Source organism: Clarias gariepinus, chromosome 18, assembly GCF_024256425.1.
Source record: "Clarias gariepinus isolate MV-2021 ecotype Netherlands chromosome 18, CGAR_prim_01v2, whole genome shotgun sequence".
Lineage (NCBI taxonomy): Eukaryota > Metazoa > Chordata > Actinopteri > Siluriformes > Clariidae > Clarias > Clarias gariepinus.
Window position 1 is genome coordinate 7,984,439 of NC_071117.1, and position 141,237 is coordinate 8,125,675.

General features: G+C 39.8%; 12 protein-coding genes and 1 pseudogene across 18 annotated transcripts; 10 read left to right on the forward strand and 3 right to left on the reverse strand.

Moving 5' to 3' along the window:
- The first annotated feature begins 1,579 nt into the window (after positions 1–1,579).
- Positions 1,580–2,991, forward strand: LOC128507019 (GTPase IMAP family member 7-like). The gene is made up of 3 exons (XM_053477640.1): positions 1,580–1,749; positions 1,886–1,967; positions 2,093–2,991. Exons 1-3 carry the CDS (start codon positions 1,627–1,629, stop codon positions 2,989–2,991), a joined length of 1,104 nt encoding a protein of 367 aa, XP_053333615.1. The 5' UTR covers positions 1,580–1,626.
- Positions 2,992–9,057: 6,066 nt separating this feature from the next.
- Positions 9,058–17,752, forward strand: LOC128507020 (GTPase IMAP family member 7-like; annotated as a pseudogene).
- A 62-nt stretch (positions 17,753–17,814) lies between these two features.
- Positions 17,815–25,765, forward strand: LOC128506178 (GTPase IMAP family member 7-like). Of its 5 annotated transcripts, none has more exons than XM_053476499.1 (6): positions 17,815–18,046; positions 21,183–21,275; positions 21,432–21,533; positions 23,445–23,778; positions 24,024–24,105; positions 24,221–25,765. In XM_053476499.1, exons 2-6 carry the CDS (start codon positions 21,187–21,189, stop codon positions 25,078–25,080), a joined length of 1,467 nt encoding a protein of 488 aa, XP_053332474.1. In that variant the 5' UTR covers positions 17,815–18,046; positions 21,183–21,186; the 3' UTR covers positions 25,081–25,765. The 5 variants fall into 5 exon arrangements, with proteins under 5 accessions (XP_053332474.1, XP_053332473.1, XP_053332471.1 ...); XM_053476498.1 differs by having other exon boundaries at positions 17,816–18,046; positions 21,180–21,275; XM_053476496.1 differs by lacking the exon at positions 17,815–18,046 and adding an exon at positions 20,571–20,919 and having other exon boundaries at positions 21,180–21,275.
- Positions 25,766–27,048: 1,283 nt separating this feature from the next.
- On the forward strand, positions 27,049–30,702 carry si:ch211-286b5.5 (uncharacterized protein LOC100003596 homolog). Its single transcript, XM_053477626.1, has 3 exons — positions 27,049–27,248; positions 28,504–28,630; positions 29,035–30,702. Exons 1-2 carry the CDS (start codon positions 27,156–27,158, stop codon positions 28,627–28,629), a joined length of 219 nt encoding a protein of 72 aa, XP_053333601.1. The 5' UTR covers positions 27,049–27,155; the 3' UTR covers position 28,630; positions 29,035–30,702.
- Positions 30,703–31,276: 574 nt separating this feature from the next.
- On the reverse strand, positions 31,277–42,830 carry LOC128507021 (myosin-13-like). Its single transcript, XM_053477641.1, has 15 exons — positions 42,690–42,830; positions 41,136–41,182; positions 40,283–40,411; positions 38,704–38,865; positions 38,157–38,246; positions 37,935–38,081; positions 37,591–37,671; positions 35,817–35,978; positions 34,452–34,622; positions 34,191–34,262; positions 32,911–33,081; positions 32,425–32,517; positions 32,094–32,234; positions 31,548–31,660; positions 31,277–31,411 (listed from the first exon to the last, which is right to left on the reverse strand). Exons 1-15 carry the CDS (start codon positions 42,700–42,702, stop codon positions 31,336–31,338), a joined length of 1,668 nt encoding a protein of 555 aa, XP_053333616.1. The 5' UTR covers positions 42,703–42,830; the 3' UTR covers positions 31,277–31,335.
- A 2,080-nt stretch (positions 42,831–44,910) lies between these two features.
- Positions 44,911–52,089, forward strand: si:ch211-286b5.4 (afadin- and alpha-actinin-binding protein B). 3 transcript variants are annotated; one of them, XM_053477492.1, is made up of 13 exons: positions 44,922–44,978; positions 45,606–45,687; positions 45,883–45,986; positions 46,095–46,163; positions 47,531–47,654; positions 47,764–47,842; positions 48,476–48,593; positions 49,364–49,514; positions 49,620–49,723; positions 51,176–51,337; positions 51,463–51,580; positions 51,670–51,826; positions 51,935–52,089. In XM_053477492.1, the coding sequence occupies exons 2-13, from the start codon at positions 45,627–45,629 to the stop codon at positions 52,029–52,031; spliced, it is 1,344 nt and encodes a 447-aa protein (XP_053333467.1). In that variant the 5' UTR covers positions 44,922–44,978; positions 45,606–45,626; the 3' UTR covers positions 52,032–52,089. The 3 variants fall into 3 exon arrangements, with proteins under 3 accessions (XP_053333469.1, XP_053333467.1, XP_053333468.1); XM_053477493.1 differs by having other exon boundaries at positions 44,926–44,978; positions 51,676–51,826; XM_053477494.1 differs by lacking the exon at positions 51,935–52,089 and having other exon boundaries at positions 44,911–44,978; positions 51,672–51,816.
- Positions 52,090–54,161: 2,072 nt separating this feature from the next.
- nanos3 (nanos homolog 3) lies at positions 54,162–54,817 on the forward strand. The gene has a single exon (XM_053477478.1). It carries the CDS (start codon positions 54,162–54,164, stop codon positions 54,687–54,689), a length of 528 nt encoding a protein of 175 aa, XP_053333453.1. The 3' UTR covers positions 54,690–54,817.
- A 1,573-nt stretch (positions 54,818–56,390) lies between these two features.
- Positions 56,391–62,373, reverse strand: LOC128506832 (uncharacterized). Its single transcript, XM_053477430.1, has 5 exons — positions 62,309–62,373; positions 59,350–61,122; positions 59,078–59,253; positions 58,233–58,331; positions 56,391–56,628 (listed from the first exon to the last, which is right to left on the reverse strand). Exons 2-5 carry the CDS (start codon positions 61,120–61,122, stop codon positions 56,523–56,525), a joined length of 2,154 nt encoding a protein of 717 aa, XP_053333405.1. The 5' UTR covers positions 62,309–62,373; the 3' UTR covers positions 56,391–56,522.
- Positions 62,374–63,328: 955 nt separating this feature from the next.
- Positions 63,329–78,499, forward strand: cc2d1a (coiled-coil and C2 domain containing 1A). Its single transcript, XM_053477274.1, has 29 exons — positions 63,329–63,485; positions 64,822–64,904; positions 64,995–65,139; positions 65,242–65,348; positions 65,454–65,684; positions 65,785–66,076; positions 66,164–66,273; positions 66,372–66,444; positions 66,534–66,632; positions 66,740–66,867; positions 67,034–67,106; positions 67,998–68,128; positions 68,441–68,564; positions 69,325–69,497; positions 69,741–69,863; positions 70,602–70,660; positions 71,993–72,109; positions 72,230–72,300; positions 72,399–72,457; positions 72,582–72,633; positions 73,107–73,206; positions 73,484–73,574; positions 74,541–74,696; positions 75,438–75,496; positions 75,623–75,695; positions 75,854–75,980; positions 76,937–77,013; positions 77,103–77,150; positions 77,635–78,499. Exons 2-29 carry the CDS (start codon positions 64,848–64,850, stop codon positions 77,665–77,667), a joined length of 2,988 nt encoding a protein of 995 aa, XP_053333249.1. The 5' UTR covers positions 63,329–63,485; positions 64,822–64,847; the 3' UTR covers positions 77,668–78,499.
- A 2,558-nt stretch (positions 78,500–81,057) lies between these two features.
- mri1 (methylthioribose-1-phosphate isomerase 1) lies at positions 81,058–93,937 on the forward strand. The gene is made up of 6 exons (XM_053477322.1): positions 81,058–81,815; positions 85,145–85,368; positions 85,496–85,665; positions 89,213–89,389; positions 89,533–89,757; positions 90,231–93,937. Exons 1-6 carry the CDS (start codon positions 81,684–81,686, stop codon positions 90,362–90,364), a joined length of 1,062 nt encoding a protein of 353 aa, XP_053333297.1. The 5' UTR covers positions 81,058–81,683; the 3' UTR covers positions 90,365–93,937.
- Positions 93,938–98,760: 4,823 nt separating this feature from the next.
- zgc:158803 (LUC7 domain-containing protein) lies at positions 98,761–110,964 on the forward strand. The gene is made up of 10 exons (XM_053477191.1): positions 98,761–99,457; positions 101,822–101,916; positions 102,139–102,237; positions 103,360–103,470; positions 105,178–105,321; positions 105,407–105,583; positions 105,761–105,945; positions 106,094–106,123; positions 107,317–107,454; positions 107,767–110,964. Exons 1-10 carry the CDS (start codon positions 99,397–99,399, stop codon positions 108,002–108,004), a joined length of 1,278 nt encoding a protein of 425 aa, XP_053333166.1. The 5' UTR covers positions 98,761–99,396; the 3' UTR covers positions 108,005–110,964.
- Positions 110,965–111,678: 714 nt separating this feature from the next.
- On the forward strand, positions 111,679–120,051 carry pane1 (proliferation associated nuclear element). The gene is made up of 6 exons (XM_053477172.1): positions 111,679–111,832; positions 111,949–112,028; positions 113,189–113,287; positions 113,392–113,471; positions 115,421–115,512; positions 119,060–120,051. Exons 1-6 carry the CDS (start codon positions 111,776–111,778, stop codon positions 119,201–119,203), a joined length of 552 nt encoding a protein of 183 aa, XP_053333147.1. The 5' UTR covers positions 111,679–111,775; the 3' UTR covers positions 119,204–120,051.
- A 17,978-nt stretch (positions 120,052–138,029) lies between these two features.
- On the reverse strand, positions 138,030–140,882 carry LOC128506164 (myoglobin-like). Its single transcript, XM_053476475.1, has 4 exons — positions 140,813–140,882; positions 140,304–140,389; positions 139,240–139,456; positions 138,030–139,121 (listed from the first exon to the last, which is right to left on the reverse strand). The coding sequence occupies exons 2-4, from the start codon at positions 140,384–140,386 to the stop codon at positions 138,981–138,983; spliced, it is 441 nt and encodes a 146-aa protein (XP_053332450.1). The 5' UTR covers positions 140,387–140,389; positions 140,813–140,882; the 3' UTR covers positions 138,030–138,980.
- Between the last annotated feature and the right edge of the window lie 355 nt (positions 140,883–141,237).

Genomic DNA, 141,237 nt, shown 5'->3' on the forward strand with positions numbered 1-141,237 from the left:
GCTAGGGGACACTCAAAGGCTAGGCTTACTGGGAAACTAGGGAGGCAGGAAACACAGAAAGGCTAGAGACACAAAGGGGCTATGGCTAGAAGCATGATGGTTAGCTCAACTTAGATTTTAGCTAAACACACTCCTAGCCAAACACACACCTATCTACTTACCTGCTCTAGCTAAACACACAAGAAAACAGGGGGACAAAAACTTCAATACTCACATCACATGACATGACTGAATCAGCTCCACAAGCACAGACAGAACATCTACAGAAAATATTGCCAAACTGGGAAACTGAGTCAGCCAACAAAAACTACACCGGACAAACAGCGACCTCTAGTGGTGGTCCCTTACAGTCATGATCTATTCCTGGATTTGTTGTTTACCAACTTTTTCTCATCTAACTTACAGTTCATTTTGGTCAGTATCCACTTCTGTTTTTATTATTTACTCACCCTTTTCCCCTGAAAGTGGTGTGTTTCATTTGCTACCACTCTCAATCAGCTCCATCTTTCTCCAATTAACCACCTTTCACACAGTTCACTCTCTGTACTCCGTAATGTGTCTGCTGGATATCTGATGTTTAGACTGTAACAGCGAGGGTCGTGCGAGGGGTAGAGCTGTTCGGAACAGAGAGAGGCGCGGGCATTTATACACGTGGTTGCGTGTCGTGATCATTTAGGTAGCACCGGTAAAGGTATCAGGGACAAAGACACAGCAAGAAAGAAAGAACAGACAGACAGACAAAGTGTGCTGTAGAAAGATGGAGGCAAAGCCCCAGCCTCTGTCTGTCAAAAACGCCGGCGAGAGAGGAAGCAAGAGAGAGAGCGGCACGCATCAGTCCTGCAGGCGCGCTCAGTTTAAGTGGATTTTGATGATGTTTCTTTCTGTCTATAACACTATATGCTGCTAGTATTCACTTATTCACGTATACTTAGAAAGTCTAAGCTACTCACTCCTTACCTGCTTAAATATTCCAAATAAATGTCTTTATTAGAAGGTCTTTATCATTTATGTTTTGGCTACATCAGTGTTTCTTAATCCTGGTCCTGTAGGATGGAAAATGGCATAACGGGCCATCAAGGACCTCCTGTTGAAGTGTGTGACATTATACCTTTTAAGATCCTTAAAAGATCAACTCAGTGAATTTTGGAACAATAACCATAATACCATTCGCATTAACACAAAACAATATGCCAAATTAAAATTAATAAATTGACTTAACGTGATATTACAATATATTATTTCCAACAGAACTCAGAGTGAAAACTGGAAATGAAGCAAATAACATCAAGTCAAGTCAAGTCAACATTAGCAGAGAAGAATGTAAAAAAGACAGAAGGAGAAAAAGAGAAAGCACAACCTGAGGATGTATTAGAGGCAAATATGAAGAAGAATGAAGCACAAGAGAAGAAAGAACAAATTGAGGCTGTATTAGAAAAAGCAAATATAAAGAATGATGAAGCACAAGAGGAGAAAGCACAAATTGAGGGTGTATCAGAAGAGGTGAATGGTAAGAAGAATGAAGCAGAAGAGGAGAAAGCACAACCTGATAGCGCGTTACAGGAAGCAAACAAAATGAAAATGAATGCAGTAAAGGAGAAAGCACAATCTGAGAGTGGGTTGGAGGAGATGAATATGAAGAAGACTGAAACAGAAAAGAAGAATGCACAACTTAAGAGTGAGTTACTGGAGGTGAAGAAAAAGAGGGATGAAACAGAAGAAGAGAATGCACGACTAAAGAGATTGTTAAAGGTTATCTCACTGTCTTATTATCTAAAATTAAACATTCATTTTGTGATGCATTTTGTTTTGCTCACAGATCAGAATGTGCTCAATAATTTTGTCAACATATGATTGCCTTAAACATGGTTTTTCCTTTATTTTATAGAAAAGCATTAATTATTTCACTTGGCTGACCTCTGTGCTGGTTGTGGTTTTACTGTCTATTGTATTGCACTGGGCCTTCAAAGGTAAATACTGATTAAATTATAGCTACCAAATATCACACTCAATTTGTTACATCAATAATATTTTAATATGCACCTTCCTGTTTAAAGTATTGTTAGGAGCCTATAAATGGTATTTTTCTTATTAGGACATGAGATAAATCATCACGAGCTCAGACTGATGTTGGTGGGGAAAACTGGAGCAGGAAAGAGCGCATCAGGAAACACCATCATGGGTGAAGAGGCCTTCAGAGTCGAGGCGTCTCCTGCATCTGTGACTGCAAGCTGTAGAAAGAAGAACAAAGTCTTAGACAGAAGAAACATCACCATAATTGACACTCCTGGTGTCATGGACACATGGTTAATATCAAACCAAACGGCTCACCATGCACATGAATGTATCTCCATGTCTACTCCTGATCCTCATGTTTTCCTGCTGGTGATCAGACTGGGAAGGTTCACGGTGGAGGAGAGCAATGCTGTGAAGTGGATTCAGGAGACCTTTGGAGAAGAAGCTCTGAAGTTCACCATGATTCTGTTCACTGGTGGAGATCTGCTGGAAGGGAAACCTGTGGAGAAATTTATAAGTAATAGTTTTGATCTTCAGAATCTTGTAGATACCTGTGAAGGTAGATATCATGTTTTTAACAACTATGAACAAAGTAACCGCACTCAAGTCACAGAGCTGTTTGAAAAGATTAATGCAATGCTACACCAGAGCATGGGTTACTTTTACATAAAAGAGGTTCATCAGAAGATAATGGAAAGAGAAGAGAAAGAGACCCAAACAGTGGAAGAGAAGAATAGAGCTATGATGGAAAAACTGATCAGAGATGAGGAATTAAAGAGGAACCAGCTGAAGGAAGAGATGAAAGTTGCGGAGAGGAGGAAGATGAATGAGATGGCAATTAAACTGAGAGATGAGCAATATGAGAACAAACATCTTAGGGAAGAATTAGAACGTGCATTTATTACATTGTTCTGGTCTGAGGTCATGATGGGCATACTCGTTTTAATATTGGTCAAAGTGGTTTGCTTTCCAACATGAATATAGTTATATCATTGGAAGATTTTAACTAATCATTTTGCCATCTCTCACCAAAAAAAAGCATACATAAGATTTATTTTAATAAGTAAACTTAAATAAAGTTTGAATAAATTTGCCAAGTATACCTAATTTAAGTATACTAATATCCGTGCACGAGTATAATACATGTAAATGTACTATTTCTCTAATTCTTGGGACTAAACTGGCTCACTCTTTATAGTTTATAGAAGTATACTTTGACATACACTTTAGGAGTAAAGCACGTAAACTTCACATGTAGGTTTTCTTTTGTATTGAAACTGTAAAGTGCATGCAGTGCTTTTAAAAAACATAATATCATGTAAAATTATATAAGATATGAATTGAATTGAAACACATGTTTATGCTGTTGATTATTGGCTCTTAAGGTTTTTCCTTTTTTTAGTTTGTTTCATTTTCTTTTTTAAATTCCTCTCTAATTAAATTAATATTAAATTACAGTGTGATGATTCAAATCAGCCTTATCTTATTGATTGAACTCTGTCTAAGCCAGATGCTTGCCAAATGATCTAATAATTGCACACAGTATCATACAGATATATTTTTTAAATTATTATTATTACTATAAGGAAAGATTGTAAACAAAAGGCTGGAAATGGGCTCGGTGAGTCAATAATGTTTATTTCCTGTACTCTGTTCGAGGGCATGTTCTCTCTCTCTCTTTCTTTGTTTTTTTTTTTTTTTTGTCAACACAACAAAATACCATTAAATAAACTTTTTAAAGATTTGTTGATTGTATGGTCTAACTGTTAAGGCCATTAGGAACGACAGCCTTACGTCAGTCAGTAGCCTTTTCCCTTTCAAGAGCTTAAGTGAGATGGCTGGGTCTCGGTGAGACTGGAAGTGCCTCGGCTGGTTCTCCAGCGCTGTTCTCTTGAAGCAGTTAAACAGTGAGATTATTCCACACACCATGGGCTCCTGAGGCACATGGCACTGTCTCAGTCTCTTTGCTTGGGGTGCACGCCCTTGACTGACACTGATACACATGTTAACATGTGAACAGGGGAGATACCAGTTTGGGTTTTTGTTTGAACCCACGCATAGATTAAAAGGAAAAAAAATTAGAAATATGTTGGATTAGGAGATTTGAAGCCAGTTAAATGCTTAACTTTTCCCAAATGCTGGAGTTGTGCTTCCCAAATTTGAAGCACAACTTCAAATTCAAATTTTATTTGTCACATACACAGTCATACACAGTACGATATGCACACCCTAAAAAATGCTGGGTTAAAAACAACCCAATCTGGGTTGTTTTTAACCCAGCTGCTGGGTAACTATTGGACTAACTAAATGCTGGGTTAATTTAACCCAGCAAAATGGGTTATTTTTTTAACCCAGCAAAATGGGTTAAATATTCAACCCAAACGCTGGGTCATATTTAACTCTAATTCTGGGTTAATTCTACCACATAAGTTGGTTAAATATTCTACCCAGATGTTGGTTCATTTTAACTGGAATGTTGAGTTAATTCTACCTAACAAATAGGTTATTATTATTTTCATGTTTTACAGTGAATCTGTAAAAAAAAAAAAAAAAAAAACTACCCACGTCTATTAAACAGTTAAATTACTTTGATATACTGGTTTATTAAAACAACAAAAAAAACTTAAAAGTTTTGCAAACCATACATATATGCAATAAACAACATCCTATTAAATGTTCATAGAAAAAACGTTTATTTTTCAAAAGCACAAGAACAGATAATCAACAGCGACATCATTACTATACTATTACTCACAAGGGCAGAATGGAGTAATAACACAAATAGGCTGAGGCAGCTTCTACAGAGCAGGATCTCTCTGTGACATTAGATATCTTTTCTGCAGAACAAAACTATTCAGCCCTGGTTCCGTTTTAACATACAAACACTGTCTAAGACTTTTAAAGTAGGCCTTGCTATTTCATAGCAACATTACAAAAAGTCCTATACAGGTGCACACTACTTTAAATAGTTAATGTCAAAAATATAAAATGCCTTGAAGCACACATCAACCGCCCCAAGTAGTGCGCATTGCTCCAGAGCCTGTCCCACCAGAATGATGAATGCCTGAGAGCAGCGCTGGTCATCATCTCCCAACATCAGGATGTACAGTAGGGGTACGGCCTTAACCCTTCAGCCTGTGGAGGTATTCCACCATGTTGGTGCCAACCTTAGAAAGAAATGAAAGAAAGTTAAAAATTTGTTGAATAACAAAGATTAAACTGAATAAGACTATCAATTTAATGTGTAATAGGATTGATACTAAATAAAAAAATGACAAAGCTAGGGTATAGGTAACCTGAAACAAAAACATGGAGACAGCTACTACCAAAAATAAAATAAGCAAAATAAGCATGGCTTTTGGTATGAAGCTCATATATATATATATATATATATATATATATATATATATATATATATATATATATATATATATATATATATATATATATATATATATATATATGAGCTTTATCAGACAAGTTGGTCTTGTGGTCTGTGTTGATTTTAAGCTAATTACCAAGGAGATGCATTGTCATAGCTGGGGTCATACTGGCACATTACAATCACCCAAATATTAATACTTCCATCTGGTAGTTATCTGTACAGCTGACTGATAGTTAATTTAGCCTGAGTCACAAGCAACTTTGGTTAAAGAGGGCTACCTGGTTAGCTTACATGCAGCAGTCATATTTACATACTACTTGCCAAAGGGGTAAAGGTGTAAAATATTGTTATAACTCGGGAGAAACGCGGGCGACTTTTGACGCGGAGTAAATTACTAGCTAGTGAAAAACGGGATGGTTAGCAGGTGTGTATATTTGTGAGAGGGTCAGTGTTTTGTAACACCCCAGCATTTTATTGTCTCAAACAGTGAGATTAATAAAGTTCTAATGTTAACTAAATGCTAGCGTCATGCTAATACTACTGTAAGAGCCATTTAAGTTATCTGTTTATTTATGTAGAAGAGAAATAAGTTATTGTTTGGGTTAAGTAATTGTTAAATAATTGTGTTTAAACAATTTAATAAGTTTTATGTAAATATTGAAAATGACGTGATGTCATTTCCGGCAAGGGCCGTTAGAATTCTGCATGTCCAGATTGGAGCGCTACAGTTTTTTGACCGTGTAACATTTCCAGTTATTTTGTTATTAAACTTAAAGGAAAAGAAAATTACTGGACTTTGGATGTTATTCGAGTTCAATACACGCTCACACTTGAAGAAGAAGAAGCATAACGAAAGGAAATAAACAGATCGCTAGCCCTCACATTTAGTCAAAAAACTTGCTCTGTGGAATTGAAAAGTGAAACGAAGAAAAAATGTGTGAATTCCGCGCATATGACAAGGACATCGACGAAAGGGGATGGTCTTTGAATGAGCACGGAAACCTTTAATAATCACGGATTATAAATCACGGACATTGCGTTATTCTCCGGATGAACGTCGCCGCTCACTAAAGTTCGGATCTGCTTACGAGGTAACGGACCTTGAATTGGCTATAAGTTAACTCAGTGCATTTATTGTGAAGCTGAAATGCATGCGTTTGAGGAAGAAAGGTATCGCGGGTACTTTTGAACGTTTGCAAGCAGTTTGTGCACTGAAAGAAGTATGATGGCTGAGGGAGGAGAGGATGACGTTGCGATTGTTAAACACAAGAGAGTGTGTAAACCCACGGAAAGGGCCTTAGAAGAGCAGCTTCACAGGCGCATTAGTTTAAGAAGGGCAAAGTTATCCGCTCTTACCAATAAGATCAAAGGCATTGAAGAGTTAATGACCGATGATGGAAATTTGCTGAATGTACAAGATCTGATGCAAAATGAATTTGCACAGTTGTTAACGGAGTTTGCCGATTTAAACGTGCAAGTACAAGATCTTCTGCCTGAAGATGAAAAGATTGCAGATCAAAAAAATTGGGTTGGTCCTAAAATGGATTCCTTAAGACTTTTTGAAAGGAAAATGGAAGATTGGTTGGCTGCTGTTAGCAATAAAAAAGGCCAAAGTGATGAAATGGAGGATGATGTTGCTCCTCATGATAGTGCCTCACAGGTATCCATGTATAGGACTAAATCAAAACAGAAGCATGGTTCAGATATTGAAAGTGGATCAATTTCTTCCTCAATACTGTCTGCACGTGCACGAGAGGAATCAAAACGGGCAGCTTTGCTAGCAAGAGCAGCAGCTTTAAAGAAAAAACAACAACTCGAAATCGAAAAGATGCAGCTGGAAGAACTTGAAATTGAAACCGCGCTTGCTGAAAGCAATGCTAAAATAATGGTACTAAATGAGTATGAACATTCAGAGGATGACAGAAGCAGTGTACGATCCAAGCAAAGGAAAGGAATTCATCTGAAGCAATTAGAATCGAAAACAGAGCAAAGAGGCTATTCACCTTGTCGTTCAGCTGTGGGGAAAAGTAAAATAAATGCCATGTCACTTGCAGCACCACAAGTAGGCACATCAAAAGACACTGGCCACGGGGCTAATTGTCAAGCAAACGACAGCATTATACAGGTTATGCAGAAACAACATGACTTGACAGAACTGCTTGTGAAACAACAGCAGAAAGTTAACCTTCCTAGTAAAGACATTCGAGTGTTTACCGGAGATCCGTTAACCTAAAAATCCTTCATCAGGTCATTTGAGCACACAATTGAACATAAAACAGACAGTGAAAAGGATAAACTATATTATCTAAAACAATACACTGCAGGAGAGCCCCAAGAGTTAATCAGAAGCTGTGAATATATGCCGTCAAGCAGAGCTTTCAAAGAAGCAAAAAGACTTCTTCAAAGGCATTATGGAGATGAACTGATCATAGCAAGGGCCTATATTGATAAAGCTTTAAAGTGGCCTCAGATCAAGTCTGATGATGGTAAAGCATTGAGTGCATATGCTCTGTTCCTGATAGGTTGTCGTAACACATTGGAGGATGGAGAGTCTATGGAAGAACTGGACAATCCTACCAATATGAGAGTTGTAATTTCAAAGTTGCCGTACAAGATGAAAGAAAGGTGGCGATCGGAAGCTTTTGACATCAAAGTGCAAGAGGGAGTAAGAGCCAGATTTACTCATTTAGTTGACTTTATTGACCATCAAGCAAAAGTGGTTATGGACCCTCTCTTTGGAGACATACTGGATAACCATAATGTTGTAGCAGTGAAGGCGAATCCGAAAGAGAAGTATCCTAAGAAAGGCATAAGCAAGAGCAGCTTTGCAACCAATATATGCATGGAAAAAAGAAAGCCTTCAGATGCATCCAGAAAACAGGTCAGTACACCCAAGACGAATGCCTTTGAGAAACCATGTATGTACTGCTATAAAGCCCATGCTCTTGAGTCATGCAGTGAAATTAGAGAACAACCACATACGGTAAGGGTGGAATTCTTGAAGTCTAAGGGCTTGTGCTTTGGATGCTTAACTCAAGGTCATATTAGCAAGATGTGTAAGAAAAAAATGGAATGTAGGGAATGCTTCCAAAAACACCCAGATATTTTACACATTAAGGACGGCCACAAAGATACAATGGATGTTAAATCATCAGACAAAACGATTTCATGTGCCCAGGTCTCCCTTAACTACCAATCAAGTAGCTTCTCGGAGTCAGCAGGAGATAACTGTGTGCTGTCAATAGTACCAGTAAAGATCAAATCGAGAAAAAGTGACAGATATGTAGAAACATATGCCTTTTTGGATGCAGGGAGTACGGCTACCTTTTGCACTGAAGATTTGCGAAAGAAATTGAACCTGAAAGGTAAGCCAACTCAAATTCTACTGAGTACTATGTGTCAGGATAAGCCGGGTCAGCAAAAGCTAGTTAACAGTTTTATCCTCACAGACCTGGAAGTGTGTGCGCTGGAGGACACCAAGTATTTTGAGCTTCCTAAAGTCTTTACACACAGTAACATTCCTGTTCAAACCGAGAACATTCTAAAACAAAAGGATATCAGCCAATGGCCGTACTTGAGTGAAGTAAGCATACCTAGCATCAATGCAAAGGTGGATCTTTTAATTGGAGCCAACAATTTAAAGGCAATGGAGCCTTGGCGCATCATAAATAGCCAACAAGATGGGCCTTATGCTCTGAAAACTGCGCTGGGCTGGGTGGTGAATGGAAACATTAAAAGGGACAGCAACACTGTGGAGAAGTCTAAAATGCCTCAGCATACAGTTAATCGTCTCTCAGTGATGGAAATAGAGCGATTGTTGATTCAACAGTATAACTCAGACTTTCCTGAACGCCACTATGAAGAGAAGGAAGAAATGTCACTGGAGGACAAACAATTCTTGCAGTCAGTGCAAGAAAACACAAAATTTGAGAACGGGCATTATTGTGTGAAATTGCCATTGAGAAATAAATCTGTCAAAATGCCAAACAATCGATGTGTTGCTAAACTGCGTGCTGCTAACCTAAAAAGAAAGCTACAAAGAAACTCAAGCTTGCTTGAAGATTACAGTAATTTCATGAAGAACATAATAGAAAAAGGGTATGCAGTCAAAGTCCCCACTGAACAGCTGGACCGCAACGACAACAGAGTATGGTACATACCACATCATGGGGTGTACCATCCGAAGAAAAAGAAAATTAGAGTGGTCTTTGACTGTACCGCCTCCTTTCAAGACATGTCTCTGAACAGTCAATTGCTGCAAGGTCCAAACCTCACAAATACACTAATTGGTGTGCTCATAAGGTTTAGAGAAGAACCGATAGCCATGATGGCAGACGTGGAGTCGATGTTCTATCAAGTGAGGGTGCCAGAAGAGGATGCAGACCTGCTTCAGTTTCTTTGGTGGCCAGATGGCAATTTGAACACACAAGTGGAGGAGTATAGAATGATGGTGCATTTATTCGGAGCCACTTCGTCACCAAGCTGTGCCTCTTATGCACTGAGAAAGACAGCAGAGGACAGGAAAGATGTAGCACCTGAAAAGGCTGTTGAAACAGTTCTGAACAATTTTTACGTCGATGACTGTTTGAGATCAGTGTGCACGGAAAAGGAAGCAATTGACCTAGTAAAGGACATTAGAGACTTATGTTCTGAAGGAGGTTTTTGCTTAACGAAGTGGGTAAGCAACAGTAGGAAGGTATTATCCTCTATCCCAGAAGATTTAAGGGCCAGCGGAATAAAGGATCTTGACATGGAACAGAATTCTTTGCCTATTGAGAGAGCACTTGGCATGCAGTGGTGCACTGAAAATGATACCTTCACCTACAACATCTAGGTACAGAAAAGGCCTTTGAACAGAAGAGGTATACTTTCATTGGTCAACTCAATTTATGATCCCCTTGGCTTTCTGGTGCCACTCATCCTACCAGCCAAACTCCTTTTAAGGGATATGTGTAAACAAGGATACGGATGGGATGAAGAGATTGATGGCAGGCATGCCAATCAGTGGGTCAGATGGCTAGAGGAGTTAAGTCAACTTTCAGACTTCAAAATCCAGAGGTGCATAAAGCCAGAGAACTTTAGAAACATAACGGAAGCACAGCTGCATCACTTTTCTGATGCCAGCGAGTGCGCCTATGGCACGGCATCCTATCTGGTACTTAAAAATGAACATAATCAAAAATATGGTTCTTTGTTAATGGGGAAATCGAGAGTTAGCCCACTAAAACAAATCACAATTCCCAGACTCGAACTGACAGCGGCATCAGTAGCTGTTAAAATAGACAAAATACTAAGAAAAGAATTTGAAATCCCCCTACAGCAGTCTGTTTTCTGGACAGACAGCACTACAGTGCTTAACTATATCAGGAGTGAGAGTGCTCGCTTCAAAACCTTTGTGGCAAACAGGATTTCACTAATAAGGGATGCTATGACTCCTCTACAGTGGAGGTATGTTAAATCATCACAGAATCCTGCAGACCAAGCTACTAGAGGTCTTAAAGCAAAGGACTTTGTGCAAGCAGAAACTTGGTTAAAAGGTCCCAACTTCTTGTTAAAACCAGAAAAAGAATGGCCACAAAGACCAGATAAGATGAGTCAAGTTCCAGAACAAGTCAAATCAAAGCCAATGTTCTCAACATCTTTGAAAGTAATGACCCTTTGAGCAAGTTAACAAATTACTACTGAGGCTGGTTTCAATTGAAAAGAGCAATAGCATGGATGTTAAGACTCAAAGAAACACTGTTGCAGTTATGTAAAGCAAGAAAACAATTCCAAGCAACCATCGCAGAATCCGAAAAAGACCCAGTAAAACAGGCAATTCTACTACAGGGCCAAATGCAAAATTACAAATCAAGAATGAGAAGTAAATCACTGAGCCTGGAAGACTTAAATCAAGCCGAAATACAGCTCATTCAGTTCAGTCAGAAACAACACTTCTCAGAAGAAATTGATGCTTTAAAAATGAACATTCCTGTAAAGAAAAGAAGTCAACTGTACAAACTTGACCCTGTGCTTCAGAAGGAAATATTAAGAGTGGGTGGTAGGCTTAACAAAGCGAATATGTCAGAAGAATCTAAACATCCTGCGATTCTCTCTAAGCACTCAAGAGTTTCCGCTCTAATTTTAAGTGACATTCATCAAAGATATGGACACTGTGGTCGAAATTACCTGCTATCTATGCTCAGACAGAAATTCTGGATCCCTCAAGTTAACTCAGCTATTAGGAAACTGATATACAAGTGCTCAGTTTGTCGCAGACTCAGTGGAAGAGTTGGAGAGCAAAAAATGGGCAATCTGCCAGAAGACCGCTTGATCCCTGATAAACCCCCATTCACAAATGTGGGTGTCGATTACTTTGGACCCTTTGACATTAAACGGGGCCGGAGTACTGTGAAAAGGTATGGAGTGTTGTTCACCTGCCTAACAATTAGAGCAGTGCATATTGAGGTAGCTGATAGCTTAGACACTGATTCATGCATAAATGCTTTAAGGCGCTTCATAAGCAGACGAGGACAGGTGTCAGTCATGCGCTCGGACAATGGCACGAATTTCATTGGCGCCGAAAGAGAGTTGCGAGAATCACTAAGCAACCTGAACCACAGCAAAATTGAAAAGACCATGCTGCAGAAAGGCATTAAATGGATTTTCAATAGTCCAGCTGCTTCCCATCAGGGCGGAGTCTGGGAGCGCCAAATCCGTACCGTAAGAAGAATACTTAACGCGCTCTTAAAAGAACAGTCTATCAACGATGACTGTCTTCACACTATCATGTGCGAGGTAGAAAGCATCATTAACAACAGACCAATAACAAGTGCATCAGACAGTCCAAATGACCTTGAGCCTCTGACACCTAACCATTTGCTGTTGTTGAAAGCTGAACCCAACCTACCACCGGGTCTCTTTAAAAAGGAAGAACAATACGCGAGAAAACGCTGGAAACAGGTCCAGTATCTTGCCGATTTGTTTTGGAGTAGATGGACTCATGAATACCTACCCATTTTACAAGAGCGCAGTAAATGGGTAAGATCTAAAAGGAACTTTGAGCCAGACGATGTTGTCTTAGTGGTGGACAGTTCTTCACCACGCAATTCATGGATAATGGGAAGAGTAGTAGAAACATTGCCAGACTCCAGTGGAGCTGTACGCCGAGTAAAGCTACAAACGAAGACAAATGTTTTAGAAAGACCAGTAAACAAATTGTGTTTAATCCAAGAAGCAAATTAAATAAGCAGAAAAACAAAGAATCATAAAGAAGAAAGACCAAGAAATGTGAAATAACTAAGTTGCTTATTTAAAATGTTAAAGCTTAATGACTCTTAAGGGTTTGAATGTGTCTATTATAATTGGTTTGTCCTTTGCCCAACCAATTAGGGGCCGGATATGTAAGAGCCATTTAAGTTATCTGTTTATTTATGTAGAAGAGAAATAAGTTATTGTTTGGGTTAAGTAATTGTTAAATAATTGTGTTTAAACAATTTAATAAGTTTTATGTAAATATTGAAAATGACGTGATGTCATTTCCGGCAAGGGCCGTTAGAATTCTGCATGTCCAGATTGGAGCGCTACGGTTTTTTGACCGTGTAACATTTCCAGTTATTTTGTTATTAAACTTAAAGGAAAAGAAAATTACTGGACTTTGGATGTTATTCGAGTTCAATACACGCTCACACTTGAAGAAGAAGAAGCATAACGAAAGGAAATAAACAGATCGCTAGCCCTCACAACTACAGTTACAGTTTCGTCACCCTGCAAACATTCTACAGAGAAAGATAAAAAGCTCAGACATCTTATCTGTTTCCTTCACACACAGGTGGGGTTCTTTGGCTAACTATAGCAGCTATTGTCAGCTAAATTATCTTACCTCAGACCAGCCTGAAAGTTTGAGTGTAACATTAACACGGTAACAGTAATAAATCTCACATATAGTAATATTTTTTCAGTCATATGTGACTTAGGTGAGTGAACATGTGTATACAGACCTTGTATTTAACGTCATTTTCCCTTAAATGAACCGTCATCAGCGGTGTGGGAGCTCAAGAGAGACACGAAGCTCTGACTGACAGCCGCTGAATCCACCGGTGAACTTTGGGGGAGGAGCCAAGCAAACTTCAACCCAGCAGCTGGGTTACACAAAAACTACCCAACTCTCTGTAAATAACCCAGAAAAATGACCCAACAGAGGAAACCCAGCGCTTGGGTAGAAAAAAACAACCCAGCGTTTTTTAGTGTGCAGTGAAATGCTTGTACGTCCGCCGGTGACCTATAAAAATATCACAAAATATAGAAATATAGGAATATGGGGGGAATATATATATATATATATATATATATATATATATATATATATATATATATATATATATATATATAATTTAAATGTTTTAAAGTGGCATTAAAATGTTTTAAAGTGTCAAAGTGTCATGTGCAATGGCAGATAAACATGTATTGTATAAAGTGACTTATGAAAAGTGACATTGACTCAAACTTAAGAGTGAGTTACAGGAGGCGAATAAAAAGAGGAATAAAACAGAAGAAGAGAATGCACAACAAAAGAGATTGTTAAAGGTTATCTCACTTTCTTATTATCTAAAATTAAACATTCATTTTCAAGTTCAAGTAGGATTTATTGTCACTTTAACCATATACAGTTAGTACACAGTGAAACGAAACAACGTTCCTCCAGAACCAAGGTGCTACATGCAACATAAACTTACAACATAAATTAACAGAGAAGCTAAACTAGCTAACTAAGAGGCCTAGTTAGCTGGCTAGCAGAGGCAAGACAGATAGTCCTAACATAAATTACAACATAAATTAACAAAACCTAACTAACTAAGGAAGACTATCTACAGGTTTTACAGACATAGATTTGTGATACATTTTGCTCACAGATCAGAATGTGCTCAATAATTTTGTCAACATATGATTGCCTTAAACATGGTTTTTTTCTTTTATTTTATAGAAAACCATTAATTATTTCACTTGGCTGACCTCTGTGCTGGTTGTGGTTTTACTGTCTATTGTATTGCACTGGGCCTTCAAAGGTAAATACTGATTAAATTATAGCTACCAAATATCACACTCAATTTGTTACATCAATAATAATTAATAGACACCTTCCTGTTTAAAGTATTGTAAGGAGCCTATAAATAGTATTTTCCTTATTAGGACATGAGATAAATCATCACGAGCTCAGACTGATGTTGGTGGGGAAAACTGGAGCAGGAAAGAGCGCATCAGGAAACACCATCATGGGTGAAGAGGCCTTTAGAGTCGAGGCGTCTCCTGCATCTGTGACTGCAAGCTGTAGGAAGAAGAACAAAGTCCTAGATGGAAGATATATCACCATAATTGACACTCCTGGTGTCATGGACACATGGTTAATATCAAACCAAACGGCTCACCATGCACATGAATGTATCTCCATGTCTTCTCCTGATCCTCATGTTTTCTTGCTGGTGATCAGACTGGGAAGGTTCACAGTGGAGGAGAGCAATGCTGTAAAGTGGATTCAGGAGACCTTTGGAGAAGAAGCTCTGAAGTTCACCATGATTCTGTTTACTGGTGGAGATCTGCTGGAAGGGAAACCTAATAGTTTTAATCTTCAGAACCTTGTAGATACCTGTGAAGGTAGATATCAAGTTTTTAACAACTATGAAAAAAGTACCCGCAAGTCACAGAGCTGTTTGAAAAGATTAATGCAATGCTACACCAGAACATGGGTTACTTTTACATAAAAGAGGTTCATCGGAAAATAATGGAAAGAGAAGAGAAAGAGACCCAAACAGTGGAAGAAAAGAATAGAGCTATGATGGCCAAACTGATCAGAGATGAGGAATTAAAAAGAAACCAGCTGAAGGAAGAGATGAAAGTTGCAGAGAGGAGGAAGATGAATGAGATAGCAATTAAACTAAAAGATGTGCAGTATGAGAACAAACATCTTATGGCAGAATTAGAACATACATCTATTACATTATTCTGGTTTGAGGTCATAACTGGCATCCTTGTTTTAATATTGGTCAAAGTGGTTTGCTTTCCAACATGAATATAGTTATATCATTGGGAGATTTTAACAAATAACCATGCCATCTTTCAACAAAAAAAAAGCATACGTTAAATGTATTTTAATAAATAAACCTAAATAATGTTAATTTGCCAAGTATACCTAATTTAAGTGTACTTATATCCGTGCACAAGTATTCTACATGTTATATTATACATGTACTATTTCTCTAATTCTTGGGACTAAACTGGCTCACTCTTTATAGTTTATAGAAGTATACATAAACTTTGGAAGTAAAGCTCATAAACTTCACATGTAAGTTTTCTTTTGTATTGAAACTGTTCTTTCTGAGGCTGGTGACTCTAAATAAACTTCTCTTCTGCAGCACACGTAAGTTTTGGTCTTGCTTTCCTGGGAAGGTCTCCACAAAAGCCAGATTCATCATGGTGCTGGATGGGTTTTGCAAATGCACTCGACACAATAGTGTTCTTGCATGTCTCAAAAATAACAACTGACTGTATGCCATATGTAATATTTCATAGTTCAATATTCTGTATCATTCTGAAATGTAGAAAATAAATTAAAACTAGTGTTCAAAATTTTGATTGGTAATGTAGTACACTGTAAAACTCCTTTCATTCTTTTGGCTGCCCGGATGTCCTTTCTCATTTATCCATGCCCAAGCTCTTTCACTCCTCTTTAGAGTTCAATCATTTAACTTCATTTCCTCATCCTCTTCAGCTGCCTGTGTTGCCATCCTCATCAAGTCACAGACACCAAGTTTATGCCTCACTGAAGTTCTTTCCTTATCTTTTCTTTTTCTTTGTTGTTTAAAGGCAGTTGGAATCCAGTAGGTCACATGACCGTTTCCCTTTCAGTACCACTTAGCATCTAGTAAAGTTCTGTAGGCTACATCACTGCCACCTAAAGATCTTTTACACTATTAACTTTATTGTGTGAGCTTTTTACATACTGTAATTGTTACAGAATTAACAGTACTAGTGACACTAACTTGTTGAAACGATCATGCACGAGTAACCTCCAACCATAAACATCCAAAAATGTTGACCGAGCATACCCACCGCTCCCATTGGCTGGTGTGGTGACATCATGACACCATATCGGTTGTTGCTAGATGTTGAGTGAAAGGCTGCATGCTATCAAGTATTATGTGTCATGTTTGCTATACACCAGCTCAGGTTGTGTGTTTTTATATATATTTCATTAATAATGATTTGGTATGCAATTTCATAGACATAAAATACCTCCTGAGAACCTTTAAAAACTCATTCAATTTGTGAAAAACACTCACAAACCTTTCACTTTTTACATTTAATAAAGCATTTACTGTATATGGTGATTATATATGATTTATCAAATTTACAAAGTGAAAGGGGAATTTTGGGACTGTGTTTCTGGCATAGTTTATCAATTAAAATTGCAATTTATTACTTTCATATTTATTTGCTCATTGTTTTATTCAGTCTAAGTAGATTCATTTTAACGATAGATGTAAGTCAACCTCGAATTCCAATTACATTCAGCAGTATTTATTACCTTTTTCATAGACATAAAAATCTTCCTGAGAACCTTAAACAATGTGGTCGGCCATTTAAAGATAATACAGATATTCATACATTTTTACAAATGCTAGATGGAAACAGTTTCTATTTATATCTGATTCTTTAAAAGATATTTGTTTAAAATATATGTGATTATTTTCTAATTATCTGTCAAGAAATATGCTCAGTCTTCAGTTGTTCGCTACAGAATTTTTTTGTTAATTGTTTTTGTTCTTGTTTCAATACCAGTACTCGTGACTAATCACATGAAGAACAACAGAAAAAGTCATGTTATGCAACCACAGTGAAGTTGATTAAAAGCTGGACGTTGAATATTCGAGCTCTGGCTTCCAGATTCCGGTTTGTGGTGAACATTCGCTAACAGAATCCGGCAACAGCACCAGAGTTATGGACCGTCTGTAAATTACTGTCCCACTAAAATACGGATAATATCCATATTACTATTATATAAAAAAAATTATAATAAATGTTGTTACTGTTAGTGTCAATGTCATGCATGGTTGTGTATAATGACTGTGCATAATCATTTTTAATATAAAATTTATTGAATTTATTTCAATAACTTCCAGGTTATGTGACTTATTGCCTCAAAATCTATTCTAAAATGTGTGGCCATTCAGGTTCTTACTCATTAGCAACAACTCGTATGACGGCAAGTTGACACCAGAAGTAGTGAGTATGTCCGGTCTACACTTTCTGTGCCTCCAACGCTTTGTTCTCAGCCTTAATCCTATTGGATCGTGGTCCCTCATGCGTTTTCAAAAGTGAAACTGACCGGAAGTGAATTTACTTTTAGTGATTTATTAAAAATAAATGATAATGCATAAATAATAAGAATTCTGATTAAAGTAATACTTAGATGTTTCTTAAAAATAGAATTATTAATATGATTTGATTTGTTCATTTGTGAGTCAGTCATACCTGACTTGTGTTTAGTGCATTACAGCGTGACAGTTAAGGAAACAGACTTGCAGATGTGCACATGATATTAGATAGTTAACGGTAATAGATAACGGAAACTCTCACAGGGGATTTCAGTCTCAGGAGGTGGATTTATTAAAGGCAAGTGCTTAAAGTTATATTCCATTTTTATACATATATATTATTTAGACTAACATTATGTATAGTGCGTTAAAGTGGGTAGAAGTTTAGTTTTCCTTTCTGGATGCCTCGTGTCTGTTTTACGGTACACTTTCATTTTTATGGTTTCATTTTCAGACACGTTAAAACTGCGCAGTTTAAATGTGATTTCTGAACGCGAATGAGATCTGGGCCTTTAGTTAAGCTGCAAAACAACTGATTCAGACTGAGTAAAAGATTCTTTATAAAAACTGAAACGTACCTGCGGGTAACGAATGATTTATTTATTTTTGTTTAATTTTTTAAAGGCGCGACTTTTAGGCACATGGCGGTAACATGACCGAAAGCGGAACGACCTAATGGGATTACCGTTTGTTCGTTTTTAATATTGTGTGTGTGTGTGTGTGTGTGTGTGTGTGCGTGTGTTTTTGTGTGTGTGTGTGTGTGTGTGTGTGTGTGTTGTGTTGGGAGAGGGGGGCAATGAGACAATATGTATTGAAGACTTAATCCAACATAATATTATCGGTGATTATGTCTTGATTCTATTATTGATAAATAATAAGATACCTTTAGTTAGGGAAACATTTAATGACATTGTATAGTATAGCATAGTATACCTTTATTATATAGTATTTATTGTATTTTATAGCTATTATATAGTATAGTACAACTGTATTGTATAGTATAGTATACCTATTATATAGTCTTTTATTGTATTTTATAACTTTTATATAGTATAGTACAACTATATTGTATAGTATAGTATAGTATAACAGTATAACTTTATTATATAGTAGTTTATTGTATTTTATAACTATTATATAGTATAGTACAACTGTATAGTATAACTTTATTATATAGTATTTTATTGTATTTTATAACTATTATATAGTATAGTACAACTGTATAGTATAGTATACCTATTATATAGTCTTTTATTGTATTTTATAACTTTTATATAGTATAGTACAACTATATTGTATAGTATAGTATAGTATAACTTTATTATATAGTATTTTATTGTATTTTATAACTATTATATAGTATAGTACAACTGTATAGTATAGTATAACCTTATTATATAGTATTTTATTGTATTTTATAACTATTATATAGTATAGTACAACTGTATTGTATAGTATAGTATACCTATTATATAGTCTTTTATTGTATTTTATAACTTTTATATAGTATAGTACAACTATATTTGTCACGAACCTTCCTCTGATGTCTGCGTGGATGTGGCATAATGTGCAGGAGGCGAGCTGGCGGTTTAGTAATCGGCTTTTATTTATAAAGCACATAAAATAAACACAGGCATAAGTTACCTCAAAGGAAAATAACTATAAGGACAACAAAAGCTAGACGCCTGACTGTGCTCCAGTCAGGCTCTTTATAATCAACTTAATTATCTCACCTTGGTTCAGGTGAATTCCCACGTCACCTGACCGAGGTGCAGTCTGGGACATGCAGTCCAACTAAAACACTAACTTGAACATAAAACAAAACAAACCCAGGCGCTTTGGCGCCCTCTAGGGGTTAACCGTTACAATATTGTATATTATAGTATAGTATAACTTTATTATATTGTATTTTATTGTATTTTATAACTATTATATAGTATAGTACAACTATATTGTATAGTATAGCATAGTATAACTTTATTATATAGTATTTTATTGTATTTTATAACTTTATTATATAGTCTTTTATTGTATTAATAACCATTATATAATATAGTACAACTGTATAGTATAGTATAGTATAGTATACCTTTATTATATAGTATTTTATTGTATTTTATAACTATTATATAGTATAGTACAAAAGTATTGTATAGTATAGTATAGTATAACTTTATTATATTGTATTTTATTGTATTTTATAACTATTATATAGTATAGTACAACTATATTGTATAGTATAGCATAGTATAACTTTATTATATAGTATTTTATTGTATTTTATAACTTTATTATATAGTCTTTTATTGTATTAATAACCATTATATAATATAGTACAACTGTATAGTATAGTATAGTATAGTATACCTTTATTATATAGTATTTTATTGTATTTTATAACTATTATATAGTATAGTACAAAAGTATTGTATAGTATAGTATAGTATAGTATAACTTTATTATATAGTATTTTATTGTATTTTATAACTATCATATAGTATAGTACCACTGTATTGTATAGTATAGTATAGCATAGTATAGTATAGTATAGTATAGTATAACTTTATTATATAGTATTTTATTGTATTTTATAACTATTATATAGTATAGTACAACTATATTGTATAGTATAGTATAGTATAACTTTATTATATAGTATTTTATTGTATTTTATAACCATTATATAGTATACTATATAATGGTTATAAAATACAATAAAATACTATATAATAAAGTTATACTATACTATACTATACAGTTGTACAGTATACTATAGTATAACTATTATATAAAAAAATATATATAATAAATATATATATAATATAATAAAATATATATTTATATAATTAAAAAAACTGTTTGGTTGTCTGTGGTAGTTGCAAAGAATGTGTTGCAAAGGATGATAATTATTTTAAGATTTAGAGCACAAAAAGCTTAGTGATTCCTTTTTGCTGTTAGGTTGGCACATTGTGAGGTTTGTCTTTAATGGATGTTGTGGGTGTAGCTAAATGAAAGTGAAAACATTATTGTAATTTATAGCCAATTGGTGCTTATAACTATAAAAAAAATTATAGTATTTAAAATAAATAAGAGTATTTATTTCAGTGTGTAATTGCTGGCAGGATCATCGCCATGAGATTGACACAGGCTCGAATCGTGTATGGTTTCGAGGTGCATATTTCAGTAAACAAAACTACCTAGGGTAAAAGCAGTACATACAGTATAACTGAACATAACCCTGGGACTGCAGCATTGGCAGAAAAGGGTAACTGACTAATGCTGTTTTTTTCTTTTTATATATGGAATTACATAAAAGGTGGTAATTTTGTTACCCTGCCGTGATTGCACATACTGTTGCTCTCTGAAATGATCCAGGCAGATTCTTTTACAATGTAAAGTAATATAATAATATTTTTCTTGTAATTTCCTAGCAGTGTCATGGACGGCCCACACAATGACTCTGGCACTGATTCAGACTTCTTTGCACATAAAGAAATTAGGAATTCCCCACCATGGTGTGCATACGGGTTTGTATAAATTCTGTATTTAAAGAATATTTTAACTAGATTTTTTACATTTAAATAAGTCATACATGATTCTAAATTGCATGACTTTATGTTTAGTTTTCTCATGATTATTATATGAACATCATTTTTTTTTATTTTATATTTTTTGTCCAACAGTCAACCAGCAAAATCTTATATAAGCATGCAAACAGATAATGAATCTAGAGACCTGTGGCCGAATTTTAGCGAAGATGAACTCAAATATTCCAGTGGTTCAAGGTAAGATTTTTGTTAAAAAAAAGGAATGAATGGTAAGAATTCTGAGACAGCTAATGTGTTACAGGTCTGAGTACTAAAACATCTGATTAAATATAACATGATATTTAATAGTTTTTGTTTTTACATATTAATTTGCACTGTGCCATTTATTGTGCAGTTAGAGTAATCCATGCGTTCAGTCACATTACCAGTCACTGGGTATGATGTGAGGTTGACCAGTGTTTTGGCACTGCTGTTTTCTTTCAGATAGTTTCTAGTCTTGAGTCTGATTTTCTATGTTCTTTCTTCAGAAGCTACATTTGCTGTTAGATGTTTCCGATGACTCAGTTCGGAGGCCGCATACTTCGAAGGTCACATTTGATAGAAACATAGATACTTTATTGAGCCAGGTGGAAATTCCAAACATCTATCTCACAAAGTAAGGTTTGTAGTTGTATAGCTTACATATAGTTGGTAGGAACAACAGAAATGTGAGAAATGACTGAGTTTCCAGTTGCTAAAAGTTTATAAAAATAGGTAAAATGGTGCAACTCTGCATGGTTGTTATGTGTTGTAATATGCATGACAGGCATTTATGTCTGTTGCATTTGATGTACAAGTACAGCAAAGAGCCCCATATTTGATGTACAAGTACAGCAAAGGGCCCCATATTTGATGTACAAGTACAGCAAAGGGCCCCATTTTTGATGTACTATACTGAACTATTACATTCTTCTCAGTATTTTAAACATTCATGCATGGTCATGGCCTTGCTAGTGTTTTATTGAGTCATTTATAAATAATTGATTCCTGAATCATTGACATTGAGACGTTGCTATGTCACTTGGAGATGTGTGCTATGAATGGCCATGGATTCTGTCCATGGGGCATTAAAATGTTTTTGGGCTTCAAACAAACATGAAGGATGACACCAAAAACTGAGTATAAAATAACAGCCTCGCTAAACACAAAGATATAAAGATATGTGACAGTAACCTTTAATGTATTCAGTGTTGTCCAAGTTGAGCATGGCATTGAAAAAGCACTGGGTTGTTGTTGTTAATCCATGCATGACTAAACGGCTCAATCCAATTTGTGCATGACTGTCTTGTTTGAGTGTCTTGTGTCACTTTTTATTACCAATCCTTGCTGCAAGTATGGAAAGATGAGTAAAGGTGAGAAAATGCAACCCCAGGCTGTCCAGGAGTTATTCTTACTGGGTTAAATGAGGATGAGGAATTTAGAGAGACAGAGTCTTGTGCCTGTTTTTTTTTTGTTTTTTTAATCACTGACTGCTCCTGTGCTGTAGGCTCAGGTGGTGCAGATTATGCAGAGCCTGAAGGAGGACAGAGGAACTTTAGAGGTCTAAAGAACGTAACAGGGACCTATAACAGACACTGAATAAGAGGCTTGCACAATTTGCCTTTGTTCAGCTTAAATCATCTTTGTTGCCCACCAAGAAAAGGCAAGTACGCTCCTGGTAACAAGTGTAGATAAGCACTCAGTTCCTCCTGATTCTTTCCTTCATCAACTTTTTTCCACACCCAACCTTCATTTGTTCCTAGTCTCCCTTGTGAAATATAAGGTCTACTGTATTTACAGGAGTGCTTTTTTAACTTTGTTAAATGTTGAAACATAATTTTCAAGTTCAGGAATTTCTTTTGGATGGTTGTTGTTGGAGAAACCAAACGAAAGTTTTTGGTGTGCCGAGCTAACGAAATTTAGGATAATAAGTGGAGTGATACAAAAACTGTTCAAATAAATAGAGTGGTTTGTTGACAGCAATGCTTTTCAACTGGAACTGTTGTAATTGTTAAATTTCTGTAAATTTAAATGTACTTAGTGTAATATATAATATATTCTGTTAAAAAAAAACAGAATAATGTATTCTAAAAGTAATATCACAAGTAATGTGTTAACAATTTTCAACAGAAAAAAAGAAAGGAGGACGACAGTGAAAGAAGAAAAGAAACAGGAGAGGAAAAAAATGTCTGACAAATTAACGCAGACAACAGAGAACAAACAACTAATTGAACGATCATTAGAGGAGGTGAATAAAAAGAAAGCTGAAACAGAAGAAAAGATAGAACAACTTGAGAGAGATTTAGGGAAGGTGATTAAAGAGAAGACTAAACCAAATGAGGAGACAACACAACTTGAGCGCGAGTTAGAGAAGGAGGTTAAAGAGAAGACTAAAATGGAAAAGAAAATCTCATACCTCGAGGGACTGTTAAAGGATTCATATAATAGAAACAGAAAATTGAAGGTTAGTATCATTTTATATATATAAAAAAAAATTACAACCATGTTGTCCACATTGGGATGCGTTTTCTTTCACACAAAGATCAGAATGTGTTTGATAAATATAACTGCCTAAACATTACTTCATCTTAACAATAATCATTATTATTGAACTTTTTTAGTGTGTCTTTTGCACATTTGTCAAAATAACATTCTGCATATTTTGTCAAAATATTATTTCCTTAACCAAAGTTTTACCTGTTTTTGTAGAAAAACTTTCTTTCTTTCACTTTGCTAGCCTTTGTGCTGGTTGTGGTCCTACTGTGCATTGGATTAAACTTAGTTTTCAAAGGTAAACAATTTTTTATGTAAATTTTTACATAACTATTAATATGATTCTTCAAGATGACTGTATCTGTAGACCTTCCTATTATTTTTATTTTGTGTTTGTATGATTTGATTATTAGGACATGAGATAAATCATGAGCTCAGACTGATGTTGGTGGGGAACACTGGAGCAGGAAGGAGCGCATCAGGAAACACAATCATGGGTGAAGAGGTCTTCAGAGTTGAACAGTCTCCTGCGTCTGTGACTGCAAGCTGTATGAAGAGGAACAAAGTCCTGGATGGAAGAAATATCACCATAATTGACACTCCTGGTGTCATGAACACATGGTTAAAATCTGATCAAATGGCGCACCATGCACATGAATGTATCTCCATGTCTTCTCCTGATCCTCATGTTTTCCTGCTAGTGATCAGACTGGGAAGGTTCACGGTGGAGGAGAGCAATGCTGTGAAGTGGATTCAGGAGACCTTTGGAGAAGAAGCTCTGAAGTTCACCATGATTCTGTTCACTGGTGGAGATCTGCTGGAAGGGAAACCTGTGGAGAAATTTATAAGTAATAGTTTTGATCTTCAGAATCTTGTAGATACCTGTGAAGGTAGATATCATGTTTTTAACAACTATGAACAAAGTAAGCGCACTCAAGTCACAGAGCTGTTTGAAAAGATAAATGCAATGCTACACCAGAACATGGGCTACTTCTACATGAAAGAGGTTCATCAGAAGATGAAAGAGAAGAACAGGGCTGTGGTGGAAAAACTGATCAGAAATGAGGAATTAAAACGAGAACAGCTGAAAGAAGAGATGAAAGTTGAAGAGAGGAGGAAGATGAATGAGATGGCAGTTAAACTGCAAGATGAGCAGTATGAGAATAAACATCTTAAGGCAAAGTTAGAACATGCATATGGTATATTGTTCTGGTTTAAGGCCTTCACTGGCATTCTCATTCTAACACTGATTGTGGTTTGGTTTAAGAAATGAAAAAATACAAAATATCCAGACCAAAGACACTTGTTGATGTTGTTACACTTGAAGTTTTTAATCTTTTAGATTACTGAAAAGTAATGCCTCCACATTTTTGTGTTTTCATGTTGTCTATCCATTAAGTCATTTTATGTTTTCAGTAGCATGATATGGAAAAATAAGTGGTTAATGTTCGAAATATTTATAAAGAATTATCATCATAACCAGCAGATAAATTCAAGGTCAAGGTCACAGCAAGGTCAAATATCTGAAAACCCTTCCTCCCTGTTTGTCATACAGACAGATAGGATGTTATTTCTTTTTTCATGTTAGATGTCACAACAAGGTCAAAAGTCGAAAAAAAATGCAGGACATCCTAAAAATCCACATTGATAGGTTAAATAAGATGTAGGTTGTTTTGCAACCTATTTTTCATATGCTTTAAATGTTCTCCAGACAATGTTTTATGGATTAGCCGGGGGAAGACCCTCATAAATACCCGATTCAATGAACTTGTGTGACATCACAAACTTTAGCATATCAACACCAGTTAGACTCACAGAGCTCTCGGATTCACAGCAGTCAATCAGGTACTGAATACATATTAGTTTTACACTTCTAATAGAGTATATTGGTAGTTTTGATTATGGCTTGTTATTTGCTGTTTACGTATGGTACATTTTGTAAATAAATTGTAATTATTAAGTTATACTTGATTCTTTGTATTTATTTTTATTTTTTTTAGATGAAGTGATATTGCAGTGAGACTGAGGTGATACTGAGGTGAGAGTGAGATAAGAGTGAGATGAAGGGTGATTGTGGAGTGAGACTGAGATGATAGTGAGGTGATACTGAGGTGAGAGTGAGATAAGAGTGAGATGAAGGGTGATTGTGGAGTGAGACTGAGATGATAGTGAGATGATAGTGAGATAAGAGTTGATGATACTGATACTGAGGTGATAGTGAGATAAGAGTGAGATGAAGGGTGATTGTGAAGTGAGAATGAGATGATAGTGAGATGATAGAGAGATGATAGTGAGGTGATACTGAGGTGATACTGAGATAAGAGTGAGAAGAAGGGTAATTGTGAAGTGAGAATGAGATTATAGTGAGATGATAATGAGGTGATAGTGAGATGATAGTGAGGTGAGAGTGAGATAAGGGTGAGATGAAGGGTGATTGTGAAGTGAGAATGAGATGATAGTGAGATGATAGTGAGGTGATACTAAGGTGAGAGTGAGATAAGAGTGAGATGAAGGGTGATTGTGAAGTGAGAATGAGATGATAGTGAGATGATAGTGAGATGATAGTGAGATAAGAGTTGGTGATACTGATACTGAGGTGATAGTGAGATAAGAGTGAGATGAAGGGTGATTGTGAAGTGAGAATGAGATGATAGTGAGATGATAGAGAGATGATAGTGAGGTGATACTGAGATAAGAGTGAGATGAAGGGTAATTGTGAAGTGAGAATGAGATGATAGTGAGATGATAATGAGGTGATAGTGAGATGATAGTGAGGTGAGAGTGAGATAAGGGTGAGATGAAGGGTGATTGTGAAGTGAGAATGAGATGATAGTGAGATGATAGTGAGGTGATACTAAGGTGAGAGTGAGATGAAGGGTGATTGTGAAGTGAGAATGAGATGATAGTGAGATGATAATGAGGTGATAGTGAGATGATAGTGAGGTGAGAGTGAGATGAGAGTGAGATGAAGGGTGATTGTGGAGTGACATTGAGATAAGTGGTGAGAGTGAGGTGAGAGGCACTAGTAAAGTGAGAGTGAGATGAGAGCGGTGAAAGTGAAGGGATACTGAGGTGACAGTGAGGTGATAGATATATACTGCAGATTAATTAATAAAAGTGATTCCTTGTTTGTAGATTACGTAACAAATTTTCACAGGGTTGCCAGATTTTCAGACGTTCGTGTTTTTAAGATTGCGTTTTTTAGTAGGTGGGATCTTACTGGTTGTCTGGCAACCCAGATCAGTAGGCGGGGTTTGAGTGTGTTCACTGTCTACACTGGCTTCGTTTCCGGGTTTGTCTTTTTGTGCGTTTAAACTTTTTAAGCCTTAAATCTTTCCATCTGCTGTCATGTCGAACAACAACGCCACCAGCAGCAACCTGGCCGCCGCCCACAAGACCGTGAAGCAGCTGCGCCTGGAGGCCAGCGTCCGCCGCATTCTCGTAAGTGATAAAGAAACGAGAAAGTTTCGGGCCGCATCCCAAATCACACAGGCATACCTGTATGCGTGCGCTACGGCGCTATTGTACTGCGCCCAACTTAGGGCACTCTGGGAATAAGATGGAGTGATTTGGGAGTGGCCCAAAGGAGAGCCACTAGTTGCTAACAGTGACTCCAGAAATCTATTTAGATTTAAATAAAATAAACAAACTATTAGCTAAAAGTGTGGTCAGAATTGTTGTAGTTAATGAGTTTATTTGATGATATATTTTATAAACTTTTACACCCATATTCAATTACATCTAAAGATAAAAGTTTTAAAAGCCTTGTAGCTAGTTAGCTTAACTTGTAGCTGTGTTGTTTACTTGTTTGTGCTATAGTTTAAAAAAAAATGTCTTTAAAACGACCAAAATACATTAATGGGGAACTAAAACGCATCAAAAATGGTATTTTGAATGAAAAATTAACTTATTGGTTAGTTATCAGTTGTTGTTAGTTTTTTCAGGCCTGTACTTTGTTTATTCTGTTTAGAAAACAAAGGGTCCTGTTTTATATTTTGTGAATATTATTGTTGTAAACTTGTGTATTATAATTTTACAACAACAATCTTATAATAAAGTGAAAATGAAGCCCAACCTGTGAAGAGTACATCTTAAAATATGCTTTGGTCTCAGTTTATTATAGCCGTAAAAAAAAGAATAAAAAATATATTGATTAATCTTGTGATTCTAGAAGTATCACAATTTTGTAAATCACAATTCGAAATTAAAGTTTTTCAGATTTTTTCAAGCCCTTAAACTTATCACAACGAAAGAGTTTTATACCTCATCTGTATACAGAAGATGTTCCATCTGCCTCATCTTCTGCCTTATCTTTAAATGCCTCCATAGTCTTTAGAGCGTTCTGATTAGTTAGGATTGTTCAAGTAGTTTCTTACAATCTTAATGCATGTATTGCAAGGCCCATGAACCAGGGTGTAAAAATGTTTATGTAGCTTCTTATGCAAAATAAAATTGTTTTAGTAAAAGACTGTATTGTGGAATGACGAAAGATGAATGAAAAAAAAAATTGTCCACAATTTGAAGAGCATGGATTTCTGAAATGTATTGTATTATTTGCACATGGATGATATTTCTTAATGCTGAATGTGATGATAATCATCTACGTCGTGTGTTTGTTATAATGAGAAGTCGTAGCAGGTGTATTTTCCCTACAGGGTTTGGTTTTGACCTGATGTTAAACCCGTTGTTTGTTTAGGTCTCTCAGGCCTCCATGGATCTAAAGAATTTCTGTATTCAGAACGCCCAAAAAGACCCCCTGCTGATGGGTGTCCCGTCCGGCGACAACCCCTTCCGCCCTCCCAAGTCGTGTGGCCTTCTCTGAGGTACCCTGAACCGACATACCACTTCTTTTCCTGGTACAAGCTCGGCTTCATATTAGCTGTTCTTCTGTGCTGTTCGCTTTTCTTCCATTTCTGTATCAATTAGTAAATGAGAGGTAATGAACGGGGAACTGAAGTAACGTCAGTTCATAAGATGAATCATAAGTGCAAGATCGATCTATCTAGTATATTTGTCCATAGCTACACCCTAGCGAATAACCTCCGAGCTTGTCGGATTGTCTTAGCAATATGTTGCAAGTATCTTAAAAGTGATAACTGAGTTTTAAATATAAAAAGTTACTTTTCTTCTTCTATTTCCTTTAGCAGCATTAAACGATCTATACAGTTACAATGGTTCAACCGTTTACGTTATCTTGGTTTAACTTTGTTTTCTCGCTCCCGCACAGGTGGTGGTCAACTGGGAAGACTTCATGGAGAAACACACACACCAACATATCCACTCTGCCTCTTTCTCTCTCTCTCTCTTTACCTTACTACAGTGTCATGAGAACTCTCCTTGCTGGACGTCCTGCTCCTGCACCGCACACGATCCACATGTCGCTCTTTGTAAACCGCAGCATCGTAGTCGGTCTAACCCAGTGTACTGAATGGTTCATTTCCTGCACTCTCAGAGGATTAGGATTAGAGAATTAATTTTTTTTTTAATTAATGATTAGAATATGTACAATTTTTGTACAAGCAAGTTGAAATAGAAAAACGGGCGGGTTAAGAAAAATTTAAAAGGGTATAAAATAACGAGACATAAAATGGACCATTCAGGATACAATTGCATTGTTACGTTTTTTTTTGTTTGTTTGTTTGTTTATTTGTTTCATTTTGGGAGGGGAAAAGTTCCTGAGTCTGCCTAGGTACTGTCATTTCAAGACTACAAGTTGCTCTCTACATATCGGTATATTCATTGCATTTAGTTTTTTGTTATTGGTTGTACTGCTAAGAATGTGTCACTCTACTGCTGTAATGTTTGTCCTGATCCTGTGTCAGGTGGCGCAAATACAAAACCTTTACAGCATGTTTCAGATTGTCCATTTAAGGCCATTAGGCCTTAAGGCTAGGAAGATTTTTTTTTACCTAAGAGAGCATTCATTGCTTTGGTATAACACTAACTGATGGGGCAGTCTACCGTAAATACTCTAAACAAAAAAGGAAGCTGAAATCTAGAACTTTTTTAGGAAAAAATGTATCTTCTAAGAAAAGAAAGTATCTTTCTAGGAAAATTTCTAACAGTGTTTCGCTACTTACAGAGGGCTACCAGTAAAACCTTGTAACCTTATGAACCCTTACACATCTGGAGAACCTGTAAGGATTTTTTTTTTTTTTTTTTTTGAAAAGCAAATAGGGATATTATTATATTTGTACAAGCAGACATTTTTTGTTCCTGATAATTTTTTATTATTATTATTGTTTTCTTTTTTCAAACATTTTTAGAGTCAATAGCTCCACCTGCTGGTTAATTTTTATATGATTTTATTAGTTATTAGAGGTTTCTAACACTAAGGTGTAGATTTTTCAAAGTAATCCTTTACTTATTTATTAGCAATAGATTTACACTAAAAACCTTTAAAAAGGTTGTGTATTGTGGGTTTGTTGATTCGTGATATTTTCCACACTGGTTCCGCTCTTCATTAGACCCAAATTATGACTAAACACATTCATGGCCAGAAGTACATAAAAATTATAGCTATGTACACACACTGTCTTCACACACACTCTCTGATGCTCTTGGTTGTCCTGGCGTTACAGGGACAGCAACACTGCAAAATCCACTGTGCTTGGATGTGATGCCTTGGTTTGGGTGACACAAAACTGTCAGTGTTCGGTAACATAAAAAAACAAACAGTGATCCAGTCATTACTTTTCACCATTAACTCTGAGATTATAAGCTCTTCTTTTTATTGTTTGTGCAACTGAGACTGTTGACCTTGTGTGCCTTATAGTGTCTGTGAAAGATTGTTCAGTATAGCTACTTTACTTCTAATCTGTGTGTGATCCTTATTTTTCTTTTTCTTTTTTTAATTGTGTAATCTGGTTATAAATAAAAACAATAGTTAACTCTACAGTATTCCAAATGTTTCTACTTCACTTTTCATTTCCACATGCTAATATACTCGATACGTGCAGATTTGTAGTTTTCTTTTGACTGGCAGTCAAGATTATTTTATATCATTTATTAACTCTTTAAAACCAGTTTGTATGAAAACAACCACCAATGTTTTAGCCCCCTTGCTGTTCATTTATTAATATATTTTTTTATTCCCAAATTCTGAAGTCTTAAATAATTTTATACAAATTTTAAACCGAACAATAATCTTCGACTCCATAAGAAGGTCATAAAGATGTAAATAAATGAATAAATATTAATATAATTGGAGTCTCAAGGTTTCTTCCTATTGCCATCTCAGGGAGTTTTTCCTTGCAACCGTCGCCGTCACCCTTGGCTTGCTCATCAGAGACATTTCATTCATCATTCATTCATTCATCTCATTACTTTTTAGACACTTTTTTTTCACACATACACAAAAAAATATTTTTTAATTTCTTTCATTTTTGTGAAGCTGCTTTAAGACAATGATCATTGTTAAAAGCGCTATATAAATGAAATTGAATTGAATTTAAGGACGTTTTTAAAATCTTGTTCGAATGGCACAAATGAGCATGAATATGGCACCAGTCACTCAGCAGATTCTTTTTCAAAACATCATTGGCCTGGCAGGTTGACATCTCTGCCTCCAGCTGACTCTGTCTCCTCGACTTCCATCAGGGAGACTTGAAAGAAACAACAGTTAAGGATTATTCATTTCTAAAAACACAACACTGTTAAAACACTCCCGATCACTTACGGTATAAGAAAAGCATATAATGTTTTACAAGTAAACCAGGACACACATACTGAGATACATACAGTTCATGACGGCACTTGATTACATGATCTGGCGGGTCAGAATTGTTGGCCCCTGGCTGAGCAGCGGACTCCCCAGCCATCTGCTCTTTCTTGCCTGTCTCAGCCGGGCAACTCTGCGAGATAACACAATCTGGCTTTAGCTATGTCCACACACACGTTCAGACAATTTTAGAAACTATTTGGCAGCGCATTAAAATTTGTAAAAGATACAATCAGGCATGATTTTTAACAAAAAGCTAAGTTTACTTTCAGTACCTCCTTATTGTCCTCAGTTATCTGCTTGCTAGGTTTGCCGCTTAAGTGCCACTTTGTGTTGGTCCATTACATAAAATCCCAATAAAATGCGTTTACATTCGTGGTTGCAACACGATATTGTTTTTGCAAGGCACTCTACAACTTGAATAACTGAATCAATTTTAGTTCATGTAAGTAGATATAGCCTGTCAACCAAGTCATCATGCAGCATAAACATCCAACTCATTGTTTTTGACCCGGAGGATGACCTGAGCTTCTTGGTCTCACTAACGCACACAAGCTTTTTCTCACCAGTTTGTCACCCTCCATATGAGTATCCCAAAGCAGGGTCTTCACTTTCTGCAATGTGTCCCGCAGTGCCCTCACTTGGTCAGAATTCTCAGTGGACTCTGGAGCTGTCTGGTGTTTCTCAAGAGCTTCAGCCAAGGAGGTCTGGAAGTACAGCAACTAATGAATACTGGGCTTGTTTGGTTCCACACACACATTCATACCAATTTAAAAACTCAAAGTCTAAAACATTGGGTAAAAAAGGGAACTTCATTTAAATAATGAGTAAACACAAACACAATCACACACACAGAGAGTTTATCGACAGAGTCAGGTTCATGATAAACGAGTTTACCTTCAGTAACTCCTCCCTGTGAAACAGAGTTTTCTTCAGCTCATTGATTTCCACCTGGAGTTTGCTGGAAGCCTCTCGCTCTTGCTCACACTCCTAACAATCATATTCAGGCAAAGATGTTGAGCCAAAAAGATATTAAAACAACTTCAACTTCAATTCCCACCCATCATTGAGACGCTCTCCAATCAGGGCTATACCTACCAGTCACGGACAGCACTATCTGCTGAGCCGCGATTGATGTGAGAGCGCAGAGTGCCTCCCATCCCTACCCTCCTCAGCCAATCAGCTCTCTCCAACTTCAACCCCCAAACACCCATCCACACCCCCAACCCCCCACCCCCAAGTCGGGAAGGCTACAGCATCACCCGATAATTGAACTCAAAATCTATGGATGATAGGGCGAGCACTTTACCACTGCGCCGCTTGGGGGCCAAGTCCTCATATTTCTTATAAAAAGCTGCATAATGCAAGCTTTTTTTTACTTACAGCATGCAAATGGTCACAATCCATTTGACTCTCACAGAGCAGGGTCCCCACATCCCTCAATGTGTCTTGCAGTGCCTTTACTTGATCTGTTAGGTCAGAATTCCTGGCCTCCAGCTGAGTGATGGACACTGAAGCCATCTGGTGTTTCTCATGGGCTTCTGCAATGGAAATCTGAAAATACAACATGTAATGTGTTGTTACATACATATAGCAGAAAGACAAAATTTAAACAAATTATTAGTAAATAGACGTAAAAAGAGGCAGCACAGTGGTGTAGTGGTTAGCACAGCCGCCTTGCACCTCTAGAGTTCAATTCCCAGCCAGGTTCGATTCCCATTTTTTGCATGTTTGCATGTTCTCCCCATGCTTGGTGGGTTTCCTTTGGGTACTCCGGTTTCCTTTCACAGTCCAAAGACATGTAGGTTAGGCTAATTGGCATTCCCAAATTGTTTAGAGTGTGTGAATATGTGTGTCCTGCGATGGATTGGCAACCTGTCCAGGGTGTACCACTGCTTCGTGCCCTAAGCCTCCTGGGATAGACTTCAGGTTCCCCTGATGCAGAATACAGGTTAAAGCGGTATAGGCAGTAAGTGAGTGAGTGTGTGTGTGTGTGTGTGTGTGTGTGTGTGTGTGTGTGTGTGTGTGTGTGTGTGTGCCCTGCGATAGATTGGCACCATATCCAAGACCTATCCCGCCTTGTACCCTAAGTCTCCTGAGATAGGCAGAGCAGTTGTAGATTAATGTAATGCAAAGTTTACCTTCAGTAACTCCTTGTATATCAGAGTCATCCTTAACTCATTGTTTCCTGGAGGACAAGGTGAGCTTCCCAACCTCACACAAGGCCAAAGAGGTACAAGAGGTACAGCTTATAATTTGGCATCTCCATGGGTTTTAAATAAGCATACGCACATAGAGAGCAAGAGAGAGAGAGAGCGTTCACTCACTCATCATCTATAGTATACCGCCTTATCCTGTATATAGGGTCACAGGGCCTGGAGCCTATCCCAAGAGACTTAAGGCACGAGTTGGGGTACCCCCTTTATTCCTGGATGGGGTGCCAATCCATCACAGGGTATACACATACATTGGCACACTCAAATTCTAACCGTGGGAGGAAACTAGAGGAAATCGACCAAGCACAGGGAGAACATGCAAACTTCATGGACACTGACTCCGTGGTGGGAATAGAACTCGGACCCTGGAGGTGCACGGCGACAGTGCCACTAAGCTACCTGATTGGTCACGAAAAGAGACAAACGTTCCTAAGAAACTAAGTTTACCTTTAGATTTTTCTTCAACTTATTGTTCTGTGCCTGGAGGATATGGCGAACCTCTCGCGCTTGTTCACACTCCTAAAACACCCACGGGCAAAAGATGTTTAACCTCATGTGCTTAATTGTTACGTATACAGTGGACATTTCCCTTTATTAAAAACACTAGCTGCTTGAAAATATAATAAATAAAATCTGTGTACTGTAGGTACATGTAGCCTCTTGTTCAAGTCATCATATTTTCAAAGATGCAAGTTGTTTTTTACTTACAGCTACTAGATAGTCACGCTCCGCTTGAGTCTGACAGAGCAGGGTCCCCACATTTTGCAAAGTGTCTCGCAGTGTCTTCACTTGATCCGTCAGGTCAGAATTCTTGGCCTCCAGCTGAGTAATGGACTCTGAAGCCTTCTGGTGTTTCTCATGGGCTTCAGCCAGGGAAATCTAGAAGTACAACAGGTAATGTGTATTTGATTTATTTTGTAATACACATACATTCATAAACTTTTAAATAACTTTGTACACCACTACATTTTAAAGTAGTGCGTAAAGTTGATAAGCAGTTGTGTGGCCAGATGTGGCCTGTTCCCTCATTACTCCATGACTTATCAAGCAGATAAAAGCCCTGCATGTGTTTCTGAATGTTAGATTTGCATTGGGTAGCTGTTCACTAGAACTCAACAACGTGAAGTCCGAAGCAGTGTCTAGGAAAGTGAGGTTAGACTGGAAAAAAATCTAAATAAACCCATCAGAGAGATAACAAAAACACTGGAAATGGTCAATACAACATTTAGAAACAAGGAATTAACTGTCAAGCTCAGCAACAGCAGAAGGCCTGGAAGACCATGAGTCAGTCTATAGTGAAGAAATACCCTTTCAGAACATCTAGCCCAGTCAAGGACACACTTAAAGTAGGCATGTCATTGTCAAAGTCAAGAGACAGCTTTATGCTAAACATAGCATTTGGCATCTCCATGGGTTTTAGACTTCAGGGAGTCATTGACTACAAATGATTTTTACCCAAGTATTAGAGGTAAAGCTTATGTTTGTAATTATGTAGGTTTGTTCTGCTGTAATTCCTAAATGGTTCCGGTCATGCATTTCTGACACCTTTTATTGAATTAAAGAATTCAATGTGGTGGTATTTAGAGGCTTTAGCAATTTAACCACAAAATATTAATAACGAATTGTGTACCTTAACATATAAGGTTTAATCTGCAATATTATATATGTAGGGAACAGTATAGTGCAAAATGTATCCTTGCACCCAATAAAGGGACTGCTGACTTGTGAGCTGGGCCACCAAGGCCTCAGTATGACCTTTACAGAGCAGATGCATCCCGCTGTAGGACGGGAGAGCATGGACAAGCTGTCCAATTAAGTGAGTTATGTTTCCTTTAGCAATAGGATGAACATGTATGGGAGCATTGCGTTGGTGGGAACAGTATGTTGAAATGTCATGTAAACGTATATAAGCACGCATCTTAAAAAAAACAAGAGCTTTTCCTTCTAGTGTTCCACCAGCAACATCAAAATATAATTTTGATTTTGTTGTTCAAGTCATCATGAACCTTGAACATCCATAAGTTTCTAAATGTTCGTAAAGGATCTGCTGGATGCAAGGTTTTTCTTACTTACGTTGTTTAGATCATCACACTCCTTTTGACTTTCACAGAGCAGGGTTCCTATGTTCTGCAGTGAGTCCTGCATTGTCTTTACTTGGTCCATCAGCTCAAACTTCTCCGTCTCCAGCTGAGCAACAGACTTTTTATGTTTTTTGTTAGCATCTGCCAGAGACACCTACATGGACAACATAATGTCTATACATTCAGACACTTTAAAATACTTGAGGTTATGTATCCCATAACCCATTTTCTAATAACATAAGTGAGATGCCCCACTATTGGGAAGGCCCCATCTCAATGTTATTCTCATAAGCCATCAATGGTAAAAGAGTGGAGCCCACTGTCCCTCTGTAAAAGGGACTGATGCAGCATCATGTGTCATTCAAGATTAGCCCCCTTCTTCCACGCTTTAGACAGGGTAAAAGTCATCATTCATGTTGTCAGAGAATAGGGGTATGGGATAAGGAACTTCAAGTTCACTTTAAAACATTCAATTGGTGCAGATGCTTGTGCTCAGGGGCAGAAAGGGGGGGGGGGATAAACCCCTAAGTTTCCCTAACTGCAAGGGGGCGCACCTGCACCTGCATGATGGGTTCTTGGGCATGAATATCCAGATTTGGCACTAGAAGTATGACACTAGAATTCAGGTGCACTAAGTGCATGAATGCAACTGATTAGTTTTACTGAAGCTTGCACCAACAGCAGGACCTTTTCAAAAGACAGCATCTTTATATCCACCTGTTGTAGGGGCTCAAATGGCATCTGAGAGACAGCATCCAGCACTAGTGATAAATCCCTTGAAGGGGCAATCGGCTTGGACGCTGGGAGGAGTCTGTGTGTTCCTCTAATAAACTGGGAGATTAGATGGAGTCAGCTCACTGATCCATCCTCAAGCCCCAAGCTGATATCACTGCCAGATACACATTAATAGAGAAAAGACCTGGCCTTTATCTACTAACTCTTAAACAAACAAGAGAATCACTGCACACACACTGAACACTTGAATGATGTAACCTAAAACTGCGGACGCAATTCCTTGGTCCTTCACCACATGCATTCATGCAAAGACTTTGTGGTAGGTGCTCTGGCACTTTGAATAGTATCAATGACACTCTGGGGCGCGCCACCACATATAAATTCCACCTTTAACAGACCTAGCCCATACAATACTCACTGTCCTGCCCTCCTGAGTGGCTCCCTAGCCCCTGGGGCTTGCATACACAGTAACCAATGTCCTGTAAGTAACAAGGCCACTTGGTATTCCTTGTGAAAGGAACATGGGATTTCTTAGGTAACACAATGCTGCAAAGCAACATAGCGAGGCTGAAAAGCAATGCCACTGATTGCTGAAATTCTCTCATATGCAACCTGCTCAGTGGGATCACCACAAGCAAAGATGCGATTTATCCCATGAACTGAAGGCAGTGTCTAAATGGGCTGTCTTTGCCCACTGGGACGAGAGAGATTGATGCATTCTGAGTAACGCAAAAAGAGGATCTTGAATGAAGCATGACCCTGCAACAATCCCTTTTATCGAGGGAAAGGAGGCATCGCATGGACTCAAGCATCACAACTGCCATCCAGTTAATGCTGGAATATGACATAGAGGTGTCTAAGGATAATCTCTTAATAACACTGTGATGAATGTTTGAAGGAAAACTAACTAACTAATGAGAATATCCTAAATTGTATGGGTGTTGAAGAAAACAGTGAACAAATTGTGAGTTAACACGTATACACATGCACACAAAGAAAAAGAGTATTTCTTTCATAAGAACAAGGCTAACCCTCAGCAACTCTTTCTTGTGCATCAGCTCATTGATTTCTGCTTGGAGGATGATGTCAGCCTCTCGCGCCTGCTCACACTCCTAAAACACATACACGAGGGGAAAAGAAGTTAAAACGTAAGCGTACAATGTTCGCATATAGACATTGAGACAACTGGAGGTATGTACATACAGACGATTTTATTCAGTAAAGAAACCAGCAACTTCAAAATGTAATCTTCATTTTGTTTACGTACATATAGAAGGTCGTCATGTCCCAATCATCATGCAGCATGGGCATCCAAAGGTTTCCTAAATGTTTGTAAAGGACCTGCTTGATGCAAGCTTTTTATGCAAGCACTTACATTGTTCAGATCATCACACTCTCTTTGACTCTCACAGAGCAGGAGTCCCATGTGCTGCACTGAGTCTTGCAATGTCTTCAGTTGGTCGGTCAGGTCAGACTTTTCTGCCTTCAGCTCAGCGATGGACCTTTTATGTTTTTCCTTTACCTACAGTAAATAGACAACAATTAAGGTGTACTGGCTTTGTGTTCGCATATGCAGTAAAAAAAAGGAAAAGTTTACCCTCAGTAACTCCTTGTGAAACGTAATCTCCTTCATCTCATCTCTCTGTGCCTGGAGGATCCTGTGAGCGTCACGTTCTCGTTTACATGCCTAAAACACACACATGGGGTGAAAGAGGTTTAAACATGAGTGCTTAATTTTCACATATACAGTAAGACACTTCTTCTCAGTACAAATGCCATCATGCATAGTGTCCACTGTACAAGCCTCTGGAGACAGTGTTATGATCTGTGGTTGCTTCAGTTGCTCAGGTCTAGACTCAGCAACGTTATGGGGCAATAAAATGAATCAGGTGGCTTAGTGGTTGGCACTGTTGCCATGCACCTCCAGGCCTTGGGCTCGATTCCCGCGTTAGGTCTATGTGCATGGAGTTTCATGTTTTACCTATTCCCTGATGGCACAACCATATTGCAGGACTCGAGATTTGAAAGGGAAATATTTTCTCAATTTGTAGCATAATAAAATCAAAACACAAAAATCTCCTCATACTTTTAAAGAGGGTGCTTAATACAAGATTCAACAAGACCTTCTTGTTTTCTTGACTTACATGCTTTAGAACGTCACACTCTCTTTGACTCGTACAGAGCAGGGTCCCCAAGTTCTGCACTGAGTCTTGCAGTGTCTTTACTTTGCCTGCCAGTTTGAACTTCTCTGCCTTCAGCTGAGCAATGGACTTTTTATGTTTCTTATCAGCATCTGCCAGAGAGACCTAAAGAGGCAATTAAGGTTCATTGGTTGTATTCAATTCTACGCACTCATTCAGACAATTAGAAAAAAATGAACTAATAGCTCATGATAAGAGCCTAAAATGTACTTTAATAAATTGTGACACACACACACACAGTTTACTCCAGCAATTTTAGCTTAATGAAAAGTAACAGTTACTTTTAATAACACCTCCTTTTGCATCAAAGTCCTCATCAAAGTCATCAAAGTCCTGCGTCTGGAGGATGCTGTGAGCCTCACTGTAAGAGCCCTATTTCATTTTTACGATTCTGTTCACTGTAAACCCGAATAAGTTGGCAAAACTCAAAAAATTTGAGGTAATCAGTTACATAAATTTTTTTAAGTAATGATGTTTCCAGTTTTAAGTAAATGGAACTATGAGTTTTTGAGTTTGTTGTACCGATTTTTTTAGTTGTTGCAAATCAAATAAATTGTTGTTGGTCTTTCGGCTGCTCCCGGCAATGGGTCGCTACAGCAGACAATCCGTCCCGCACACAAGCTTGGCACAGGTTTTACACCAGATGCCCTTCCTGACGTAACCATTCCATTTTATCTGGTCTTGGGACTTTCACATGGCAGGTGAAACACCTACCACTGAGCCACTAGTGCCCCATTGCCCTGATGACGTCAGACACAAAATCGCTAGTCTGAAAGATTTTAAGTTGGTGGAACTTTAAGGTGACAGTTACTGTTACTTAAGTACTTAAAAGATACATAAAATAAAATTTGTTCAGCTAACTTGAAAAGTATAATTTCTACAAACTCAGAAATACCAAAAAGTTCTAAATACTCATAAAGGTCTATTAATTTGAACTAATTGTAATTATTTAAGTTAACAGTACTCAATATGTTTAATTACTTTGAGCATTAGGGTTAACATTGTTGTTGTGTTTATTTAAATTTTAGTAGTTAAGCATTCACTTATAATCGTAAGTTGTTGTGTGACATCATTCCATAACTGCGTAGTTGCATGATTATTACGCACAGTCGCTAAGATGCGGAAGTTTTGAAGAACACAAGCTTTTGACCGTAATCTAACAAAGCCATGACTGGAAATACCTTTTCATCGAGATACAACAAATAAGTTGTTGTAACCATAGTGGATATATGCGATAAAACTGTAAGAAGTGTTGAACTTTTGATGTTAAAAATAAAACGAAGGAAACAAAGGAATTCATGGACGTCTGAGTCGTGAGTAAACAAGTTCAATAAGGAAGATACACGTCAGAACTTGTGGAATAACATGCCCATACACTCACGTTCTTTCTCACACCCCTAAACACACATTAGTCAAAAGTTATCATTTAAATTTTGAGTGCATGTCTAATGTTCAAATGGGCAATTTTTGCTTAGTTAAAAAAAAAAAAAAAAAACTTAAAAGTAGGAAAAAAGTCACATACCTTGCTTTTCATGTCACAATTTCTGCATGTTTCGCAGGGATGTTCCTCCAACTTTCTCACTCTGTTCTCCAGCTGATGTATCGACACCACAAGATTATGTATCGTCTTCTCAGCCTCATTCACAGAATTCTGGAAATGATGGTGAAAACATTGTTGGCATAAAGTTTTAAAGTTTATAAGTACTTTGTCATACCATGGTGCCATGAGGGCCATGATATCATTTAAATTAATTGAAAATTACACGTGTTAGGATTACTGTGTATGATTACTGTAGACTGGTGTTTTTTCTTCCTACCCTGCCAAATTTTATTAACATTAGCAAAAAACTATAGTTATATCAGTCTGTGCTACCTTAACAGTATCTCCTACCTATAGTTTTAAATAGTCATAGCACTGCAAAAAATATAGTACAGAGGTAGCATGTCCTGACATACTGGTAGCAATTTATGACATGTTGTTTTAATGTTATCAGAATATAATCTCTATCACGCTAACACTGGTAGCACTTTCTGACATGTTGATTTAACCTTATCTGTCTTATAAGTAACCACACAAATAAAATAAAATCTGCAATAAAACACACAAATGATTTTAAAAAATAATAACGAATACCAAACATAAGCCCACAAATCGCTTGGAGTAGTAGCATGAAAGTATGAATGGGTGGGAGAGATTGATGGGTAGGACGCCGTGGCTCTTGGAAGTTTTTTCAGGATTTCTCTCAAGTGATTGGTTGAAAAAATGTCAATCAATTAGTCATGGTGATGTGAGCTTGTACCAATATAACAGTCTCTGAAATACATTGAGTGCACATTACACTATGGGGTTAAATTAATGAGCAGGACGAACTTACCATGACCTGGTTCTGGGGATCCCCTTTGGCCTGGTTACACACTTGTCCTAAGTTTTAAAATAATAAGAATAGTGTTGTTGTTATTGTTGTTAGACTTTCGGCTGCTCCCATGGAGAAGGACACCATAGCGGACCATCCAATCCACACACAACTTTGCACAGGTTTATGCCGGATGCCCTTCTCGACCCAACCCTCCCATTCTATTCAAGCTTGGTACTGGCATTGAATCCAGTGGCTGGGGTTTGGGTATTGAGTGGGAACTGAACCCAGGCCTTCCACATGGCAGGCAAGAAACCCACCAATGCCCAAAATAATAATAATTATTATAATAATAAGTATAATAATACTAATTATTATGCATCAAACTGTGGGCGCGTCTTAAAACGACCTTGGAGAGAATTTAATCAAAGTTTTGCAGTACTTGGATCTAAGCCATATAAGACACCATAATTGAAAATCTAAATGTTGAGTAAAAGCGATGTTACAGTATGTGTGGGATTTAATGATCTACTTTAAAATAATCTACTAATGCGCTACTGTCTCAATGTAAACAAACACCTGCACCAATAGATATTAATTAGAAAAGATAAAGTGAATATTTTAACTGGGATTAGTTCATATTTACACTTTGGCTGGAATAACAGCGCTGAAGTGGTATAAGTGAATTTTAACACGCCGGAGTCGTTTTAAGACAAAACTTCATCTTTATCCAATCTACTTTTTCCATTTCTCATCTGTGATTCACTCTCCGATTACCGAACAGGGAGTGTTGATGACAAAAGTAGTACAACTAATTCCTCAAACCCTGTATATATATATATAAAATATACATTATATACATTATATACATTATATATAGTATATATATATATATATATATATATATTTTTTATTTTTTTATTTTTTTTTACTACTGTATACACTACTGTTCAAAAGTTTTAGAACACTTGCAAATTTCTTTGTTTTTGTTTACTGATTTATTTTCTACATTCTACAACAATACTGGGGATTTCAAAACTATAAAATAACACATATGGGATTAAGTAATTACGTAACAACAACAAAAACGACAGTTAGTTGTTATTTTAAGACACAGAGGTCGGCCTTATTGTAATAGTTCTTGCAAGAACCGTATTGTCGACTGCATTTGCAAAATCCGTCAAGCACCATAATGAAACTGGCTCTCATGAAGGCCGTCCCAGGAGGGCGAGACCAAAACCTACCTCTGCCTCAGACGAGAAGTTCATTTAGAGTTATCAGCCTGAAAAATGACCAATTAACAACCAGCACCTCAGATTAGAGGCGTTATGAAGTCTTTACAGAGCAAAAGTAGCAGACACATCTCACCATTAACTGTTCAAAGGAGATTAATGCATTTTTTGGACGCCTTCAGCCTTTACAATGTAGAAAGAAAGAAAGATCAGGAACCATCATGGAGTTAGAAAGTGTTCTAAAACTTTTGAACAATAGTATATATATATATATATAAAGCGAGAGAGAGGTCATTTGTTTTAAACAGTACATGGCAACACATTAAAAAACACAGTGTTGTACCAGTTGTGTCCATTGGGGGCGCCGTTGGTTTCTTCTCACCGCCTCGTTTAAGGAAGGAATAAACGGCGGCGCCTGAGGCTGCAGTTCCGTCCGCGGTCAGCAGGGGGCGCAGAGGATCACCGACATGCGGAGCGTTTATTAACTTACAGACTCACTGATCTGCTGCTGCGGCGCTCAGGATCCAGTCAGTATCTTTACTCAGCTCCTCTCTCTCTCTCTCTCTCTCTATCTCTCTCAAAGCTCTGTGTTTATTTCGCACACTCCCCCTCTCTGTTACAGAAATATGACGTCACAGAGGGGAGTGAGAAATAAACAGCAGTGCCTTTAATTTAACAACGGATTCGCTCTCAGTGGAGCAATGGAAATGTGGAAGGGTTTAGTACAGTGTGGAGAGAGAGAGAGAGAGAGAGAAAGGGAGAATGTCATAGTGGAAAACACCAAGACAAGTGTCCATCAGTGTCTCTGTCTTGCCACAACTGGGTTTATATCATAATAAACAGTATTTTGTCATAAATTAATTATGGCCATGAGGCTAAATAAAAACAAGTCACTGAGCTGATTAACGCTGTGTTTGGCATCCTGTACGCTTACTGATATTCTTTTGCCTATTTTATATTGTGGGACTTTCGCCTCGCACCTTCAGGGTGCAGGTTCGATTCCCACCTTGGGGTCTGTGTGCATGGAGTTTGCATGTTCTCCCTGTGTTTGGTGGGTTTCCTCCAAGTGCTCCGGTTTCCTCCCACAGTCCAAAGACATGAAGATTAGCGTTCCCTGTCTGCCCGTAGTGTATGAATGAGCGTGTGAGTGTGTGTATGTGTGTGTGCCCTGAGATGGATTTAACCCTGCCTCATGCCCGGGATAGGCTCTGGCCACGGTGACCCTGTACTGTACATACTGTAGGATAAGTGATATATAACAGGAATAAATGCATGAGGATTCCATAAACATTTATATTTCTGTCATTTCCTTTCAGTAACTCTGACTGAACTCCCAGGTTTTAGGTTTGCCCTAATAGGAGTTGCAGCTCGACATGCACCATGGATATTTGGACACTTGGTCTAATAACATGAAGTCCAAACTGTTTTACATCAACAGTAAAAAAAAGAAAAAGGTAAAAATGAACCTTGTGTTCCATCACATTTGTCTCATTTTGGGCTTTGGTGCCCAGTGGTAAGTTTCTCACCTGCCCGGCAGAAGGGTTCAGTTCCCACTCAATGCCCAAACCCCAGCCAGTGGATGCAGTGCCGGTCCCAGGCCCAGATAAAATGGAAGGGTTGCGTCAAGAAGGGCATCCGGTGTGAAACCTGTGCCAAGCTTCTATGTTAAAGCCTAAAGAGTCTACTGAGTATTGATCTGGCACAACATCATGTCACTTGGCACTTAGTCACTTCCCTAGAGTAGGGGACCTACTTATTTAATTTTACTTAGTAAAAGACTTACTAATACTAATACTTAATAGTACCAATACTACTACTACTACTACTACTACTACTAATAATAATAATAATAATAATAATTAAAGTATAAAATACTAGATTCAGGTGTAAAAAATGAATTATACAATTAAAAAAATAGAGAAAATTAACTAAATGGGAAAAAAATCAATGACATTTAGAAAAGGTTTTTGGAATGTAGAATTTGTCCATTATAATATAAAAGTTAACTGTATTCAAATCATTTATTATTTTGGCAAAAAAAAAAAACATTGACGATATTATTTAAAGTGAAAATATAAGATTTATAAATAAAATAAAAAATATAATTTCCAAGTTGCCACTAAAGACTGTACCACAACATAAGTTAAATAAATAATATAATAAATATAAATAAAAATATATATAGTAAACATAATAATAATAATAATATTAATAATTTATTTTAAAAAAATCTTGTTAGGTTGAGCTTGTTACTTGATGAGATGGTACAAGTAATAACCACTAGATGGCAGCACTTTATGACAAAATGATGAGTGAGCCTTTAACCCCTAACTTCCCCTAAACACTTTTATTTATGCCTAACTTTTGACTGATTATTTTAACTTTTTATAAATATCTTCACATAGCTATGTTTCAATGTTCTGTCCCCATTGTCCTTTTTTTTTGTCCTTGCTGCACCCCTGTGAGTTAGTGTGTAGTCTACATCTGAGTGATTAGCAGTAACAAAAGCCACCTGAAGCTCATGAGCTCACACTCACAGGGTCAGGGGTTCAGTGATGAATCATATTCCTGATTATATTAAATCTCATCTTGTCTTTTAAAACAGAAGAGTTGTCACTCTGCTCAAGCACAGGTAAGGGATAAGTTAAAGTCTTCTATGGGTATACTCTCAATGTTCTTTCTATATACTCACTAGATACTCTGTGCATTATTGATAGCTGATAAACACTATATATAGACAAAAGTATTTGCCAAAACCTGGTAGTTATTGAATCCATGTGTTTCAATCAGGTCCAACATCTTTTCTATTTAATAACTTTGTGACCATTGTTAAAAGCGCTATACAAATAAAATTCTATTCAATATCCCTAGTAAAGTTTAATCGTAATGCTTCAGTATACCAAGACATCTTGGACATGGCTATGCTTCTATGCAACTTCGTAGCAACTGTTTGTTGAAGGCCCTTTTCTATTTCAACATGACTGTACTTCAGTGCGCAAAGCAAGGACTATAAAGACATGGTTAGATGAGTTCAGTGTGGAAGAACTTGAGCGGCCCTAACACAGAGCCCTGACATCTACCCCATCGAGCATCTCTGGGATGAACTGGAACGGAGATTGTGAGCCAGGACCTTTGGTTTTAAGGATGTTAAGCCTCTATGATGTTCTGAGACACTGTATTGTGAAGACATTAAGGAACATCACCAACCTCAAAGACGATGATTTGTGTGTGTGTGTGTGTGTGTGTGTGTGTCCTTCAGTTTTTCGGTCTGGTGTAAAGAATGGCATGCAAACAAGAAGGTAAACTGCTCTCATCTCGTCGCAGGACTCATGAGACCTCGGGTATTAAAACCTCAGATTCTGGATTTAAAATGGACTCAACAATGCTTTCAAAATGTAGTTGAAGTTGTTTTTTTATTAGAATATGACAATCATCTTTGAGTGTGTCCCTGTGCTGCATAGTGTTGCTGGTCTTCCAGTTTAGATGATGATGATGATGATGATGATTTAAGATTGAAAGTGTTTCCTTCTTCACAGAGGTCCAGAGCACTCGAGTGTTGCTGCAGGTCAGCTCACTATGCAGCACCGCTTCACACAGGATTCTCAAGGAAGAGATGAACGAGCAGAATAGATCACTTCAGGTGCAGTAATGAGGGAAGGGAACACCAGTAACAGACTTTATTCTAATGCTCGGTCTCCATAGTAATGGCTATGAAGTTTTTACTGTAATGTGACCGTTTCATCCCCAGGAGCAGCTCATGGACAAAGATCAGCACATCACTAAGCTGCAGGATGCACTTCAGTGCGAGAGGGAGAAGGTAAGGAACAAGAATCTTGTGTGTGCGCTCTAGTTTTGAGATCTAAGGTTATTGCATTATGTAATGATTTTAAATAAGCAAGAGTTTTAGTAGTTTTCTTGATTCACCGTATTTGGGTTCTTCAGTCATGTGTGTATTCACATGCACACACGTTGGCGATTCAACCTGTATAAAAAGGTTTAGAGGTTATCTCTTTCCGTTTCATACGTTGGAGGACCAGAAACCAATTTTAGAAAAATGTCTGTCTGTCCATAAAGATTTTGTCCCATCACACACAACTGTCCGGACAGAATTTAATGAAACCTTTGCAGTACTTGGATCTCTGCCTGAAGTTTAATCTGCACCATAAGTGAAATCTAAATGTTGAGTAAAAGTGATGTTACAAACCCGATTTAATAATCTACTTTATAATAATCTACTAATGCGCTACTGTCTCACCTGCACCAGTAGATATTAATTAGAAAAGATAAACTGAATATTTTTACTGGGATTAGTTCATATTTACACCTTGGCCGGAATAACAGCACTGAAGTGGTATAAGTGAATTTTAACACGCTGGAGTCGTTTTATCGGATAAAGAAGAAAATTACCATTTTATTTTTACCATTTATTCTAACTTCATTTCACAAAAATGACATAAATCCATACCTACTTTGTACAGCTGTTTTCTTTTTGTTCTGTATTTCTTCATATATTTTCTATATTGTGCATCAGTTATTATATTTAAACTTTATATATTTTTTCATTCTTCATATTTATTTCTTATTCATAATCTTTTATTGTAAGGTCACGAGCAGTTGTCTAAGCATTTCACTGCATATCGTACTGTGGATGACTGTGGATGTGACAAATAAAATTTGAATCTACTTTTTCCATTTCTCATCTGTGATTCACTCTCCGATTACCGAACAGGGAGTGTATTTGTCTGACCACCAAAGAAGGACAACTTAGTGTAAACAAGGCGTGAGATACTCAACCTTACAGAATGGGATTTCTTAGTATTAATAAGTTAGACAGAGAGTTCTGCTGTACAGAGAGACACACAGACATGGACGTGGGCTTCAACCTCAAATAATATTATTATTATTATTATTATCACTGATTACATGAAGATCAGCAAAGTATTGTTTGCTTTAACATTTTAACTGTTTCTACAAACTTTCATCGTCAATGAGGAACACTTTTTTTATGAAATTTGGTATGACTGAGGGTTAGCAGTAATGAAATTGTTTGTACATTTGTCTTGAATTCGAGTAACATTTACTTAAACAATATTTGTTATTAGTGACTTGAATTTTTAGGAGAATAGTCTTTGATGCTGTTTAGACTGTAGTTTTTATTAGAATAAATATTTTTCTCTCTTACAGAACTCTAAGTTGCTCTCCCGCTGTAACCAGCAGGCGGTTGAGTTAAAGCGGCGAGAGCAGCTCGTCAACAGGATGAGGGAGAAGCTCTCGCAGTTCACAGACAGACACCGAGACCGGGGAGTTTGTACGGAACCCACACAGTTACTTTTGCCCTCTGAATATTACCATGTTTACACTGGAGTTAAAGTACGTGTTTGTTGGTTTTTTTTTTTTTGTTTGTTTTTTTTTCCCAGCTATGGAGATCATGAACGCTCTTCCTAAACCATCAGCTCAGAGGGAGTCGGCACCCCGGAGTGCACGAAATGATGGGAGGTACGGTTACGTGTCCGCCTCTAAACTAAACATTTCAGCTTTTTGAAAAAATGAGACTAGTGGAATGAGAGGAGAACAGATGCAACGAAAATCGCACACACTTAGAACTTTCTATTTAAGGTGAAGTGAAGTTTGACTTGTGAATCATGTTGTCTAATATGTCGTGCAAAGACGGGAACCAGAGCCTGTATGCATAAAACCAAGGTTCCAAAATTTCAATGAATAGCCTATGGATTATTAAAATAAAATAATAAAAAAAAAAATTTGGATAAATCATGTTTAAAATGAATCCTAAGCTAAGAATTGTCTTAACTATTAAAGGAAAGAAATGTCCCGTAGGGGGGACACTAAACTAAATTGTCTGCTATGCACCAGATATGTTTGAGGGAGGGAAAAAAAGTAAAAAATAAATGGCTTATTTCCCTTTTTAATGTTCTTCATAGTTTTATGCATACTGACCTTGATCAAAAATTTTCTTGCTACACATAAAAAACAGAATGGTCCAAACAGAATCCAGTAGAACTTGGGTCCTGGTTTGTTTATCCCTATATTGAGACTTTTTCTTATCCAGATTCCTGGTTTGGGGTCTCTGTAATGTGAACGTGTGTTTTTTTTTTTTTTTTCTCTTTGAAGAAAAGAGGAGGCGCTGCAGTTAATGCTGGAGAGGAGGGAAGCTGAGCTCCGGGAGGCCATGAAGCTGCGACACAGCCTCACCACGCTACTGCACACGCTCAGAACCGACATGCAGCAGGTGATTATACAGTCACATTAGACGTATCTTTATGGGATCGCTGGGGTGGTTTCAATTCATTAGGTGGCACAGTGGTATAGCGGTTTGAGTCCTGCCTCAAGGGTGTGTGTGGAGTTTGCATGTTGTCCATGTGCTTGGTGAAACAAGTTTCCTCCAACAGTTCAAAGCAGACATGCAGAGTAGGCTAACTGCCATTTTCCAATTGCTCAAGGTGTTTGAGATCATCTAGGGTGTAGCCCACTAAGTGCCCGAGTCCCCTGGTACAGACAAGTTGACTCACTTTCTTTGTACTTTGCATTTAGTTTTTTAAATGAAGACAATTTTACTAGTGTTGCAAATTTGTGCCTTCTCAAAGACATTTTCACACTTAAATATGTAAAATGAGTCAAGACTAATTTGGTCTTGGGAGCATGATGGCTTAGTGGTTAGCATTGTGGCCTCACACCTCCACGGTCCGGGTTCAGGTCCTGCCTTGGGTCTGTGTGCATGGAGTTTGCATGTTCTGGTGTCCCCAAATTGTACCCTGCCTCATGCCCCGAGTCCCCTGTGATGGACACCAGGTCCACCACGACCCTGTACACAGGATAAAGCAGTATGAGTGAGTAATTTGATGTCCATGTTGTTCATCTTCAGTTACACCAAGCATCATTGTATAAATGACTCTCGCTATCGTTTGGTACACAACCTGGGTGCTTGCATTCATGTGAAACTAACAGAGAGTGCAGGTGTCGCTTTCTCTCAGAACCTCTGCTTGTTTCTACATTGGTCAGACGCTAAAGGAGATCCTGGACCCCGAGGTGGAGAAGACGGACACGAGCAGGCTGGTCCAATCAGAGCAGTCGCTTGGTGATCATGTGACGGGGGGCGTGTTCCTGGAGTGGACGCACGTGCAGAAGAAGCTGAGGGAGCTGCAGTCGCAAAGTGTGTGTGGGTGGGGTTGTGTTTAAGTATAGAGCAGAAACGAGCTTTTCTTGAATAGCAACTGAGTAAAGTAAGTGTGGTGTGTGTGTGTGTGTGTGTGTGTAGGCCCAGCTGCAGTAGGAACAGACCAGGAGAAACTCCTGGCTCAGCTTGAAGAAGAGCTGGAGCAGAGCAGAGAGCTGGTCCGAGTACAGCAGCAGCTACTGCAGGTCCTGATGTGACGTTTAAAATCATTCACACTCTGACCAAAACACTTGTTTTTTTTTTTTTCTATTATTTTATTAAGAACGGGCGGATCAGATATTGTATGACTTTTTGCCTTTGCTTAGCACCGCTTCTGGAAACAGCTACTAAAACTAAAAGTGAGGCCTCCTTCTCCTGAGCCTCAAAAATTAGAGCCGCCTATGGTCCTGTCCACACGGAGACGCGTTTCGCTGTATACGTATAATTTTTTAAATCATATTGGCATTTCGTCCGCACGGATCAGGCGTTTTAGGAGACTGAAACCGCTATTTTTTTTTTAAACCGGGTCCCAAAGTGGATAAATCTGAAAACGACACCCTTGCGTCTTCGTGTGTACGGCCAATCCGTATATTTTGTTAACGATGATGTCATCACATCACGTGTCTGCTGCGTCACACGTAACAGCAACAACAATAATGGCGGACTACATGATTGTGTTCGTGTTGCTACAAAGCCTACTAGCTTTATTACAGCAAAATCTATTGCTTCTATGCAACTGTTATGAGCAACAAGCGATAATGGACAACACCATCTTGGTTCATATACTTATGCGCATGCTCAAAGTCTTCTTCTCCGTGTATAGTGTATCTCTATGGCCGAATTACAGCGCCCCATACTGGTCTGGCATATATACTACACCGTTTCCCATGATTTCGTGTGTACGCAGATATTTCTTGAGACGACGCCGTGTTCACGGAAAAAAATGATGGGATAGGGAACGCACCGGCTTCGTGTGGACTAACCCTAAATGCTCGCCGTCTTCCAGAGCAAAACCCCAACCAGATTTCTGGCTTAAATCTCATTTATTGCTTTAAAAAAAGCTTGCTCAAATGACACGTGTTTTTAACGGTTATGTCACAAGCAAAGACGTATCTCTGCATATGCATGCCATTTTAAGGAAGGTGAACGTTTCTTAAAGAGTCATTACTGGTGACGAGACGCTGATTCATCACTACGAGTCTGAGAGTAAACGGCAGAGTATGGAATGGAAACCTCCTCAATCACCGGCCGCGAAAAAGTTAAAGGGCCAGAAGTATTGGAACATTATCAGGAAAAAGGGTCAACAATCATCAGTGTGAGTTACAGCGAGACACTGATTGAAGAGCTGAAGGCTAAACTTGGGGTAACTGTTTTGTTCAGCTAATTGGATTTTCATCAATATGACACCTTTAATTAGGTTTTTATTGGTTAATTTCATCATTTGCACATAAATGATCCAAGTGTTCCTCACTAATGTGGGAGTTTGATGAATAAGTTGTGACTGTGATTAGGAGACGGAGATGTAAGTCTGAGTCGTTTGTTGGTTCCAACTCCACATCTGTCCACCAAATTATTTAAACAGAATTTCACTTTTCACACTGTAATATACGGCAAGTGTATAAAGTCATGACTGCCAGACTCTCTCTCTCTTTCTATAGGACAGTGTATCCGCTCCTCTCCCAGACCCTCTGATCGACTCCTACTACCTGGAGGAGTGGGAGCGGCTTCAGGACAAGTGGACCGAGTTCAACAGGCAGTGCCGAAGCTTCCAGCAGGAGAGGCAGGCCTTCACCGACGCCGCGATCCGACTGGGCCGAGAGGTGAGAAGAGAGAGGGGTTACAGTGAGGGCTGGTGAACCTAGTGACGGCCTCACACCCCTACATCTGATCATGTCCTCACCTAAGTCCTCACCCATTTTGTTTGTCGTGTGTGTGTGTTCTGCAGAGATGCGAGTTTGAGCAGCAGAAGGCGTCTCTGTTGAAGCAGCAGTTCCTCAGCACATCTCCAGTTATAAAGACTTCACGCTCCAACAGGAGAGAGAGCACAGCGCTCAGTGACATACGTATGCACCACACACACTTTTTTTTTTTCCTCTTTCTCACACACACGTGCATGTTATCCTTAACTCAACAACACCTGTGTGTGTGTGAGAGGTAGGAACGATGGCTCCAGATCGTCTCTCTCTCTCGCCCTGTGTCACTCCATCCCCTGAGGGGTCAGAGGTCGCGCCTTGGTCAGGTCAGAACACGGTTATGACCCCCAACACCCCTGAGCTCTACTGTGTACTACAACTGCCAGTTTATTGCCGGTGATTACCCCTCCCCCTCAACACACACACACACACACACACACATTTTCAACTTGTTTTTCCTTTTTCATCCTCTCTGAATCTTCTCTCTCTCTCTCACACACTCAGGGAAAGTGCGAGTCCACCAGCTGAGACTTGGGTGAAGGAGACACGGAGAGGTGACTTCAGTCTGGACAAGCAAAACGTAGACAACTGGACCTTTTAAGTGTGTGTGTGTGTGAAAATTATGGTGCATTCTGACTAAATAAAGTCATTGAAAGTCATTGAGTTTTGAATCTTTGATCCTTTTTACAGCATTGATAATCCTACGACAGCCTCCGTTGTAACCGCGTGTGTGTGAGATCAGTGAATGTTTGTCTCATTTGAGTATTTTCCTTCTCCATCACACCCACTTCTGATCAGGACGAGCTCTGTGAGACTCTTTTATCTCTTTGTACACAGTGTTGGTCTCAACCCTAACCTTCTATCTCTTCACACTCCTTTAGATCCCCCCCCGCCCCACTTACCCCTTCACACCTCCACCACTCACAATAATGCAGACTCTGATGAGAGAGACGCTGTGTCTCTGCCCAGTTTATGGCACTGTCCTGAACAATTCACCCCCTGATATCCAGACACCTTCACTGTGCTCTGATCAGAACCTCCCGACAGGAAGTGTGTGAGTCTTGGAAAGCTTGCTAACATCCTGGTGCATACATCATATATTGTTCCCCTCACAATCAACAGTGTAGCTGTTCAAATCTTCAAAGCTTTTTATTTCTACATTGCTGCGCTCAATTTGTTGCTAAGAGTCCTGGCGTGTTCACATTTCGCGCTTTTTTTTTTTTTTTTTTTCAGGAACAAAAAATCATAAGCGACTCCCTCACATGCCTTCCTACCTGTTGTATAGGTCAGAGGGTGAGACTGGTGTGTGTGCGCTACGGGCACATGGAGATGAGATTTTGGAGTTCAGCGGCATTTCTGTGTTCAGATACGATTAGCTTCCATATCTGATTTGATCCTCGCCCGAGTGTGCTGTATTTGTCCTCCTGAACGGGTTGTCGTGTGTACGGTTCCAGAGCCAGGAACAATTGTGTTCTCGCTGATCAGAATGAACCAGACTGCATTAAATTAGCATTTAATACAGAGTGATGAGGTGGCGGTCTCTGTTTTTAGTTTATCATTTATTGTTTTACTGTTTTATTAGCTTATTTTATACAATGAGGGTAAACTTTATTATTATTTTTTTATTTTATTTTAGTTTTATTTGCATTTGGGTTTTATTTCAGGATTGTGCTGTTTTTTTCGCACTGTCGCCCTGCACCTCCAGAGTCCAGGTTTGATTCCTGACTCCGTGTACATGGAGTTTGCATGATCTCCCGTGCTTGGTGGGTTCCCTCCAACAATCTAAGACATGCCTATTAGGTTTCATCCCCCCCATGACCCTGTATACGGAATAAAGTGGTATAGATGATGGTTTAGATATGAGCGAGAGGATTTATTTTCATTTTATTGTCTGTTTTTATGGTCTGTGTCTGGCTGTTTTAGGACTGTACAGCACTTTGATCAACTGTTACGTGTTCTTAAAAAAAAAATAAAAAATTACATTGATTTTTAAGCCAAGTTTTTTCGGAAACAATCCCGTGGCCTTAATGTTGAAACGCCCTGAGCTCCTTGGGTCCACGTTAAATTCTAATTTTATTGGTCACATGCACAGTCATACACAGTACGATATGCAGTGAAATGCTTAGATGACTGCCAGTGACCTTAAAATAAAATAAAAGACTTTTCATATGAAATAAATATAAAAAAGAAAGTGAATTTATGTAAGAAAGAAATGTTTGTTTGATCCTGTTTTTGCACAATTAATATTTGCACTCTTGTCACTTTGCCACACGTTGTCATGTGCTGTGCTGCAGTTAACTTTATTTCAATTATTGTTCATTTATTATTATAGTTGTGATTTTATATGATTTGTTTATATGCTTCTTACATATCTTGTTCTTGACATTGCAGTACTAACTTCTGGTCAGCTTTAACATTACCTACCCTGTGTGTATCCAGACTATACAGTGTGTCAATCACATCTACTGTCTCTCTACCTGCTGGAATCTCCTTCAGGATCAATAAAGTATCTACACATCCCTCCATCCACCCCAGATGAGTCTTTCAGGAACCGATTCTTTGCTGAACCGAGTAGTTGAGGTACACGTGTGCACTAATTGCCCCGCACCACCCGTTCACGCCCCACGCGCATGTGCACCTACTTAAAGGGTGGCCTCTAGGTTGTTTTGCCTGATCTTTCCCCCTCCTCTTTTTTTTTTTTTCTTCCTTCCTTCCATCTCGGTGCTTTGCGATGGTGTTCTCTCTGCTGCACTACATCCTGTCGGCTCACGGCTCCATGGAGCCCGAGGAGCCCCGGCACTTCCAGCCGTGGCGTGATTACATGGGTCTGGCGGAGACGGTGCGCGCCATGCGGAGCTCCGGGCCCGGGGACAGCTCCTCCGCTCCTGGGCCGCAGCGGCAGCAGCACGGCGTGACCCGCGGGAGTTCTCCTCGGAGATCCGAAGTGGAGGAGCTGCAGGAGAGGGAGAACCTCAGCGCCGCTCCGGCGTCTCCGAATGCGCTCCCCGCGGCTCTTCATCCTCCTCCTCCTCCTCGATCCAGCGGGAAATACTGCAGCTTCTGCAAACACAACGGCGAGTCCGAGGCCGTGTTCACGTCGCACTGCCTGAAGGGCCGCAGCGGGGAGGTGGTGTGTCCTTACCTGCGCAGGTACGTGTGTCCGCAGTGCGGGGCGACCGGCGCGCGCGCGCACACCAAGCGCTTCTGCCCGCTCGTTGACGTCACCTACACCTCCGTGTACACGCGCGCTCCGCGGTAAAGACCGTTACATCGTCCGAGCTGTTCGATCTTTTGATCTGCGTTTCAAACGTATACAAATGTAGCATTAACGGAAACCACTTCGGAAAAAGTGCCTTTAATTATTGGTGACACAAAATGTTCTTAAAAAAAAAAAAAAAAACATATTGGAAAAGAGAACTTTATTTTTATTTTTTTTATTTCCTTATTGTACTTTGTTGTTGTTTTTGTTGTTGTTTTTGGCCATGCTTTTGTTTGCATGTTTTTGTGGGTGGGGTTCATGGCCCGACAAACACACTTAAACCTGCCCTGGGATTAGAACTTTACAGGTCTGAGTGAATGCAAGACCTTACTTACTGTGTGTGCGCTTTATTTGTGTGTGTTGAAAAGGAAATGTTACAGCCTTTATATAATTCCCTTTATTATTGTACTTATGTTTTTTTTTTTTTTAATTGGCAATGCTCTTTTTTTTTTTTTAAAGTTTTATAGGTTGTTTTTAAGTGTTTTAGGGCTTCATGGACAGAAAAAAACAATCTGGAACCTGCCCTGGGTTTTGAGCTCTACTGGTCTTGAGTGTGTAAGACCTTACTAACTCTGTGTGCGCTTTATATTTGTGTGTGTGCGTTTATTTAACAAAAAATATTTGTTTGTGTTTGGAGTTTTTCTTATTTCTTTTAACAATCTTGTGCTCAGGCCTCCTTGGCTCATCACAGGTGCAACATATTACAGGTGCAGGATTATGATTAGTAGTGTGTGGCTTCATGATGGAACTGAACAACCCTCTCTGTATCAGCGGTCCATTTTATTGTACACAACTTTCTTGTGACTTTTTTAAACATTTTAGACCAATCGGGATTTCATACTCTTTTTCTATATTATTGTAACAAGCCTCAGTGCTGCACTGTATTTTGTTTGTTTAAATTGTGTAATATTGCACTGTTTTGATTCTTCTGTCATTTTGAAGTGTTTAATTTTTAATAATGTTTAAAAACAAAAAGTTTAAACACTGACCCAAATTGTCTCTTTTCTCCCCCCCCCCCCCCTTAAACATTTGCTATCTCAGAGTTTTCAGTTAATTAAGAACACCTGCTTCATAACCGGTGCCTTTTTTAGGTTCTAGGTCACTTTAACATTGTGTATAGTAAGAGCTAAAGCTACATGCAGTAACCATTATCTCTTATAAATCAAAGTGACTAAACGGTTTTATTTTAGAGCAATTTCACATTAAACCAAAAGTGTAAAGTAAAATTAAAAAGTAAGTCAGTTTTTTACATCTTGTTTATTGGTGTTTTAAAACCTTTTTAATCATCAAAGACTGAAATATCCTTGTTAAAGTAAACTAGGACACCCCTTCTTTTAACCACTCTACATTGTTTACAGCTTAAGAAAACCGATCATTCTGTACAAATGGTAAATCTAAACCAGTATGGATGATCCAGTTTTTCAACTAGTCTGAGTAACAAAAAATAAGCGTTTTAAACCAAGTTTTTAAATGAAAAACAATATGGTATGAAATGCAAATCTAAGCACTAGTTTAATTAAGTACTCACATCTACTACAGTCACATAAGTACTGTAGTGTGAAACATGTATTTAACTGATAACATCAGAACATCTGCTGATTGAACGCTCTGCCAAAGCATGTTTTATTATAGAAAAAAACATATTGAACTCAAAACTTATGAACATACCAGTAAAACTGTAATGTCAAACCCAGAATAAAAACAAATCTACTCCTTTATTTTTTTCTTTTCTTTTCTAATAAACATTCCTATGAATAAGCATTAACTTAACTTACTGACAAATTTAACAGTTATAGTAGAACAACATAATTATATCGTTGTCAGCGCATGTCGCTACTTCTCAGTCTGACGAGAAGCACAAGATCGGCGATTAGTCGTCTTGGAGTTTTTCCCACGCCGATAGATTTCCATCTCCCGGTGTGCTGCCATCACGATACGACTGTGTGAGTGTAATGAGAAAGAAAACATTGTGTTAGTAAAAAAGCAATATTTATATTACTTTAATCAATAAGACCAGTTTAAACCGGTAATACTCAAGGTCCTATATTTATTTGAGCCGTTTTGGAATCCTACACTGCATGTTTTTGGGAGAAAACTGGAGAAACCTGACTGAGCACCAGAAGAATATACTAACTCCACACACATATTGCAGGTAACATTCATCTCCTAACCCTGCAGGTGACCGTTCTATCGGCTACACCAGCATGCCATCACATTCACTATTCACCTGTTCATCCCTAAGCCTGATTCTATTACATACAAGCAGAGGTGTCAAGTAATGAAGTACAAATACTTTATCTTACTTAAGTAGAAATTTTGGGTATCTATACTTTACTGGAGTAATTATTTTTCAGCCGACTTTTTACATCTACTCCTTACAATTTCATGCAATTATCTGTACTTTCTACTCCTTACATTTTAAAAATAGCCTCGTACTCCTATTTTATTTTAGCTTATCATTCAAAAAACAAACAAAAACAAAACATCCGGATAAATCGCACCATCCGGATGGAGCGAATTTGATTGTGGTTGGATGAGAAGTATAAACATACCATTCCGAAACCCTATTGGTTGGTACGCGATCCATCGCACCTGCACATGACGTCACGTCACACACTCCAGCAAGGACGTTTGAATAAAATAGCATTTTCGGTTGATAAGGTTGTGATAAGTAGACAAAGATGCCCGTGATAGAGACTCAAGATTCGAGCGAAATGTCACAGCCAAGCACCAGCGAGGAAGGTAACAGCACCAGGAAGGTAACAGGAATGATATATATATATATATATATATATATATACACACACACACACATATATATAATTTTTTTTTTGATTAATCACTTGGATTAATTATTTATTCTGACAGCACTAATGTTTATTGTAGACAACCATACAAGGGTAATTGTTACTAAGCCTGCCCTGGGTACACTAATTTTCTTGTATGTTGCCTCACAGATTTCTGCAGCTAAGCTTGGATGTACATTTACATTCCAATAAAGGTTACTGATGACACGCCTCTGAAGTTTGACTTTTTGCACCATTAAAATACTTTAGGCAACTAGTTATCATATCTTCTTCTTCATAAAACATGTTAATGCTCAGTAGTACATATATGGTTCTTTAATGTATTTGCATTGTACTAAAATGCATTCTTTATCAATTGCCATATACAGTATCCCAAATCACTATGATTTAAAAAATACAACAAAATAACAACACATTTTTCTTTTCTTTTTGTTTATGAGGTGTTAGTGCAGTATATAGGCACGTGGCACAGCCTAAACTTTTATCCTTAATGCTTTTTTCCCCCTCATGTTACTTTTACTTTTATACTTTAAGTAGTTTTAAAAATCAGTACTTTTACACTTTTACTTGAGTAAAAAGCTTGAATTGATACTTCAACTTCTACAGAAGTCTTTTTAAACCCTAGTATCTATACTTCTACTCAAGTAATGAATGTGAATACTTTTGAATACTTTATACAAGCTTTAACACGGACACATAAATAGAAACTCGTGATGCTGTGATTTATCACCCGTACTTTAGAGAGGAGAGTTCCCTGACGAGGCCATGCACAAGCTTTGTGCCGTCCTCCCCTTGAGTGCGGGCTTCCGGGGGAAACTGGTCGTCCAGATCCATGCTGGGAGAACAAAAAAGGAAGTTTAAAAAATAATAATAAAATAATGCACTCTAATTGCACAAAGAAATCATTTATGTGTAAACTGGTTCAGTACTTTATTCAGTTTATTTATACAGTTTATACTTTTTACATTTCCCTATTATAAAATATTACTACAATATTGTAGATTTTATATTCTTTTCTGCCTCTCGCTTATTTGTCGTGTACGCATCTCACTACATATCATACTGTGTATGGTCGTGTATGTGACAAATAAATTTTTTTTTTTGAACTTGAAAAGCTGTATGCAGTTCGTGATTAGAATTATGTTAACTTTTAACATGACACAGATCTCAATATTTTAAAATAAACAAGGCAGCCATTTATTTAATAAGATACAGTTTAAAGTCCTTATACGTTCATGACCATGTGACCAACATCCAACCTTTATCCAATCAGTTTTTTTTTTTTTAATACATTGGTGCATCTTAAAGTACAGCTATAGAGTTGAAGCATTTTCCAATTTTGGTACAGTTCTAAACGAACTTCACAAGTAGTTCGCTCCTACCACACAGGACGCCGTGCTGCCTGCCAACGCATAAATAGTTTAGAGGTCACCACCTGTAGGATTATAGAGGACCTGCAACATTTTACCACCTCAAATGCATTGTCAAGACGTCATACGTAACTGAAGCGATTTTTCCCCTCATGTACAGTAGTTACACATTACGCTAGTGTTTAATTCAAATGATAGTCGTTGCTTTTACCTTAACGCAATTGTTTGGAGTTGGGAGTCTGTCATAGAGTAAAATGACGATGAAACAGATAAGTCAGTCTCCTGGGGCAGCTCATTAGCACCTGGGGTCGAAATGAGGTTACAGAGCTGCTGCGCGGCAACTGATAAGGTCGCAGAAGTGTCGCAAGCATTCTGGTCTAAAAGAGACTTAACATAAGAAACCATTAATTAAACAGTGATCTTTATAATAGCTTTAATATCATCAGATATTGATTGGTGTAAATGTTTATCCATCCTACTTACATCCATGTGGTTCTCCTGACCAGTAGGTGGTGCTAATGGGCGATGAATCTCCTTAGCATCCGAGACATGGCCACCATCAGGCTGTTTACTCTCCGATACAGCGGTTACAGGCTTGTCAATTTCACCATGTATTCCACTAGAAGCCATTGTCAAGATATCCATGATGTTGAGGAATAAGGGGTCTGAACGGTTTGCGGTAGACCTGCTAGGTTCATTCGTCTCAGCAGCAGCCATATCGGGTGGACACTGCTTCTCAATCATTGTAGCACTTCCTTCCAAACCAGATGGAATCTCTTGGGCCGCTTTGGTGGCTACGGTGGAGCCTTCAGACATTTCCAGTGTAGAGCTACGGCTTATTTCCTGAGCAGCTTCGACGTCCGGCAGAGTGTCCGCAGTGTCCTTACGCAGTTTATGCTCAGCATTGGGGTTTTGTTTCTCAGACATAACAAAATGTTTCATGTTAAATGTGAGATCTTGTTCATTGCTGGGAATCTCATTTCCAAGGAAGCTTGGCTCTTCATCACAGGTCAAAGTGTCCATTTCATGCGCATTGCTAGCAGTGGCTACAGATCTTTCATCCTGGAACAAGTTCAAGTTTGTCCCAGTGGTGGGACTTATCAGAGTTTGTCCCACACATGTTGATATTTCTTCCAACAATTTGAGGTCTAAAACGAGTCGTTCAACTATTCCTTTGTCCTCCATCATTATGGATCTATCGTTTTCCTCTAAGATGTCTACTTTATTTTCTTTGGAGGATTCATATATGGTATATTGGTCGTTCATCAATGCAGTCCACTTATCCGTGTTGTTTTTTTTGGTATATAGATTTTCTGTTTTTTCTCTTGCTCTTTTATCCTCCATCTCTTCAGCGCCCTCACTTTCCTTGTCTTTTAAAACCTCTTCATTTTCTTTTCCTGATGGCCCAATAGTTCCCTCCTGGTTCATATGTGTGGTACCATCATCCTCCAACATAGTGTTATATGCCACTGTATTTCCTTTACCATCTCTCTCTTTCCTCTGTCTTCCTATCACACTTTGCCTAAAGTAAGATCCATCAAACTGGAACTTCCTCTTCCTGTCTCCCAGGCCACACATGCCCATTCTTTTTTTTAACCTTTTCTTGGCTGGAGGCTCCAAAGTTTCAGTTTCTTCATTAGCCAGTAACTGCATCTCACTATTGAAACACAGTTCTTCTAAATGTGCCAATGCTGTACCTGATAACATTTCAGGATGATCATCTGTGGTCTCTGGGCCCACAATGGTTTCTTCTATTTCTTGTAGAAGCATCCTGTCTTCATTTACATCAAAGGAACAGTCATGAAAAGGTTTTGGAGAGATTCGGTCTTTGAGAGATGTCTGTGGCTCAGGACTAGAGGTCGTCCTGGGTATGTCCTCCACCTCGTTCAGGTCAGCAAGAAGTTTACTGATGGTATCTTCCAAATCAGGATGGTCCTGGGACTCAGTTTTAATATCAGCAGTATGCTCTTCAGGTTCCTTCGTGCCTTTTTTTACTTCAGGTAGAACCTCTGTCAGGGTTGGGTGAATTTCTTGATGATCGGCAGCCTCCCAGGATAATTCTTTACACTGTAATCTGTCACAAAGAGCATTGTCTTGGTCCACATCTGAGAGGAACATGGCAGGAATGGAAACAGCTTCTTGCTCAGCTACATCAATTGATACCTCTCTGCCTGATCGTACCTCTTCAAATTCAGCTTGATGCTTATTAACCAAATTTTGTTCAGTTCCACAGCTGGAGTTTACCATGTCTGCCATCTGAAAGAATTGCAAAAAAAAAAAACTTAAGCAAAATTTTATTTAAGTTAATCACCACTTTCTCATGCATTCTCTTTATTGCTCTATCCTGCACCGAGTCATAGAAAGCCTATACCAGGAGACTTGGGGCACGAGGCAGGGTACGCCCTGGACAGGGCGCCAATCCACACACACACACATTTACATGCTACAGGGCAATTAGTGTAATTTGCATCTCATTGGACTATGGAAAGAAACCGGAATACTCTGAAGTAACCCACCGTACAGGGAGAACATGCAAACCCTATGCACAAAGACCTGACGCAGGAATCGAGCCCTCGACCCTGAAAGTGTGAGGCCACAATGCTTAGCGCTACGCCACCGTGCCACCCAAGTTCAATGAGTTCACCCTAAACTTCTTTAAAAGCAACCTACTGTACCAAGTTGCTAGGACGTGGATCTCACCTGTATTCATCAGATATATCAGATATAGAAGTGACTTTCTTGTATAGTTGTTAATGGTTATGTAATAGATTCACCTACTTAAAACCTGCCTCAGGTCCAGGTAACGCTACCAAAATCCAAATGTACAAATGTTGTATATGTTATTTTTCACAATTTTTTTGATTATTTATAATCCCTAGAACAAGGTAAATGCTGTACCATATCAGTTAGAGAATAATGACAGATGAAGACAAAGGGAAAGGTATTTATTTGTTGCGTCAAGTGATAGCACTTTACGCTCCCTCTTAGCATCTGAGGAACAGTTTTGAGCACTTAATTGTTTTTTAGGAGTCATTTATTCACAGAAAAAAATGCAGTAGTACCCTGTAAGAGACTAACAAAAAAAAAAAAAAGTTACTGATTTACCTGGTTATGTTAGCAATCATATTTTTAAATGTCATTTTTATGCTAGCGAGTTGGGTCACTAGCTGTGGAACACGTTTTAGCCTGTTTACATGTACTAAAATTCATCTACAAAAATATACTACAGTGATACAATTTATTATTTTATGTTAGTGCTGTAAGTTAAAGAGTTAAATTATTTTTTTATTAGAGTTTGTGAGACCTTAAATGAGCTGAGAGAGAGAAAAAGAGATGGGTAGCTAGGCAACCAGCTGCTTTAAGTTAAATAAGTTAAATCCTATTTTACTAATATTGAAGAAATGTAGTAGAACACACATACACACACACACGGATAAATTACCGCCACGTGTACGCTAACACACTGTAGTGTGAGGATTATCTTCTCTGTCAGAGTGAAAAGTAGGAAAGAATTCGAGTGAGTCGATTCTTTTATAAAAGAGCCGACTCTTTAATCTCGCTAGGTAGCTATGCTACGTTTCGTTGTTTTAATTTTATTTAACTACTATTAACGCAGTTTAACAAAACACACACACACACACACACACACACACACATCCATAACCCAGACTGTCAAAGCATTTTTATTAAAGAGTCGACTCTTTTCCAACTATGGAAAAAACATCATAAGTTAATCAAATGTACAAACAGTGTAGGATAAACGAGGTTTATTTGAAGGTATTTTATGCTTTTTGACTGTATAATTGTTTTTTAAATAATTGTTTTATCGATTCTGAATCAGGAATCGAGAAATAAGTCGACTCCTCGATCGTTCTTGATAACTGGGCAAAAAAGTACCTGAAATTTATTTATTCTTATCTTATTTAACTATTATTAAAGCAGGTTAACAAACCACACACCAGGTCATACATAGATGACTAACACTTTCCCTGTCAGAGTAAAAATTACATAAGACTTAGAGAGTGAATCATGGTAATGAATCGATTATTTTATGAAAGAGTCGACTCTTTGATATTAAAAGACTTTAATTTAATACAGAAAAAATACAGGATAAAATGATACAGAGTAAATGTTAGGTTGTGTGTCTTCATGCTGCTTGACTGTATAATTTTTATTTTTGGTTTTGTTTGCTTTTCTTAAATTATTTTAGTCCTGTAGAAAAAGAGTCGACTCTGAGTGAATCAAACAGGCTAAGTAAAGAAATTATAATACGTTATACATTTATTATACTCGGTCGTTCCTAGTACTTTAAGATTTAATACTGATTCTTATTTTTAAAAAATTGCAATACTTTTAAAAATCAGTCCGTTTTTTTTGAATTTACTTCCTGCATTTTTTTATCCTCTAAAAAGTACATGTCACTGCCGTAAAGCGGGAAGTTGTCGTTGCTAATGGCGACGAGTCGGAAAGCAGGAAGTGCACGGAATCACAACAGCTCGGAGTAGTTCTTCTGGGGTTTTTTTTTTTGGAGGAGGCTTGGCTGTGCGTAAGAACATATTAATAAAAAGCCACTCTACACACATCTGCATACCTACAGGAGACGCAAACACGCGTTAAAGGTAAGAATGTTCAGTAGAAGATGAAAACATGGCGTGTTTTGCTAGCAGGTAGCATCTACAGGCTGTGTGTGTGTGTGTGTGTGTGTGTGTGTGTGTGTGTGGTCTTGAGTTTTTAAGTCAATAATAAAGTGCACACACTGACTAGGTAATTTTTTTATCAGGAATAATAACAACTCCCGAGGAAATGTTGTGACAGAATTGAGGATTTAAAACAGTACAAGGCAACCCTGGGGTATTTCCGGAAGTGTACTGCAGGTTACTGTATAGATGTGACGTCATTCAGGTGCCAGGTCTCCTAGTCAGATCAGTGTGATTATTAAAGCAGCAGTTCAAAGAGGAATCAGATTAGCACTGTTTCCTTTGTACTTTTAACCCCAGACAGAGTTAATCAGACAAGTGTGTAAAGTTAATCATCAGAGTAAATAATTTTTCATTTTCATGTTTTTTTTAACACCACTAGCTGAGATATTCAACTCATTAAAAAAAAGTTTTAATTAATGTGATCTGTCAAATACTTTATAGTTTTTCTTTTCAGTCCTTTAAAGGTTTCGTACACTTTCACTATTAAACGCAGCTCTGATTTTTAATGTTAAGTTATTTATTTTTATAATTCAACTGGACCAAGCGTTTAAGTGACTCTTATTCATGATTTTTTTGTTGTTGTTCTGATCACATTTCTTCCACAGAGTTGACGGTTCAGCTCTATCCCTCCAGGTTTTTAAAATGTGTTAAAGTACTCCTAACCCAGTTCCAGTCATTTCATATCTCCTTAGTTGTTTTCTTTGCTTGCTCGATGCCGCTCAAAAATGTGCCCTTTCTGATTATTATTTCGTCCAAGCAGCGTGTAAATACATTTTCCCCCTCTTTATTACTGTTTTGTAAAATAGTCGTGATCTTCAGTCTTTACACGTTCATTGTTCAGAACAGACCCTCTATGATCGTCTGCATCTTCTTCAGCTATCTGCTTTGTATCTTATCCTTGATACACTTAACATCTACTGCACTTCTATTTCAGTTCTACTTAATTTTTCTACATACTGTCAAATTTACACCAAAAGTTTGCTATATATTTTTTATTATATTTGTTTCATTTTTCTCATATTTATCTATCTAAATACTTTTTTTCCTGTATTTAAAAAGGTGTTAAGAAATTGTTATTTCTTATAATTGTTATTTGAATTTAATTCCTAATTTCAAAGTTAGGGAGGCGGAGCCTAAATATAAGGTGGAGTCATACCAGACTGCAATCTTAAGGGTATCGGCTGAAGCGTCTTTCTAATAATAAAACTCTTTATTTCATTGTTTGACATGACTGTGTTTTTTTCTCATGTTCCAGCTCTGAGTCCTGTCACAGCAGTCGTCATGAGTCGGAGCAGGAATCCTCCTCAGAAAGGCCAAGGAGCCGCTCGGGCCAAACAGGTGAACACTTGTACAGGTTGATTGGGTGTCTGCTGTCGATCTGTGATCATAAATTGCTTCATAAGTCATGTTTACTGTGCTCTTTCTCAGATGGGTCTGCTCTTGGACCTGTCTCCAGACGCAGGCCTGGATGACTCCGGTGGAAATGAGGCGGAGTTAGAGGCGGAGCTTCTTGCTCTTATGGGAGGAGGAAAAGGAGGAGGCGGTAGAGGTGGAAAGAAAGATGGCGGGAAAGGTGAGGAGCACACCAAAACAAACATTTAAAAATTTAAATAATTAACCGCACTGTAAAGTTTTAACTGTTTTTTTGTTTTTTTTTTGTTTTCCTGTCTCCCAGTTCCTGTCCCTATGGAGGACATCGAGCGGATGGCCGCCATGTGCATGAAGGACCTGGATGAGGATGGAGATGACGATGCAGACCTGGAGGACGACGCCGATCTTCTAGTAATGAGAGAACTCGGAGTCATACACGGTTACAGTTTATTGACATAAACGTTGTGTGTGCGCTTGCTAGATTTGTCTCTTCTGTGATGCCTCTCTATAAACCAGGCTGAACTTAACGAGGTTCTGGAGGACGGTCAAGAGGAACCGGCTCCTGCACCGACCCCGCCTCGGAGCACTAACGCAACCCCTAAATCCACTCCTGCTACCCCGAGCGGAGGCGGTGGTGGTCTGGAGTCCCTTCTGCAGGAGCGCATCGATATGTACCAGACGGCCATCGCCAACGCCAATGCTTCAGGAGAGGCCAGCAAGGCGCGCAGATACGACCGCGGGCTGAAGGTGACCTGCGCCAATCGAACACGAAACTTAATCCAATATAAACTTTGGTTGTATTAAAACGAAAATCGTTACCTGTGCATGTGTTCACTCATGGTTACAGACACTACAAACCATGCTGACGTCTGCGAAAAAGGGAAAACCCGTTAACGAGGAGGAAATCCCGCCCCCCGTCGCTACCGGGGCCAAACCCGCCCCTGCGCCAATCCGACAGCAGGAACAGGCTCACACACCGCCTGCAATGACCAACGAGAAGCCGCTGCAGGAGGCAAAGCCTGTGGCCCCGCCCAAACCTCAGCTCCTTCAGCCGCCCAATCAGAAAACGCCGGCTGTGACGCCGGATACACCGGCAATATCGCCCTTAACTCCTGTTCAGCCCAACCCCCAGCATTCAGGTACACACACTTACACACATACAGTTAAACGTACACACACCTTAACATGTATCAAGTGTGTCTGAAGCGTGTGTGTGTGGGATGCAGAGCTGAAGGCTAGCGTGTTGAGCAGACAGAGGGAATACAAACTGGCGGCTATTCAGGCTAAACAGAGCGGAAACACTGACCTCGCCAGGCAACACCTTGTCGTCTCCAAGGTAACCACAAGTCGTCCATCAGAACTATGAAGTTATAACAGATTTTAACAAAGATTTGAAAGAAATAAATTGTATTATGTCGTTCTTTCCTTTCACAGAAGTTCGACTCTCTGATCGAAGCGATAGACAGAGGAGAGCGCGTCGATGCTAGCTCACTGCCGCCCCCTCCTGGTCTGTTCTGAACATTGCATGGCACTTATTCATCATTCATTGACATCAGTACTGACAACATGTTAAATTCAACACCTCTGTCCCTGTAGGACGTGTTGTAGTAGAGCGTTCTCCTCCAGCTCCTCAACCTACAGCCACCAAACCCACTCCTGCTCGTCCACCTGCTGACGCTCCAGCACCCGACGCTCGTAAGTCTCCTGCTTATGGTGTCTTCAGAATCCATACCGAATACTAGCCAAGAGATGACCTGAGTTTGTGTGTGTGTGTGTGTGTGTGTGTGTGTGTGTGTGTGTAGCCCTTCCCGCTCCCCGTAACCTGGCCGAGGCTCTGCAGCAGCGCTTGGAAAAGTACAAGAGCGCGGCTGAAACCGCCAAGAGCAAAGGAGACGACCGAAAGGCTCGCATGCACCAGCGCATTGCTAAGGTAGACAGGCCACGCCTCCTTCACTGATGCACACAGAGGCCACGCCTCCTTCTCCTCCTCCTGACTCATTCAAATTAAAACTAACTGTTAGATGTGTTTGTGTTTTAGATCACACTCAAAATATTATTTGTTCTGTTTGTGTGTGTGTGTGTCTGTGTGTGTTTAGCAATATCAAGATGCCATAAAGGCGCACAAAGCAGGAAGACCTGTCAATCTATCAGAGCTACCGGTACCACCAGGTAACTCGCACGCCTGAAGACTGTGTCTGAGTGGTGTCTGAATAGCTTCAAAGGAATGTCAAATTGTGTCCTAGTAGTATCCAAGTAGTGTTGAAATGTGTGAGAGTGGTGGACAAATTGTGTCCTAGTATTGTCCAAATGTGTCCTAGTAGTGTCGGTGTCCAAGTGGTGTCCAAGTAGTGCCCAAGTGGTGTCCTAGTACATTTAAAATGTGTCCAAGTGGTGTCCTAGTAGTGTCCAAATGTGTCCGAGAGGTGTCCAAATTGTGTCCTAGTTGTGTCCAAATTGTGTCCTAATTGTGTCCAAGTAGTTTTGAAATTTGTCTAAGTGGTGCCCTAGTAGTGTCGGTGTCCAGGTGGTGTCCAAGAGATGTCCTTGTACTTTTGAAATGTGTCCACGTGGTGTCTGAATAGTGTCAAATTGTGTCCTACTAGTGTCCAAGTGGTGTCCAAGTAGTGCCCAAGTGGTGTCCTAGTCCATTTAAATGTGTCCAAGTGGTGTCCTAGTAGTGTCCGAATGTGTCCTAGTAGTGTCCAAATGTGTCCGAGTGGTGTCCAAATTGTGTCCTAGTATTGTCCAAATTGTGTCCTAGTAGTGTCCAAGTAGTGTGCATACAAACTTGAATAATTATTTTGATTGTGTAAAGCTGCTTTGCGACAATGACAATTGGTAAAAGTGCGATACAAATAAAATTGAATTGAATCGAATTGAATTGTGTCCAAAAATATGTCCGAGCGCGTATTGTCAGAGTATTGTCCGCATAGTACTTGAGTATTGTTCAAGTAATGGCCAAGTAGTTGACAAGTACTGTTCACGCAGTGTCCAAGTACTGTCTATGCATGTTCACATAGTGTCCAAGTGTGTGTGGGTAAAGTTCTTTTCCTCTCTCAGGTTGTCCTCCTCTGCAAGGTGCCGAAAGCACAGAGCAGAACTTCCTGGGTGTCCTGGAAACGGCTGTGAAACTGGCCAATCAGGATGCAGACGCAGTGGAAGATGACGAGACAGACGAGGACGTGTCAAAGGTAAAATGACCCAAAAAGGACATTTAGATTGACGGACTGTTATTGTAATTAGTTCTGATGAGTTGTGGTGATCAGGGTGGTGCAGAGTCACAAGGAAAATGAGTAATGTGGGATTTTTCAGAAGTGTTGCTAAATAAGGTTTCCTCATTACAAGTGTGACACTATACGAGTCTGATTTAATGTGCTGTTTAAATGGACTTGTGTGCGAGTTACTGCTCCACTGAACACACACCTCAGTGTGTCTGTGATATTTCTGTACAGGTTCAGGTTTTGGGTTCATGACTTTTTTCATGTTCTTGGTTTGTTGTATAGCCAGCTGTGCGTCCTCCTGCTCAGAGAGCTCGAGCCCCTGCCCCCGCACACTCCTCCTCCTCGTCTTCCTCACCCGCAGTGACCCCCACGGCCTCCTCAGACACCCCCAGACTGGGGGCTAAAGGTGAGTGGGTGGGGCTGTGTCACCGAGCAGGTGTATATTCTTCACCTGACTCTGTAAGCCTCACTAATAAAGCATATGTTTTAATTCTTTACAGTTTTATATTTGTACATCTAAAAAAAAACTTCATATTGGTATAGCATAGTTTTAGTGTTTATCATGTTAACTCTGCTAAACTGGTTTAGCTATGTGTAATCACACGCTGTTGTAACTGGTGGAGCAAGACAAGAACTAAGGGCACATTACCGTAGTCACTAGAGTAGCAGTGACTGTGTAACATTACTGTCGTTTGTTAAGTATAATTGGAATAGCGCTGTAAAAATGCTAACAAACTGCACATATTTGTATTCGGTGGGGTGTAGGAGTGTAAGCCCAAAGGAAGCATGTAAAGGGAAGAAATCAGTGGGCCCAAAACCAAACCTTGTGGAACATCAAACTCCACTAGAGAACATGCAGAATAATCACCATTTAAATCTACATACTGATAACGATCAGGAGAGCAAACCTGTTGGACACGTGAAGCGCATGTGCCTTAGCATTAGCTAAGGGAAAAATACGGTAATTGTTGGAGTAGGAGTGTAATACCGCTATCTGATGGAACCATTACTGTAATTTTTGGAGTAGGAGTGTAACACCTGTGTCTAATAGCACGACTTGCCGCAGTGTAAAAAACACTAAAAACTAGGCAAATTACGTGAAGATAAAATTGTTAACATATCAGTGTGAGTTGACTTTTCGTGTGTGTGTGTGTTTGTGTGTGTAGCTCAACAGCAGCTGGACTTCCTTCTCCGCCGCAGGCAGCAGTTTGTTAAAGCGGCCCTGCGCTCGAAACAGATGAAGGACGTTCAGGGAGCAGCGCAGCACCTACGCAACGCCAAGGGACTCGACCCCATGATCACTGCAGCCAAAGGAGGCCTGCCTGTCGACATCAGCAAGGTGTGTGTGTGTGACTGGATAAGTACAAGGTGTGTGTGTGTGACTACAGATAAGTACAGCTATACCAGTACAGTATGTCCTTGTGATGGGGTAAAAGTCCTGGACATCTGCTAATAAAAAAATAATTGACACCACACACTCGTGTTGAACCTCAAGCAGCTCTTTAATGACCTGTAAATTTGTTTTCTCATTTGTCTCATTGACATTTACCCTCTCTCTCTCTCTCTCGCTGTCTCTCTGTAGGTGCCCAGTGTCCCAGTGAGTGAGGAAGACTACTCTCTGCCTAATGCTCGCTCATCCTCTGTGTCTTCCCGCTCATCCCAGCAGTACGCTCAGCTCATGGAGCGCCTCAAGCAGCAGCACGAGGTCAGCGCAGCAGCTCACCAACACCTGCTACATGTCTGTTACATCACACTACTGCAGAGCCTGGAACACTAATGTTTTATAAACCGTACTACGGAGGATTAAATACTGCATGTACTAGGGGTGTACGTGTTATAACAGGTCATAAGCCCGGAGAGTTTCGTAGTCACACCTAAACCAGGTAGGCGTATATTTACCTGTTAGGATTCAACTACACATTCAGAGACAGGAACCAGCGGCATTCAGGCTGTCTAACGACACTCCTAACTTTGATCAGCATAACCGGTTAGCTAATAACGGTACTCCTGGCCACGCCCGTAAAAATAATACACTGTGTTTTTGTGGGAACGTATTAAATCATGTTTAAATGATTTAACAGGATTAGAGTTAACAATTGAAAATGGTGATTGAGCTACAGATAATGTGTGTGTGTGCGTGTAGTATGCTTGCAAATTTTACACAAATCTTTTTTTATTTTTATTCTCTTGTTAAGCACTTTTTCCGCAATTTGAGTTTTGTTAAACAAAATAAAATAAAAAACTCATTCACACACTACTGGCACGCAACGAGGAATCTGGATTACCTGGAGGAAACCAACCAATAACAGGGAGAACATTTGAACTTAATGTGGTCAATGTGGTCTCAGTTTTTTATTTATTTATTTAGAGTATGTTAAATGTGGAACTCATCAGGTGGTTCTGTGCGCTTATCAGCTAATCACTGTTCTTTCCTGTTGCACAGAAATGTCTGAGCTACTTGCAGCAGTTCACTCAAGTGGGCAACTTGGTCGAGACCATCAGGTAGGAGATCCTGAACGAATGTATTACGCCAAACATTACACTCGAGTCACGTGTATTTTGTTGCTTGAGTGGTTAAGCTGACACTGCTGTGACCTGATTACATACACACTTTCTGTTCCTTGTTAAAGCTGTGTGTTGGTTGTGTAACTGGTAGTTCCAGATTATTTAAATCCGAAATCTTTGCTAATCTTTGCAAAGATACACTAGGAAGGTCTTTTCTTCTCTCGGGCCACGCCCACTATCACCGTTCTCCCATCAGTCAGTTTAAACTCTACCAGGTGTTTAATATCACACTCAGTTTTGGAGTTGCCCTGACCCAGTCGTCTAGACATCACAATCCTGTGGCTACAGTTACGGTATCTCTTCACAGTGGTGTGTGGGACACGTCAGGCAGCGAGTGAACTTGTGAAGTTAAATGAATGTGTTGGAAGAAGACAAACTGGGTAGGTGTAAGGATTTAAGCTAGTGATAAATAAGTTTAAATCATTTTAGTGCCTCGCTTCTTTGAATCTCGTTCATCAAAATGAACAAATCTTTTTTTGAGTCATTTCGTTCATTTGATCAGAAATAAATTAAAATGTTGCATTTCCAATAAAAATACGTCTACATACACAAATTTTGGCTATAGTTCCAGTTATGAAAATATTACAAAGAAGCTAAGGACATATTATAATAAACAGAATGAGCAGATCACCATCATATCTTGCAGTAGGAGTCGTTCGTTCTTTTGAATATATTGCACCGCACAGCGTCTATAGGAGTCACGTGAGAAAAGAACGAACGACTCAGGACCGAAAAGACTCAAAGGTAACGACTCAAGTCTGTATATAACATACGGAGGTTTTGTAAAGCTTTGCGCATGCGCGCCCAATAGAAAATAAACAAATCCCTCTCCGAGACGACTCGTTCATCTGAGTCATGGTAAAGATTCGTTCAAAAAGAAAGAATCGTTCATGAACGACCCATCACTAATTTGAGCGACTGTGACTGTATGGACTGGATTGTGACGTCTAGACGGCCGGGCCAGAGCGACTCCAAATGTGGGATGTGTTCCCTGACCATACCAGAAGTGATCCAATGAGGGAGAACCAGTGAAGCGGTGTCCAAGGCTCAGTGATGCACAGAGAGAGTGAAGGCTGGCCCGTGTAGTCCGACCCAATAGAACTGATCCAGTAACTAGTGTTGGTGAAAAGGTTAATGCCGGCTCTGATGGAGAGGAGACAGAACGCACAGTGTATCACTGTTCTGGTGGCAAAAGGAGGGACCTACTCAGTATTACTCAGGTGGTCAAGATATGTGTGTGTGTGTGTGTGTGTGTGTGTGTGTTTGCAGATTCGAGAAGCTGGCTGATGAGTGTATGAGTGATATTGAGCTGCTGAAGAAAGCTTATGCTAAAGGCTGTCCTGTTCCAGGACACCACACGGAGGAGCGCACCATCAACACCGTCATGTAAAAACCCCCCCACACACACACACACTCTCACACTCTCTCTCTCTCTCTATAGTATATATATATATATCGTGCCAATATGAGAAGATGACCTGGGATGACTTGTGTCTCTGTCTGTAGGATTTTCTCCAGTTTGACTGCCAGTGAGATGGAGCTGACAATCGTCAAAGGAATCAACCTACCCACTCCAGGTGTGTGTGTGTGTGTGTGTGTGTGAAGAGAAATTAGTCCCTGCTTGTTTGCCCTTGGATCATTCTCATATTTCATCTTTCTCTCTCTTTCTCTACAGGATTTTCAGCCAATGACTTGGACGCTAGTGTGCGCTTTGAGTTTCCCTTCCCTAGTTTGGTAAAAAAAACAAACAAACTAAAAAAAAAAAAAAATCTCGCTTTCTTTCTCTTTCCATGGCTTTTTTGAACTTTGGAAAAATAAATTATATAATTTATAAATTTATTGTTTATTTATTGTGTAGGAAGAAGCTCAAAGAGACAAAACCAACACTGTGAAAAGCACCAACTGCCCAGGTATATATACACACACACACACACACACACACACACACACACACACACACACACACACACTTTAACCCTGTGTGGCCACTAGGAAGATCACAAGCTGCTATTCTCTGCTCTCACTTGATCAAATGATACAGTTTAGACTCAAAACCATGCAGAGGAAGAGCTACAGCCGCAGTCTCACTGGGTAACGTTACAGAATTAAACCCGGAGGTTGTGCATGAGATCTAAACAGTCCTGTCAGTCACCAGTGGCGTCTTATGTGTCTAAAGAATTGTGTTGATCTGAAATTTCCAGAAATACTCTCGTACATGATGTGAGAGAGTTATGGAGAGTTTTTTGTTTTTGTTTTTTTTAGGCTTTAAATGATTAAACAGGTGAAAACCCTGGAGGCCACGCCCATAAGGGACGGACCCGAAGCGATCTATCTGATGGTGTAAATGTTATCCCTCTCTCGTTTTTTTAAATTTTTTTTACAGAGTTTAGGGAGAAGTTTAAGTTGCACATCAACCGAACGCACCGAGGCTTTAAGAGAGTGATTCAGACCAAAGGCATCAAGTTTGAGATCATCCACAAAGGGTAAGGGGTCTTTTTTTACTCCTTCGTCATCGTCCAGAGCGAGATATAAAACTTGTGGACGAGAAAATGTCGAGAGAATAAAATGGAGCTGAAGGTTGTGGAGAAAAATCACACCGTCCATTGTATAAGGTCATGGAGTATCTGAGTCCTGGTGAACAAAATAATGAAAAAATCATTTGTGCTGTGAAACTACTCGTAGCCTCGCTACTTCAAAGCCTCATTCATATTTACACCTGTAAATAATTTTGTAAAATTATGTGTGTGTGTTTGGATTTAGAGGCCTCTTTAAGAACGACAGGATAGTGGGAAACGCTCAGATGAAACTCGAAGGTCTGGAGAACCAGTGTGAGATCAGAGAAATTATAGATGTGAGTTTTATACACACACACTTGTATTCCTCATAACGTCAGATACAGTGGAACCTCGGATTACGAGCATAATTCGTTCCAGAAGCGGGCTCGTATTCCAAAACACTCGTAAACCAAATAGAATTTTTCCATAAGAAATAATGGAAATTCAAATTATTCATTCCACAGCCAAAAAAAATAATTATCACAAAACATAAAGTTAAAATAAAACAAATTAACCTGCACTTTACCTTTAAAAAAATTAAAAATAAATCCCGACAGATAAGTGTGTTTCCGTTTGTGTACGCAGGTGCTGTGTGTGTGTGTGTGTGTGTGTAAGAATCTAAAGTAAGCTCCCCTCTCCCCCTTATCGTCTTACAGTTACCCATCCTCCACTCTTTTCACACACACACATGTGCGCAGACACAACGGAAACACTGTTTTATCGGAAAAATAAAAAATAAATCTCTCTAATGACACTCGATTGAGCGACACACTAACGGAATCACTGCTGTAAAGTAAAAATAAAACTAATTAACCTGCACTTTACCTTTGACAAAAAGTAAAAATAAATCCCGATAGATAATTGTTTCCATTTGTGCACGCAGGCACTGTGTGTATGGGGCACGGTGTCCAATGACGTGCGCGCACACAGACACAAAAAGAAGACACAAAATAAAATATGTTTTACACACACACACACGTGTTCACAGTGTTATAGTAAACAGTACACGCGTGGCTCAGTTGTGATAACGTAACACTCTGCGTCAAAACAAGAAGTGCATACGTGATTCATGATACTCGGTACTCGTAAATTAAGACACTGTTCGTTTTCCAAGTCAAAATTTATTACAATTCTTTGCTCGTCTTGTGGAACACTCGCAAACCGCGTTACTCACAATCCAAGTTTTCACTGTACAAGCAAAAATTTTATTTAACCAAATTTTTTTTTGTGTGTGTGTGTGTGTGTGTGTGTGTGTGTGTAAGGTGCTGGATGGCAGAAAGGCGACAGGAGGGAAGCTGGATGTGAGGGTGAGGGTGAGGGAGCCACTGGGCGGAGTGCAGCTCCAGTCTGTGACGGAGAAATGGATCGTAGTGGATCCACCAGCCATCACCCCCGACAGAGAGAGAGCGAGAGAGCGGGTAAACTGATAAAGGGTTGGGATAGAGCAAATAAAAGGAGAAGGACATGAGAGTTAAAAAACAATCAAGGAGCCGAAATACATGGCCAAACACTGAGGATGGTTTTAGGGCATAATGAATGTTTGTAGGAGGAGCAAACTCCAAAGATTGGATTATGGTACCAAGGATGTTATTAGATGAGATAAGATAAAACTTTATTAATCCTGGAGGAGGTTTTTGTATGAAGGAACTGAGGATGGTATTAGAGGATCAAGGATGGTGTTGGAGGACTCAAAGTAAAACGAGCAGGTTTTGTCAGGAGCATCTTCATGCACTGTAATAAATGAGCAGTTTTGTAAAAAAAATATTTTTTGGCTTAGTAAAAATATACAAGGAGTCAGTAAAACTCTGCACCACTGACCCTGAGGCTGTACTGGAGCTCAGCACTGACAGTCACATCAGTGTTCAGGAGGTATTTTGCCCGAATGTCTGTTGTGGGTCTTTTTAAACTCTTTGTAATCTGTTAGAACGTTGGTTTAAGAGCACTTGTTGTAGGATGCTGCACTTATTTCACCGTCTTTCTATTCTATTTTGACCCCCTTCTGGAAGTTTGTATTCTTGAAACTGTTATTTTTCTCCACTGCAGATTTAGCGTTCTCCATCCTCGTCTACTTTTTATTGTGTTTATTTTGTCTTTTCTCTTTTTTGAGAATAATCATTAATGCATGTTTTAGATTTAGTTTGAATGTTTTTTCCCCACAGGCACCTTCACCGAAATCAAAACCCCGCAACGATCACGGAAAGAGCCATGTCCAGCCAAGGTGAGAGAGAGAGAGAGATTTATGGTTTAACAATTTGCACAATAAAACAAAGTAACAGCTGAATTGATGAATTTGTGTCGCACAAGTTTCTCATTATAGAGATCTTCTCCTTTTTCTTCTTTTCAGCCACTCGCCTCCTCAGTACAAACTCCACAGCTTCAGCCTCCTCAACTACGACAAGGAAAGAGTGGAGAAAAAGGTGTGTGTGAACACCATATCATCTGTCTGAATGATGTATCGAAAAAAAAGAAAACTTGTCGTCTCATCCCTTTTTAACAATGAGGTTAATACTAAAATCGTAGGCGGTGATAAATCCACCACAATATGGTTCCAGTTTAATGAGTTTTCTCTGCGCAGATCGGTGAGTATAAGAAAAATAGACGGGATCCACCGCCAGACCTGCTGAACCAGCATAAAGAGGTCTGTCACCGACTGCACTGGCAAAAATCCTACCTGGAGAGAGGATCGTCAGCAATGTTAGCAGGTAACACACACACACACACACATTCATACAAATCTACAGACGTCTGTTCAGAATCAACATTACTGTATTTTACTGTATTTATGAGATGTTTTTTATTATATCCATGAGTCTGAGTCTGTACTGACTGTAGGTTTATTAGTTGGCCGATGAATACTGCAGCTTTCTGTCCAGTATGGACTTTTGTTGGGGGCGAGGTGGGAATTGGATTTAATCAGGGAAGGACGTTAAAAACAAAACAAGTATGCACATACTGCCACCTGCTGTATCGGAGAGCGTAAAATACGAAAGCGTATCTTTCCAAGGATGGAGATCAAAAATATGAAAATTGGCCGGGGGGCATCCAGCACCTTACACACACACACACACACACACATACAGTCGTGCCTAATGTGAAACGCCCTAACAAAAAGCAGTCGTCATGGCAACTTTTTTTCCCCCTTCTGACGGCTACGTAACATGACCGGGTGGCGCGACAGGAAAACTATCGTCCCTGATATACGGGTTTGAATCTTGGCGCAAATCTTCCATACTCCAGGTGGAGTGAAAAGGATGATATTTTTCAGTCTTTTAGTGATATCTTTACATTTTCACACTGACACTTCAGTCAAAGCAGCACTTGCCAATCGTCGTTGTCTGTAAGATGATGCAGGAGGGAAATCGAGGGGGCATAAAAGCAGATAATATCTCATGAGGTGCAGTCCGATAAGATCTGATCAGTGGGTGCCACGGATTTCAGAGGAAGCACGTGGCCCCTCTGTGGCTCAAATCTGAATCTTGATGGGGAAGCTGGATGGGAATAGGGCAGATAGGCCACACCCACAATAGAAATACTGTACAGTGACCGGTCACTTGCTGGCGTGAACACGATGATAGTCCAGTAAACATGATGAATACGTCACCACACAGTCCACTTCTGATATATTATCTCCACTTCTGATTTATTGTCTCTCTTGTAGAGTATGAAAGTGTGTTAAACAAGTTCAAATGTGCACTCGCTGAGTCAGTGAAGAAGTTTTCCAGTGAAGGCAACAGAGTGAGTGAACACACACACACACACACACACACATCACCATAAACATGCTGCTGTGCCTTTACAATGATCTTTGTCTCTTGTGTCTCCAGGAAGCAGCTAAAGATGCTCTAGGGAGGCTGAAGATGGTGGAGGCTGAGGTGGGTTTACCAATGTACATGGTTCATCTAGAGCTGGAGATATCAGTAGAGGTTGTGCTTAGAGAGAGATGTCTAGTAACCTGAGCTTCGTCTATCTAAATAAAAGAAAGGTTTTGTCTCTGCATTAATCAGAACTCAGTGATATCTTTACGTTTCATACGTTGAAGGACCAGAAACAAGCCTGGATGTACCGGATTTAATAATATACTTTAAAATAAGATACTAATGCGCTACTGTCTCAATGTAAACAAACACCTGCACCAATAGATATTAATTAGAAAAGATAAACTGATCATTTTAACTGGGATTAGTTCATATTTTCACTTTGGCTGAAATAACAGCGCTAAAGTGGTATAAGTGAATAAGTGAAGACTGAACCAAAAAACAAACAAGATGTAAATGTATTCTTTCACTTACACTCTCTCTTTACCTCTCTCTTTCTCTCTCCCTCTCTGTCTTTTTCTCTCTGTCTTTTTTTTCTCAGATGGAGGCTCTGAGGAGGAAGCGTGCTGCGTGAACATTTGCAGGAGGCAGAACTTCACTGTGCGTCGGAGGACCATTCTCGCACGCAGGCGCAGACAAAAACGCACACCTTCGTTCTGCGTGCATGCCATTTCCCTCGCTTCCTCTCAGCGACGCTTTAAGCGTCACACACACACTCACACACATCTCCGTTTTCTCTCTTCCTGCTCTCTCTTGCCTCTTATACAAACACTCCTGATATTTTCGTCCAGACTCTGAAGCACCTGAGATTCACTGGACTAGTTTACTGGAAACTTATTTTAAGAAGAGTGAAGTATAATAATAATTATAATAATATTATTAATAATAATAATAATAATAATAATAATAATCCTGGTGTGTATGGAAGGCCAATGAGGCCATGAGTTATATATTGTCTTAAACTGAAGTTTATGAAGTATAACATGTGTTTATTTTGTGACCTACAATTTATCTAAACTTTATAAGCACAGACACGCCTCACTTGCTAGCAAGTTACCGTTTACTACCTAGCATGCTTTTTTCGGTTTATTACACCAAAGTACCAGTCTTTAACCCTACATACGCAGTCTGATGTCTTATATCTGATACCTTATATCACATTTTTAAGAGAAATAGAAGTAAAAAGTCACAAGACGGAGAAAGTAACTCGTGGCCTCTCTGGGCGTCCGTACGTTCAGGATCAGACGACTACACCATCGTGTTTATGAAGCACTAATTGTAGATTTGAATGTTTTTGAGTCAGGGCTTTAATAACGGAACTGTTTCGCCTAAAATCAAAAGTACACACTATGAGACGTGGTTGCATTCTGAATACATACGGGTTTTTGGTAGTCAAATTGGTACTTTCAGACCATGCCCCCCTCCTGAGTCTGGGTCTGACGCTAAAAACAAACTACATCCTGAGTGTCCAGATGTTTTGGTCTCTGCAACGTCGTAGTTATATTATCATTAAAATGATTTTCATTTTAGTATAAAAGATTTTAGGAAAAAACAGTAAGGTTATAAGACCTATATATATATATAACCTATTTGTTGGCTGACCTAACCTATTTGTTGACTTTGTAACTTTAATACGAGACTCCAGAAGCACCGAACGTCTTGGCTGATTTCTCAGCCGTCTTGGTGTACATTTGGTTTTCGGCCGAACTGCTTTCTTAGCGATCATTTTGCACATGTGATGAGGCATACAGTAGTACTACGACTTTTCCTGTTCTCCAGCTGTCATCTGTTTCCATGTTCCCCGTGCCTTGTTTGAGAGAGTGTGTGTGTGTGAGTGTGTGTGTATATATATATGAATGTTTTAAATCCTTACACCGAGCATATGAAGAATAATCTGGTCTCTGCACTGGGTTCTGCTTAATCCTCCCTCTGTGCAGCTCAGCATGCGGTGATACAGAGATAACGCGAACACGTCAACAAAGTTTAAAGCGGCGGGAATAAACGGTGGTGTACGTATAAAAGGGAATAGAGGGGAGGGGTGAGGATCATGGCTCATAATCTGGGATTAGCGATCGTCTGGGTGCTCAGGTGACCTTTGCTTTACAGCGGAGTGATAAAGCGAACAAACTGACTGTGAGATGTTTTGTAACTGACAGTTCAGTAAAATCACGCATTTTTCAACACATTTTTCAAAACATTGGTTTAAAAACTTTCTTCCTACAATAAACAACCACTTTGTGTTAGTTAATTCATATCTACGTAGTCCATTTTGACGATTCGGCACCTACAAACACAGTGATCGTAACCAAACACTGTATGGTCTGGATGTAACTGGGGCCGTATCGGCTCTCAGATAGGCATTATTTCAACTCTTAACACATCTGAGGCAATGATTGGTTTCGGAGAGTGGAAATGAGGGCTGGATCCTAAATAGCTTCCTCATCCTGAATTATTTAAAAACAGAAAGTATTGAGGAAAGTTTGATTTGTTTTTCTACTGAGGACCTCACAACTTTTTGCACTCTTGAGTCTAGTTAAACAGCACATACATTCTTGAGTCTCAGCTGACAAATTTAGACCATGTCAAAACACAAATCTATAATTTTTAAGCAAATCTGAGATTTATTCGTTTGATTGCGATTTTTTTATTTTTTTTTTATCTGGGGTGGAGCTAACTTGCGCTGCATGCGAATTCTGCCTCATTCTAACTCGTCTAGAATTCATCGGCTAGCTAGCAGGACCTTCATGAGCGCACCCAGTGATTGTCCAAATTTCGAGTTTGATTGTAGGTAACTTCCTGTCCCTGAAAGTGCAAATTTTAGTTGTCAGTTGAATAAATGTGAAGCCTAACCTAGTGTGTAATGTTTTTCATGAGAATTCAGATACAAATTTTACTTTCCCAACGTATGGTTTAACCTGCAGATGTTATATCAGCCCCACCCCCTCACAAATCTTTGGCTCCGCCTTGCTACCTCATCCCCTCAGAAAACTTGTTTTAAGATATTAGATTAGGTTTTGCCCCTTAAAATGTTACAGTAGTAACTCATTTTAGTTAGAACTTTTAAGAACTTGAGCCAGAACATGAACGCGTACAGTCACGGTTTATGACTACAGTTACACATTCACGCATCCAACAGAAATTCGCTCATTAAAGAATGCCTAAGTGTCACTCTGAGAAAACATACGATGAAAATCCCTAATTATGCAGGTAGCATGATCGTTTATCAGGAAAGTGTTCGTGGGTCACTCTGGGTTTTAGTGGGACAATCACAAACCGCATGTTTTTCTTCTCTTTCTCACAAAAACTAAATTCCTCAGCATGGACGAGCTTCTGCAAGCAAGATCACTAGCAAGAAAAGCTCCAGGATTCATGCTGTAGTTGTAGACTTGCTAATAACATTTAAACAGCACCCCCTATAGTACTGGAGGATATCTCTTACAGACGTATGTTTACAAAGGTGGTTTATTACAGACGTTGGCTCGGCAAGCTGAGGTATTAAAACACAAAGTTTAAACGCATAAGGTTTTGGGATTATATTTCTTTTTAACTTTTCACCCACACACTCCTATATAACAATAATATGGCAATCAGTACAAATGTGTGTATTAATGTGGTGTATTTTTGCCAGTGACCCTGTAACACTGTGTGTATCTGAGGTGATGGATTCGATGTCATATTGATATTTTACTGCAGAATGAATTTTCTGGCGAATGTCTTACAATGACTCATTAAAGTATGCAAAGCGTTAGTGTCTGTGTGTTTCTGAGCATGGTTTAATGTCATTGTGGGGACCAAGTGCACCTCACTGAAGTGTGTAAAGTGTTTGTGTGTTTCTGAATGTGGTTTAATGGCATTGTGGGGACCGAATGTACCAGAAATGTGCGGCAAAATTTGACCCTGTGTGAAGGTGATGCAACTTTTACCTAAAAACAAAAACACCACATATTTGTTTCAGGTCGCAGGGGTTAACATTAGATACCAAGTGCACTTTATTGACGTGTGTAAAGCGTTCGAGGCTGTGTTTGTGAATGCGGTTTAATGTTATTGTGGGGTCCAGATGTACCAAGGAACATGAGACAAGATTTGATCCTGTGGGGAGATGGTGCAACTTTAAAAAAACAAAAACATATTCGTTTCAGGTCGCTGGTGTTGACATTAGATTTGGATCATGTTGGAGGAAGGTCCTCATTAGTCAGCTCAAACGCGCCTCGTGTGGAGTCGGCGCGTGAAGTCGAACGTGTGCCTGCGCGCGCGCCAGTCGGTCTGTGCTAAGATGACGTGAGCGCGCACGAGAAACCCAAAAAAAAAAAAAAAACGGTGGGCGTGTCAAAAAAAAAAGAAAAGAAGGCGAGCCGTGCGTTTCCTGTCGAAATGAGCACGTGCTTCCGCGAGAGGTCCCTCTGTCAAGTCGGTGCGCGTTGTTGTCGCGTGCGTGTTACCCTTTAAATTGCACCCGCACTGCGAGGCTCTCACGGTGTTCAGGTTTGTCTTTTTGGTTTGATTGATTGATTGATTGATTGATTTTCCTTCCGGGTGCGTTTGTGTATAACAACACCGTCGTCGTCGTCCACCGGAACCTGCGCTCGTATCATGACGCTGGAGGCGATCCGGTACCGGGCCGGGTCTCTGCAGATCCTCAACCAGCTGCTGCTGCCGCGGGAGAGCGTGTATGAGGAGATCCACACCGTGCAGGACGGATATGAGGCCATCAGGAACATGAAGGTAACACAGGAGCACCGCGCCGGGTCCCCGCTCCTAATGTCCGCTCTTCATTAATCTGTTCAGTCCTTCTTGTTTTTTTTTTTTTCTTTTCTTTTTTTTTGCGGCGCGTGAGGAACGTTAGAGCGCGCGCGAGGGGCACGCAGACGCCTCTTTGTGTCAGCCGCTTTTGTTCGCGCGCGCGCACGCGCACCCTCGCGTCTCCGCTCACGCGCCGGGGAAACCTGTCTGACTTAAACGGAACTCGAATTCCCGACCGAGGTTTTTTTTTATTATTATTTAATTTTTCACAACTGACGTGTCATTGTGTGGTTCGCGCGCACGCGCGCAGATCCGGTGACCGTTCTCGGTGTTAATTAGCCGCGCTCGTGCGCCTACCGTTAATTATGGATGCTGCAGCGATAAGCCCCTCTGCGCGCCCGCGCGCCTCACCGTGTCTCGCGCTTTTTTTTTCTTTTTTTTCAGTGACGCTCAGGTCCCCCTCAGAGCTAATGTGTTGTTATTGATTAATTATTTCATTATTTTAAATCATTAAATATTGTCCTTTAACCGGGTTTCGCAGCTGTTTCTATAAAATATTTTAACCAGTTAGATGGGTAACTCCACTCTCTCACTAAAATAACGTTTTCTTTTATGTTGACATCATGTTTAAACGAGGTGGTAATGAAAGTTTCATAGGGAGTACCGACCTTCATAAGTCAGTGTGCCAAAAGACATCGTCCTTAGATATTAAATAAAACAATGAAGTTAGTTGGTGTGAGAGAAGAGGATGCAGAGGACAGGATTAGATGGAGGCAGATGATTCGCTGTGGCGACCCCTGAAAGGGACCAACCAAAAGACAAAAGATTTTGTATATAATAATACAAAATAACCCTTCTCAACAGTGTTTAAGTGGGGTTAATAAAATTATTAATATGATATAATAATTATAATACCATAGAAATATTAAAACAATAAAAATATTATTATAATATTATAATATTATTAGATGGTACTTGTAGTTAGTATTTAGTAACCCAATGAAATGATCTATCCAATGACACAAACTTCAAAGCATTTTCATAAGTCGCTCTGATTAAGAGTGTCAGTCACCAATTGTGCAGGTTCTTCCACTTAAAAAGATGAGAGAGGCCAGTAATTTAAATCATTCAAATCCACATTGTAGGGTTTTTTAAAGAAATTATTTGCAAATTATGGTGGAAAATAAGTATTTGGTCACCAACAAACAAGCAGGAGTGGTGACCAAATACTTTAAGAGGCCCCTCTGTCCTCCACTCGTTACCTGTATTAATGGCATCTGTTTTCAGTATAAAAGACACCTGTCCACAACCTCACACAGTCACACTCCAAACTCCACTTTGGCCAAGACCAAAGAGCTGTCAAAGTACACCAGAAACAAAATAATTGTAGACCTGCACCAGGCTGGGAAGACTGAATCTGCAATAGGTAAGCAGCTTGCTGTGAAGAAATCAACTATGGGAGCAATTATTATTTTAATCTTAATTAAAATAAAATAAAATGTGAATTTATATTATCTCCCTCGATCTGGGGCTCCATGCAAGATCTCACCTCATGGGGTCAAAAATATCACAAGAGCTGTGAGCAAAAATCCCAGAACCACATGGGGGGACCTAGTGAATGACCTGCAGAGAGCTGGGACCAAAGTAACAAAGGCTACCATCAGTAACACACTGTGCCACCAGGGACTCAAATACTGCAGTGCCAGACGTGTCCACATGTCCAGGCCCGTCTGAAGTTTGTTAGAGAGCATTTGGATGATCCAGAAGAAGATTGGGAGAATGTCATATGGTCAGATGAAACCAAAATAGAACTTTTTGGTAAAAACTCAACTTATCGTGTTTGGAGGAAAAAGAATGCTGAGTTGCATTCAAAGATCACCATAGCTACTGTGAAGCATGGGGGTGGAAACATCATGCTCTGGGGCTGTTTTTCTGCAAAGGGACCAGGATGACTGATCCGTGTAAAGCAAAGAATAAATAGGGCCATGTATCGTGAGATTTTGAGTAAAAACCTTCTTCCATCAGCAAGGGCATTGAAGATGAAACATGGCTGGGTCTTTCAGCATGACAATGATCCCAAACACACCGCCCGGACAACGAAGGAGTGGAGCTTCGTAAGAAGCATTTCAAGGTCCTGGAGTGGCCTAGCCAGTCTCCAGATCTCAACCCCATAGAAAATCTTTGGAGGGAGTTGAAAGTCCGTGTTGCCCAGCGACAGCCCCAAAACATCACTGCTCTAGAGGAGATCTGCATGGAGGATCGGGCCAAAATAGTGTGTGAAAACCTTGTGAAGACGTAAAGAAAACATTCTAACTCTGTCATTGGCAACAAAGAGTATATAATAAAAATATTGAGATGAAATTTTGTTATTGACCAAATACTTATTTTCCACCATAATGTGCAAATAAATTCTTTAAAAATCCTACAATGTGATTTTCAGGATTTTTTTTTCTTATTTTGTCTCTCATAGTTGAGGTATACCCATAATAAAAATTACAAGCCTCTCTCATCTTTTTAAGTGGGAGAACTTGCACAATTGGTGGCTGACTAAATACTTTTCTTGCCCCACTGTAAATGTCTTATGTACATCAAAAGCTGTTGCTAATCTGACCACATTACCACGTGACTGCTTTTGTTATTACCTCATATACCACAAATTAGAACAAAGAGTGAACGTAAAATTCTGCGTAAAAACTGGCGTAGCAACACATAATCATGCGCCGTGTTGCTGCCGTTGAGTTCGTCCCCAGGCTGCTGACACGGGAGCAAAAGAAACATTGCATCAAAGCCTGTCAAGAACTTCATCAGCGTGCCGTGGAGGATCATTAGTTTTGACTGTGTCCGGGTACGACCCGAGACGAAGTAACAGTCTTCACAGTAGACGAGCTCATCATCTCTATGACTGAAAAAGGCGAGGCTGGTTTTAAGGCATCTGAGAAAGGACATACGGCAAAAAATATCAGAGCTTGTATGAAAAGCTAATATAGAAACTTTTTGGTACCTCCTTGTAGGTCATATTCTTGTTTGTCATTTCATAAATGCTCATCACTTTTCCTAGAGTGTGGCACAAAAAAAAAAAAAACACGTTGCGTCCAATGTCCCTCGGGACATGATGTCCTAAGACTGAGGAGCTTTCCGTAAATATGATGTCCTGGTGGCATCACATTTCCCTTTGCAGTGAGGAGTGATGTCATTAATAAAAGTTTGCTGTCATTATCATAGTCTGATTTTGTAAAATTACTGGATTGGTGTTGATGTAACAGTCTAGAACCCTATGAGGTGACCCGTCTTTATGACCTTTGACCCCTTAGGTGCGCGGCGCCCCTGCCATCGCCATTGTGGGCTGCCTGAGCCTGGCGGTGGAGCTTCGCGCGGGTGCCGGAGGCGATGACCCTGTGTCGTTCATCAGGGAGTCTCTGTGTCACCTGACCTCGGCGCGGCCCACCGCCGTCAATATGGGGCGAGCGGCGCGAGAGCTGATGGAGTTCACCGAGAACGAGAGCATGGAGAAGGCCGGAGAGCAGCTCAGAGAATGGTACGCTCAAATACTGTGTGTGTGTGCAGTTACAGCCATAACGTTCTGTGCTACAATTAGCTCATTATCACTTTTGTCTCAATAATGTTACTCTACCGTGTTTCTCTCTTGGCTCCACCCCCTGCAGTGTAATTGTTTGGATTGAGAAGATGCTGGAACGAGATGTGAATGATAACCGCAAGATTGGTAACTATGGCGCCCAGCACATCCTGTCCGGTGTGCCAAGAGACTCCGTCACCGTCCTCACACACTGCAACACGGGCAGCCTGGCCACCGCTGGATACGGCACCGCACTCGGTGTGTGTGTTTGTGCGTGTGCGCACATGCATATGCGTCTCTCTGTCTGCCTGTGTTTCTCTTTGTGTCAGTGTCACTTTGTCTGTCTGTGTCTTTGATTGTGTTTCTCTGACTGAGTGTTTCTTTAAGTGTCTTTCTCTGCCTGTCTGAGCGTGTGTCTCTCCGTCTGTCTGAGCGTGTGTCTCAGTGTCTCTTTCTCTCTCTCTCTCTCTCTCTCTCTCTCTCTGTCTGTCTGAGCGTGTCTGTCTGAGCGTATGTCTCTTTATCTCCGCCTGTCTGAGCGTGTCTTTTAGTGTCTCTCTCTCCGTCTGTCTGAGCGTGTGTCTCTTTATCTCCGCCTGTCTGAGCGTGTCTTTCAGTGTCTCTCTCTCTGTCTGTCTGAGCGTGTGTCTCTCTCTCTCTCTCTCTCTCTCTCTCTCTCTCTCTCAGTCTGTCTGAACGTGTGTCTCTCAGTGTCTCTCTCCGTCTGTCTAAGCGTCTGTGTCTCTCTCTCTCTCTCCCTGTCTGTCTGAGCGTCTGTCTCTGTGTGTCTCTCTCTTTCCATCTGTCTGAGCGTCTGTCTCTGTGTCTCTCTCTTTCCATCTGTCTGAGCATCTGTGTCTCTCTCTCTCCATCTGTCTGAGCGTCTGTCTCTGTCTCTCTCTTTCCATCTGTCTGAGCGTCTGTCTCTGTGTCTCTCTCTTTCCGTCTGTCTGAGCGTCTGTCTCTCTCTCTCTCTCTCTCTCTCCGTCTGTCTGAGCGTCTGTCTCTGTGTCTCTCTCTTTCCGTCTGTCTGAGCGTCTGTGTCTCTCTCTCTCTCTCTCTCTCTGTCTGTCTGAGCGTCTGTCTCTGTGTCTCTCTCTCCGTCTGTCTGAGCGTCTGTGTCTCTCTCTCTCTCTCTCTCCCCGTCTGTCTGAGCGTCTGTCTCTGTGCCTCTCTCTTTCCGTCTGTCTGAGCGTCTGTCTCTCTGTCTGTCTGTCTGTCTCTCTCTCTCTCCGTCTGTCTGTCTGTCTCTCTCTCTCTCCGTCTGTCTGAGCGTCTCTCTCTCTCGCTCTCCGTCTGTCTGAGCGTCTGTCTCTGTGTCTCTCTCGCTCTCCGTCTGTCTGAGCGTCTGTCTCTGTGTCTCTCTCTTTCCATCTGTCTGAGCGTCTGTGTCTCTCTCTTTCCGTCTGTCTGAGCGTCTGTCTCTGTCTCTCTCTCTCCATCTGTCTGAGCGTCTGTCTCTGTGTCTCTCTCTTTCCGTCTGTCTGAGCGTCTGTCTCTCTCTTTCCGTCTGTCTGAGCGTCTGTCTCTCTCTTTCCGTCTGTCTGAGCGTCTGTCTCTGTGTCTCTCTCTCTCCGTCTGTCTGAGCGTCTGTCTCTATGTCTCTCTCTCCGTCTGTCTGAGCGTCTGTGTCTCTCTCTCTCTCTCTCTCTCTCCGTCTGTCTGAGCGTCTGTCTCTGTGCCTCTCTCTTTCCGTCTGTCTGAGCGTCTGTCTCTCTGTCTGTCTGTCTCTCTCTCTCTCCGTCTGTCTGAGCGTCTCTCTCTCTCGCTCTCCGTCTGTCTGAGCGTCTGTCTCTGTGTCTCTCTCTTTCCATCTGTCTGAGCGTCTGTCTCTGTGTCTCTCTCTTTCCGTCTGTCTGAGCGTCTGTCTCTTTCTCTCTCTCTCCGTCTGTCTGAGCGTCTGTGTCTCTCTCTCTCCATCTGTCTGAGCGTCTGTCTCTGTGTCTCTCTCTTTCCATCTGTCTGAGCGTCTGTCTCTGTGTCTCTCTCTTTCCATCTGTCTGAGCGTCTGTCTCTGTGTCTCTCTCTTTCCATCTGTCTGAGCGTCTGTCTCTGTGTCTCTCTCTTTCCATCTGTCTGAGCGTCTGTCTGTGTCTCTCTCTTTCCATCTGTCTGAGCGTCTGTGTCTCTCTCTCTCTCTCTCTCCGTCTGTCTGAGCGTCTGTCTCTGTGTCTCTCTCTTTCTGTCTGTCTGAGCGTCTGTCTCTGTGTCTCTCTCTCTCTCTCTCTCTCTCTCCGTCTGTCTGAGCGTCTTTGTCTCTCCCTCTCTCTCTCTCCGTCTGTCTGAGCGTCTGTCTCTGTGCCTCTCTCTTTCCGTCTGTCTGAGCGTCTGTCTCTCTGTCTGTCTGTCTGTCTGTCTCTCTCTCTCTCCGTCTGTCTGAGCGTCTCTCTCTCTCTCTCTCGCTCTCTGTCTGTCTGAGCGTCTGTCTCTGTGTCTCTCTCTTTCCATCTGTCTGAGCGTCTGTCTCTGTGTCTCTCTCTTTCCATCTGTCTGAGCGTCTGTCTCTGTGTCTCTCTCTTTCCATCTGTCTGAGCGTCTGTCTGTGTCTCTCTCTTTCCATCTGTCTGAGCGTCTGTGTCTCTCTCTCTCTCTCTCTCCGTCTGTCTGAGCGTCTGTCTCTGTGTCTCTCTCTTTCTGTCTGTCTGAGCGTCTGTCTCTGTGTCTCTCTCTCTCTCTCTCTCTCTCTCCGTCTGTCTGAGCGTCTGTGTCTCTCCCTCTCTCTCTCTCCGTCTGTCTGAGCGTCTGTCTCTGTGCCTCTCTCTTTCCGTCTGTCTGAGCGTCTGTCTCTCTGTCTGTCTGTCTGTCTGTCTGTCTCTCTCTCTCTCCGTCTGTCTGAGCGTCTCTCTCTCTCTCTCTCGCTCTCTGTCTGTCTGAGCGTCTGTCTCTGTGTCTCTCTCTTTCCGTCTGTCTGAGCGTCTGTCTCTCTCTCTCTCCGTCTGTCTGAGCGTCTGTCTCTATGCCTCTCTCTCTCCGTCTGTCTGAGCGTCTGTCTCTGTCTGTCTGTCTGTCTGTCTCTCTCTCTCTCTCTCTCCGTCTGTCTGAGCGTCTCTCTCTCTCTCTCTCCCTCTCTCTCTCCGTCTGTCTGAGCGTCTGTCTCTCTCTCTCTCTCTCTCTCCGTCTGTCTAAGTGTCTGTCTCTCTCTCGCTCTCCGTCCTTTTATCTAAACGTCTGTCTCTCTCTGTCTGAGCTTGTGTCTCTCATTAACTCTCCGAGTGTTTTTCGCTGTTCTCTGTCTGTATGTGTCTTTCTCTTTCTCTCTGTCTCGGTCTGAATGTATGTCTGTCTGAGCGTCTGTCTCTGTCTGTCTGTCTGTCTCTCTCTCTCTCTCTCTCTCTCTCCGTCTGTCTGAGCGTCTCTCTCTCTCTCTCTCCCTCTCTCTCTCCGTCTGTCTGAGCGTCTGTCTCTCTCTCTCTCTCTCTCTCTCCGTCTGTCTGAGTGTCTGTCTCTCTCTCGCTCTCCGTCCTTTTATCTAAACGTCTGTCTCTCTCTGTCTGAGCTTGTGTCTCTCATTAACTCTCCGAGTGTTTTTCGCTGTTCTCTGTCTGTATGTGTCTTTCTCTTTCTCTCTGTCTCGGTCTGAATGTATGTCTGTCTGAGCGTGTGTCTTTCCGTGTCTTTTCTCTCTCTCTCTCTCTCTCTCTCTCTCTCTCTCTCTGTCTGAGCGTGACTCTCGGTATCTCTCCGAGTGTCTTTCGCTGTTCTCTGTCTGAGTGTGTCTTTAGCTTTCTCTCTGTCTCGGTCTGAATGTATGTATACGTAGAATACTGGTCATGTAATGCAGGCGATAACGTATGTGTGTGTGTAGGTGTGGTGCGGTCGCTGCACGCTCTGGGACGTCTGAAGCGAGTGTTTTGTACAGAGACGAGGCCGTATAACCAGGGCGCCAGACTCACAGCGTACGAGGCCGTGGCCGAGGGCTTCCCCGCTACACTCATCACAGACAGCATGGCCGCTCTCACCATGAGGGAGAAAGGCATCGCAGGTGTGTGTGTGTGTTTTGGTATTTCACCTTAAATCGAAATATAAAAATCAGCTGTGATTTTGGTAAAATGTACATTTTTTAAAAATAATTATATGATAATTCCATAAAGCCCCGCCTCTTTCCAACAAACTATGTGTGTGTAGCCGTCGTCGTCGGCGCAGACCGAGTCGTCGCTAACGGTGACACGGCAAACAAAGTGGGCACGTACCAGCTGGCTATTGCTGCAAAGCATCATGGGATACCGTTCTACGTGGCAGCCCCGAGTACATCATGTGACCTGAGTCTGGAGACTGGGAGAGACATCGTGATCGAGGAGAGACCGGCGGAGGAGCTCACCAGCATCAATGGGGTCCCGGTCGCTGCTCCAGGTGTGTGTGTGTGTTAGATCAAGAGAGAGATGAGTGTGAGAGGGAGCTGAAACTGCACTGAGCTGTCTTTTAATTAAACATGTTTGATGTGTGTGGGTGTGTGAGGCAGCGGTTTAATTAAAGGCAGGCTGTGAAGTAGCTGTGAGTGTGTGTGTGTGTGTGTGTGTGTGTGTGTGTGTGTGAGAGAGAGAGAGGGAGAGCTCTGGGGGAGAAGAGGCTCAGAGCAGATTGACACTGATCTGAGATCAGTCAGTGTGTGTTTTAATAAATTTAATAACCCCCCTCCACACACACACACACACACACACACACACACACACACACACACCTCAGATCTTCTTAACGGCTTCATAGCAGGATTTCTGTGTGAAAGTACCTCTCTCTGTCCCTCTCTCTCCCTCTCTCTCTCTTTCTCTCTCTGTCCCTCTCTCTATCTGTCCCTCTGTCTCTCTCTCTCCTTCACGTCTCTGCAGGTATCGACGTGTGGAACCCGGCGTTCGATGTCACTCCTCATCAGCTGATCACGGGCGGGATCATCACCGAGCTCGGTGTGTTTCTGCCGTCTGAGCTGCAGGCCGCTCTCACCGGCCGCCTCACCGCGCTGTAGAGTCCACATCGCCCCCTGCAGTGCACAGTGTGTTACTGCACCTTCATTAACGCCCTTCAGCTCACACCCTCATTCCCATTTCTTCACACAAGGGGGGGGGATCTCACCTAGGTTAAAAATACCCCCTCACACACACGCACACACACGCACACGCGCACACACACACACACACACAGGCAGGTAGAGTGACGTGAAAATTACAACACATACATTTTCGCAGTTGTACATCAACCTGTAAATCACACTCGCACCTACACACAGGCACATCACCAAACACACACACGCGCACACACACACTCTACGCTGTTTGTGTGTGTGTGAAAGAGAGAGAGATTATGCTGTAAATGCCGTTCCTTTTCCCCATACTTGCTCAGCTCCAGTCCTTACTGATCAGTGTGACACGGAGCGCGGCTTTCCCGAAGGCCAACGTGTTTTCTAATAAACGTTTTGAGAAATCACAACCTAAACTTATTTCAGTTCGGCTTTCGTCTTAAATCGTTAATTAACAGATTAGCGTAGAATCCGATTTTTAGCTCCGTAAAATAAGGGCTACATAGTGTAGTACGTGTGTACAAGCCTGGCAGCTGAAGGCAAAGACCTTTTGGCTCATCAGTTAGATATTAAAATGTTAAATTAACATTTCTTTCTTTTTTTTTTTTTTTCTTTTTTTTTTTTTTTTTTTTTTAGATACAGCGGTACCTCGGCATACAGATTTAATCTGTTCCAGAGGCGAGTTCTTGAAGCGAAATTTCATTATTGCAATCAGAAATGGTAAATGCAGATAATCAGTTCCAGCCTCCCAAAAATATTATCAATATTACAGAAGTCCAACACTATAATCATATTTTTTGCATATAAAAACAAGCAAAACATTTAGAAAAGACATGTAAATGAAGTAAAATATGAAATAAATAGACATTAAACTTCACTTAACCTTAGTTTATGATTCCTTTCGACTGCTTTAGAAACTAAACTGAAAGTGACTCCGTTTTCTTCTTGCTACCGTCCTTGATAACATTCTTGGGACCCATGCTGCAGTCTTCACTAATTCTTACACAAAATGCAAAAAAAAACATAAACTCTTTGTTTGACCTTCCACTGACGCAAACGAACAATTTCCAAAAGCCTCCCGGACATATGCGCGACTTTGCCGCTGTCCGGTTCGGTTCGGTCGCTCGTATGCTTTCTTGAGGCAAAACTTTTGTTCTTGAGGCGAAAATTGTTAAGGCTGGACAAAGGCTGAGGTACCTCTGTGTATAAAAACACATACACATGTACAGTATGTATAGTAGTTCTTACTTCGTTTAATCCACCCTAAGCCTGAAATCAACATTAATATAATGATCAATGATAAAGTAAAGTGGCTGCTGATCGCATTGGTGTTGCACTCGACCGAAAACACAGTACCAGTCAAAAGTCTGGACACAGAGGGTTTTGTTTTTCATTCCAGAACAGTACTGGTACACAAAGAAGGTTATTGTGTATTTTATGGATGGACACCTTCAGTATTATTTTATAATGTAGAAAGAAATCAAAATTATGGAAGACCATGGAGTTAGAAGGTGAGTCCACACTTTTGACTGGTAGTGTAAAAAAAAAAAAAAAAAACAAACAAAAAAACCTCATTGGGCGTGTCCTAAAACCTGACACCCATCAATCATTCTCTAGCAGTGTTATGGTTTCGGCATCAAGGCTGACACAAAACATGAACTTGTTCAGGAACTGCCGTCGTTCTCGGTTCCTCAAAGAGCCAGGATCCACAGAGCCTCGTTTTCTACCCAGCGTGTAACTGATATATTAGCACTAATAGGAAAATGTGCTTTTTTCTTTTCTTTTCTTTTTGGAAAGGATGGAATTCTGTCTCAAGACAAAACTGATTATCACTATGTTTGTTGTGTTGAAACAGTTTTCAAACCTTGTTACAATAAAATTAACTGAAAAAATATTTAGGAAATATTTTTTTTTGAAAAAGATAAAACATGTTAGTCCTCAACACAATAAGACGGTTAATGTGTGTTAACAGAACAATGAATTAGGGAATATACAGTAGGACCCTGCGAACATGGGTGCGCTTAACGACGCGTTAAAACACTTTCTTCTTTGCCTGTCGGCAAATATTAAACATCACCTTACGTTGCCCGTGAATAAATTCTTAACGCATAACAGAGATTACCCAGAATGCCATTGTAGGGATTAATTTTGTAACCTGTAATATTTTTGAACTAGTATTGCTAGCATAATAATGTAAAGTAGACCTACTGTGGCTTCTAACGGTCACGCTAACACGGTTATACTATATAAGACGAGCCGATTTTTAAGATGGTTAAACCGTACCTAAATGGACAAATAGCTAGCGGTAGTCATAGCTGGAGTGACTAAACGGTGCTATGGAGCTAGACGTTACACTATACCTCACTAGATTACCCAGAATCCTTTGTTCCTGCAGCTTCTAATTGTGTTTTTGTTAAAGTGCTACGTAAAGTCTCATTTAAAAAAACGGTGTACGTGCTAATGTTCGAGGAATCTCACAGTCCAGTCAGTGTGTACAGAACAAGAATGAAGCTAATGTTGTATGACTAGCATGCACCTATACATGGTTAAGGTACATGTGGACGCAGAGTGATGGTGAAAATCTGACGAATCAATTGAGAATATCAACATTTACCTCAGATCTGGTGAGAACTGACTAAGAAAACCCTTCATGTCACTAATAAATATATTTAGCTTTGGTGGCTAACCAGAGCACTACTTATTTTGACGTATTAAAGGGGAAAAAGATCAACGATTTGGAATATAAATTGTGCAATTTGGGACTAAATACAGTCGTGTTGAAGTTAGTGCTCTCTCTTTACAACCTTAGACAAACAACATATATATTTTTTTACCGTGCCGTCATTTATTTAACAAAAAATAAGCCAAAAATGAATAAATCGTGTGCAATACTACATACCCCTCACTCCCTCACCACACTTCAATAGCTTGTACATCCAACTTTAGCAGCAAGAAGCTGAAGTAATCACTTCCTGTATGACTCGCACATTGTTTTGGTCCACTGTTCTTTATAAAAACGCTTCAGTTCGTTGCGAAACTGTCAAAACTTCTGCCTTTACAGAGGTCTGCACACCTGCTGATGATCAATAAATAAAGAGCTGATTAAGGATCAGTAGCAACTGCAACTTACCCTCCTAAATCCTGTAAAAGCAGTAAGGGCGTTCTGGGTCCAAACACCTTTTTTTTTTTTTTTCTATTTGTATTTTTTGGTTTATTTTTGGTTAAATACTGCCACGGTAAAAAGAGTTATGTTGTTCCTGTGGTTACATTTGCGTCACAATAAGACCTGCTACAATCGGGTGATTTGTTTTTACATACACAAAAAAATGTAATTAAAAGAGGATCCACTAACTTTTACACTACAATTACAACCTTTAAAAAGAGCAAACATTACGAGGTGATTAGCATGAGGTAATCCGTTCAAATTGAGGAAATTGAAATGAATTTAAGTATTTAGTGAACGTAAGAGATGTTAAAAGTTATTTCCTTTGCCAATAAATGTGGTCATGCTAGCTCGCAACATTCGCTTGCGTTCACTTTTAGGCGAGAACCGGTAGCCAGACGAGCTCAGCGATCCTGACAGTGTCTCAGTGTTGCTGAACGTCGGATCGCTTCACTGCAACCAGCAGAAATGTTTGTCCGTGTCCCTTTACCATCGCCGTTCCTCTTTAGCGTAGCAGCAAGGAGATTGTAGGGTTCAGGAAATTACCAAAACAGTGATTAAAGTTATTATTTTTTTTTTTTTAGGGTTGCTTTCATTTTTCTCATGATTTGTTTTGGGGAAGTTCCTGGGAGGTCCGTGCTGTCCTGCATTCTCAACATTATCAAGCAATAATTTAAACCTTTGTTTGTTTCTTCTTTTTCCCTTCTATATAACAGACTCACAATGTAGCTGGCTAGTTAGTCGCTAAAAGTCATATATCTGGACAATGTGAAGGAGGAAGAAAGCAAGACGAATAAATTAGGGATATTAACATTTTCCTCAGATGAGTTCATGAATTATTAATTTTTGTAGGTTCTGCCTTTTTTTTTTTTTTTTCCTTAAAGGTCTTTTTTTTTTGTGGATGGTGTGTCTGGAAAAGAAAATGTAGCATGATGATGAATTGTATAGCTTGTATCATCACCATCATCATCTTGATCATCATCATCAGAAAACATCTGGACTAAGTTTCCTAAAAAGTGTTCAAATCAGAGAATGTGATTCCTGAGCTGACGGTTCTACATTATGTTGTGGTTTTAATGTGTTTGGATGTCTGTTTATTTTATTATTTTATTTTATTTTGTATGACAAAAGTAGAACTGTAGCAAATCTGTGACCAGCCATCTAGTGATGACTTAATTTCATTCTGTTGGAAGGTATAAGGTTTGTATATTTCATGCTCAGTATCGTTTAGTTGATTTTAATGTTGTACAGTATACATGCACACTAAGTTGCCTGGTTCTAGGTTCTCATACCTTGTAGGTACAGTATACTTATTTGGGGTGTAACGGTATGCAAAAGTCACGGTTCGATACGCACTTCAGTTTTGAAGTCATGGTTCGGTGTGTTTTCGGTACAGTGATGTGGGATAAAAAAAAAAAGTTATACAAATTTAACAAATGCACTTAAAGGTGAATACTTTTTTTTTTTTGGTGTTTTTTTTTTAAATATAGATTTTAATTTTAATTTTTTTTTAACCTAATTTGCACTATTTGCTCTGCAAAAATACCACCACACTTAAAGTGACATCAAATCAACATGTCTGCTCACAGCATGAGAAATACGAAATAACGAAAACCTGCTAGCTTCAGTCGGGTTACAGTACAAGTACAGTTTAAATTAATCAACACACACATCGGTTTGATAAATATAAAATAATGACACACACACAAAGTTCACTGTTTAAGAAAGGGAAATATACAGCACCAATAAAAAAAGAAAAGTTGGACTCACCTTCTAATTTAATGTTTTTTGTTTAGTGATGTATTTTTTTACAACCTAGAACAATGCAGAAGATTTCAAAAGTATAAAATAACAGTCAGTTGTTAGATTAATACATGAAGGTTGGCTGTTCTGGAACGGTTCTTAAAAGAACAGTATTGTGTCAAGTGCATTTACAAAACCCATCAAGCTCCATAATGAAACTGTCTCTCATGAAGACATTCCCAGGAAAGTAAGACTCATTTAGAGCCTCAGAAATCAACAATTAACAAACGGATCATGATTAACAGATCATAAGTAGCTGATGCATCTCAATATCAACTGTTCAAAGGAAAATTACATTTTTTTGATAAATGCTTTCAGTATTGTTTTATAGCATAAAAGTCTGGAATGACCACAGAGTTAAAGGTGTGTACAAACTCGTACCCCTTTGACGGTTAGGGTAGATCACTCGCAACAACCTACAAACGCTTGTGTCGAACAAGCTGAAATCAGTAATAACGTAAATCCACATAGACGTAACAGCTTTAGGGTGGGACACTGAATTGTCTTTTTGACTTGTGGACTGGTGAATCTCTGGAGTGATATTTGAACCTTGTGACATGCTGCCTGTTCCATGCATCTGAATTAACCAAATGAAAAAAAGAAAATCCCTTGCTCGGATCTGCACACTGAACCGAAGAGTCCAAATTTGAATTCGTGTACCATCACACCACTAAGACGGGTCACTTGGTCAATGTAAAATTAATGCCCGTACCCCATTAGTAGACCTGATGACGTGGCAGTCCGGTGTGTATGTATAATCTGTACGCTGTGTATCTAACGAGTTGTGGTGGTTGGTGACGGAACATGTTTAAAAGCTGTAACGGGAAGGTTTCCTCCATCTTAACGTATACATCTTCATGTTTACACCAGATACCACTCCTTACACGTCGACATGAGCCATGTGCCAATCTTCAACCGCATAATATTTTATGACGTTTGTCACTCAGTGTGTTAATTTCCCCAGGGCTCGGCGCTTCTGGGGTACTATGTGTGTTTTAAACATAAAAATGAATTTAATCCTATTTAATCTGTTTTTATCTAGTATAGAAAAAAAAATAAAATCATAGCATTTATCAGTCTGTTGAGGAAATCTGAGCTGGAATTGAAGCAGCAATGTGATTAAGATGAGCTTGAGATTGTAGTGTGATACTTTGTAAGTAAGCGATGCCAAACATCTCCACGCTCCGCGCCAGTCCGAGCGCGTCCTGGTGCCTTTTTGACCAGTTCGCTGGATGACCGCGTGGGCAAAAAAAGACCTCCCCATACCCATATTTATTCTCATTTATTATAACTGATAATCACAGCTAGGTTCTGTTTTATATAATGAAGGAGAAAAAAAATGAGGAGAGGGAAAAGAAAAAAAACATTAGATTTTTTTTATACATATGTATATGAATATGATACTGTATACAGCTTACATATAGTACAAAATGTCTCTCTTTCACTTCAATACAATAAAGGAGCAATGCATTTCTGGAGTCATTCATTTGCTTGTCAGTGATTTTTTATTTTATTTTTATTATCATAATTTAGAAAAATGCAGCACACAGTATTACAAGAACACTGGCTGTCAAAATGGGTTATACAAGGGGTGTTCAAGTCAAAGCGGGACTTTAATTGTACAGAATTATAGAACACAGAGTAAAAACTCCCTTTATTTCTCTATTTAACACATAATGTGTTTTTGGAGTGATGTCAGGACTGTACGGTGAATGTGGCAATAACTCCCAGCTGCGTCCCCATAATGTGTGCGTGGTGTTGGTGAATGAGTGTGTGTATAGTTCACACAGACAAATGTGTCTCTTCCGCAAGTCAGCAACGTCAATTTTTAAGAATCACGCGATCCACTCCCTGAATGCTCACGTGACCGACTGCAGTCCGCTCCGAGCCACCTCGACCAGGATCGCCATTCACAGACGTACAGCCTTCTTTAAAACGTTTGCGCCGCTCACGTGTTACTGCAACTCAGAGTCTCATCAGCATACCGTGCTCGAAGCTCTGTACAGGATACTTGAGTTCCTTCACCCCAACCTTAAACCCTTGTCATGTTTTCATGGAGCCGGCTTTGCCGCACACTATGATGCTGGAACCGGTTTAGCGTGTCTCCCCTTGTTCGTCTAAGTGGTTCCAGAGCTAGTTCAATGTGACTCAGTGCCGCTGTTGGGCCCTTGAGCAAGGCCCTTAGGACCCTAGTCTGCTCCAGAGGCACCATAAAATTCCACACTTCCATAAATTTTCCTTTTTAAAAAGTTCTTTCATTTTTGTGAAGCTGCTTTGAGACAATGACCATTGTTAAAAGCGCTATATAAATAAAATTGATTTAAATTGAATAATGTCTGACTCTGCATTCTCCTCAGATTTCTAACAAAAGATGGGATAAACGAAGAACCAAAGTTTTCACTTTGCAGTATATGTGTATATGAGACAAATACGTAAATGCTGAACTTCTCAAAAGTTTGCCTAAGAACACAGCCATGAATAAAGAATAAGACAAACACATTCTCCGAGAGCAACTTCTTCCAACCATCCAGGGCCAGGGGTAGCTCAGTGGTTAAGGCATTGGACTACGGTTCGGAAGATCCCAGGTTCAAACCCCACAACCACCAAGTTGCCACTGGTGGGCCCTTGAGCAAGGCCCTTAACCCTCAACTGCTCAGATGTGTAATGAGATAAAAATGTAAGTCGCTCTGGATAAGAGCGTCTGCCAAATGCCTAAATGTAAATGTAAATCCAAGAACAGATTGGTGATGAACAATGCCTTTTCCAGCATGATGAAGGACCTCACCATGAGGAAAAAGTTATAACTAAGTGGCTCTGGGAACAAATCATGAAAAGTTTGGATCCGTGTCCAGGAATCTCTGTGAGAACTTGTGGTCAATCATCAAGATGCGGGTGGACCAACAAAAACCCACAAGAATCTGTGATGTAAGAACGGGTTGCGCCATCAGCCAGGATGTGGACCAGAAGTTGATTGACAGCATGTCAGAGGTCTTGAAAAAGCAGGGTCAAGACGGCTAATACAGGCTCTTAATGTAATGGTCGATAAAAGCCTTTGACTCTTATAAATTGCTTGTAATTATACTAAACCTTCAGTATACCAGAGTAACTACTGACAAAAAAGATCTAAAAACACTGAAGCAGCAGACTTTGTGAGAATATTTGTGTCATTCAAAAAACTTTTTTTTTATTACATTTATTAAAATAGAAATAAAAATAGAAAAAAATAAAAACGAGGAGAAAATAAATTAAAAAATAAATAAATAAATAAAATAAAAATAGATTAGAACGCTGAAAGACCAACTTGGTAACGGCGAGGCCTTTTTGCGACGTCACCCACGTTCCAGCCAATCAGGCGCCGGGTGCGGTGACGTCACGCTTCCCGGAGTCCGCGTCCGCGAGACGAGCGCGCGCGGTTCGGAGAGAGAGGGAGAGAACAGGAAGTTCGCAAATCTACGAAACAAACAAAAAAACATTTTTTTGTTTAAATTAAATAAATTGATCAAATAAAAATATATATAAAAGTCACGAACATGGACAAATTAAGAGCGTACTAGTGTGCTGATCGCTATCGGAGCGAGGTTTAGAACAAACAGGAACTGTGTCATCTCTCCCCCTCGCCGAGTTGCGCTAGCTTAGCTTAGCGTAGGTTAGCTTAGCATAGCTTAGCTGACAAGGCTAAAAGCTAAAAGAGAGAGGTGAAAAAAGAAGGGACGGAGCCGTTTACACACATACACTCACTCACACACCTTTCTGGCTCGGTTACTAATTATAAATCTAAAACACGGAGAAGGATTATTATAATTTTTTTTAATTCGTTATCTTTTTTGTTTTTGTTTATATACATCCGGGTCAGTTAGGAAAGTTACACACGCACGCTCACTCACTCGCACACGGGGTCAGGCGCGCGCGCGCTCAGGCACGCACGGAACCGAAGGCCTGTATGAGTGTGTGTGAGAGAAACAACACGACTTTATATTCGTGATAATATTAATAATAATAATTTATAACGCTGAAGATGTCGGCTCAGGCGCAGATGCGGGCCATGCTGGACCAGCTGATGGGTACAAGCCGAGACGGTGAGTGAGAACCACAGCGTGTGTGTGTTTCCTGATCAAAGATCTTTAGCTTTGTTTGTGTGTCCCAGTTTCTACAGCTTTACACACCAGGTACCAAAATAAAAAACAACAACTTCATCTGCTCCATCCATAAGGATGTGTTTAACTTGTTTAAGGTGTGTATGCGAGCAGAACACACACACACACACGAGTGTACACAGAGGTATACGTAATAGACCTAACGTTAACAATGAGAATGAAAGTGTGTGTACACACACTCTTTGAACTTAGGGTTGTAGACATTGTTAAAAGTGATGTAAAGACTTGAAGAGCCTTTGATGTGATATTAAGACCTTACATCACGTGCAGCTTCACTAATAACTCTCACACTGAGGACAAAAGTATGAAACCTGTACATGTGCTTCTTCCTCAAACTCTTTCCATGACCGTTGGAAGCACAGAACGGACTGTACTGTTTGCGACTGTATGAAATGTTTCTCTTCTGTTAAGTTAAGAAGCAGAAACCTGCTCCAGTGTGACGATGTGTGTAAGGACACACACACACACACACACACACACTGTGTTGAACAAAGTTGGACATTGGAGTTTGTGTGTCCTGAACCAGAACTTTTTAATCTCCTCAACATTCGAACAAGCCCAAGCTCGCTAATGCTCTCGTTGTGTATCTGCGAATGAACACACATCCATACGTACATAAATTTGGAAAATAGGGATGCGATTTTCGCAAAATATCGAATGTGGCTTTCATCACGGGTGCACATACTTTCAGCCAGGTAGCGTATGTATAAACGCAGTAGAAGATGCACTTTGGTTGCTAAAATTCCTGTTATACAAGAATCACAATTTTATAAATATCCTGATTTGATATTAAATGTTCCCTGATTTTTGTTACAGTTTTAAACCTTTAAATAAATAAACATTTAATAAGTAACAAAATGTAGCCTGCTCCTTATAACATTAGTTTTCTCACTTAAGAACCAAGTGCAGCATTTAAACAGTACAAACTAACAAGAGTTTAACATTTAACTGAGCAACGCGTATCTTTGTCCTCCGCCATCATTATTATTTCTAAACAAACTCAGCAAATTATTCACTTCTACCACACGGGGTGAAGATGTGCAAATACACCGAGTTCCATTCTGAGAGCGCGTTTGTGCGTCAGATTAATTCGTGAATTAGATTCTTTTACATGACTCTTGCACACCTTTGACACAAATATACAATGTAAAGCATTGTAAAAAAAAAAAAAGACGACAAACCAAAAAACACGTCTACTGTGGGTGAGACTTAGATGGACTATATTCTAGTTCTAGAACTGGGTCGTATCTGTGTGGTCATCTGGACACAGGAATCAGACCAATTTTTTATAACAGTTCAAGTAGGCATGGGCAAACAGTCGTATAGTTTGTTGTATGTCATGCACTTAGTGAGTGTGCGTGGTTTATATGACATTGACGCACACAATCTGTTATATTAAATCCCTAAACATACTTTCTTACATCTATCATCTTTTCGCCCTGTTCCAATCGTTTTCATGGGTATTGCTTTGCAATTCCTAGTGGTCACCTCCACATCACCACTGTTTTTCCTTTTTCTTCCACACATCCCACAGTACAGTAATCACACTGCAGCACTGCTCTGACGTGAGCTACTTCCGTGATTCGTTCGAGTTCCGTTCGCAACTTGAATATCCGTAAGTCGGAGTCTCACTGTCGTTCAGAGAGCGCCACCTGTAGGATCATAAAGAAACTGATGTTTAACAGCCTTAAACGCCTCCGAAGTCTCAAAACTCAACACGACGGTGAGCGAGTGGGTTAAGAGGCAGCGAGAACGCGGATGCGTGTGGGTTATAATGTGGGCACGTGGGGTTTCTAAGGCACGACTAATTAGCGCTCGCAGTGCTTTGAGACCGGTGTAACGTGTGTGTGTGTAATGAGTGGGTTTGAAACTAATTCACTTAGAGTTTGGAGGAAAAGACAGATCGGAGGATTTTTACACACAAAGTTTCTGATAATATAACGCCATAAAAATGTGTTTCTGTTGCGCCGCTCGGTACAGAATGGTTTGTATCTGAGCCTGAGCATCGGTCACGGCCAATCAGACTGAAAAACACTGACCGATCGGCCGCTTCATCACTGTTATAAATGTAATATATTTTTTTATTTTAATTTTGGAGTCTGTGTGATGCGTGAATCAGCACTCAAAAAAATCAGGATTTATAACTGAACTGATTTCCCCCCCATCTCTAATATTTTTTGCGTTTCAGACTGTGTGTGTTTGTGTCATGTCTAGTTATGAGAGAGGTCCGACTGGATACAGGAGCGACTCATCACGATGTGTGTGTGTGTGTTATTGTCGTTGTAGGAGACACCATGCGGCAGAGGATCAAGTTCACAGATGAAAGAGTGTGTAAAAGTCACTTACTGGAGTCCTGCCCTCACGACATCTTATCAGGGACGGTGAGTGTGTGTGTGTGTGTAGACATCCAGCAATGTGATTAACGGAGGATTTTAGCGATTGACAATGGGGTGAGAATTAATAACATGTTCCTGATGTATGATCTCGGCTCTGTTATTGAACTCACTCACGTGTCATTTGTTGTTGATGAATCTTTTCTGATTTATAATCCCTGTTACTACCGCTTCTTCACTTTTTTGATCCTGTGTGTGTGTGTGATGTAGCGCATGGACCTGGGCGAGTGTGTAAAGGTCCACGATCTGGCGCTGAGGGCGGACTATGAGATCGCCTCCAAACACCAGGAGTACTTCTTCGAGCTGGACGTGAGTACGATGTCAGGATGATACCATCTGTACTGTGAATTAATAGCATCCGGAGATATTTTAATAAAGAATTTATTACATTTTGAAACAAACTTGGCAAATAATTCACTCCTGCCACACAGAATGCTTTGTCTGTAGTTTAGAGTGCCACCTGCAGGATCATAGAGGAACAGCGACACAGTCGGTCACCATCACTGTAGTATCACTGAATCAATGACTGCGTCAAAATAATGCACAAGACTTTTTTACTTTTAATTAGTTTCTCCAATGAGGCGACAGGTGCACCTAGTGATCTCCTGGGCCGAGTTAATGACCCTCTCAAAGGGAAATTATCACCATTTATGATTAGTGTAGCACAAAAAAAAACAAAAGAGGAAGATGACCATAGAACACCTGAAATTACTAAGATAAAAAGAGCATTGTTCATACCGACAGCGGTGGGATTCGAACCCATGCCTCTGAAGAGACGGGAGCCTTTTATTCCATCACCTTAGACCGCTTAGTAGAACGTTATCTACTAATATAAAAAGAGTGTAATGTAAACAAATTGTATGAATAGTGTGAATGGAAAATGTTTTAAAATTGTGTGTGTGAACACAGGGACGTACATGTGAGCGAATCAACGTCATTCAGAAATTGTATTTATGAATTGTGTGGTCCTGCAGGACACTGTCGTCCCTCTGTGTCTTCCAGACATCACGCTGCATGACAAGGTCATCTCGACTGGATGGCATTGATCAGTCTGTGAGGGAGGAAAACAGAAACCAAAACAAAACATGATGTGTCTCCAGAGAGTCGTTTTGCTTTTGATGAGCTGGTGATCGTCTCAGGCACTAATTTAACATTTTCAATATCTCGTAGTCTTTCTGAAGGCAGGACGTCTCCTCTGATCGGCTGTGTGTGTGTTAACGCGTCGTTCTGTACGTGAGGAGGTGGCAGCGTGGACGTGGAGTTAGTTTACAAAACCAGAACAGGACAACCGTAGAAGTTAAAATATTGTTTTACGGCATGCGGATTTAATCGCTTCTTGATCACACGTCCGTATGGAAATGTTTATCAGAAAGGTGACGTCCCCACAAGTAAAAGTGTCACGTGACTAATTGTGTGCGTGTTTGTGTCCAGGCTGCCGAACACTTGCAGTCGTTCATCGCCGACTGTGACCGGAGGACCGAACTCGCCAAGAAACGACTGGCCGAGACTCAGGAAGAGATCAGCGCCGAGGTCGCTGCCAAGGTAACCAACCGCCTTTTTATTTCCTCATCACACAGACGAGCTGAAACCATTCAACACCTCAACATCTAACTGACCTTTCTTTGATTTGTAATGAAATAATAAATAAAAATAATTCTCCGGAGACACGGAAGACTTCACCTCGATGAACAGAGAGGAAAGATTCATTTAGGCGCGAAGACATAAGAAATAACCCTGTGTGTGTGTGTTCACACATGGGGAACTCCTAGAGAGACTGGTGTTTGCTCTGAGACTCTGCCGAAACGGTCGAACACCTGGAGCAGCACATCTGGCAGGAAGTTCAGAGCAGCGCTGCACTAAATAGCCGTTCTTAGTCATTGTGTCAGATTTAGACTCCAACATGCATCTCAACAGGAGGCCGTCGTTCGCAAAAACACACCCGATGTATTTCGATATACTCCTCTCAGTGAATTTATACGATCGCCACCAAACCGGGTTGATGTGATCTAAAGACGTTGCGGACGGAGAATTGCGGAGGGATTTTTGATTTCTTAAACGGGTCATTCGCGTTAATGTCTTAAACTAACGCTGAAAAATGATTAATAACTTTGTGTGATATCATACTAAGTGATGTCATAGTGTGATAGTTTTTCAGCAAACGCGGCTATTTCGGAGATCTAAACATTAAATTCCCCGGTACACACTCGCATCTCTCATTCACACACACTCATGTCCCTCACACACACACACTAACACTCACATCTCTCTTTCTCACATGCAGGTGCTTGGGCCCTCTCATCATTCCTTGTGACTATATTCATTTTCTTCTTCTCTCCTTTTTTGTACTTTAGTTTATCTCCTTTCTGCTTGCTCTTTCTCTCTCACAGACACACACACACACACAACCATATATACTCAGCAAAAAAAGAAACGTCCCTTGTTCAGGACTGTGTATTTCAACAACAATGTTGTAAAAATCCAAATAACTTTACAGATCTTTATTGTAAAGGGTTTAAACAATGTTTTCCATGCATGTTCAATTAACCATAATCAATTAATTAACATGCACCTGTGGAATGGTCGTTAAGACCTTAACAGCTTACAGAAAGTAGGCATTTAAGGTCACAGTTCTAAAAACGCAGGACACTAAAGAGACTTGTCTACCGACTGTGAAAAACACCCAAAGAAAGATGCCCAGGGTCCCTGCTCATCTGCGTGAACGTGCATTAGGCATGCTGCAGGGAGGCATGAGGACTGCTGATGTGGCTAGGGCGATAAATCGCCATGTCCGCACCGTGAGACGCATAAGACAGCACTACAGGGAGACAGGAAGGACGGCTGATCATCCTGAATATCACACCTGCGTGACAGGTACAGGATGGCCACAACAACTGCCCGAGTCACACCAGGAACACACAATCCCTCCATCAGTGCTCAGACTGTCCGCAATAGGCAGTCCATGAGGAGGAGATGCACTGCAGTACTTCAAGCAGCTGGTGGCCACACCAGATACTGACTGGTACTTTTGATTTTGAGCCTCCCTTCATTCAGGGACACATTGGGAAACATTTTTAGTTTATGTCTTATGGTGTTGACTCTTTTAGTGTTCATACAAATATTTACACATTAAGTTTACTGAAAGTAAAAACAGTTGAAAGTCAGAGGACGTTTCTTTTTTTTGCTAAGTATATTAACCGAACTCGTGTGTGTAAAATTCAGCGTAGTGATGTGTGTGTGTGTGTTTTTTAGGCGGAGCGCGTGCACGAACTCAACGAGGAAATCGGTAAGCTGTTGGCGCGTGCGGAGCAGCTGGGTGGAGAGGGGAACGTGGACGAGGCGCAGCAGGTCCTGGAGAAGGTTGAGAAAACACGGGCTCTTAAACGAGAGGCGGAGGTGAGTGTGTGACTTCGGCGGGGAACAGGGGGAACGATCTACTAATCCGAGATACACACTCAAACGTGTGTGTGTGTGTGTGTAGGACATATACCGGAACTCCATGCCAGCCTCCAGTTTCCAGCAGCAGAAGCTGAGGGTGTGTGAGGTGTGCTCCGCCTACCTCGGTCTCCATGACAACGACCGCCGCCTGGCCGACCACTTTGGCGGGAAACTTCACCTGGGCTTCATCGAGATCCGGGAGAAGCTGGAGAAGCTGAGGGTGAGGATGGGACACGTGGCGGTCTCCGCCTGGCTCACGTCTGATTGACTGGAAGAGACACGTGTGGTCTTTATCACCACGTCATAACCGGGGAAATCTAACACACCCGTCTCTCTCTTTCTCCCTGTCTGTCTGTCTGTCGCTTTGTTTGTTTCTTTCTTTCTTTCTCTCTGTCAGAAAGCGGTGGTGGAGAAGCAGGAGCGGATGCGCATGAAACGGCGAGAGGAGCGTGAACGAGAGGAGGAGAGACAGCGGGAGTGGGAGATGGAGAGAGAGAGGGAGAGAGAGCGTGAACGCGAGAGAGAACGAGAGCGAGAGAGAGAGCGCGAGAGGGAACGGGAGAGGGAGAGAGAGCGCAGGAGGTAAGTTCCTCTCACGGGATCGTCATAGAGACGTTAATGTAATAAAGTGACACGTGATTTACTGAACGGAGAGATTTTCTAAACTCCCTTCCTCTCTCTCTCTCTCTCCCTCTGTTTCTCTCTCTCTCTCTCTCCTTTCCCTTTCCAGGTCCAGATCTCGCAGTGGGGACAGATACAGGTGACTTTAACTTAAGAGTCTGAACTGTGTTTCTCATCATCAGTGGAGACGGAGCAGGACAGTCAGGAGAATCTAATCAGGAGAAATCGGTCCTGAGGATCTGAGAGACTTTGTTGAGGGCTGGGTTGTGACGTCTAGACGTCTGGGTCAGAGTGGTTTAAAAAAACAAAACAAAACAAAACAAAAAAACAGCAGCAGCTCTTGTCCGGTGCTCTCTGTACGCTAGTCATGTGACTCTGTAAATGTTTGATACTTAATTGATGGTGTGAATAAATAAATCAGTGATCGATCAGTAATCAGTTAAAAACTGCACAGTATAACAAATCAATCCCACCATCGCTGTTGAGTATTACTGCATCCTGAGTAGTACATTATACGTATACACACACACACACACACACACACACACACACACCTACATCGACCAGGAGTGGTAGTATAAACATCTGTTAACACAGACAGCAGTCTGAGCAACATCATTGTGAGGCAAAAGGTATTTACCCTCATGCGCAACACACACACACACTCGGTGTGAGAGGTTTTGCACGTCACACTGTTCACCTTAAGATTTTTTTATTAATCACTGGGTTATTTCCTAAAAATAAACTACAAATACACCCACTTCCTAGTTTTTTTTTATTCATTTATTTATTTATTATATAACATGTTGTCAAGTCAAGTAGACTTTTATTCTATTTTATTATACTATAGACTTTTATAGACTTTTATTATGTCGTTTCAGGCTACATACATAAATACATACAACATGAATTTACATACAACCATTAATTAACTAGCTAGAATGAAACCTAATTAGCTAACTAGCTTAGACCACAAATTAACAAAACTAGATAAACTATACAAAAATGCAAAAAAAAAAAAAAAAACACCCACAATTCAGCCTAAAGTGCAAACGTGCACTCGGTAACAAATGCGACACGAAGCAATACGGTGACAGAATGTAGCGCCGACTCGTACACAGAGCTGAAACGAAGTTGTCCATAAGACGCTAAACATTTCTTGTTGTTGTATAGCAAAGGAAAAAAACAATTGTTCAGGTTGGTGTTGGAAATTCCCTGATTGAACCTGCCACATGGTGTGTTTTGGGGAAGTGTGACGATTAAAATCACTTGCTTGTGTCGTATCACTGAAATGTAGGGGTGTCTCTCTCTCTGTGTGTGTCTCTGTCTCAGGGATGGTGGAAGCTCATCGTCTCATCGCTCGCGGCGTCATCGCTCATCCCACTCCAGAGACCGGGACCGAGAGAGGAAGCACAGACATAAAGAACGACATCGCTCTCGCTCCCACTCTCACAGGAGGAAGAAGAAGAGGTGCGGTGTCACGTTAACGTGCAGCCGTTTAGAGGAACAGTACAAGTCAGACACATCTCGGAAATACAGACAGTAGTTTGGTATAGGAGGACATTGTGGACATTATAGATCCACCCCAGTGTGTGTGTGTGTGTGTGTGAGGATTAGTTTAATAATTTATTTTTTATCGATTAGCGTAAGGTCAAATTTTCAACCTCATTAAAATAACATTAGGAATAAAGAGATGGTGTGTGTGTGTGTGTGTGTGTGTGTGTGTGTGTGTGTGGGGCTAAAGAATTTACCTTTAACTGTCCTCCGTCTCCTCCGCCTCAGGTCATCACACACTCGCGAGCGGGAGCGCTCCGTGTCACAGGAGCGATGGAGGGAGTACGGAGGAGGGGACGAGCGATGGAGGGAAGAAAACCGGAGGGACGCGGAGCGGGAGCCGGGCGAGAGAGAGCGGTCGACGTCGTCCCCGGAGACGGGCAGGCCGAAGGGCAGAGAGAGATCCGTGTCTGTGGAGAGAGAGAACCGCTCCAGCTCAGAGGAGAGAGAGTCCGGAGAGATATAAACAGATAGAGAGAGAGAATGATGTCGGTTGCTTTGCTTTCACATGACTTCCTGTCCTTTATTTTCTCCGTGTGTTAGCTGACTGGGTGACGGGCTCGGCAGAGACGCACAGTGTCTCCTTAACAAGATGAATTTTAGCACAATTAGGCTTCTTTGTTTTTTTGTTTTTTTTTTCCTTTCCGAGAACAGCACACACACACACAAGCAGTTTTTTTTCTTCTTCTTTTGATGACTACAAACAAAACATTAAACAAAAGATTTCATCCTCAACTCTGCATGTCCTTTGTTTAGGATTCTGGCTCTTTAAAATAATTTTTTTAATTAATTTAAACACAAAAAATATATATATTTTCCACAGACTTTCTTTTAAGGTCTTGTTTTTTTTTTGTTTTTTTTTTAATAAATTTGAATCAGCAGGGGGTCTGGGTTGCAGCCCTGCAGAGAGACCATGCGGTGTGAGAGTGCGCAGAACTCTGATATCAGATATTTCACACAAATCGTCATGATTTATTTGCTCGTCTTTTCACTTCTGTCCGCCTGACTGACTTGACAAATTGTAGTTAATGCACAGTTACGCAAACCTAAGGCCGCAATCGTCGTCACGGGTGACAACAGACGATCACTTGTTTAAAAAAAAAAAAAAAAGAAAAGAAAAAACATGAATTTTCCCACAGGATTAAGCCAAGGCCTCGGCTCTGGTCTTCGGGGTCGCAGGTTAGATCCTCTGAGCGACATTTCTTTACCACGAGTAATAAATCACTGAGAGCAGAGTGAAGAATAAAAGACTGTACTTCAAAGCAGTGTGCGTGTTGCTGTTTTGATCCAGTAAAAACAAACAAACAAACTAAAATTGATTTCATACAGTTTCACCCCTCTGCGTGTCTTAGACAGTCGTTTGTAACGTACCTGTTTTAACCAGGTTTATTATTCGTAGGCGTGCAAATAAAAAACTGTACAGGACCAGAGATTGTTACGCATTCAGATTATGGACAGAGCGACCTGCAATCTGCCAGCCAACCAAAGCAGAGTGTGTTTGTGGGGTGGTGGGGGGATGGGAAGAGAGGTGGGGAGACGGTGCTGACGTAATTCGCGTTACAGCGAATCAATGTGAGGAATAAAATTTTTTTCAACATATTTTGTTCTTACTGTTTTAAAGTTATAAATGCTTGTTTTTTTTTTGTTTTTTTTAATAGCGACTGTGAAGCTGGAAGCTGTTAACTAGCTGCTTTAGGGTTGGGGTGCGGTTTTCTACCATCTAATAGGAGCTCTGTAAGCTGGTTGACACGGCTGTACGCTTTGTGCGGTGAAATACCAAGGTTTTGACCTTGCCTTGTGTACAGACCTCATTACCGAGGCAGTTATCAAGCATCTTTTATAAGCGTTATCAGCATATGGAAATGTAACGTCAGACATTGCAGTAGTTTGTGATCGGCGACGTTTTTTTTCTTTTCAATTAGATTTTGGATTATTTCTCAAATACGTACACTTATTTTTTTTAATCCACAAAAGAAGTAATAAAACAACGTTGTCTCAAACCATTTATGATTTAAAGTAGGAACGGGATCCACCAGGGGTCACCCGATACGATACCTAGAGTCCGATTCGATTTATATCGCGATTCTATAAGTATCACTATTTTATAAATATCCCGTTCATTATTTTCTTTTCTTAGATTTCATTACGCAAAAAAATAAATAAATAAATAAACCTTACTTCTACTGCATGGGATTCTGTGCTGCCTGTTAATCTGTTTTGCGAACCTGTCACCTGATGGAGGAACTGTAACGTGTAAAAAGAAATAGATTTTTAATTCACTGTGCAGATACGATTTGCTGCACCAAAGAGTCGTGTTGCATTCCTAAATCAATTTATTTACCCCCAAATCTCTCCTCTTAACGCGTGGAAATGAGGTTGGTCCTCATTTTTTGATTTTGTGGAACAAATAAATGAACTCTCCAGCAGTCTATATAAATCTCGGCTCTTGAAGCTTCACAGCCTTCATATATGCATATATAAATACACACACACACACTTCCCCTGTCACCAAATTTCCTGAGCACAATCCAAATCTGAAACGAGTGCGATAAAGAAAAATCTATTCTGACCCTCACAGGGAAAAAGATTTTGTCCTTAGCAAGAGAAATCTAGCCAAATGTATCTACATTTTGATTCCAACAAACCAAATATAAGATTATTAAACAAATTTCTAGTCAAACACTACTAAATTACCAAAATTGCAAGAAAAAATTTTTTCAATTGGGAGATAATTTAGCTTTTTATGAAATTAATTCCTAAAATTTTGTCTAAGACATTTTTCGCTTGCAGTTTTAGTAACATTTGACTAGAAATGCGTTTAAGAATTTTACATCTAGTTTGTTGGAATCTTATTTTAGGAAATTATAAATAGATTTGACTAGATTCCAGAATATTTCACTTGCTACGATGCTAACAGCTTTTGCAGCGCGTGACCCAGAACCGTGCTGCTGGTTAACCAGTATTTACAGTTTCACAGTTTTGTTTTTTATTAGAAATAACATTTTTTTATTATTATTTTTTGCTTATGGATGGAACGATGATGACACAATACATCACTAAACCATACATTGATGCTTACATGAAACCTGAGCAGCAGTTAACTGTGAATCTAAAGCCCGGGGCTTCTTCTCAACACTCAACCCCGGTGTACTGAAAACCACGACGGTGTGTTTATTCGGTGCACCAGCGTTCAAGTCGTAGCCGTCCTACGTATTTTTTTTTCCTTTGCAAACAAACAATACCACTTTTTTCCATGCTTATTTGTAACTTCAGGTTGTTTATCACAAAGGCCAACTGTTTCTACTATTGTATGTTGTGTGCACAACTGTATTATTTTATTTTTATTTTTCAGTTTGCTGTTAAGTTTTCTGAAGAAACCTGACACACCAGATGCTATACAAGTTAAATAAAAGCGTTTGAAAAATGTTTTTGTCTTTCTTTCTTTCCCTTCGGTATACTGTATCACGAGGTGGAATCATAAATAATAATAATAATAATAATTGTCCATCGAGAAATCGTCCCCCAGTGACTGGAGCACCAAGTACGAATTCTGCTGCCAGGTTTTAAAGTCGTCTGAGGTAAGACGTCCGGCGAAAGTCACCTAGTCTGTGGCGCACAAATCTTAAAAGTTTTTGGTCCTACCTCTTTTGAATAAAAAATAAAATAAAAATGGCTGACTGTCTGTTGCTAGGCAACGAGTGTCTGACTGATGCTGAGGTAAATAATAAACCTAGCACGCTGCTACAGTATTAGCTGTTGAGCCTTTGACTATATTAAACAATTAAATGACAATATTTACTAGAGAACGTTAACAGTTAACACAAATCTGTTGGTACATACGTGATAAAAGAATTATTATTATACAGTTATTCAGATGTATTAACCCCCCACCCCCTCCCTCTGTTTAAATTTCACATTTATTTATTTAGTTATTTATTTTTTTAATTGGCCTTAGTTATAAACTCACAGCATGTTGTAAACATTTATTACACAGACAGAGTGTGGACAGAGTGTGGAGTTAAATGATTTGTCCTTTAGTAATACAGTATATTGTGACAGGTGTAATGTACCGCGCATCCACAAGGGGGCAGCAAAGCGACGCGGCCGAAAGCGACGCGGCCGGAAGTGACGACAGCGGCTTTGAAAAGACGCGGCAGCAGGAAGAAACAGGGTTATTGTTGTTGTTTTTAGTTTTTATTAAAATGCGTTAGAGTTAAAAATTTGGTTTTAATCCACCATGGCGTTACTGACACCTTACAGCAAAATACCCGAACTGAACACTGCGACCGTTTTAGTGAGTATAATCCACACAGAGCGCGTGTTTATATTGTGTTTGTGTTTAGCCAGTTAGCTAGCTCATGACTAAGCTGGTTTACTCCGTGTTGTTTATTGTTGTTGTTTTTATTACAGTTAGTTGAGAATGAGGAGAAATTTCAGTCCAAACTCGCCGATGCCATCGTGCAGAAGGAGAAAGACCTGAATGTCCACGTGTGAGTAATCTCTCTGAGACACGTCACAGGGGACACAGGGGAAAGAGTGTCTCTGTCGGCTTTCAGGGGGACAATGTGTCTGTCTGTCTGTCTGTCTATCTGTCTGTCTGTCAGCTTTCAGGGGGACAATGTGTCTGTCTGTCTGTCTGTCTATCTGTCTGTCTGTCAGCTTTCAGGGGGACAATGTGTCTGTCTGTCTGATTTTCATGGGGACAATGTGTCTCTTTCTGTCGGCTTTCAGGGGAAAGTGTGTCTCTTACTATCAGATTTTCAGGGGACGATGTGTCTTCTGTCAGACATTTTCTGAGGACGATGTGTCTTTCTGTCAGAGATTTTCAGGGGACGATGTGTCTTTCTGTCAGACATTTTCAGGGGACGATGTGTCTTTCTGTCAGAGATTTTCAGGGGACGATGTGTCTTTCTGTCAGAGATTTTCAGGGGACGATGTGTCTTTCTGTCTGGGATTTTCCGGGGACGATGTGTCTTTCTGTCAGAGATTTTCAGGGGACGATGTGTCTTTCTGTCAGAGATTTTCAGGGGTTGATGTGTCTTTCTGTCAGAGATTTTCCGGGGACGATGTGTCTTTCTGTCAGAGATTTTCCGGGGACGATGTGTCTTTCTGTCAGAGATTTTCAGGGGACGATGTGTCTTTCTGTCTGGGATTTTCCGGGGACGATGTGTCTTTCTGTCAGAGATTTTCAGGGGACGATGTGTCTTTCTGTCAGAGATTTTCAGGGGTTGATGTGTCTTTCTGTCAGAGATTTTCCGGGGACGATGTGTCTTTCTGTCAGAGATTTTCCGGGGACGATGTGTCTTTCTGTCAGGGATTTTCCGGGGACGATGTGTCTTTCTGTCAGGGATTTTCCGGGGACGATGTGTCTTTCTGTCAGGGATTTTCCGGGGACGATGTGTCTTTCTGTCAGATTTTCCGGGGGACGATGTGTCTTTCTGTCAGAGATTTTCCGGGGGACGATGTGTCTTTCTGTCAGAGATTTTCCGGGGACGATGTGTCTCTTTGTCGCCTTTAGGGGAAATTATCTGTCTTTGTTGGCCTTTAGGGGAAAGGCCTTTTTCTGTCGACTTTCAGAGGAAAGTGTGTGTCCTTTTTCATCCTTCACCATTTCTGTATTTCTCATGACGTCATGACTGACTGGTTTCAGACGCCTGGCGTGCAGACTCCCTCTCCCCGTGGAGAACAGCGAGACGCGTCCTCGTGTGGACCTGGTGGTGTTCATAGTGAACCTTCTCTTCGAGCGCAGGTAACCTCCATCACTCTCTCACAGCAAGTCAGCTTAGACATAAGTACTGACACCTGCTGCATTGTTGGTCTGTTCTCATGTCTGTGTGTGTCTCTGTGTGTTAGTCTTCAGGTGGTGGAGAATTCCCTCAGTTACCTGAGTTCAGACTTTTTCCTCGGGAAGGTGTGCTTCGTGGTCACTGATGGTAGGTGCTCAGCAACCTACAGCCTAGCACCTACATGGAAACAAAATAACTACAGTATCTTTTATTGGAGCTTTTCCCCACTGAATTATTTAGGGTGAAACCAAGAAGCTCAGATTTATATTGTTTTTAAAACTTAAAGTTTGAGATTGTTTTGTGTGTGACTGTAATTTCCCATCATGCTTTACTCCTCACACTTTATGAATATTGTCTGTATTAGAGGAGATATTTAAGGGGAACGTCTGTACGGTAAGTGCTCACAGTCTAACCCCGGATTTATGCTTCTGCACAAGTCCACACAGAACCTACATAAGTTCTGCACTAGTGCTTTTGTGTCACACTGCAATTACAGTACCTAACCACAAGGTGGCAGTGGGTTCTTATTCTGCTGTATTGATGCATTTTAGGTTAGTATTTCACCAGGTTATGTTCTCTCAAACAGTACCGTAATAAGCAAGTGTTTCTGAGCTTTTCTATGTCTTCCATTAAAATAAAAATTAAATTTTTACATTACTTTTAAAAAACATAAATAAATATCAGCAGGTCATTTTAAGGTGATTTTATATTTACTGACATTAGGAATGTTGAATATCCACACCAGCTACAGAAATAAGCTCCTGGACTTTTTTCTTTTTTTTAAATACACGAGTCAAAACCTTTCGCCTTTCCAAAAGACATTTGAACGTGTATGTACAGTACAGATGCAGCTTCTCCACCTCGTGTAGAGTTTCATATCAGATTGGCTGAGAGTCAGAAGTCCTGTACTGCTACAGGAGATCTTATCCTTCCTTGTTTGATTGACACGTGAAGCGAACGCTTGGGTGAAGCCGAAGTGAAAAGATTAAAGACAGTTTTCTTGTCGACTGATACAGTTTACGACTTGATGAACCTGCTGACATGGCCAAACATGCAGTTCTGCTGGTGTGTGTATGTATGTATGTATGTATGTATGTATGTATGGAATGATGACTTTGTAGAAAAGATTTTGTTGATGTAGTTTTGCCAAAATTCTCAACAGCAGGAGCATTTATAAGAAGCCATTAGGGTCAAACTTGATCATATGATTCATTTATGTAAAAATAAATAAATGGATAAATTGACAAAATCAATCTTTGGACCAAACGTGTAACAAGCGTCAGGCTGGACATGTTACCGAATGTGTGTCTCATGAGGTAACAAACTTGACTGATTCTAAAAAGGGTGATGACGCACATCTGGAGAGACCGCACACACGTGATGATGTGTGATTAATATTATTATTTTCCAGAAGAGGAGAACATGTTGGTCCAGGACTGGATACGAGAGTTCATGTAAAAAAAAAAAAAAGTCAAAGAAGAAACTTAACATTTGTCAAGCTATCACGTGATTGTGGGCCTGCAAAACATGTTCCTGTAGTCGACTGTTACTCCCTCCTGGTGCAGTGTTGGACGTTAGTGTGCTCCTGACGAGGATCTCTGTGAGTCTGGCTTTTTTTTTCTCTCAGCTGAAGAGCAAAAAAAAACATTGAACATGACCTTCAGATTGCACCATCTTCAGTTACGTAATGAAACGAACAGTATCAGGTTTTTCATTAAGAAGCTGACAGCGTGCCCGTTTATTACTGTTTGTTCATGTTATAACGGATTACTAACAAAACAATCAGCCATTTTTTTCCTTTGAAATTTTCAAATGGTTGCTGGATATGAAAGAGCACGCTCTCAGTTTTACCGAAGGGTCGTGACTCACATGATATGATAAAAATTGGGTCAGGGTGGAAAAAAAAGGTCAAGAGCTACTTGTGCAGGGCCGCTCAAGTAGCCTTTGGCACATAGGCTCGGTGTCGGCTTGAAGCATAAATCACGCTTAAGTGTTGGTTACGTAAACCACATGCCTCTGTGAGGTGGCCTTCTGTCGGATACGATATAATTGTTTGCTGAAGTTAAGCGTCTGTGTGTGTTTGTGTTTTCCCTTAGCACGGTGTGGTGCTGTGGCTCAAGAGCGTTTGCTCACTGTGAAGAAGCTTGCTGCGTCTCACGGCTGTCCTGTAATCTGCGCCGAACACCAGGTACGAAATCAGCAGCGTGCCGAGCACTGACTCGACACGAAGTGTTAACTCACACAGTCTTAACGTGTTCAGATTTATGATCGTAAAAACCTGCAGGTTCGTTCACAGCGGGACAAGATTGGTTTTTCAGGTCATTTCTTTTTCGCCACACCTTTTCTTTCCCCTGTTTATAAAAAACAAACACATTTAATTAAACAAATATATTTATATCAAACAGAAATAAATATATTGGTTTGTTTTTTATTTTAATATGTACAATATATTTACAGTAATCAGAAATATGTTTATTTTTTATTTACAATTTTTTTTTGTTTTTAATTTAAAAGAAATTTATCTATCTTAAACAGAAATTAATATATTTAATGCAATTTAATTTTATTAATTTTTTCTTTTTAACTTAAAATAAATGTATTCATATTAAACAGAAATAAACATTGTTTTTTGTTTAATACTTTGTTTTAAACTAAAATGTTATTAAACAAATATTTATATCAAGCAGAAATATATTAAATAAAATGTTCCATTTTAAATGGTAAAGTAAAAAAAAATTCTTTTCATTAAAATATATATTTATTTTTAACATAAATGTAGTTAAATGGAAATAAAAGTATTTTCTGTGAGACTTTCAGTTCTCAAGCTTAACCTGCGAAGAAAATACTTAAACATTTTAAATACAGTAATGTTGATGGAGGCTAAAAATCGTCGCTACACTATTCTTTTTTTTTTTTTTTTTTACAGCTGTAAAATAAATGCAATTCAGTTTTATTTGTATAGCGCTTTGTTGTTCTTCCTTGTTGTTTAACGGCTTTTGGAATCCAGTAGGTTACATAACCGCCTCATCTCCAACCTTCCTTAAACAAAATCGTTAAATGCTTCCTTCCCTGATCTCGTCTCACCTCATTTTGTGTCTCAAACTCTTTATCTGCCTTTATCCAGCACTTCCACACACTCTTATCTTCCACATGTTCCCTATTAGTACTGAGCATTTGGATCTGAGCATTTGGTTGGTACCCTATAAGTTGCATCACCGCCATTTATAGATCTCACTCTCCCTCAACTTTCCAGTCCTTCTTTTGAGAATTTTTCAGTCCATCCAGTCTTACTTAAAAAAAAAAACACATAAAAAACCCACTTCCATCCCTGATCAGTGCTTTCAATAATGGTAATTATCACAAAGCAACTTTATAGAAGTATTTTTTTTTTTAAATAATAAAACATATTTTTAATTACCAAGATAAGTATGATGTTCTTACTTTAAACAATAGTGAATAACTCATCAAAAAGGTATCATAAAAATAAATAATCATAAAAATAATCCTCATGCCTCAAATTGCTTACATTAATATAATAAAATACTTCAATAATCAAATAATGAAACAATTTTATAATTGTATTACGAGTAACGCGGTTTGCGAGTGTTCCGCAAGACAAGCTAAGATTTTTAAAAAATTTTGACTTGAAAAACGAGCAAGTCTTGGTTTACGAGTACCGAGTATCATACATGCGCTTCTTGTTTTGACGTTGGGCGTCACATGATCACAACTGAGCCAACGGTTTTTCTCTCTTGCGCTGTGGAATTGTGGGTAATTGTTTCTCCTGCTGGGTTTTAGTGCTCGTCTCTTGCTGGTATAATCAACATCCGTGCGCTTGTACTGTTTACTATAACACTGTGACCACGTGTGTGTGTAAAACATATTTTATTTTGTGTGTGAGTGCGTGTAAAGCAAAAGAAAGTTTCATTAGAGGTTAAAAATCTATTTTCTCCCTCAGCCTGTTGTTGTGTGCGCGCACTCGTAATTTGACATTGTGCCGGTTTTCACACACTCTCTCTTTCTCTCGCGCCTTTAGTGTGTGTTTGTGTGTGTGAAGCAAAGAGGGTGTGCTTCGCACACATACTAAAGGCGAAAAAAAGAGTGTGTGAACTGGCACAGTCAAATTACGCGCGCACACAGTCTGCTCCACAGAGAAACACTGCTCTGTCGCGATTCTTTTCAAAGGTAAAGTGCAGGGTTTTTTTATTTTATTTTACAGCAGTGATTCCGTTAGTATGCGCTGACACACGAGTGTCATTAACGATGTTCCTTGCTAATTTTTCCGACAAAACAGTCTTTCCGTTAATGTGTACGTATGTTTGTGTGAAATTCAAATGAGCGAGGAGACAGGTTTACTGTGTAAGATGAGAAGGTCGAAACGGGAGGGGCTGAAAGTAAGAGTCTCCTCTTACGTTAGCTTGACACATACACAAACACAGCGCCCATGTGCATAAACGGAAACACTTATCTGTCAGGAATAATTATTTATTTACCTGCAAGTAAAGTGCAGGTTAATTTCTTTTATTTTTACTTTATTTTTCGTATTGGTTATTTTTATGGTATATTTTTTTGGGGGCTCTGAAATGAATAATTTGAGTTTCTATTATTTCTTATGGGAAAATGTCATTTGGTTTATGAGTGTTTTGGAATATGAGCCTCTTCCGGACCAAATTATGCTCCTAATCCAAGGTTCCACTGTACCTTAATAAAAGAAGGCCAAAATTGTCGCCTTGCGCCTCCAGGGTCCTGGTTCGATTCCCGGCCAGGCTCGATTCCCGTCTCTATGTGCATGGAGTTTGGTCCAGGTACTCTGGTTTACTCCCACAGTCCAAGTTAGGCTAATTGTTCCCAAATTGCCTGTAGTGTGTGAATGTGTGTGTTTGAGCCATGCGATGGATTGGCACCCTGTCCTGTGTGCTCTCTGCTTTGTGCCATAATTCTTCTGGGAAAGGGTCCAGGTCCCCAGGATGAAGCGGTATAGACGATAAGTGAGTGAGAGTGGGCCTTAGATTGTACTTGAATAAAATATAACAATAAAATACTTAAATAATAACATACTTCAACAACGAAATTATAAAATATTTTAATAATAAAATAATTAAATGCTTTAATAAAAGAATGCCTCAGGTTGCACTTTATTACTTACGGATTTAATTTTAAGGTTTAATTGATTTTCTTCAATTTTGGTGCTCCTTAAGCTTTAACACTAATAAAATGGATTGCAAAATTTTATGCAACTTGTTATTCATATTCTTATCCCTGTTATTCATATCAAAAAAATCTTTATACGATCAGTTGTGAGTTTTGTGATCTGTTGCACTTCTCGTGCACTGCGATGCCCAGTGTCTAGGTTTTTGGGGTGTTGCGACCGGGAAGTAAACTTGTGCCTTCCACTGAGTCACCCCATGCCATCTTTCTCCTTTTGCATTTAATTTTTAACCTTGTTTTACCTGGCTCGGAAATATAATATTTCTCCCTACATCTACTTGTTACAAAAGCTAAGCTTCTCTACTGATATTTAATTATTGTGCTGCGATTTGTGCTGAAAACAATAGTCTAACACACACACACACACACACACACACACACACACTGTGTTTGCACAAAAACAGAGTGGCTCTAGCAGAAGCTCCGAGGTAAGTGTTTTTTCATGTTCAGCGTCTTACCATGTGGAACGAGCCTGTTGATTGGACTAGAACATCACCTTCTATGTGTCTTGTTGTTCATACATACAGACGGAGGACGGCATTAGCATGGCAGCGTCCAGACTCCTCACCATCCTAAAGGTGTCGGCCGGCGCGTCTCCCGTGGCGACCACAGCACTCTACCTGTCTACACTGACCCGCTGCACCGTGCCATCCGAGCTCGATGAGGACTGACCTCTCACCCTTTCACTCTTTCCCTGCTTCTCTTCAGAACAGGGAATTTGAGGGATAATCTAGACACAAAACCGACTGTCTTGTATAAAGTAAAACTTGTGTGCTTAGAAAGTTTCCTGGAGAGAAACAGTGAGCTTTATCCATCCCTACCCGGCCATGCCACCTGGACACGTGTAATTTGGCGTAAGAGCCAATGGTTAGATTGTCATCCAGACAACTGTGATAACCAGGGTCCATAAGGTCTAATCTAAATCTACAGTAATTGTCACCAAGAAACTGACTGGACTGTTCACAGACGGATAAAAGAGTGGAGCAGGAACCTTCTCAAGAACCTTGATGTCCTCTTCACATCCTCACCTAACTCTTAAAGCTCTTCTAGTCTTGTGGCACAAAGAATTGGTCGTGCCCGAACGAAAAAAAATAAGATAAGATTAAATTAGTGTTTTGCTGTTTAAAAACTTTTTTTTATTATTATTACTAGTTTAGCTTTTTATTTCCTCTCCTAAAAATGAGCAAAAAATAAATAATTTCACAAATCATCATGGTTGACCTTAAGGTGCGAAAAATGCAAAAGTAGATATCAAGATCTGAAGGTATAACCAATATTGGTTAATACTGTTCATTTGACTTTGTGCTACTGCACCTTAATGACAGCAGATGGCGCTGTGTACAAATAAATACTCATGAACCTTGGGGTGATGGGCTTTACTAGCCCCTGCACGACAGTAATGTGGCGATGCAGCTGGTAATATCTTTGTCCTCGTGCCCACCCTCTGACCTTGATGGAAAGAATGTACGTTTCAGTCGTCATATGTTTCCCGTACGTTTTAATAAATGTTTTTGGTGTTTTCGTCTCTTCAGTGTTTGTTATTAAACCATCCAGCTCTTTCTCTCTCTCTTTCTGTTTGGGTGGATGGTTTGATGAAAATAAAACAGTTCTAAAGACAAAATCAGCCAAGAATTTATGTAAATGAACCAAGACTCCTAAAACAAGGATAAGACAATGATAAGAAGCTGACAGGATTATTATTTTTCTTTTTAAAAAACTTTTACAACATAAAAGTTTCAAACCATCAACCGCCTGCTATGGTGGTGGTCCAGTCAGCAGCTTGTTTCCATGGCAGCAGCGCAGTGAGTTTTTTTTTTCTTTCTTTCTGTGCTGATGTCATATTTCCCAGCTCTAACGTGTGTATCCTGCATGTCTAGTAAACACTGAGCTTTCTTTCTTTCCTCAATTTTGTTCCTTCCACTTTGTGTTTTTTTTTTCCTTTTACTTGTAGTGTCTTTCATTAATGCATTCCCTATCCCACCACACACACACACAGATTGCTTAAAAGTCAGTTTATGAAGTTGGCAGTTCATGGTCAAATTGCTGTGTAAACTAAAAAAACAAAACAAAACAGTAAGGCGTTTTTGTTTTAAATTAAAATTAAGCATGTTTGTCCCCTGTATGTTTTCAGTTAAATCGTGCATGTATGTACAATGTATGTTTTTTTTAAGCTTTGCCTCTCTGTGATTAAGTTCACTCTGTACTTGAATAACCTTGAAATGGAACAGAAAACTTTCTCTCTGCCACCTCAGTCCACCAACGCAGTGCTTAAACCATGCCAAAAAATATTACAACTAATGCTGTAGCTCAGTTAAATGTGCACATACAGTTGAAGAAAAAGGAGTCCGTTTTATTTTTATTTGCTCTTTAAACAAAGACGGCACTCGCATTCATCCTTTGAGCAATGCTAAAAAAAAATAGCCTCCACAAATAAGATTTTTAAAATCATAAAATAAAAATTGGGATCCTTCAGATTGCACATTAACAGTTTAACATGATTTATTTAAAGATTTTATTTAGACGTGTTGATTTTTGTCTAAAACCACAGCTAAGAGTTTAACAGTTTAAGATACACCGCTAATAAAACAGATTGTGAAATTGTGTTGCTCCTTCATTAAATAAAAAAAGAAAAGAAAAGAAATTATACGTTCAGACTTTTGAGTTTTGTCTGCTTCTCATACACTGCAGTCGCCAGTGTCTGGATTTTGGGTTTTTTGCTGGGAAGCGAAATTTTGCCTTCCACTGAGTTACTATATTTTATGGCATCTTTCATCTTTTGCACAACTATTTAAAATTTAATTTTTCATATCATAGGAATATAATTTTTACCTCAGTATATCTTTTTTTTTTCTAAGGCTTAGCTTTTTTTGACTGATGTTTTATTACTGTGCTGCAAATTCTGAGAGGTGTATGTTTGAGGCTTGACAGCCAGAAGTCCATTATGAAGACCACATTTAGGAAATAAACTTGCCTGAAATCTAAAAAGTTTTAATTTGCCATTGGAGTTTAAGGATATTAGGTTACCTGCCTTCACAAATGTAACCTTACGGCATGACTGACACTGTTGCTAGGTATCACGCATTCTTCCGAAGAAAAAAAAAAAACACTAGTGATGCGGACATACCATCCGGTCGGGTGGGTTCAGGTGATTTTTAGAAAGAAAAAAAAAACACTGCGGGTTGAGGGCGAGCAGATCCCGGACAGATAAAGGGTATTCAGATTCGGCTCTGCTCTACGAATTCCTATGCGTAGATTTTGTTTACGCGGGGCTTACACCCCCAGCACGGAAACTCTGGGGTTGTTATTAGATCCTCCCTCGTCTGAGAGTGGGGGACAAAGAGTAACGTTCTCCCTTTACTGTTTGCTGTCGGTGCATTCCTTTGGCACATTGTGTAGGCACAAGTGTAGTGCTAAGCAGACAATAGACAGACTGTATTTCATAAGCTTATCTTTATGTTTCCACTTATTCCGCTTTAGAATATCAGCTCTGTTAATTTTTGGGTTCTGGGGTTGAATCCCAAAGAGCTTTAAATGAAAAGCTATTGTGCTATGTAGGGTGTACAATCCCTTGTTCTGTACACTGAGTAGTGCCCTTAATCAAGGGTTATTGAGGGATTTGGGATTCATCCCCAGCTGGTTAGCTTTGCAATTCGCTTACTCATCAATAAAACAACGCAGGCGATTCGTAATCTTTATATATATATAATATTTATTATTAATAATTGTTGTTTAAGAAGACCTAACGCTATGAGATGTGTGTTTCTACTGAAAGTGCTTCTGTGACTGGTTTTGAATGTGGGTTTTGACAGGCAGCTGCTCTCTGCTCAGTACTGCCTTCCACAGATTCCACTTTCGCCCATGCTGCGACCTACAGTTAGTGTAATTAAAGATTGTAGAATTATCATCATCATTATCACAATTCCTCGAATATTTCTCATCCAATCAGATTGTTCAGTCGGAACTAACTGTGGTATCATAAACTAGACTAACAAGACTATTTTTGCCTGTTTTCCCAAAATCACACATACATTAATTAGCTTCAGTTTATTCGCCATGCCAGTAATTTTTTTAAACTCGAACTCTTAAACTTAAGAGAAATAGATCCTCTTTTTACTGTGATTGCTGGCATGTCCATGCAAGTGGCAGGGTTGGTTTGTATGTTGTAAACATGGGAGCAAGCACTTCATCTTTGACTTTCTGCCATTTTTTCCCCTCTGCTTAAGAATTTAACAACTGTTCTACTAACAGATTTTCACCTTAGAGAAAACTTTCAGGTTTTTAATGAATCACTTTTATCTTTGTCAACATCTATTAAAAATTTGCCACAACTCTTTGTACTACAAATTTTCGTGAATACGGCCCTGGAATCTGATTTGGCAGCAGATGGGTATGGGCCGGTTTCCTGTTATACTGCGGTTTGAACGAGTCATGGTTTCAATCCAGTAACATTTTCCGACATACTGTAATTGCGGCTTTAACTTTATGACTCGTCAAAGACAAAAAGTGCAGGGATCCCACAGCCGGAGGGGATAGGTCTTGTACAGTGTAAAGTAATGTAGATGGCAACGATAACTAAATTTAAAGCGCATATGTGTGCCATGATTGGTGCAAATAAAATCATCGCGCCTCAATTCTTTTAACATTAACTCCCTCTAAGAAGAAAGGGTGTTTTCATTTCCTTTTGGCTGGCATCATTAAACCTCTATTGGTTACAAATGAACTGTAAAGCGCCATATTGAATTATCAGCTTACTCATCTTTTCTCTTGAACTAAAAGTTGATAGAGCAGCATTAATCATAATTATGATGCATGGCAGTACAAGTTAGGACAATAGGCTTATGCAAGCTACCAGGTGTTTTTCTTGTTGTGTGTTTGGGCACAAAGGTAAGTATTTACTGGACTCACCCATCACTTTCTAATCAATACATGTTAAGCGGATGTCACCAACACAACACTGCAAGACACCTTCACTGATACAAAACAGTACAATTTATTTAGCTAGAATGTACAGTATTCCATTATTTTTGAGCATCATGTACTAATTAGGCCAAGGTACAAGTGATCTATCCTCTCTCTAATCACAGTCTTGAATTGAAAACTTAAATGAATAAAAAATCATGTGGCATTGTAGTTGTTTAAAATCGTACATGAGTCATTATAAGGTTTTTTTCCTCGAATTAACTAAGACAGTATAAACCCAGCTAAAATTCTTAGTCCTAAAAGCTAAGTAAGGTTGACACATTTGACTCATACTTTTCATCAGGATCACTTAATATCACTAAAAAGGATAATGAGTTAATGCTGCGGAGTTGTAAAGATCAGGCTCATGAAGGTGACAAAGTTTCACCGAAGTGCAGACAATGTTTGATTTACCCTTGTCATTTAAGCTTGTGCAACAACATGTGTACAAGGCTCCTGTCTTCCCAGTTACTGCTGTGCAGGTGTCAACGTGTCAACATGTCAACTGCAGTGCGAGCAAAAATGGACGCCCCACTTGTGATTTGCACGAAAGAAGAGCAGCATGCAGTGATTCGTTGTTTGTGGTCTTTGTGGTATCTGCAAACACAATTTAGACCGATACCCTAAGGAAGGTGAAAGTTCCTTACTGGCGACAAGACACAGATTCATCACTACGAGCCTGAGAATAAACGGCCCGGCAGTATGGAACGGAAACATCCTCAATCACTGACCAAAAAAAAGTTCCAAAGTTGACCATCAACTGGATAATTTAATGCTAACAATTTTCTGGGATTCTCCCTTGGCCAGTGTTGGGACATTATCAGGAAAAAGGTTCAACAATCAACAGTGCGCGTTACAGTGCGACGCTTATTGGAGAGCTAAAGTCTTAACTTCTAATTAAACGCGGAGGACTGATATCTGAGGGCGTTGTGATCTCGCATAGTGATGCACGGCCACACTCTTCTGCCCACACTGTCGACTCTCTGCAAAAGATTTTGCAGTACTAAAGCATCCACCAAGCGTCCTGATCTTGCTCAATTATTACAAATAGATGTAAAAAGTGTAATGAAAAAACAAGGAGATTATGTCGAAAGATGATGTATTTGTCTTTTCTAAAAAAGAAAATTTTGACCGATTCTTGTAATATTCTTAGATTTATTTAAATGACTTTGTTTTTATTTGTTACATGCACAACTGTACACAGTATGACATGCAGTGCAATGCTTACATGACTGTCTGTGACCTAAAATAGAACAATTGCTAAGAAAAATTAAATTACACTACAAATTAAAAAAATATACTGAAAAAAAATTAAATTAAACAAAATGATTTTTTTTTATTAAAAGGTATAAAGGTATAAAAAGGTAAAAATTTCAAATAAAGTGCAGAATATGACAGCAACAGTATGATTAGAGACCGGGATATAAAATAATAAAAAATGAGTCATTGCCCTGAGCCTATAAAGTGCAAAGTAGTTTTATGAGCAGCGAGGAAACAAGAAATGTGCAAGGTGGGAGAAATGTAGTGTGTGTGCATTGACAGGGTGTGGTTGAAAGGACGGGGCCAGACAGCAAGTTTGATGTATTTTTTACTTGATGTTGCTCTGGTTTGGGACCTGGAAGAAGCTCCCTCTCATGCTCTCTGTGTTGTCCTTAAGGGAGCGGAAGCACTTCCCCGACCACAACAGAGGAAAGAGTCCATTGTTCGGCTGGCTGGGGTCCTTCACTATCTTCCTATTTATCAATGTTTGGGTGTAAGACAATTTTCAAGAAGCTCAAGAAGCATAGTTCGTCACGGGATGTAATCACCCATAGGACGCCCCTACTATTGTTATTTTCAGAGCACAAAAGCTTTGGTGATTGACCCTTTCTGGCTGGACCACTCCTCCCCACTAGGAACAGGGGGCTATTACTTTTAAAAAGTTAACGGTTTCCCCCAAATCCTGTTTTCAAACTTGTGGCCACGTGCCTCTGTCACTCTGAATTTTTGCATGTGCCTTTGAAACTTCAAAATCAAAATGTGTCCCTGTGGCTCCTGAGCACAATAGAAAGCAAATATCCTGGAAGGAACACAAACCATTTCTGGGCTATGAGGATCTGTTTGCTACCTACGGAGAATAACTTTGCTTTTCAAACTCTTAGCTCACTTGGTTTAGGTTTGATATGAAAACAAGACAGCATTTCAAAGAGACCTGTAAACCGAAAATTATGTCACTCAAAAATAATTGATCAGAAGGATGCTAATTAACGTCTCTTATGTTCTTCACACATTACTCAACTTTATTAAGCTTGTTTTTCTCATGTTTTCGCTGAGACATATACTGTAACTGTGAGTCACCAGCATAACAGTGAAATCTAATACCATGCTTACGAATTCTGTTACCCAGAGTAAGCATATAAATAGAAAAAATTAATGGGCCTAAAACCGAACCCTCTGGAACACCAAACTCCACTTGAGAACATGCGGAATATTCACTATTTAAATTTACAAACTGATAACAGTCAGTCAAATAGGGTCTTAGCCAGGAGAGGGCCGTTTCCTTAATTTCTACTACATTTTCTAATCTGTGAAGGAGAATACTATGATCAATGGTGTCAAAAGCTGCACTGAGGTCAAGTAACACAAGCAAAGAAACGCAACCCTGATCGGAGGCAGAGGAGGTCATTTAATACTTTAACAAGTGCTGTCTCTGTGCTACTACTCTGCTATTATCTTTTCCAGAGGTTTGATATCAGCCTGTAATCGGACAGCTGACATGGGTCGAGGTCAGGTTCCTTAATTAGTAGTGTAATAACTGCTAATGTAAAAATTTTTGGAACATACCCACAGCTGAGTAAAGAGTTAACGATTTTCAGCAGGGGGTTCATTATTACTGTTATTATCTGCTTGAGAAAATGTGACGGTATAGGATCTAATACACAGGTTAATGATTTTGCAGATGAGATGAGTGAAATTCATTCATTCTCTTTAAGGGGATTAACGTATTCTAGGTTCTGATGTGATGGATAGTTTATCACTTAAATTGTCTGGTTTCAAAGCCCAAATTTTTTGTCTAATATTTACGATTTTGTTATATTTGTTAAAAAGTTTAAATAACCTGCATGTTATTGATGTGGAGATTTCTGTAGTGGTCTTATTTCTAGTTAATTTTCATACAGTATTGAATAAAAATCTAGGGTTATTTTCTATAAGAGTGGAGAGATACATAACAAAACTAAGGGTTGTTTATAGTTCAGGATGCTCTCCTTCCATGCTATTTGAAATACAATGCTAAACAGATGATTAGTGCTGTATATAAGTAATTTAGCTACATTAGATGAACTTAAAGGTAAATGGGAAAATGGTATACAAGAACAAATTTCAGATAAACTGTGGAAAAAGATATTACATAGAATTTACTCATAATCAGTTTGCCTTAAACACCCTAGTAGTTCAGCTTCACTGGTCCAAGACAAAACTAGCTAGGACCTGTGACCGTTGTACAGTAAGCAGGGACCAGGTATGCTACTGCATATGTTCTGGACATGCCCACAGTTTTTATAATTTTTGTAGTTTTATTTTTGTTATTTACACTTGTTATAAATAATTATAAAGTGTACAAGTTATGTACACTTGTTATTTTACTATAGAGAACTTCAAATGCATTAAATTTTTGTCCCTGCTTTTCTATGATAGTCATTATCCCTGTAAATAACTGCCACGGCTTCTCCTCTACCAAATACGTACATGATGTCCCACAAGTTTAGAGCTTTTTCTCCCAAACGATCCAAGAGCCAAAGTTCTAACACCTCCAGTTCCTCTGATATAAGCAAGTGCAGTGAGTTTTGCGGTGAGGGCTGGCTGCAGAGAGTGACACTAGTCAAGTCACCTTGACTCACACACATACACTTTCTGATATCACATGTAATATAATATAACAATATCACAGGCAGTATTCAGACTCATAAAATACTATAGTGGGACACACCTACTAATTATTAAGAACATTAAAATGGTTAACAATTAACACTAATAACAACAGTCTACTTTTCCTGAAAGTCGTCTTATACCAAAACATTGAATGTTCATTTATGTTTTATGTTCCATAAATAAGAAGCAAGTGAAGGATCTCAGCCATCCAAACAATACACTCTTTCTTCTGTTGCAATCAGGGAAGTGCTTCAACCCTAAAGGCCAACACAAAGAAAATGAAAAGAAGGTTCTTCCCACAGGTCTTTCAGGCCCAGAACCAGAGCAACATTAATGACTAAGTCAATCAAACTTCCTTTTGGGGTTCACTGGTAGCTCAGTGTGTTAAAACTCTGCGTTACCGACTAAAAGGTTGTCAGGTCAAGCCCCAGCTCTACCAAGTTCCCAGTGTTAGGGCTTTGTCTGCTCTAGGGGCACTGTATGATGGCTGATTTTGCACTTTAACCCTGGCCTTAAAACAGAAAAATTTGGGAAATGTGAAGAATTAAGGATTTCACTGTGCAGCAATGTACAGTGGTGTGAAAAACTATTTGCCCCCTTCCTGATTTCTTATTCTTTTGCATGTTTGTCACACTTAAATGTTCCTGCTCATCAAAAACCGTTAACTATTAGTCAAAGATAACATAATTGAACAGAAAATGCAGTTTTTAAATGAAGGTTTCTGTTATTAAGGCAAAAAAAAAAAAATCCAAATCTACATGGCCCTGTGTGAAAAAGTGATTGCCTTGTTAAAAAATAACTGTGGTTTATAACACCTGAGTTCAATTTCTGTAGTCACCCCCAGGCCTGATAACTGCCACACCAGTTTCAATTAAGAAATCACTTAAATAGGAGCTACCTGACACAAAGAAGTAGACCAAAAGCACCTCAAAAGCTAGACATCATCCAAGTCTGTTTAAGGTTATAAAGCTATTTCTAAAGCTTTGGGACTCCAGCGAACCACAGTGAGAGCCACAAATGGCAAAAACATGGAACAGTGGTGAACCTTCCCAGGAGTGGCCGGCCGACCAAAATTACCCCAAGAGTGCAGAGACAACTCATCCAAGAGATGATAGTCCAATGCGCAGGCATTGGACTACGGTTCGGAAGATCCCAGGTTCGAACCCCACAACCACCAAGTTGCCACTGTTGGGCCCTTAACCCTTAACTGCTCAAATGTGTAATGAGATAAAAAATGTAAGTCGCTCTAGATAAGAGCGTCTGCCAAATGCCTAAATGTTTATATTGACTTACGTTTGTAACCATATGGGATAAAACAAGCTGTTTTCAGCATTTTGACCAGGAAGAGTGGTGGGCATTATGCCCCTACTACACAGTTTCTTTAGAAACTAGGATAACTAGGAATCATAACTAGTAATCTTTATGACTTATTTATTTTATATACCCAATAATGGGTTGGTTAGTTGACACTTTCAGTCTGAAGAGCCAAGTAAACTCATTTTTAAATAGGTACGTTTTTATTTAAGGAATTGAGTTGAGATGATTATATTTGCACCAATTACGATCAAGATATGTCTCTTTAAGTAAATGTCATTATCATTACCAGCTATCTTACTCCACACTGCACATGACCCATGCCCCTCTGACTGGGGGTTTCCTGCACTTTCCGTCTTTGAAGAGCCAAAAATAATGCCCAGGGATACACCAGCTGTTTTTTATCTGTGACAATTTTGAGATGGCTATATATCTGGGATATAAGGTTAAATTAGACTAATTTTGTGTTTGGTTATAATATCTTTCCCAAATAACAACAATACAATACAATATTGATTATAGGGTCTATGCCCAAGCTCAAAAATCTGAAGGGAGGAAAAAAAAAAAACACATGCCTGCCGGACAAACAAAACATGATTTTCAGAAGCTTATAACTTTTTAATGGTTTGTTTTCGCTCAGTATTAGCCATGATAGCAATTTTTAAGCTTTTGGTCTTTTTTTAGAAATTCAAATATAGCAATTTGAAAGTCCTCGAGTGGAAACCAAAAAACTTTAATAGAAATTGTAAGATTATTTGTCTAGACTTCGAGGTTGTTTTTTGTGTTTCGTTTTTTTTTTTTAAGCAGAACACAACAGTGACATGCCCAAGGTCAATAAAGTCTCATCTGTGTGGTTGAGGAGTCTGATGGAGCAAACAGAAGTGGACATCGAGAAACTATCTAAACTGTTCACATGGTGATGGTGCCTGTACTAATTATTAAGAGCACCCTGTGACACTTTATGTTTTTTGAAAATTGTCTTACACCGAAACATTAATAGGAAGATGGTGAAGGACCTCAGCTACCTAAACAATGGAGTCTTTCCTTTGTTGTGGTCAGGGAAGTGCTTCCACTCTCTAAAGGCCAACACAGAGAGGACGAGGAGGGGGATCTTCCTATAAGTATTTCAGGCCCTGAACCAGAACAACAACAAGGACAGTCAGTCAACATGCTTTCTTGGGGGAGTGGTAGCTCAGTGTGATAAGTCTCTGAGTTACTGATTTAAAGGTCGCCAGTTCAAGCCCCAGCTCCACCAAGTTGCTGTTGCTGGGCACCTGAGAAAGACCCTCAACCTGATCTGCTCCAAGGCACTGTATGATGACTGACCCTGCTGTGGAGAACGAAGAATTTCACTGTGCAGTAATGTCTAGGTGATGATTAAAGGCTTATCTTTGTAACCATATGGGCTAGAAATAAGCCATTTTCTGCATTTTAACCAGGAAGAGTGGTGCAACACTGCGCCCCTACTTTTCAATTTCCCCAAGAATTCTATCAGCCAATCAGCCATATGTCTCTTCCATGTATGTTGCTCTACTCTGCATGACCCATCCCCCTCTGGTTGAGGGATTCCTGCGCTTTCTGTCTTTGAAATAATAGCTCATGTTGCAGGGGGTACACAGCTGTTTTTTTACTTGTGACAATTTTGACATGGCTTTGGATCTGGGATATAATTTTTAATTTGGATAATTTTGTCTTTGCTTATGAAGACTTTTCCAGAAAACAACAATTCAATAAAATATTAAGTCTAGACCTAGAGCCCAAGGTAAAAACAAAACAAAACAGGTCTGCTTTCAAATCAAAGCAGATTTTTAGAAGCGCATGACTTGTTATTGGTGTATGTCAGCTCAATTTCGCAAAGGTCAGGAAAGCATTTAATCTTGTTTAGAAATGAAAATATGGCCTTTTGAAAACCTGTAAAAAAAACAGTCTGAATTGGAAAAGTGGAACAGGAATTTCTCAAGACCTTGATGAACTCTTTGCATCTTCATCTGATTGTTAAGGTCCTTATAGGTTAGCTATAGGAATATAGCCTGAGGCCTTACGGATACCTGCTCAACCTGTATCCGTGTTTTGTATTTAACTGTAAATGCATATAATATTTCTAAGGTGATTTGTGCCAACTGTATTTGAACAAAGCCTGGAGTGGTGCCCTAAGGTGTTACTAGGTTTAACATGTACTTTACATTTGAAGTCATTTCTAAAAAGGTGTATCACATTGCTCACAGTTTGTCAAACATCCCAGCGATATCTGTTCTTAGAAATAAGTTAAAACGCCACAATAAGTATTGCAGTTTTGGTTGGCCTCCAGGTACTAAAAGTGGAAAAATATAAATTTAAATTATTAAAAGAATTAACAAACAACAATAACAATAATAACAATAACTCCAGTCTATACACTTCATTTTACTTGGTGCTACTTCACCTTAATGACAGCAGGTGGCACTGTGTACAAGTGAATTCCTGCAAGTGTTTGGATGGGGGGGGGGGTGATTTGGTGGAAATAAAACACTGGTGACAGTTTTAGTGGCAAAATCAGTGAGGAATTTATGTAGATAAAAAAAAAAGACTCTAAAACAAGAATGATAAGACAAGATAAGAAGTTGACCTGTCATAACGTGGCCAGATAGTGGACGTTTCAAACCATGAATCATTTGCTATGATGATGGTCCAGTCAGCAGCGTATTACCATGGCAACGTAGTGAGGCTTAACTGCACTTACATCATATTGCCTTTAATACCCAATAATTTGTGTAAATATACCAACCAACCATAACGTTATGATCACTCAGAGATATCAAGTGAATCACATTGATTATCTTTTTACAATGGCTCCTGGAAATAAGTGAGATTTATTAGGCAGCACAAGAATATTTTGAGAGCAGAAAAAAAAGGACAAATGATGATGTCTGGATGACTCTGTCAGAGCAACTCCAAAACTGCAGCTCTTGTTGGATGTTCTGAGTCTGCAGTGATCAGGACATGCTGATCAAAAGTGGTCCAAGTAAGGAAAACCGGAGAACCGGTGACAGGGTCGTGGGCGGTCAAGGCTCACTGATGCGTGTAGGGAGCGAAGGCTGGCCCGTATAGTCCGATCCAATAGAAGAGCTACTGGAGCTTAAATTGCTTAAAAAGTGAATGCTGGCTCTGATAGTAAGGAGTCAGAACACACAGGGTCTTGCAGTTTATTGCATATGGAGCAGCATAGCTGCAGACTGGGCAGGGTGCCCATGCTGTCCCGTGCCCACCACCAGAATCACCTACTACGAGCATGTGAGCATCAGAACTGGACTATGGTGCAATGGAAGAAGGTGGCCTGGTCTGATGAAACACGTTTTCTTTTACATCATGGAGATGGCCGGGTGTATATGCATGGCATAACCTGGGAAAGAGATGGCACCAAGATGCACTATGGGAAGAAGACAAGCTGCTGGACAACCTTGGGTCTTGCTATTAATGTGGATGTTACTTTGACACATACCACCTACGCATATGCTGGAACAAAAACAAGTTCTATATCCATGGAGGTCCAACCTCGCAACTTACAGGACTTAAAGGATTTGCTATAGATGGCTTGGTGCTGGATACGACAGCACACCTTCAGAGGTCTAATGGAGTCCAGGCCTCAACGTGTCAGTGCTGTTTTGGCGGTAAAATGGGACATAGTCATTATTAGGTGGGCGGTCATAATGTTATGGCTGATCCATGTCCGTGTAGTAAACACTGGGGTTTCTTTCTTCCGTCTTTTTTTCCTACTTGTTTCTTTGTCACAATTTTATCTCACATGCTTTCTTTCATTCCCTTTATTTCCCTCTTTCCTTTTTTTTCCACTACTTTTCCACTCTTTTTCCCCCCTTCCGGTCTGGTGTTTCTTTCATTAATTCCAACCCCCCCCAACACGACCCCCCCCCCAAACAGACTTCTTATTTTCATTCACTGTGAAACACAGGGCTTAATTTATTTCCGATTTTATTCCTGTTCGTGGTTTCTGTTGCATGACATGAATTCTGTCCTATGCATTCTGTTCTATGCAAAATGCATAAGCCGGATGAAAAGTCATCTTGTAAAGCTGTGTTGCAAAAATCAACAAAAAAGCGCAGTGAATGTATGTCATGTATGTTTGCAGTTTAAGCCGTGCATATACTAAGTGTGTTCTCTACGCTCCACCTCGCTCTCTTGGTCACGGTGTGCTAAAATAACCTTGAAATGGAAAAAAACTCTCTCTATCTCACTATCACTCACTATCACTCTCTCTCTCTCTCTCTCTTTCTCTCTCTCCCTTTCTCTCCCTGTGCCTTTACAAATCCACCTGTTGCCAACTAACCTGTGCACCAGATATCTGTATTCTGGATTCCCTTAGTGGAAACTGTATCCGGTGTATACCCAAGAAATAAAAAAAAAAAAGGGGCCGCTTTTATGTTCTTCATCTCTCATATTCTTTTCTCTCTCTCTCTCTCTCTCTCTCTCTGTGTCTCGTGACAAGGACTGACCCCGTATGGTGACCTGCTTATCTCTGGCCATGTGCCCTGGAACAAGCACATGTCCAGATATCCTGTCTTGCATAAATACACATGCAAACAAAGCCGACGCTGTGAAGCCGAGGAGAAAAAAAAAACGTTTTATGTGCAGTTTTCACATTTTTCACCTTATTTACATAATAATCTTTTGGCCGTATTGAAATAAGTGCTTGTAATCTGCCCTCCCCCTTAAACCCACCCCCTGTCCGGTTGCTCCATTTCCCTGTGGGCCAGGCTTTTGTCCTGTGCCACCAAACAGGGGCACCTTCAGTTACTGATCTGTGTGTGTGTGTGTGTGTGTGTGTGTGTGCTCAGGTACTGAAAGATTGGTTGACCAGGATTAAAGCGTCTACGTTACTGCATGCACGTACTACTTTGTCCGTCACTCCTATACATGCCTGAATGCTCACAATAGGGGGTATGTATGCACGTGAATGTATGTGTGTAGTTGTTATAGTGATTTAAATATAGTCTGACCTTGCACCTTTTGTAAGGACAAACAAAATTCTGCATGGACATGGGACAGCCCCTGCTAAATATATTATAGCTCAATGAGCTCTCATCTGACTTATCATAGAGGTCAGTGGTGTGTTACTGCAGTGGCCTAGTTGTCCATGTTGGAGCGTTTACAGGAGACGTGTTACTCCACATGAACTAAAAGGACATGAGTACAGTGCCTGACTATTGAATTACGTTGGCAGGAACATTCTAAAATCCTTGAAACCTACCAAGTTATCAAGTACAACTCAAGTACACACGTCCCTGCTTGAAATATTCTGAAATTTAGCCAAACTTATCTATAGTTAAAACAACAACAACACAATATTAGATTATTGAGCTTATTTCTTGTCAAAAAAAATATAATTAAAATAATATTAAAATTATTAAAAATGTCTGGTTCTATTGGATTTTTTTCTTTTTGCTAGTATTTGGAATTTATTTTGTAAAAGAAGCAGAATTATCTGCCAATACAACGAAAAAAAAATTTATTTGAAATTTTAAAAGCATTTGACTATAAATAAGCTTAATAATCTTATATTTGATTTGTTTTATAGACCGAAACCTGAAAATTGTATTATTCTAAAATTATGTTGTAACATGAATTTGACATGGTTACGGACACTACAGAATTTTTGCTTTATAAACTTTGACCAAAAAACTATTTAAGTAGCAATTTTTACAGATCATATGCTTCAAGAAGCTTTTTCGAATTTTATATTCATCAATACTCAAAGAATTATGAATAGTTATTAGCATTTTTAATGATTATTGTTTGATGTGAGACAAGATAATACTGAAAAATGGACATTTTGTGGGAGAGCAAGTTGGCAACTTAAAATTTTTAGGGAAGCAAGATTGGTCACTTCCATGTAGCATAAAATCAGAAGTATTTTCTTTGGCACAAACATTTTCTGTATTAATATGTATAACATAAAAATAAAATAATAACAGCCTCAATACTGTGTTTTTGCTACGTGCAGTTTGTTTTCGCTTGTAAGCTGGTTGATTAACCAAACTGTTTATACACGCAACATCCTGTTTGAGCAATTAAACACGTGTGCTCCAACCACTGTATCTGCATCCATGCGCAAACACTCGAGCGGAGAAGTGTCAGTCTCAGTGATGCAAATTGGACTAGGCTACAATTACCGTGTAATCTGATGAACTGTTTTTTATTTTTTTTAAATGGGAGTCGACTCCAATGGCTTGACCACATTCTAATGGTTTTAGTGGTACGAGAGCGTATACCCCTTCTCCACATTCCTCATATTGCAGCTAATTGGACTCGTCCAAACATCGATACATTTGTCACATAATGCATGACACAAAGTCGTTTTTTGTAAACAGCTGCGGTTGTCCTACTATGGGAGTTTTCGCACGATTCGTCGCGTCTTCAGGGGAAATGTGTGCGTGTCGTCTCGTCTCGACTTTCCTGCCTTGCCTTTTCCTCACACACATTTGAACCCCCAGAGGATGCATTCAGGATATACACTATCTCATTTTCTCCCTCACACAATCAGGCACTTTCCCTAAAGATCACACACACACACATACACACACATAGACACATACACACAGGGAGGCGGAACACTGCAAATGGGTTGGAATCCTCAGAAACCAGATGCTTCTTTTCAGAGAGGACAATGAACTCACAGAGAGGCCCAGGAGCCACTGCGACTCTGATTAAATGAGAACTCGGTCTTGTGATAGGAGTCTAAAGCGGCCGTGTAATAGTGAAGGTCATGCACTGGTGTTTTTCCTCCTGACTATTAGTGTTTTGACTGACTCCTGAGCTCCACTGAAACATTCGTCGATTCATATTACTGACTTTTGTATTGGCTCATGTCTATTATGGGAAACGCACGGGCACTTGGCAGATATTGTTTGCCAGTTCAACAGTGACTCTGGCATGGTGCTGCATAGCATTGATAACCCCATTAATGCAATACCTAAATGAACTGCCATGCCAGCATCCCTATTCCTGTAACATTCCTGTTCGGACTTTCATTCCAACATCCTCAGGCTCTGCCCAAATCATCTCTGCCTCTAATCCAGACGCTGTCTGGAGCCGGGCTTGAGCAGGACAGTACTGTTTCTCTGTGTGATACCATCCTGGAGTACGGGTTTGGGTCTGTTTGTCGTAAATGTTGTAAAGGAAGTGGCCCTATCCCAAGCGACCTACAGTACGTCATACTCTGTATACCTTCAGTGTCTCAAGCTCAGCCAGAGCTATTGTCCGCCATGTTTGTTTTGTTTGCTCTGAAGTCATGTTTGTCTCGAGACAGGAAAATCCATCAGGAAGGCGTGCAAGTGTTTATTTTGGTCAAATCTGAGAAAAATCAGTCACATTCACCATTCCACCTGTAACTCTTTCTGCTCTATAAATCACTCCAGATGATATTTTCCCAGCCTTTTCTTGTGCCTACGCCGCTATTATCCGCCGCTCTTTGTCTAGACTTGCGGATCGTTAATGTGTATTTTGACCCCACTCTACCTACAATTCCAAGATTAACTGGATTAATTTCATCTTGAAACAGAATAAAACATCTTGCACGCTACACCCGCAGGTTACAACAAGTTTTACTACACCGAAGAGACGTGCTCCGTGGCACGTATCACATTTTGCTCTTTGTGCTGAGAAATCTCTTCACAGAGAATTGATGAAGTCATATAGCAAATGACGAATGAAGAAAAGGTATGTCACGTCCGACCCGAGGCAGCAGTTTAGCAGCATGCGTCTGCAGGCGGATCAGCAATTTATGATATTCCTAAAAAAACAAACATTAACTAAAGCTGTGTGTGTCTGATTAATTGTTGAATGAGACATTCTCAGGATGGAGGAATAACTCAACAACAAAACACAAGATGATCAAAGCCCTTTTCGGTACGTTTTCAGCTTTTTTTTTTTTTATTTTAATTTTTTTATTTATCTTAATGTTTTTTTTTATTAATACTGCACAAATTTGGTATATTTTATATATATATATATATATATATGTTTACTGTGAAAATTACTGTGAAGGGATTTTCTTCCTCACCATTTGAGGGCACTTTTTCTTTTCTTTTCTTTTTTTTTCTGGTACCACGAAGAAGACAAGCGCACATTTCCTTTTTTTTTTTTTTTTTTTAAACATCCATAAAACAAAATCCAATTTAGAATCACAATAATGTTTAATAAACATAACAACAATAAAGGTCATGAGCTCAAGTCCCGGCGATTGTCTCATGTCAGTGGTGTGCTGGGATGGCTGGAAACAAAACCCCACTCAAGTGTAACATGATACTTTTTCAGAAGATGTCTACGTGACCACCCTCACATCCCCTTTAGACGTATACCACCATATGTCTCCCTCTCCCTCTCTCTCTTTCTCTCTCTTCCATTCTTTTTATCTTTTTCTCTTCAACTGTTCCCACAATAAGCGCTTAACCTATTTCCAGTTTCCGAGAGCCGCGCCCTAAAAACCACAGGGCTCTACAGCGCTCCCTGTAACTTCACAGCAATTATCCACACACGACCATGCCAGCACTCTCCACCTGTCATGGATACGGTTACAGTGGGACCAGTGTCAGCCTGTATTCATGATGAATTTCATTTGAAGGTAGCTTCTAACGTTAACGCTCTGCTGTCCTCAGTGAAGTGTGTTTGTGTGCCTTCGATTTATTACATCGATTTATTGCTCGTTCCGAAACAGCTAGTGGCCCTTGTTATCACAGTCATGTCCGCGACCGTGATAAGAGGCGTGAAAGGAGCCTGACGCCAACGACATATGGCTGCATATGTACTGTACGTGTGTAACAGGATTTGAGAATTTGTTTTGTCACAGTAAAGCACGAGCAGATGCTTACGTGCATCTTTTAAATAATTTCCTTTAGCAGTCATTCCTTTTTGCAGAGACTGCAGCCTCAAAGACTTAAGTTAAAGCATCGCTTTATTCTTTTAATTATTGGTTAAGGATCATTATGAAGTGAAGGTGAAATTGTGACTGAGTTATACTCAGTTTATTATGTGCCATATCAGTAGTAAACTTCAGAATTTAGTGTCCTTTATATTTCTGATCTGATTAATCAAAAGGCGTTGCTTAATATTGTGCAACAGCAGCCCTGACACTAGTGCAAGTTTTAGTTTAATGATTGATATTGCAATTATTAAATGATTAATATTCCCCTAATACAATTATTAAATGATTAAAATCACCCTTAATGCAATTTTATAATGATTGATATTACCTGTATGACACTTTTCAAATGATTGCTATCTGACCTCAAGTTCAAAGGAGGTAAAGTCATGACACATGGTGCCTTCGTGAGCAGAGAGAATTTTATTAATGATCAGTAAATAATCACACATTAAAGCATGTTAATGAAAGTGAAAAGAAGGAAATAAAATAAGAGAGATGTAGACCAGCAAGACTGCACTTTTAAAAGCATGGCACATGTGCACATGCAACTCATGTCCGATTTCTTCTCGTCCAGTTCTTCTCATATAGACGAAGAGACTTTGATGTTCATTGGTCGTTCTTATCTGAGGAGTCAGGCCCGGGAGACAAATTTATCTTTGTTTTTTTATGTGTGTTTACTCATCTTCCTTTTTTATTTCTCCTCAACCAATTTTATTTTATTTTTTTTACATCTTTTATATTTAAGTTTGCTTGGCCCAAAACCTTTATCAGAGATTAAACACAAGATTTAAAAAAAATGTGTTTTTAGAAACAAAAAACTGGTGATGGTGGTGTTCTTATAAGGCTGTGAAATGCAGTCAGTCCAAAAGTACAAGTCGATTAGGAAGAACTGCTTTAATTAAGCTTATTAAATGTTAATCCTTATTATCAAGCAAGAGAAAAACAAAAAAACAAAAACGTTATTGTAAAACTGAGACAAATCCGTTTTTTGCAAATCATTCCAAACATCCTAGTTACATACTTTCTGGGGACCTGATGCAACTTATTCACCCCTAACGTCTCTTACTAACAAACCATACGTTTAATCCAATCAAAGGCTCAGACTTTTGGACTCTAATTTCATTAACCTTGTTTTTTTTTGTTGTTGTTGTTTGTTGTCTCACTCTTTTTGAGGTGGATGTTTGTTTTGCCCTGCACTCCACAGCTACTGCTTACTACTATGCAGTTAAACCATTACTTGCAGAAATAGTAATAATCATAAGTGTCTTGATTACACTCTACTCCCATTGGCTAAATAAACACTCGTTTACTTGGTCCCGGCAATATCAGGGACTCGAAGGGACAAATGTCATCTAGCCGGGGAAGCCGAGCTGCTTGTAGACGCAGCCGATCTCGTTGACGACGGAACCCATCACCTTTCTGAAAGCATCCTGGGCAGCAGCATCCCAAATGCCCTTCTCTCCGAACAGTTGGATGATGACCTCAGTGATCAGCTGATGGAAAGAAAGAGCGAGTGATGGCATTAGAGGTGTGGCAGTACAGTAGTAGTGTAGGAGTAATGTGTCGTGTATTTACTCTAGAAAATGTAAAAAAAAAAAAAAAAAAAGTTACTTTAAAGTTGTTGAGGCCGATCTTGTGTTTGTTGGCGTGGGTCGTAGCCAGTGGCTTGATGGAGTCACTGGAGCCTTTCGCCTTGAGGATCTCGCCCAGTTTTGACAGTACAGTTTTGCCATGGTCCGCAACGGCTGCGTTTCCAGCCAGGTCACCATGTGCGATCCCTACGAACTTGGGGAAGAGTTTCTGGGTCTCGGGGTGCTCTGTGAACAGACTGCGAACAGAACATGTGTGTGATGAATCGACAGTACTGAATTCGTGGCTATAAATTAACAGTAAGTACTGGATCAGAGAGAAGAGGTGGAGACAGTCGGATTGGGAAATAACCATAAGAAAACAAAGGTAAAAGCTATCACGATGGCAATCTAAGCTCGCTAAAAGTCCTGGTTCCTTTTGAGACCGGTGAGAGATGGAGAGCGGAAAAGAAAGAGACTATTGTCCATGCTGTGAGCTCAGCCCACATCTGCATCCGATTACCTGGGTGTACTGAAAGAGGGAAACCCCACAGGGGGAGAAAGCAGGTAAGAAAGCTTTGCATCCATCCTTTCTCACTGCAGCCAAGTGGATTCGACTTGGCCCTCCTCCCTTCCCCACCCACTCTCCCGTCCCCTCCTCTTCATCAATAGCTGTGGCAAGGTTTTGGAACCTTTTACAGAACTAACGGGTTTAAGCACAACAATTAAACAGCCTCGGGGTATAAAACATATTGGGATTATTGTATTATGTTTATATTACACATCATTATGACTTCGATTATGAACAAATCCCTGTGCATGAAGGGTGTCTTTAAACTGTTTGCTTTGATGATGCCCTTCATTATAATCCTGTTTATTTAGTCTCATAATTAAATGATATTCAAACGCAAACCTGGCAGTCTGTCTGCAGTCTGCAGAGCTCCGGTCCAGGAACTATATAAATAGTTAGTGACTGCTGATTGATGAGGTGTAACCACCACTCAGGTTAGAGTGATAAACAGCACAGGTTTTTATTAATAGCTTTCACTATAACTTGATGCCTGACATACCCGAAGAAAGTTTTAAGACAAGTAGTTGGGTACGTACCGGGTCAGAACTTCTCCTCCCAATCCAGTAAGGTTGCCCTCCACTTTCCCCCAGTTGGCCAGAATCAAGTCGCAGTCAGACATTGTCTGCAGACAAAACACGGGATGCGGTCAGACGTTGAAGGTCAGGTAATGAAAAACTGGCAGTGCACACGCCTCCTACTCATTCAATCCTTCTCATATTCGAATGACTGAAATCTAATCGTTGTATATGTCATTTTAAAAGCATTAAACATAAACATGCAAAATCAGTATTTATGACCTTGAGGACCTTAAAGACCCTCTATCTCTCTTTCTCACACACACACACACACATAGGTATACAGTCCTGTGCAAAAATCGCAAATGTGCGTACAGCATTTACAATATTTGTGAATTGTTTTTTTTTAATAGTGACCACAATCCCATCTAATAAGAATCCACCTCCAGCCACCTGCAAGATAATCCCTCACACACCTACATACACACCCACACACACACACACACACACACACACACACACAAACCTACCAAGAGAGTGTTGAGATCGGCCAAGGAGAGAAAATGTTCTTCAGTCTTGTTCTGCAGTGCCTCTGTCTCCTGACTTCGTCTTTTATACTTTGGGCCCCACAAAAGTTTGTCCCCACACCTGTCAGTCAAACATGTCCACTCCCTGTCTAGATGTTAGCCCTGCCCTTTATTACTCCTCCCACCTGAGGATTTTGTATCTCTCCCACTGGTTCTCATAGACTTTTTCTTTTTTGTTCCATAACGTTATTAATATTTACCCAGCCATTTCATTTTAATCCCTTTTTCCCCCCTCTCTCTCTCTCTCTCGCTTTCTATACAACTTTCACCCTTCCTCCCCCTCACGTGCATGCTAATGCACGGCCACCACATAGCAAAGTTATCGGTGACTCGGCTCAGCCGGTGCATGTGACACAGACTTTATTAGT

Bases quoted from the DNA above. Each gene is read 5' to 3' on its own strand.
- LOC128507019 (XM_053477640.1), top strand. From the start codon at position 1,627: ATGAATATGAAGAAGACTGAAACAGAAAAGAAGAATGCACAACTTAAG. The intron at 1,750-1,885 runs GTTATCTCACTG...TTTATTTTATAG, and splicing joins GACTAAAGAGATTGTTAAAG to AAAAGCATTAATTATTTCAC. The intron at 1,968-2,092 runs GTAAATACTGAT...TTTTCTTATTAG, and splicing joins ATTGCACTGGGCCTTCAAAG to GACATGAGATAAATCATCAC.
- LOC128506178 (XM_053476496.1), top strand. The intron at 23,779-24,023 runs GTTAGTATCATT...CTGTTTTTGTAG, and splicing joins ATAGAAACAGAAAATTGAAG to AAAAACTTTCTTTCTTTCAC. The intron at 24,106-24,220 runs GTAAACAATTTT...TTTGATTATTAG, and splicing joins ATTAAACTTAGTTTTCAAAG to GACATGAGATAAATCATGAG.
- si:ch211-286b5.5 (XM_053477626.1), top strand. From the start codon at position 27,156: ATGTCGAACAACAACGCCACCAGCAGCAACCTGGCCGCCGCCCACAAG. The intron at 27,249-28,503 runs GTAAGTGATAAA...TTGTTTGTTTAG, and splicing joins CCAGCGTCCGCCGCATTCTC to GTCTCTCAGGCCTCCATGGA.
- LOC128507021 (XM_053477641.1), bottom strand. The intron at 38,247-38,703 runs GTAAGTCAAGAA...TGTGTGTTTTAG, and splicing joins AGTGTGACGTTCTAAAGCAT to GCATGTAAACGAGAACGTGA. The intron at 31,661-32,093 runs GTGAGAAAAAGC...GTTATCTCGCAG, and splicing joins ATATGGAGGGTGACAAACTG to AGTTGCCCGGCTGAGACAGG.
- si:ch211-286b5.4 (XM_053477492.1), top strand. From the start codon at position 45,627: ATGGCATGCAAACAAGAAGGTAAACTGCTCTCATCTCGTCGCAGGACT. The intron at 46,164-47,530 runs GTAAGGAACAAG...TCTCTCTTACAG, and splicing joins TTCAGTGCGAGAGGGAGAAG to AACTCTAAGTTGCTCTCCCG. The intron at 51,581-51,669 runs GTATGCACCACA...TGTGTGTGTGAG, and splicing joins CACAGCGCTCAGTGACATAC to AGGTAGGAACGATGGCTCCA.
- nanos3 (XM_053477478.1), top strand. From the start codon at position 54,162: ATGGTGTTCTCTCTGCTGCACTACATCCTGTCGGCTCACGGCTCCATG.
- LOC128506832 (XM_053477430.1), bottom strand. From the start codon at position 61,122: ATGGCAGACATGGTAAACTCCAGCTGTGGAACTGAACAAAATTTGGTT. The intron at 59,254-59,349 runs GTAAGTAGGATG...TCTTATGTTAAG, and splicing joins GTCAGGAGAACCACATGGAT to TCTCTTTTAGACCAGAATGC. The intron at 56,629-58,232 runs GTACGGGTGATA...ACACTCACACAG, and splicing joins AGGGAACTCTCCTCTCTAAA to TCGTATCGTGATGGCAGCAC.
- cc2d1a (XM_053477274.1), top strand. From the start codon at position 64,848: ATGAGTCGGAGCAGGAATCCTCCTCAGAAAGGCCAAGGAGCCGCTCGG. The intron at 66,274-66,371 runs GTAACCACAAGT...TTCCTTTCACAG, and splicing joins AACACCTTGTCGTCTCCAAG to AAGTTCGACTCTCTGATCGA. The intron at 68,565-69,324 runs GTGAGTGGGTGG...TTGTGTGTGTAG, and splicing joins CCCCAGACTGGGGGCTAAAG to CTCAACAGCAGCTGGACTTC.
- mri1 (XM_053477322.1), top strand. From the start codon at position 81,684: ATGACGCTGGAGGCGATCCGGTACCGGGCCGGGTCTCTGCAGATCCTC. The intron at 81,816-85,144 runs GTAACACAGGAG...TTGACCCCTTAG, and splicing joins AGGCCATCAGGAACATGAAG to GTGCGCGGCGCCCCTGCCAT. The intron at 85,369-85,495 runs GTACGCTCAAAT...CACCCCCTGCAG, and splicing joins GGAGAGCAGCTCAGAGAATG to TGTAATTGTTTGGATTGAGA.
- zgc:158803 (XM_053477191.1), top strand. From the start codon at position 99,397: ATGTCGGCTCAGGCGCAGATGCGGGCCATGCTGGACCAGCTGATGGGT. The intron at 99,458-101,821 runs GTGAGTGAGAAC...TTGTCGTTGTAG, and splicing joins GATGGGTACAAGCCGAGACG to GAGACACCATGCGGCAGAGG. The intron at 101,917-102,138 runs GTGAGTGTGTGT...TGTGTGATGTAG, and splicing joins ACGACATCTTATCAGGGACG to CGCATGGACCTGGGCGAGTG.
- pane1 (XM_053477172.1), top strand. From the start codon at position 111,776: ATGGCGTTACTGACACCTTACAGCAAAATACCCGAACTGAACACTGCG. The intron at 112,029-113,188 runs GTGAGTAATCTC...GACTGGTTTCAG, and splicing joins AAAGACCTGAATGTCCACGT to ACGCCTGGCGTGCAGACTCC. The intron at 115,513-119,059 runs GTACGAAATCAG...TCATACATACAG, and splicing joins TAATCTGCGCCGAACACCAG to ACGGAGGACGGCATTAGCAT.
- LOC128506164 (XM_053476475.1), bottom strand. From the start codon at position 140,386: ATGTCTGACTGCGACTTGATTCTGGCCAACTGGGGGAAAGTGGAGGGC. The intron at 139,457-140,303 runs GTACGTACCCAA...TTCTGTTCGCAG, and splicing joins GGAGGAGAAGTTCTGACCCG to TCTGTTCACAGAGCACCCCG. The intron at 139,122-139,239 runs GTAACTTTTTTT...TCTTTCCATCAG, and splicing joins TCGGCCTCAACAACTTTAAA to CTGATCACTGAGGTCATCAT.